Source organism: Lathyrus oleraceus, chromosome 1 (assembly GCF_024323335.1).
Source record: "Lathyrus oleraceus cultivar Zhongwan6 chromosome 1, CAAS_Psat_ZW6_1.0, whole genome shotgun sequence".
Lineage (NCBI taxonomy): Eukaryota > Viridiplantae > Streptophyta > Magnoliopsida > Fabales > Fabaceae > Lathyrus > Lathyrus oleraceus.
In genome coordinates, this window is record NC_066579.1 from 131,498,193 (window position 1) to 131,642,371 (window position 144,179).

Here is a 144,179-nt window from a genome sequence, read left to right on the forward strand (position 1 = left end):
TTCTCCAATTCCAAGTATATTGAAATATACAGGGATTTAAATTTTGAGGATCATGAACTAAGTTGCTTCGATTTGACCTTAAAGCAACTCAATCTTGTTGCCTACATTGGTAAGACTTCAGCCAACCAAAAATCAAAGAGAATGGTGAAGAATTGAGAGAGAATCGAAGAGAGAAAGTTTCTAAAAAATCACCTTCGATGAGCTTGAATCTTGCTTGATCTTGCTTCCAATTGGCCTTGACTTGACTTCAAAAGCTTGCAAGAAGTGAATTGGATCAAAGAATGGCTTGGATTCTTGGAATTTGAACTTCAAAACAGAAGGGAAATTGAAACTCGATTTTCAATTGAAAACCTTCAAGTTTATCCTCTAATGGTGAAGGGTGGGGTTGCAGGATCAAAGCTTGGGCAAGGTGTCCTCAAATCTGAGCATGAGGCAATGTATTTATAGGCTAGGCAATTGATTTCCACACACTTCCATTCAAATGCCAAAAATAGCAATTCTCACTTGCATGGATGCATGGGCGTGTGATAGGCCCATGAAGTGATATCAAAAGGTCCAAAGTTGATCATGAGTGATACTGAAAGTGTGTCATAAAGCCATGCATTGGGAATTTGGAAATGGTAATGAGATTCATCCAAATGGAACCTTGAAGAAAAGACATGTGCAAGTCATTCAATCCTTGGCCAAATGAAGTTATTTTAGACTTTTTGGAAAGGTGAGATCAAGGGGAACAACTTTCATGTTGATCACTTTTCCATATGAAGCTTGGAACATGATGAATTTTGAGGTGGAAGTTTGGGAAATCAAACATAATTGATATTTTTCTAAGTACCAAGTCAAATGTTCACTTCTTCCATCTTGCTGAGGAAGTCACACAAGATACCCAGATGAATTAGGGCTTCCAAGGAAAACAAGCTTCAAACTCTTGATGAATTCTTGATCAAAATGATAAATGAAGATCATGGGGACACATATATGATGTTTAGAGCCAATATGAACCACCTCTTGATTAATCTCCTTGCATTGAGGGACTTAAATCCTATATATGAGCTTGATGAGTAAAACTATACATAGACATATTTTTGGAATTTTGGTTAGTAAACAAAGAAAAATAGAGTATGATACGATCAAATGTGCTTGGTGATCTCTCCTAATCCAAAACCAATGAATGAGAGATAAGGAGGATGCCAAGGTGTGATCCCAAAGCCAATGCAAAAAGTGAGATAGCATGAGGGATCTTAGGGTCAAATTTTGGGTCTTACAATAATAAGCCGTATTCATGGCATCTACCCAAAAATATTTAGGAAGGCCATTTTCATTGATCATATTCCTTCCAAGCTCTTCTAAGACTCGGTTTTTACGTTCCACTACTCCATTTGTTGTTGAGTTCTTAGAGTAGAAAAATTATGATCAATTCCATTTGTTTTACAAAATTCCTCAAAGAGGTGGTGTCGTGCCTCTAGAAAATGGGAATACGACCTAGCGAAGCGCAATCGCGCGCTCACAATGATGGACTGAACTGAGTTGCCACCGAACTTTATTTATTCCTATTAAGAAAGGGGAAATATCGATAAAACCCAAGAAAGAACGACAATGATATTGGTCGTCGCAACCAAATCAGGGTTCAGGAGTCGATTATGCAAGGGGAAGGTATTAGCACCCCTCACGTCCGTTGTACTCAACGGGAGCCATTAGGTTTGTTGTGCACATTAGTGTTAGTTAAAAATGTTAGGATTTTCAAGTTATTAGGTGGGAAAGAAAGAGTAGAAGAGAGGAGAATGTTTTTGGATTTTCGACAAAGGACTAAACCTAAGTTTTTTATTAGTGGGCCTAACAAGATTTACAAATCCTGCTCCTACGTATCTCAATAGAGAAATCAAGGCTTACGTAGTTCTGGGTAGAAAAATGTTTGTTTGTTGGTCGATTTTAGCGAAAACTACTTTGTGTCAATCAATGAAAACATTGTTGGACTGCCCAAAACAGGTGGAGAAACATTGCCTTGCATTGTCTTGAAACAAAGTAACTTTCGTTTGAGAAAAGGTTTAAGAGTCAATCGCACGACGGCGAGAAAAGAAATTGATTGGTTTGATGTGTTTTGAGTTATGGCGAGAACTTGGATGTGCGAGATATCCATCTCAAATTCTAGTCTCAGGAGTGCGTGGTATCCGCCATGTTCCATTTCCATCTTATTTGCAAAAATGTTTAATAAGAATTAAGTGTTTTGAATTTGATTGAGAAAGGGTTTGAAGAAACCGCATTGACAATTTTAAATGATGGCGAAAGCTAAGATAGGCGAGGCATCCACCTCGAATCTTAATCTCAGGAGTGCACGGTATCCACCATGTTCCATTTCCATCTTTATTGAAAAGGTGTTAAAATAGGAATTAAGTACTTTTGAGTTTTATTATGAAAAATGGCTTGACGTTGGATCAAGCATTTGATGAAGGTTTGAAAGAAATGGAATGGATAGAAATGGGTTGATAGAAATGGATGAACTTATTTATTGAGAAAAATACTCGACGTTGGATCGAGTTTTTATTTTTGATCTTTTGGAAATGGTTGATTTTATTCTTGTGTTAGTAGCTAACTAAACAGTCAAGCAAGTAAAGAAGGAAAACAGTAAAATTATTACACATCGGGGGAGTGGGGGTACATTTTGTCGAATGGGGATTCAAAGTAATGGAATAATTAAATCGGATCAATCAATGAATAAACAATGCATGAGTGTAGGTGCAAGGGAACTGTCTCATTGTAAGAAGGCCCAAGAGTAAGCCATGTGAAGAAAATAAATAACACAACAAGTTATATTTACAAAACACTCAAAATTTAAATTGAAAGAAACAACACCGGGACGTGCACGGATAAAAATCGGGATGCGAGGATGCGAATCAAAGTCGCATAACGCAATGACGTGCAAGGCAGATGGAAATTGAAAAGCAAACAAGAAATCTAGATAACGTGCTCAAAGCCGGTTTGCACATATTGACAATAATTGAAATGTCATATGCGATTAATCGAAACGCGGCAAAATTCTATTGTTATCTCGATAAAATAATCATGGGTACACAACATGAGAATTGTTGAATCCATAAATTAAAATTGATGTTTAAACAATGAAATAAATATTGAAATTTACAAATGTCGAAGAAATGAGGATAAAGCATAAAAGATATTAAAAGAGATAGAATAAATAGAAACAATAAAAAATCATGCATAACACCCAAATACGTCCCAAACAAGTATCGAACCCACAACTAAGGGGGAACAAATTAGCTCCACCCCCACCAGACCAAGGGTCAACGGCTATTAAGCTACGAACGAAAATGGTACAAAAGGAAATGGTAATCAACAAAAAAACAAAGGGGTACATCGGGGGCCACGGGGTATGGATCCTAAAAAAAATAACGCCTAATCAACGTTTGGAACGTATTGAATTCGGGTCAACCAACATTAACAAAAAAAAACCCAGCCCACATGGAAGTGAACATGGGAATCCAATGGATAGACCCTAGTCGCATGGCTGTTGGGTGCAGATGACGAGGCCAATCATCATCAATGCTAGCAGGCAGTAGTTAATGAAAAGTTGTTTGCAAGGAGAAGTCAAATGACTTTTAATGATACACCATTCACCTTCCTAACAAATAAACTTAAATGGTTTTAAACGTTAATCAAAATGAGCATTCTTATATATTTTTTAAAAGCATATTCTACTCATAAAGAGGAACAGACGGTCATAGACAGAGCAGAAACACAAAACGTGAGGGAAAATCCAAAGTGAATCCAAAACACGTAAATAGCAAGGAGAACTGTTACAGAGTGTGAATCAAAGAAAACGAACGGTAAGAGAGATTGACGGAAGGAAGATGATGTTTACCTATTCGTAGAGATGTTAGCGGCGATTGAAAGAGCGATGTTGGATCGTCTTCTTCAAATGCTTTCCCTCCCGTCGGTTTCTTCCAAGCGCATTCGCCGGCCGACTTTTCTTTCGATATCGGCTTCGTCTATACGGCGTCAAGATGAAGTTCTTGGATATTTTTGGGGAACACGCCGCCTCCCGTTCTCTAAACTCTCCTCCTTTTCTTTTGATTTTGTTGATTTACCGTTTTCGCCGTCGAAAAATTATTAGGGTTTTCTCTGTGAACAGTAGTCCCTCTTATATACGACTCATAACTCTTTCTTTCTCTCTGCTGTATTACTTCAGGGTAGTGGAAAATGTCCGTACGGGAGCCATTTGGAGATTTTGTCCTTATCCCCAGTTGGTGATCCCTCCTTCAATTCTTCTCCATCTCCAAAACTTCACCGTTGGTAACAGGTGAATTTACCACTGTAAACTGACTAAGACGAAATAGGGTGTGTTTTCTCTACCTTTCTTGTAGGATTGGCACTAATGTGAAATCGGATTGCGAACAGGTTTCGGCTTGGCATTTGCACCAGGACCGTCGAACTGAAGCGGGCCTGGATTTTTATAAATATCGCCCATAAGGAAACTTGTTGCATTTCTATGCAACAGCTCATATGCTTTGCCTCACAGATCCATAGTAGCTGGATGGATAGGAGGTTTTCCGATTGACGTAGCTCCGGGATTTGGAGACCAACGCTTCACTGTCATCATAGATGAAATTGGAGCGGCACCGCATTTCCACTTGTTTACAGGATTCTTCAAGTTAGTTATGGTCGCCATGTATCCATTCAAACCAACAGCAAGTATATGGTAGCAGATGTGTCCAAGAACATATGCATAGTCACTGCCAAACTTTGATGGAAGAGATCCTCGAGCTTGATATCCGAAAAAGTGGCAAATGGCATTGAATTTCTTTCCCTTGTATGTGCCTTGTTTCTACCGCTTGTTTATCTCTGCTTCCACAAGGTATGCTAGAAGCTTCTCGGTCCCAATCTGAGACAACTGTGCTGAGTCATCAGATTCAGGGTAAAGGAGCGGCTGTCTCCTGATAAATGGTGGTAGAAATTCAAATAAAGCAGAAGCCCATGGTGAAAGCTGAACAAATATCTTATCAGCAACAACACCTTGTCGGAGTAAACCGTGAATTTCCTTTAAGAGTGCATAGACTTCAGGAATGCTCTCAATCAGACCTTCTGGAAGGAGGATACCCCGTGGTATTTGTCTTGCTCTGCTCTAGCCTAAACTGCATCAGAAATCTATCGTGAAATTTCAAAAAGGGTAATATTTGATTGAGCAACCTCCTTCCCGAGAATTACCATGTTTGGATGGGACTGAAGAGTGCGTTCCAAAGCAACATGTGATGCCTTGCGTCCCATCAGACGAATGAAATAATAATACTTCTCTGCAGAGAGAGCGTCGGTGCAGACATTGTTGATGAGTTGAGAATTCACCTTATAAATTGTATCAAAACCAACATTTGCTTCCACAAACTGGTTTTTAAGATCTCCATTCGAAGTCACAGGAACACCAACCACCTTGGTTGGACATTTTGCAACAACAAAAGTCTCTGCTGGCTGAGCAGCATTCGTGTTTGGTGTCACACCTCCAATGATGACAAGGCCTTCAAGTTTCAAGTTGTTGCATGCAGCAAGTGCGGCATTGACTTGTTCAGTCGTCTTAATTTGATCTTTTGTACGCCCCAGCAAATCATAACCACCTTGGTTTTTGTATGTGGAGAGAACACTGTCAGTTATCTCCAAAGTTTTATGGGCAAATAGACCTTCTGAACCACCGAGAAATCCAAGCAAAACACTCTTAGGGTTATGAATATTGAGAGCAGATTGAAGACCCCAAATAACATTGTGTCCACCAGGAGATTGTCTACAACAAAAAACAATTCCATCCATAATAGGAGGGTGTTCAGTTATGATCTGAGCATCAGAAACCTTAGCAGAAGCCCTAAGAAAATGTGCCAAAGGGTGTCCATAGGTATTAGGGTAAGATCTACTTATAGAAGGTTCATCAGAAGGGTCAACAGTCGTTGTTGCATCACCAAATTCAACCCTAACCGTTGTTCCTTGATGATCATTGTTCCAATTCATAATCCAATGATAATTAGCATCAAACCCAACATGGTTTGATTCAGAGAAAAGTGTTTGATCATTGGAACCTGAATTGTCTTGGAATGAATGAAGAGAAAGACCAAGATCCTGTGTTGAGTTGTTTATTCTTGAGATTATATCAGAAGAGTAGCTTTGAAAATTCATCGAATCGCCAACAGAACTCGTCAGAAAAACGCGATAGCATCATTATCAATACTTGATTGAATGAAACCTGAATGGTTATGATTCTGCTGCAAATTGTAACCAGAAGATTCTGAATTTTCCTCCGCAATAACCATTTTACTTGTTTCTAAACCATTATTGTTATCCTCCTCCTCTTGAAACCCTTCTGTTGCATCTGTGCAGGCTGATTGTGAATTTGTGACATTAGTTGCTGCTGTGAAGCCTGTGGCTAGGATTACTGCGACTGAGATGCCAACGACTTTGAGGAATTTTGTTGCAATTGTTGTTGCATTGAAGCCTTTGGTTGTTGCAACATGTGTTCAGAATGATGGCTTGTTTGGATGCCTTGGTTTCCAGAATCAGTTCCAAACTGTTGTTGTTGTAACCCCAATACATTATTTCCTGACTGTTGTTGATGTATATTTGCTAGATTGTTTTGCTGATTTATTAACTGTTGTTATTGTCCTAGATTAAGAACTTGAGACTGTAAAACATGTCCTGGATCTGGCGGATTATTGCTAGGGCCTCCTTCATTTGATGGCATATTACTGGCAATGGTGCTTTGAGATTTGGTCTCCATTGTAAGCATATTCATAGAAATCTTCCGGAGATAATCAGACTGGCTTGTGGCAGCAGCATAAATCTTATCTTCAAACCTGTGAGCAATCTTCTGAAGTTCAAGTAATCCCTCATTCCCAAAAACAGGAAGATATTTTTTTTAATGTGTCCATTATTTTGTTGACAATTCTTTGGCGGGATTCAGGATGCAGTTGAATTCTCCAATTAGTAGTGTCGAGAGTGGGTTCAGAACCCTGATTAGGCATCCAATTATTGGAATCCATCCAATCTCAATTATCAGAAAGACGAACCAACGTCGTTTTTTGAATTAACGTAACTGCTGCTATCAGTAACACCAACATTCATATCCTGATTTTCCTTCATCCTGGTTTTATCACTGTTCTAACTTAAATAAATGACGATGGAAGTGTTGTTGCAATCTTTCATTTGCATATTTTTGTCTCTTGTGTAGGAGTTGCGGCAGCCCAACAAAATCACCTCATCATGGTGGGTGAAATGGCTGTTTGAGAATGTCATAGCTGTTGAACCGATGACAGCATCAATAAAACGACAACGTAATGCAAACATAAAATATGACCAACCCAAATATGAATTGAAGCAAAATGGAATGGCATCAGTCTCATCCGCAGTATTCCCTTACACCTGTATGCACTAGCTAGGTTTGACCATGTATCAGCAGAATCAGAACGGAACTCAATGGCAACCAAGTAATAGCAAATAGCAAATAGCAAGATCAATGTTGCCTTTTCTTTCCATGGCTTTTCTACATTACCGTAACAGTCGGCAAAGTGGCTTGACCCCTAAGAGCTTCTTCAGATTCTCGTCCGTACACATATCAAACTTATGCAACTTGTAACAAATTACACCGTCAAGTGATCTGTCGTCAGTGTGGAGTGGATTTGCTCTCAACGATAGTGCTGTTATGTTCTAGTCCCTTTTAATTTCCAGTTTTTTACATGTGTTATGAATGAAAAATTAGTGCTTTTGTAGCAAGACAAAGTTATTTCCTTGTATTTTAGAACTTCCATGTATTCGTGTGATGACAGTCTAGGATTATGAACTAACACATGACTATGATTGAATGAATGTTAGGACACTCTTGGATATGAATGAAATGATTGTAATGTGAATGAATATGTGAGTTCTCAAATATGGGTGAATAGAGATTTCCCAATGTAATGTGAAAATTTCGAGCATAAAAATGGAGAACATGAATGTGGATCGAAAACATGTGGAAAATCATTTTAATCATGCATGAATGGTTGGACAATGAATGATTTTTCGTGGAAATCTTTAAACATGGATGAATGAAAAATCTTCCAATATGAAGTGAAGAGTTTAAACGTGAAATGGGGAGTATGAATATGGACGGAGAGGTATGCGTGGAATTTTGAATCTCGAATAAATGAAAAATGAATATGAATGATTAACTAATGTAATGTCTGATTCTATCTGTAGCGGGGTATTCGTTACCATTAGAGATATTAACTAAATCTAAGGTAAACCATACAAGTCGAGTCGCCACCGCACTTCTATTTATCCAAAGGAATGGTTAGAAAGCGAACAAAAACCTAAAAGTTTTATCGAATAAAAAACTAGTAAAAATGTCAGAGATCTGGGTAAGGGGGTTGGTTATGCAATGGGAAGGTGTTAGGCACCCAAAACATCCTAGGTACTCCTAGGGAGCCCTTTTCACATTTGTTGTAAGGTTGGTATTTTGTGAAAATTTGTTTGTGCAAACATGATTGAAGAGATGAGAAGAGAATGTACAAGTTATTTACATTTTGTGTTTGGATGGATAAACCCATTGCCTACGTACCATCTTAAAAAAAGATTAGGATCAAAACCTCGTAGTTCGGGGTAAAAATCTCAAAAGAAGTTGGTGAATTGATTGGTCCAAAAGCCTTAAGGTCTTTTGTTATCCAAGGGAGAAAACTCAACCAAAAACCACAAATCCACCATGTGAGGATAGCTTCAACATGCTAGTGAGGGGTTAACCCTATAATAAGCATGGAAGGCTCATTGTCCATCACTAAGGATATGGGTGAGTATTACATCTACCTCAAGGATAACTCAAACCTAATAGCTAAAGGTTATGAAAAAGTTTGATTAAAAAAGTGGCCATTGAAACCACAAAAAGACATTTGAATGGGTTATATTTACCAATGAAAAGTATATACAAAATATGGTCAAAGTTGACTTAGGAGTTCAATTCAAAATAAGTATTAAGAAAAGAAAGTTTGAAAATCAAAAGCATAAGGCTTAGGTTTCTAATGTTGAAAACAATTGTTAAATGTTTGCACAAAAGTTTTGGCTTGGGTTAGAGTAGAGGGAAGAAGAAGAAAGGCTAAAGTCCTAAGCATACAAGAGGTGAGGGATAAAGAATAAGACCACAATGGAGTTCCTCTCTTGAGATCCAAGTAGCTCCCATCCTTTGGAATAAGCAATCACATAAGCATAAACTCAAGCAATCAACAATCAATGAATTCTTGGAAAAGCTCCCCAAGGTATCTTGGATCCCTCTCTCTTAGAAGTTCATGGTAATGGTTCCTCAATTTGGCTCAAAGTTGGAATCCCTATCACAAAAAACACACACATCAAAAGGTTCTATTAATAATCAAAGAATGGACAAGAGGGAGTTTAGAGTATGGTCCTTTCAATGTTCATCTTCAAGCTTTAAGCATTCTAAAGGCATGAGGCCTAGTTGCTCTTTGACATTTTAAGCACTCTAAAGGCATGTGGCCTAGTTGCTCTTCAAACTCCATTAGCTTGGGTAAAGTCCTAAAGTCTAATTCCATTTTGTCCAATTCACTGCATTTGGTTCACAATAAACAGACAAACACAAGCACAAAAGATATATACACAATTATATGCTCAAGTGAGCAAAAGGCAAATTACATTAACATAAACATGTGCTCAAGTGAGCAAAGGAAAAAGCAAATGGATAATATGTACAAGAATAGTAAATTGCATAAATGTAAAGTGCAAAAAGTAAATGTTAATGGTTAATGATTAGTGTTAGTAGCTAGTGTGCCATAAGGCAAATTTAGCGCCATGTTAAGCAATCGTAATTGGACTTATATAGAAGTCACAACTATCTGAGGCCGGTCAATAATAATGTAGGCAAACAACACAAGTTAGAAGTCTTGATTAGTGAACCAAGTTCCAACAACTTGCCATGCCAAAAGAAAAAGAGAATTGATTTTGTATTGGTTTAAGTCTTTTGCATGATTTAGGAAGCAACCTATCCTTAATGCAAGGCCATTCACTTGATCATTTGATCAAGATGAATTATATTTGAATCAAGGAAGATTAAACCTCCATAATCAATGCTAACTTATCAACCTTCAACTCATTCATCAAAAAGAAGAAAAAAGAAGAAGAAGATGAATAATGGAAAATGGAAAAGGAAAGAATAAAGTGCATTAAATGAAATAAAATGTGCCAATCAACAAGTGTTGACCAATGACATTGAGGATCATGGTCAAACAATCAAAAACAGAAGTGAGATAAAGATTGGAAGTCAAGAAATGAACAAAATATTTTTAGCATTTTTTAATATTTAAAATAAACTTGAATTAAAATAATAAAGAAATGTCAAACTTCAAAATCACTTCAATTCAACTTTGAAAAGTCCAAGTGATTTGTCCCAAGTTCAACAAGGTCAAACAAAGTTTGACAAAAAATTTCAGCATTTTTAAAAGTCAGAAACTATTTTTAATCAATTAAAAATGAATAAAGATGACCTAATTGAACTAAAATCTCAAATAAATCTCAAATCAATTAATAAATTGATGAGAATATTTTTCATAGATCTATCATCATTCAAATAGGTTAAGAAAATATTTTTGTATTTTTTGAGTATTAAAAACTATTTAAAATGAATTAAAAATAACCAGAAAAGAGAAAATTCACAAAAAATATCAAATGACAAGATAAAAAATATTAAAAATCATATTTTTTGGATTAAAAATAAAGAAGTTATGAATTTTTGAAAATAAAGGAAATAAAAGAAATAAAATCAGAAATTAAAAAAGGAGAAAAAACCAAGAGCGTCTGATCAAGCCTCATTAATTGACGTGGCTGATCAAACGCTCCACATGCGCGCGCTCATGGTGGTCTCCAGTCAAACGCGTCACACAAGGCATTATTAAAAGCCATAAGATCCAAAGGCTGGGATACAAACTGGAGATCAGATCCAAGGGCTCACAATTGATCTGGAAAAGAGACGGTGGTGTACACCACCGTCTTCTCCGGCGAGCTTGCATTTTCCGGCCAGAGTTGCAGACAATAAAAACTTAACCAAATGAAGCGATCCTCATATCATTGGAAAGCTGGGGTGATGTACATCACCCATGTAACCTTGAATTGTACTCAAGCTTTCTATAGAATAAGAAATCTGAGCTGGAAGATTCAGGTACATAAATTGCAGTTCATTAAAACACAAAATCAAGCCACCACTGGCTTGCCTCCCAAGTGAGGACTTCAGAAAACACAATAGCCAAGCAAATGGATCAAGGAATAGGGAGTTTCAAAGAAAAAACCAGTTGATCAACAACCTTACATTGTGAAGATTTGAGCTCTTTTCCTTGCTTCCTTTTGCAAAACAAAAGTTTAATGGATCATATGAAGAAGGTCTAGGAACTTTAAATCTAAAGATTCAACCAAATTCAGTTGAATTTTAGATCTAAAAATTTTATGAATACCAAATGGAATGAGTACCAAATGAACCCTCATGGACCTCAGTCATCAACATGTCTGCTTCGTGCCTATCCACGCATCTGAGCAGCACCATGTCAAAATTTCTCTTATAAAGCACATCGCTATTAAGGTAGAAACTTCCTGATAATCTCCTCAGAGTCTTCCTATCTTTCACAGATGCCCCAGGCGAGTAAATCTGGCTCTGAAGGAAACACTTGATATCATAATACCATGGCTTATCATCTTTCACTTCTTCTACTGCAAATACATGAGTGGGTCTGTCCAAGCGCATCACAGTGATATTGGGAACTTCATTCCAAAGTCTTACCACAATCATTGAAGCAAGTGTAGCAAGAACATCTGCCATCCGATTCTCATCTCGAGGAATATGATGGAAGTCAACCTCAGTAAAGAATGTTGAAATACTCCTCGTATAATCCCTATATGGTATGAGGCCAGGCTGATTCGTTTCCCACTCACCCTTAATCTGATTAACAACAAGGGCCGAATCACCATAAACATCGAGGTGTTTGATCCTAATATCAATGCACTCTTCCAATCCCATAATACAAGCTTCATACTCAGCCATATTATTCGTGCATTTGAAAGTTAGCCTTGCTGTAAAAGGAAAATGTGTGCCCTGAGGAGTAATAATCACTGCCCCAATACCATTTCCATATTGATTTACAGCGCCATCAAACACCATACTCCATCTGGAACCAGGCTCTGGCCCTTCATCGAGCGTAGGCTCATCGCAATCTTTCATTTTCAAATATAGAATCTCCTCATCTGGGAAGTCATACTGAACGGACTGATAATCCTCAATCGGCTGATGTGCCAAATGGTTAGCCAAGACACTACCTTTAATAGCCTTTTGAGCTCGATACTCAATATCATACTCAGATAACAACATCTGCCAACGGGAAATCCTCCCAGTTAAAGCAGGCTTCTCAAAGATATACTTGATCGGATCCATTCTGGATATCAACCAAGTCGTATGATTTAACATATACTAACGTAAGCGCTTAGCAGCCCAAGCCAAAGCACAACATGTTTTCTCAAGCATTGAGTATCGGGACTCACAATCAGTAAACTTCTTACTCAAGTAGTAGATGGCATACTCTTTCTTTCCTGATTCGTCCTGCTGACCCAAGACACAACCCATTGAGTCTTCAAGAGCTGTCAGATACATAATCAATGGTCTTCCCTCCACAGGCGGAGACAGAATCGCAGGCTCAGACAAATACTCTTTAATACTGTCAAAAGCTTTCTGGCAATCCTCGGTCCAATCATGGGATTGATCTTTTCGGAGGAGCTTGAATATCGGCGCACATGTGGCAGTCATGTGGGATATGAATCTGGAAATGTAATTCAAGCGGCCAAGAAAACCTCGGACTTGCTTCTCAGTTTTGGGCGCAGGCATCTCTTGTATTGCTTTGACCTTTGCAGGATCAACCTCAATACCTCTTTCACTAACGATAAAGCCCAATAGCTTGCCGGAACGGACTCCAAATGTACACTTGTTGGGATTCAGACGAAGCTTATACTTCCTCAAACGCTGAAAAAGCTTCAACAGGTGTTCTACATGTTCAACTTCCGTTCTCGACTTAGCAATCATATCATCAACATATACCTCGATCTCCTTATGCATCATATCATGAAACAAAGTAGTCATAGCTCGTTGATATGTGGCTCCGGCGTTCTTCAAACCGAAGGGCATCACTCAATAACAGAATGTTCCTCAAGGTGTGATGAATGTTGTCTTCTCCATATCCTCGGGTGCCATTTTAATCTGATTATATCTGGAAAATCCATCCATAAATGAGAAGACATTGAATTTAGCTGTATTATCTACCAACATATCAATATGTGGTAGTGGAAAATCATCTTTCGGACTAGCTTTATTCAAGTCTCTATAGTCCACACACATTCGGACTTTTCCATCTTTCTTAGGCACGGGCACAATATTGGCCACCCACTGAGGATACGTAGAAGTCACCAGAAACCCCGCATCAATTTGCTTCTGAATTTCCTCTTTGATTTTCACTGCCATATCGGGATGAGTTCTTCTGAGCTTATGCTTCACAGGCACACACTCAGGCTTCAAAGGTAAGAAATGTTGCACAATATCTGTATCTAGACCAGGCATGTCTTTATATGACCAGGCAAAGACGTCAACATATTCTCGTAGCAACTCAATCAACCCCTTCTTAATAGACTCTTCCAGGAGTGCCCCAATCTTTACTTCTCGCACACAATCTTCGGACCCTAAATTGACCGTTTCCAGATTCTCAAGATGCGGCTGAATGATCTTCTCTTCATGCTCAAGTAGACGGGTAATCTCGTCAGGAATCTCTTCAACATCATCTTCTTCCGCCTCAAATACAGGGAATTCAAAGTTGGGAGATGGTGTTGGATCATTATGTTCAATGGGTTTGATTAACCTGCATAATGATTTTGGATATAAAAAGCTTTTAGAATTCAAGCAAGGCAAATCATTATGCAGATGAAAAGATTGATTTTATTTTTATTTTTAGGGTTTTATGTGATCACCAATTTCATGCAAAAAGCAAAAAGGGAAAATAATTGGAAAAACAAACATTTAACATGAATTTATTGAATGAAAATATCATTGTATTTATGCGCCGACAATGTCATCACTTCTCCTTTTAGCATGGGAGAAGGGTTTTTAAACACGATGAACATTTCTTTGACTTATGGATAGCTGTTGGAATGTCCACAGCGACCCAATTATTGCAGATCCCTCCAGGGATGATGAAGTTGCCAGAATCCTCTTCGTCCTCTTCCAAAATGGCAGCAGCCTCTTCATCCTGACCAGTGTGGATGAATCCTCCACTCTTGAACAAACCTTGCTTGTTGAAGACCCCAGAAGAATAGCCTATGCCAACCCGGGACTTGTTGTCTTCTAACTCAATCATTTGCCCCAATCCAGCAGTTGCGCCATGCTCAATGGCCAACTTTGCATCTTTATAGGAAGCGAATGAAGGAGTTTTCTTCTCAACAAGTTCAGCAATAGATAAGGCTTGGAACAGAGTTCCAACTTCATCCTTAGCATCTATGTATGAGAAGGACGACAAATGGCTTACCAGGAGAGCCTTTTCTCCCCCTACCACTACCAGCTTCTTGTTCTTTACAAATTTCAGTTTTTGGTGTAGGGTGGATGTCATGGCGCCAGCCTCGTGAATCCATGGTCTGCCTAAGAGACAGCTATATGATGGGTGAATATCCATAACTTGGAAGGTAATTTGGAAATCACTTGGTCCGATTTTGACGGGGAGATCAACCTCACCAATCACAGTTTTGCGAGACCCATCGAAAGCTTTCACAACTACCCCACTCTGCCTCATGGGAGGCCCTTGATATGACAACTTCGCAAGAGTGGTCTTCGGTAATACATTCAATGATGACCCAGTGTCCACCAACACATTGGACATGGCATCGTCTTTGCAGCTCATAGATATATGTAAGGCCAAATTGTAGTCTCTTCCCTCTTCGGGGAGATCAGAGTCACAAAAACTCAAATTGTTACAAGCGGTGATATTTGCAACAATGCTATCAAACTGTTCTAGTGTGACATCGTGATCTACGTACGCCACATCCAACACCTTCTGCAGAGCCTCTCGATGTGGTTCTGAATTCAATAGTAATGACAACACAGATATCTTGGATGGCGTTTGTAGAAGCTGGTCTACAACGTTGTACTCGCTTCTTTTGATGAGCCTCAACATCTCATCACAATCTTCTTTTGTATTTCCAATCGAGCCAACAGAAGCAGGAGTTTTCAACATGGAGGCGGGCTTAGCAACAAGTGCCGGATTCGGAGTGCTCACAGCATTCCCAATCGGGCGTTTAACAAAATCAGCGTCAACATTTCCTCGAGCATTAACCTGGGGTTTCAACGGGGCTGAAAATACGCGACCGCTGTGGGTCAAACCACTTACGTCAGCAATGTTTACAACAGACGAAAAGGGCAAGGGCACCTCTTTCCCACTTTCCACTGCTACAACATTGTAGCGATAAGGAATCGCCTTCTCGGAGAAGTACGGTACAGGTCCGACAGGCTTGATAGTCAGAGCTGGAGAAACCTTTTGCTTGCTACCATCATACTTGATGACAACAGGCTCAGGTATCCGGAATACCGGAGAAATTACGTTGACTTCGAGCTCATCTTCATCAACATTTCTATTTTGAAGGATCTCGATGACTCCCTCGTCCAACATCTCTTGAACATCTCTGCGCACCTGGCGACATCCTTTCTGATTGACAAAACAGACTCTGCATCCATCATGGTCATGCTCATAATGGATATAATCACATAGCAAGCGATGCAACTCAACCAACGATTGCCGGATATGACTGACATATTTAACTTTATACTTGCCAGGACAGCCCTGGACCATATTAACGGACTTCCCATGCTCGGGCAATGGGTTCTTCTTCACATTCGGACCTACGTCCTCGAAAAACAAAATCCCGCTTATCACAAGGTCCTGCACCTTGGTCTTCAAGGGATAAAAATTCTCCACATCGTGTCCGGGAGCACCGGAATGATATACACAATGAAGCTCAGGCTTGTACCACCACTGGGGGTTAGCAGGTACAGCGGGAGGGTCTCGCGGAGTGATTAACTTTCTATCAATCAGCGATGGATAGAGTTCAGCATAAGTCATCGGAATTGGATCAAAGGTGACCCTCTTCCTCTCGTAACTGGTGTTGGCATTGTTGTTATTGTTTCGAGGCTGGTAGGCCTGCTGTTGTGGACGCTGTTGTTGTTGCTGATATTGCTGAGTTTGCGGTTGCTGATAATGTTGAGCTTCCCTGAAAACAGGTGCTATATGAGCCACCTGATGCTATTATTGACTGGGAGAGCAATCTTCCTCCTCACAAAGGGTCTTCTTTTGACATGGGAAGACACATCATACGTCTCTCCCTCCTTCTTCTTTGCAAAGCTTCCATATCTCTTTACTGAAGAGTTTTCATCTCGGGTTAAGCGTCCTTCACGAACCCCTTCTTCCAGTCTCATTCTCATATTCACCATCTCGGTGAAGTCTGACGGAGCACTGGCTATCATCTTCTCGTAGTAAAACGAGCTCAAGGTCTTCAAGAAGATCTTGGTCATCTCTTTCTCCTCTAAGGGTGGCACTATCTGAGTTGCCAATTCGCGCCACCTCTGGGCGTATTCTTTGAAGGTCTCCTTATCCTTCTGTAACATTGCTCTCAATTGGTCCCTATCAGGAGCCATATCCATATTATATTTATACTGCTTGACGAAGGCCTCGCCAAGATCGTTGAAAGAGCGGATGTTCAAACTTTCCAAACCCATGTACCACTGGAGAGCGGCACCGGACAAACTGTCCTGGAAATAGTGGATGAGCAGTTGATCGTTATCAGTTTGTGTCGACATCTTGCGAGTATACATCACAAGATGGCTGAGTGGGCATGTATTTCCCTTATACTTCTCAAAGTCAGGCACTTTGAATTTAATAGGGATTCTCACGTTGGGCACAAGGCACAACTCAGCAACACTCTTGCCAAAGAGGTCTTTCCCCCTCAAAGTCTTCAGTTCCTTACGAAGCTCAAGGAATTGGTCTTTCATGTCGTCCATCTTCTCATAAACGTCTGGGCCCTCAGATGGCTCAGAATGATAGATGGTATCTTCAACCCTTGGTAAAGTGTGCACAATAGGAGGTGGCACGGACATGACCGGGCTAGATGCCGGCAAAGAAGCAAGAGTTGGAGCAAAACCCTCTGGCATGAAGTTGGCAGGCATTCCCCAAGGGAATCCGGCTGGCATAGATGGCGCAAAATGAGCTGTCGCAGCAGGCACAGTAGAAGTTACGATTTCAGAAATGACCGTCCTCTGGGGAGGAGTTGAGGGTGTTGGAGAAGACTGGCTTTGAGCGGCCAAGAATGACTCCATCAGGGCAGTCAATCTGGCTACCTCCTCTTTCAGCTCGCGGTTCTCTTGTTCCAAATGATCCATCAGTCTTGAAGAATTGGCTCTGGTGTAGTACCGGTGAGTCAGCTTGTCTTTGAAATAAATGAAGAACACAGAGTTAGACCATAGGACAAGAAGCCTGAAGCAAAACCTGCTTATGCACATGATGCATGCAATGCTTGTGCATATGATTTGTGTTTTATTTCAGAGGAACGTCAGGGTTCTATTTGCAAATTTTTGGGAAATGTTACATTTTTATCACATATGGAGACATCTCATCAATAATATCTGGGAAATATTTTTACACCAAAGAAGTACAACATTGGTAACCAAATACAAGGGAAAAGGAAAACGATCATCCTATGGATCCCTAGAAACAATCATCTAGAGCTCGGGACACAGGAAGATAAGATGCGTGAAGCCTCTTAACCTCCTCCTCATAGGCTGCCTCCATATCTGCCTTCTCCTTGGCGAGTCGATCGTACTTCCTCTTCCAAAACCTAGAAGACTGAGGAAGTAGGGAAGTTCATGCATCATTAGGATCATCAATAACCTGATGCTCGAGGAACTCAATCAAAGCTTCCTTCTCCTTAATCTGTTGGAGCAACTCTTCTCGTTCGCGGATCCAGGTACGTGAACGGTCTTCGTCTCTCAACTCCTCTACTCCTTGGTCAGAGAGGGTTGACGACCCATCCTCAACCAAAGGTGTAGGTCTCGGATACTCGTAAGGAATGAGGTACTCAAAAGCTCTCTTCCTAACCCAAGAAGCGTAAGTCTCCAAAGAGACACAGTTCTTAGGACCCAACTCATTCCTTCCTTTCCTATGAATCTTGCGCCAAGCGCGGGCCATCCTAGCTTTCAAGCCTTGGGGATCTTTACCCTCCTGAAAGAACGCACCTTCTAACAGAATGTTATTGGGTTTATCTTTTAGGGGGAACCCAAGATGACGACGTGCCAAAACGGGGTTGTAGTTAATCCCACCACATGTACCAAGAAGAGGTACATTGGAGAATTCACCACAAGATTCAATAATCTTCACACCATCGTACGCACGGTTGTACCAAGAGATATCATCATTAGTGAGAGACATAAGTCTCGTAGACCACCGTAGACATCCCTTGTTCTCTTTGAAGGCGACCGTCTGTGGTAAGTGAGAAATAAACCACTTATACAACAGAGGCAAACAGCACACAATGTCACCACCACCCTTTGCATTCCTCATATGCAAAGAAAAATAAGTATCACCCAACAGAGTCGGAACGGGATTAAGAGTAGAGAAAATCCTAATAGCGTTCACAAACTTGTCGATGTTGGGGAATAACACTAACCCATAGATGAGAAATACAAATATGGCCTCAAAGGCATCCTCACTCATGGCCTTCCCATACATAGTAGCTTGAGCAAAGAGGAACTCAGAAGGGAGACCTTGAATTCCACCTTTGGTAGTCATATGAGCACCAACCAGAGATTCATCTATATGCAACATGTCAGCTATCTCTCGAGAAGTAGGAATACTCTCTAAGCCACTGAACGGCAACTAGTCTAGAATAGGTACACCCACAAGATAGGCATACTCCTCAAGCGTAGGCAAAAGCTGGAAATCCGGAAAAGTGAAGCAACGGTACAAAGGATCATAAAACTGCACCAATACACTCATCAACCCTTCATCCACCTGAGTAGTCAGAAGAGGAAGAAGCTTCCCAAAACGAGCCTTGAAACCCAATGGATCTAATACATAGGATGTCAAATTCCTTAGCTCTTTCAAATCTGGTTGTCTGAAGCTGTACTTCTTTGTATTCCTTCTTTGTCTTTCCATGTCTGAAAATTTGCAAATAGACCTCTTAAGTTCCTTGAAAATTTTCTTATTATTTTGATGATATGGATGCAAATGGGTGCATGAATGCATGAATGCAACAAACACACTCAAGGATCAAGCAAAGCACACCAAACAAAGGTCATGGGATGGACCATATTATCCTTAATATCAATCATCCATTTTGGTGGATTATGATTTACACCTTATCAACACCCAAGTTCCATTGATATTAAGGATACATGAACGGATCAACCACGAATCAAGGGTTTGTTGCAAGTCACGAGCATGGAGTCTCGGTTTAGAACCACCCAAAGGGAGTATACTAGGGTTTAACCTGCCAAACATGTTCTACAAGAGGTTCCCATAGTCATCATCCCGTCTTTCGGATATTATCGGAGAAACGACTACTCGTATTCCAAAAATATTCTTAAGAGAGACTCTTATGAGTGTAGTATCGCGTAACAATCGTATCAAATCTTACACTTGAACGACTTTCGCACTACATCCTAAGAATAAGCCAAGATGGGCTTGGTAAACTAAGTTCCTTGGTTTCTAAGGTCTATATTGGAAAGAGTAATGTCTAACCACAACTACTTGTGTGACATTATTGATCCCAACATGACCTCCACCAAGTGAATGGACTTGCAAGTCAACTTGTTAAGGAATAACTCCACACAAGTCAACAAGACTATGCCATTCTCCTATCCTAAGTGCACTCGAGTTCGGGTATAGAACTCATCTCACAAAGATCACCAAGCATACAAGGAATTAATATTCAAGCAATTCAATCATTACACATAATACAATAATCCCAAATTATACAAAAATATGCCACAAATACTATAAACATATAATACACCAAGTGTGAAAAGTAGGCAAAACCCACTAGGCAAATCTTCCCCAACAGAGTCGCCACTTTTCTGTAGCGGGGTATTCGTTACCATTAGAGATATTGACTAAATCTAAGGTAAACCATACAAGTCGAGTCTCCACCGCACTTCTATTTATCCAAAGGAATGGTTAGAAAGCGAACAAAAACCTAAAAGTTTTATCGAATCAAAGACTAGTAAAAATGTCAGAGATCTGGGTAAGGGGGTTGGTTATGCAATGGGAAGGTGTTAGGCACCCAAAACATCCTAGGTACTCCTAGGGAGCCCTTTTCACATTTCTTGTAAGGTTGGTATTTTTGTGAAAAATTGTTTTTGCAAACATGATTGAAGAGATGAGAAGAGAATGTACAAGTTATTTACATTTTGTGTTTGGATGGATAAACCCATTGCCTACGTACCATCTTAAAAAAAGATTAGGATCAAAACCTCATAGTTCGGGGTAAAATTCTTAAAACAAGTTGGTGAATTGATTGGTCCAAAAGCCTTAAGGTCTTTTGTTATCCAAGGGAGAAAACTCAACCTAAAACCACAAATCCACCATGTGAGGATAGCTTCAACATGCTAGTGAGGGGTTAACCCTATAATAAGCATGGAAGGCTCGTTGTCCATCACTAAGGATATGGGTGAGTATTACATCTACCTCAAGGATAACTCAAACCTAATAGCTAAATGTTATGAAAATTTTTGATTAAAGAAGTGGCCATTGAAACCACAAAAAGACATTTGAATGGGTTATATTTACCAATGAAAAGTATATACAAAATATGGTCAAAGTTGACTTAGGAGTTCAATTCAAAATAAGTATTAAGAAAAGAAAGTTTGAAAATCAAAAGCATAAGGCTTAGGTTTCTAATGTTGAAAACAATTGTTAAATGTTTGCATAAAAGTTTTGGCTTGGGTTAGAGTGGAGGGAAGAATAAGAAAGGCTAAAGTCCTAAGCATACAAGAGGTGAGGGATAAAGAATAAGACCACAATGGAGTTCCTCTCTTGAGATCCAAGTAGCTCCCATCCTTTGGAATAAGCAATCACATAAGCATAAACTCAAGCAATCAACAATCAATGAATTCTTGGAAAAGCTCCCCAAGGTATCTTGGATCCCTCTCTCTTAGAAGTTCATGGTAATGGTTCCTCAATTTGGCTCAAAGTTGGAATCCCTGTCACAAAAAACACACACATCAAAAGGTTCTATTAATAATCAAAGAATGGACAAGAGGGAGTTTAGAGTATGGTCCTTTCAATGTTCATCTTCAAGCTTTAAGCATTCTAAAGGCATGAGGCCTAGTTGCTCTTTGACACTTTAAGCACTCTAAAGGCATGTGGCCTAGTTTCTCTTTAAACTCCATTAGCTTGGGTAAAGTCCTAAAGTCTAAGTCCATTTTGTCCAATTCTTTGCATTTGGTTCACAACAAACAGACAAACACAAGCACAAAAGATATATACACAATTATATGCTCAAGTGAGCAAAAGGCAAATTGCATTAACATAAACATGTGCTCAAGTGAGCAAAGGAAAAAGCAAATGGATAATATGTACAAGAATAGTAAATTGCATAAATGTAAAATGCAAAAAGTAAATGTTAATGGTTAATGATTAGTGTTAGTAGTTAGTGTGCCATAAGGAAAATTTAGCGTTATGTTAAGCAATCGTAATTGGACTTATGTAGAAGTCACAACTATCTGAGGCCGGTCAATAATAATGTAGGCAAACAACACAAGTTAGAAGTCTTGATTAGTGAACCAAGTTCCAACAACTTGCCATGCCAAAAGAAAAAGAGAATTGATCTTGTATTGGTTTAAATCTTTTGCATGATTTAGGAAGCAACCTATCCTTAATGCAAAGCCATTAACTTGATCATTTGATCAAGATGAATTATATTTGAGTCAAGGAAGATTAAACCTCCCTAATGAATGCTAACTTATCAACCTTCAACTCATTGATCAAAAAGAAGAAAGAAGAAGAAGAAGATGAATAATTGAAAATGGAAAAGGAAAGAATAAAGTGCATTAAATGAAATAAAATGTACCAATCAACAAGTGTTGACCAATGACATTGAGGATCATGGTCAAACAATCAAAAACAGAAGTGAGATAAAGATTGGAAGTCAAGAAATGAACAAAATATTTTTGGCATTTTTTAATAATTAATATAAACTTGAATTAAAATAATAAAGAAAGGTCAAACTTCAAAATCACTTTAAATCAACTTTGAAAAGTCCAAGTGATTTATCCCAAGTTCAACAAGGTCAAACAAAGTTTGACAAAAAATTTCAGCATTTTTAAAAGTCAGAAACTATTTTTAATCAATTAAAAATGAATAAAGATGACCTAATTGAACTAAAATCTCAAATAAATCTCAAATCAATTAATAAATTGATGAGAATATTTTTCATAGATCTATCATCATTCGAATAGGTTAAGAAAATATTTTTGTATATTTTGAGTATTAAAAACTATTTAAAATGAATTAAAAATAACCAGAAAAGAGAAAATTCACAAAAAATATCAAATGACAAGATAAAAAATATTAAAAATCATTTTTAGAAACTAGAATTTAAATGGAGAAGAATGCAATTGGCCCCATATTTTTTGGATTAAAATTAAAGAAGTTATGAATTTTTGAAAATAAAGGAAATAAAAGAAATAAAATCATAAATTAAAAAAGGAGAAAAAACCAGGAGCGTCTGATCAAGCCTCATTAATTGACGTGGCTGATCAAACGTTCCACATGTGCGCGCTCATGGTGGTCTCCAGTCAAACGCGTCACATAAGGCATTATTAAAAGTCATAAGATCCAAAGGCTGGGATACAAACTGGAGATCAGATCCAAGGGCTCACAATTGATATGGCAAAGAGACGGTGGTGCACACCACCGTCTTCTCCGGTGTGCTTGCATTTTCTGGCCAGAGTTGCAGACAATAAAAACTTAACCAAATGAAGCGATCCTCATATCGTTGGAAAGCTGGGGTGATGTACATCACCCCTATAACCTTGAATTATACTCAAGCTTTCTATAGAATAAGAAATCTGAGTTGGAAGATTCAGGTACATAAATTCCAGTTCATTAAAACACAAAATCAAAGCCACCACTGGCTTGCCTCCCAAGTGAGGACTTCAGAAAACACAATAGCCAAGCAAATGGATCAAGGAATAGGGAGTTTCGAAGAAAAAACCAGTTGATGAACAATCTTAGATTGTGAAGATTTGAGCTCTTTTCCTTGCTTCCTTTTACAAAACAGAAGTTTAATGGATCATATGAAGAAGGTCTAGGAACTTTAGATCTAAATATTCAACCAAATTAAGTTGAATTTTAGATCTGAAAATTTTATGAAATGTGAACTAATTCCATTGGTAATGGCTATGGATTCAGTTGTGCAGCATATCAGGCGCCTTTAGGTTGGTTTTGGAAGTGAGCAATGCCTTCTATTTATAGATGGAGCTGATGCAAGGCAAGGTGAATTTCGTGTGCATGAAAATTGAAGGCCTCCATGCATGGGCCTGTACAGGCGCATGGAGGGCCCAAAAGCCAATGCAAATGGATGCTGAAATGATTTGGAGAAGGTTTGGACGTGTGGTTTGCACTCCAATTGCTTGCATATGAAGTTTCACCATGAAATGCATAATTGGTCATAAAACTTCACCTCTTCGAAAATGCCACTTGGAAAATAGAGACATAGGCATGTCGGTAATGGTTGGAAAGGTATTGACATAAGGAACAAATGTTATGTTGAGCAAAAACTCATTTGAAGTGTGGAAACTTATGAAAACAGGCCATGAAGTTCATAGTGCAAAACATGCCTTTGAGAATTTTGTCAAATTGAACCAACTTCAAGCCCTTCTGTTTTGATGATGCAAGCCTCAAATGGAAAAACCTCCAACATAAAAGTTGTAGAAAGTTTCAAGAAAATCAAAATGGACTTACAATTTGCATCATTTGGAGTTTTGGTGAAGAAGTTATGGGCACTTGAAGTTGGACTTTTTTGCCTTTCAATGCATTTGGTCCAAAGTGACCTATAATGTTTTGCATTATCACATGTATTTATTTTGAGATTTTGAAATTTTGTTCAACATAACATTTGAAGTAGACATCTTAAGCTTTCTAATGCATTTGATCCCACCTCAAAATCATAAAAAATGAATGCGTTATGTTCTTGGGATGTTGACCCAAAAATTAGGGTTTCAATCAAAATGACCTATAATGTCTTGGAATGGGAGATGACCTTCCAAGCTTCAAATAATTTTTTTATGAACATGAAAGTTGTTCATATTATCCTTAAGAACATTTTTTCTTTTGGGATCATCTCCATTTGACCAACACATAAAAAGTTAGGTCTCAGTGTATTTCAAAATAGTCAGATGACTTGACTGATCAACTTCTCAAGTCCACAACTCATATCTTGATGAATTGATAATGGAGGACACTCAAATAAGTCCAAATATGCATGAAATGATTAATTAAATAACTTCCCTTGATTGTATTTAACCATGGGCTGAGGTTGCTTCATTAGCAAGGCATTGTGGGTGATCAGCTGAATTAGGGTTTCCTTGAGGAACAAACCTCAACCCTTTGACTTGCTTTGATCAAAATGATGAATTGAGATACTTGGGAGGCATACTTGATGGATGAGAGCTTTGGGAACCATTGCCATGCTTGCCTTCATCTTCTCTTGGCCATATCTTTGCACCAATGATCTCCTAGGAACTTCTTGACCTTGAGATTGCTCAAGCTACAAACAAAAGATGTTAGTGACATATTTTTGTGCTTTTGGTTAGTTAATAAAGATGAGAAAAGCAATAATATACAACTCATGCATGCTTGGTGATCTTACACCACTCACAAGAGGTCCCACCCAAAGGCAAAGGGAACCAAGATGCTTATGATCCTTGGGGCTTTGCAAATGCAATGTTATGATGCCATGAGGGATCTTAGGGACAAAATTGGGGTCTTACACTATCAAATGAAAAGGGATTCCAAATCTTGCTTGACTGTGGAGGTTAATTGTCTTAGTCCAAAAGCAAAGGCAAAACCCAAAGGTCATGGAATGGAGAGTGATGGCATGCCCAACAAAGAATATAGTTGGGTAGCCTCGTGACCAGGTGAAAAGGTCATGAGCAGAAATGCAAATGAATGATTGATTGGGAATATTTTCCGGGTCAAAATCAGGATATGACAGTTGCCCCTATTTAAACATCCTCCACCAGAGGAAAATGAAACAACACTTTTTCATCGGATTGTAGTGGGGGATGGTTAAATACCATGGGGACCCAGATTTTGAACCTGAAACATGAAAATGCTATGATATGATATGCATGGGTGAACGAAATATATATTTTTGAATTTATCTGTTAGGGACATGGTGAACCCTTAACAGGAGATGTTATGCTAGACAAACCAATCTGTAAGGAGTACCGATGGTCCACAGGGAGACAGACAAATAGGGTAAAACAAACCGCTGGGGATAACAACCCTGCTGGAGAGTCCAACACACACTGGGGAGTACTCAAAGTGAAAATTGATAAATGACACTTGGAGTACAAGAGATTTCAACAGTAAGTTCACACATGACTTACTAACAACTCGAATATTTTAAGGGAATTTTCATCATAGATTCAAACATGACCTGACTACACCTAGAACAAAAGGTTCAGCAACAGGTTCATACATGGCCTGACAATACTGGGGAATATCAAGAAATTATAACAGCAGGTTCAAACATGACCTGTCATCATTTATAAAAAAACATAAAGAGTATATCAACGGGTTCATACATGACCTGATGATAATTTGAACATTCTTGATAAAACCGGAGATTTCTCACAAGAAAATCATCCGATCAAAAATTCTGGAAATTACTATCATTGAAAAAGTCAAAACAATAACTTTCTAGGAAGCACCAGGGCCAAAAGGAACAGAGGACCCTCTGTAGGTGCCAACAAAAATTGGACTTTGTAGCGGTGTATTCGTCGCTGTATGATCTATCGATTAAATCATAAGCTAAGAGATACATTGAAAATTTCGAGTCGCCACCGCACTTTTATTTATCCAAAGGACTGGCTAAAAAGCGAACAAAAGCCTAAGAAGTTTTACACGTAGAAAACTAATAAAAGGATGAGAGATTCTGGGTAAGGGGTAAATTACGTAATGGGAAGGTGTTAGGCACCCACTACGTCCTAGGTACTCCTAGGGAGCCCTTTTCACACTTGTTATGCAAAATTATTATTTGTTATGACAAAAGATATTGTGCAAACATGATTGGGATGATGAGAAAAGAATATACATTTTTATTATTATTGGGTTCGAACGGATGAACCCGTTGCCTACGTACCTTCCATCAAAGGTAAGGATCAGAACGCCGTAGTTCGGCTAAAAGATTTCCAAAAGTTGGTGGATTTGATTTTAAACACAAGCACTGAGGCTTTTCATTATCAATGGGAGAACACTCGACCAAAAACAACATCCACCATGTGAGGATAGCTTCGACGTACTAGAGGGGTTAGCCCTGTTTGAAGTACGGAAGTCTTACTGTCGACTCACTAAGGATAGGCAAGATTTACATCAACCACAAAGATAATTGAAACCTATGGCTAATGTGAAAAGATTAACAATGGACAGAGCCAAAACAAGTGAATGAGTGAAGTTAATTGATTGTGATTATGAAAATGAAGTCAAAGTATGATTAAGATTGATTTGAAAGAAGTATTATGAAATGGAGTTTGAAAAAAGTCAAGGACTTGAGTCCAGGTTTTTAGTTAGAAAAACATGAAGAAGTTTGCACAACACTTATGTCAAGTTTAAAAGGTATAGTGTGAAAAGTCTAGGACATAATGAATGATGAATGGATGAGGATGGATAGTAAAACTTCTTAGAGGGTTCACTTCTTGAGATCATATGGGAGATGATTCAAGTGTGTCCTTTGGAATAGGAATGGATAATAATAAACAAACAAAGCAAAGGCGGATATCGGATGCCAATCAATGGTCTTATACCAATCTCCTAAAACAGAATGGGATATCAGATGCCACTCAATGGGCTTACACTAATCTCCTCAAACAAAGAAATAAAAGCGGATACCGGATACCAATAGATGGATTTACACCAGTCTCCTAAAACAGAAACAGGATGTCAGATGCCACTCAATGGACTTACACTAATCTCCTCAAAAGAAAGGAATAAAGATGAAATGTGGAAGTCAACTGCCAATCTATCTGGACTTAGGTTAACTCCACAAATATGCTCATAGGAAATCCAATGCCACATCACAGGGACTTACAATGGATCCTCACATACAAGAACAAAAGCAACAGTATGATCACAGGAATGCAAATGCCAACTTACAGGGACTTATAATTGCAACCTCTCATACAAACAGATGAAACAAACTATGATCACAGGAAAGCAGATGCCAACTTACAGGGACTTATAACTGCAACCTCACATACAAGTCAAACAGATCAAATTATGATCACAGGATAACAGATGCCAACTTACAGGGACTTATAACTGCAACCTCACATACAAATCAAACAGATCAAATTATGATCACAGGATAACAGATGCCAACTTGCAGGGACTTATAACTGTATCCTCACATACACACAGATAAACAGAAGACATGAGTGACCAATGAGGTCTTACACTCTATCCTTCCATATCACAGGAGCAAATGCCAAAGCAATGGACTTACAATTGTCCTCAATGGGCAAACAACAATGCTAACATCACAAAACGAATGAGATGATCATGCACTAATGGCAATTGATGATGATGATAGATGCATAACATACAGGCAAACAAATGCATATGAAGCAATCAATCAAGCAATGAATATCAAACAGCACACTCTATAGCCAAACAATGGGGGGCTCACACAAGAGGGTTTGACTTTGAAAGTCCACTGTAATAGGTGAAGGTTGCTCTTAACCTGGCCATTGAGGGGCTCAGGTGAAGCAGATGAATAGGAGATGAGGGATGTGCCTCATTGCTTCAATCTCATATCAGAGAGAGCATCAAAGAAAGTGTGGGAGTTCAGAAAGTAGGAACTCTCTCCACATTATTGACTCGATCAGATCTTGAGTATTTATCTCATTTGCTTCAACCATGTAATGGGAGCAAAGAGAGGACACACTGAATAGTGGGGGATAGATTGCTTATCCCTACCTTCCACCAATTGCCTTACTTGAAGGACTTTTCCTGCTTGGGACAAATATAAACAAACACAGGCATTGCCTCTTAAGGAGGACTTCAGACAGCTTGCCCGGTCAAATAACAGACCGGGTCTCCAGACTACATGAAGAAGAAGTAATTATACCTCAAAGCAAATGCTAAATAGCAAAGCAAGCAAGTTCAAAGAACTTAAGCAACTAAAGTACCTGCAAAAGTCAGACCAATTATTAAACAGCTCAACAGTCAAAAATCAAAAGATAATGAACCAAATAGTCAACCACAGAGGGACCAATTGTGCAAGGCACAAAGACTCAAGCATATGAGTCACCTACAAAACAAAGGTTAGCACATGATATAATTCAACTCAAACAAATATTTGAATGATCCTCAAGGCATTGGTGCTTAACCTGAAACAGATGAACTCAACATAAGCTCAGAAGACCACTAGGACTAGCCTAGGGTCAAAGATGAAAGAAAAAGTCAAAGCAGCAAGAAAAAGTCAACCCAAACCAAGTCTAAGCATTCAAGAAACATTCTCAATTGGATTCATAATTACATCATGCATCATGGTCATTTCATACACAAATGGATGCAAAGCATGGCAAGAGAAGCACACAAAAGTCAACAGCAAAGACTTCATTCAAAAGTCAACTCAAACAATCTCAAAATTATGAAATAAATCATACTCAATCCTAACATCTAACATGGTATACATGTAAAATTTCATGGCATTTGGATGAGAGGAAGGCAGTCAAGTAAAATCATGAAGTCAAACCAAATTCAAGTAAGCATGGTGAAAGTCAACAAGCATGGGTCAACTTCAAAAAATCATATCAATTTGAAAACAGAAGAGAAATGAATGAGATTAACACCAATGCAAAGCTTGAGATGTCTAGTTATCACATATGAAATTTCATGATCATACAATAAGATTTGAGAATTTCACAAAAGATTTGGCAAGGCATAGCACAAAAAGTCAACAAAGGACCAAGTATGGAAGAAAATTCACAATCAAATGGAAAACAGCATGATTAATTCCAAGAAAATTCATACATAAACTAGACATGTGAAAGAACATTCATGCAAAATTTCAAGTGATTTGGATAAGGGGAAGCATGTGAACAAAAATTGGGAAAATGCATGATCATGGTATAGCACCAAATGTAACACATAACTTCAAAAATTCAAAGCTCACAAACTACCAATGGGAAATGCACAAAGTCTATATGGAAACAAAGGTCAATGTGTCTAGTTTCACCACAAAAAATTTCAAAGGCAATGGATGCAACATGACAATTTCACAAAAGATTTGGCACAAAGTATCATTTGAGCATACATGTCAAGAAAATAATTACCATAAAAAAATCCAGCCAATGGAAAAATCATTAAAAATCACAATTAAATGAAGGACACATTCATGATCATGAGGAAAAAATTTCAAGATTTTTGGATGAAATGTGAATGAGAAATTAATTTGTGAAGTTGGATGAAACAATTGGATGAATATGCACAAGATAGCATGGTAATTGGTCAAACATAGGAAGTCAGCATGGCAAATGTGTAATTAACCCCTCATTAATCAAAACGGTGTGTTTTGGCAAAATGCAACGAAATATTTTGATTGGCCACTAGCCAATGGAACAGTGTAGCACGCAGCCAAACAACAACAACAGCCAATCACATTTGTTTTCTTTCTGGAAAAATGCTGCTAGGGTTTCTTAAGGGTTTATGCAGCTGGGCATCATGAACATCAACATCATTCGACCGAACAAACTGACAACAGCATGGTATTCAAGTCTATCATATTCAATCATCAATCAAACAACCAACACACCATAGTCCAAGTGGATTTCTGGGCAGAGTATGAGTTTGAACAACAGCAGTATGAATTCATCATCATGTAATCAAAACAGCAGCACATAACAGCATAGCAGTGGTACTCAACAGCAACACAAAAATCGACCAGCCACAACAGCATTCAAACTCATGTGTCATTAACCAACAACAGCATACAACCTATTTCTCATGGCATAAGTTTGAAAACAACAGCATCATGGAATTTCAAGCATGTTCATCATCTTTAATAAATAACATTCGAAACAAACACCATTCAAAAGCATGGCCTAAATGGTTCATGTAGCAAGCAGGTCAACAGTATACAACATAATCGAATGGATTTTCAGGGCAAAATTCATGGAGTTTCAAAATGCAGCATGGTTCAGCAATAGCATAATGTGTTCATCAAAATCAATCATCAATTGAAGTTCCAACCAACAAGCAAACAACAGCATGGCTAACATGTTCAGCTCATGGAAACAAGACAATGCTCGTGGGACTTCAAAGCTGCAGCAAGGTTTTAGCAATGGCATCATGTTATCGACCAAAACATCACTAGGTAAAACAGCAACAATAAACAAGCATAGCCATGGAACACTATCCTCATACCACATCTGAGAACAACAGACTAAATATAATCATGAGGGTTCTGGACAGGGTTTAAACAGCAATGCAATGGTATTCAGCATTCAACTTCATTATCATCAAACCAAACAAACAACAGCATGGCATATTCATGAGATTTCCTGGTCATGATGTCTGGTTTAAATAACAACAGCAGGATTTAACTAGCAGCATCATGTTCATTATTTAAATCACCCAACACATGAACAAAAGCACATAGCAGCATAGCATTCAAAAATCTGGGCAGCCACTAGGGTTTTAGAAACAGCAAGGCAATGGAAGCCAACACCAACAACCAACATTACAACCAAAGTCTGGACAGGACAGCAGCAGGGTTCAATAACAGCAGCATTGGCATTGCAGTAGGTCCATACATTATTATGCAACCATCATGCAAACATTAAGGTGGTAACAAGGTTATTCATGACATGAACAACAAGGCAAACACAAGCAGGAAAAGTTATGGGCATAGTTTGGTTGTAGCAGCATGGTTCTACAGTATGGCTCATGGTATTTTCAAACATCCAAACAAATACTCGACCAACATACAACATCATAGCATTAACAGGATTCTTTAATACAACCATAACACAACAACAAAACAATGCCATCAGTTCATGAGGAATTCTTGCAAGCTTATGGTTCAAGCAATAACAGCAGCACCAAAATTCGACCAACAACAACATGGCAATGAGAATGTTCCTACTGCAGCCAAACAAAAGCATACATTCATATTTCAAAACTGCAGCAGGACTTTAGCAGCATGGTATCGTGTGACTTCATGCAATCAATTCAAACTGAAACCCAACAAAAACTCACAAACAGCATGGCAAAGGCATTCTTCTCATGTTCATTAACAGCAATCAACAAACAGCACCCAAACTCGATCAATCATAACAAACACCAACATGTGGATTTTACAAGCAAGTTTAAAGGTTTTCAGACAGCAAGGCATATGCAGCAATGGTATTGGTAACTTCGAGCAAGCATCAACAATCATCAAACAATATTAGAACAAGCATGCTCATGGGAAATCCTGGACAGCTTAAAGTTTCAAAATAGCAGCATATGCATTGTTTTATTATCAACATTAAAACACATTCAAACACCAAAAGACAAACAGCATGAAAAATGATTGTGATATTCACACTGCAAACAGACAACAGTAAGACCAAACAAGTTTCTGGGTTCAACAGCATGGTTCATCATGTATTCACCACTAATCATCATTCAAACATGATTTACATGGATTTCTAGGCATGGTCATGAGGTTTCAATGCAACAGCATGGCAGCACATGTTATCACCAACATCAAAACAAAATGACTAGCACACAAACAAACACATTATTCAGCAAAATTTATCAACCATGATCAAAATAAACCTAACCAGCCTCAATGCTCATGCAATAACTAAAATCAACTAACATCAATCAACAATAGCATAAGCGCATTCATGAGATTTCCTTGGCAGTTTAAGGCAGCCAAACGGCAGGGGTACACATCAATTTCATCATCATAAAACCAGTCATGAACAAACAAACATAACAGAAGCAACAATGATCAAGCATATGCATAAATTCTGGGTTCTCATGCAATAAACCCTAGGGTTTAACCAACAGCAACATGAGCTTCAACATACAAGCAACAGTCATGCGCAAACAAACACATCCAGCAGCAATAATCCAACAAGCCATGCAACAACTATCATCACTTAACATCAACCAACCACAAAACAACATTTAACCCTGTGGAAATCTGGACAGAATTAGGGCTTTAATGCAACAGTATTCATCAAGTTCATGCAACATCAACATGAATCAACATGCCCAGAAAATGAAACCAAGCATGCCAATAGCTTCAACAAGCATCAAACAACAAGAATGTGATATCATATTTCATTAACTCATCATGTCCAAGCTAAATCGAAGAAAAATGCATTTTACACATGAAAATGAAAGTTCAGATTTAACACGATATAGTCAACCATTTCAAGCAAACTACCATCCATTAGAATCAGCATCAAGTGAACTATCTAAAGCATATCATGGCATGGTAAAAGGAGGAGGTCGATTCACTTACTTATTTTGGAAGAAAACGTGAAACAGTGGTTATTTGATGGTATTTGTTCAAACAGTCGAAGATTCCAGCTCTAGATGAGGGATGATGAAGGTGCTTCAGCTCAAAATTGCTTGGAAATGAGTAACTTGCGAACTGCCATTGAAAAGACTTGAAGAAAACAGAGCTTGATAATGTGGTTTCAGTTTGGAAATGAAGTCCAAAAATGCTCCCAAATCGTGTCCAAGTGAAGGAACAATGAAGATTGTTCAAGGGTTTTTAGTGTTGGTGCAGAAAAAATTCAAAAAATGCCAAAATGCAAAATGTGAAGGTGATGTGTATTTGGTCTGTGGCTGCAGCTTCTAGGGTTGGCCAATGTCAGAAAAAAGACTTTATATGGTCTGTTTTAGGTTGGTTTAAGGAATGATAAACTTGATTAGCTTAATGAGAATGATTTGCATTTTTGCTAATTGGCATATAAGTGAGTATGGGAGGGTGTATGCTGCACGTTTGGGCTGGGTACAGGCTGCTAAAGGCCACTCCAAATGCTGTTTGTGTGTGCTGCAGAACTGTTGTACTTGCTTTCCTTTATTTGAAGCCAATTGCCAATTTTCAAGTTTTTTGCATTTTGGTTAAAATGATGGTGTAATGGTGGTATGGTGATGGTTTAGGACTTTGAGCAAGTTTCAAATGTGATATGAAACACTTCCCAAATGACCAAATCAAGAAAAAGTCAAAAACTCAAAAAGTCAAAGTTTGGTCAAACTTTGAATTTAAATGAAAAAGGTCCAAAAATGCCATTTTGAATGGTAAGGTTTTAGGTCATGAAATTTATATTTTTGGAAAGAGGATGAAAAATGTGGTTTGTAGGAAAAAACCCACCAAATTTGGCCTTATGGTTTGAGAGATATGGCTCTGTGAAGTTCAAGAATTGGTGAAAATGATTTGATCATATCTTGACAACCACACATGGGATTTTGATGTTCTTGGACTTTTTGAAAATGGGAGAACAAGATCTTCAACTTTCATGTTGGGCAAAAATTCATTTGAAGCTTGTATCATGATGTAAGTTTAAGATCAAGAAGTTTCCATTTTTGGCAATTGAAATTACAGGTCCACTTTCTATTTCTGGAAAATTTTCTGATTGACTTGATTTTCTTCCCTGATGAGGTTGAACATGATATATGAGGCTTATACAAGCATGAATGAACTCTTTCAGATCAATTCTATCCATCAAATTCTGATTAAATCAATAGTTGACCAAGTTTGACTTTTCTAGGGTTTTGGACTGACTGATCCTCTTCTGATGAATTCCAAACCCTAATTCCTTGAGAACTTGTTTTCAAATGATGTCCCAAGTTGTTTGAACCTTTGATTATTGATCATGGTGCCCAAATTCTGCAAGAATGGTCACCATCCACTGCTTTGACTGATCAATGACTGACTTTGACCTAATTTCTGATGATTGCTTCAACTGCAAGCAAAAAGGTTAGACTGACAATATTTTTGCACTTTTTGAATGATAAACATATGAAAGCAAAAATATACAAATGCAAATTATGCTTGGTGATCAAGAAACAAACCTACAAGGCAACCTACCCACTAGGAGGAAAGCAAAGGCATGCAATGATCCTTGAGGCCATGATATGATATGATATGGGCCATGAGGGATCTTAGGGCCAAAATTGGGGTCTTACAGATGCCCCTATTTAAGGTCATTCTAGCCGGAGAAGTGAAGTTTAGAAATCTTCATTTCGACGCGGTAGAATGGACTTAAATATCAGTAATGAGACAAATTTTGGTCCCTAAGAGACCTCATGATGCAGATGTATGTATGCAAAAGACACAAATTCTGTGGGGAATATGATTCACACAGAAGAAAAGACGATCCATCGGAGTAATACACTCACCAGGAACAGAGACTCTAATAAGACTCTATGGGGATAATAAAAGAAAAAGAAATGTGTGGACAAGACACGACTCTAAACTGGGGAAAAACAAAACTGACACAACGTGATCAAAACACGACTCTGATTAGGAGATAACAGACAGGAGAACTCACTGGGAGGTGAAGGACTCACACTGGGGAAAAGAATTTCAAAGGAAAATAAATCCATTGGAGAGACACAAGCTGACTCCTGGGGAGAAGCCAAAAGAAAACTCCACTGGGGAAGTAACAAAGCAAATGAGATGTTACCAGGCATACGGGTAACAAACTCAGGAAAATCTGACTCCACAGGGGGACCGAAGTCATAATAGGGAGTAGAAAGGAGGGAACACCAAGGATACCGGTTACTGGGTATATAATAGGTGACCGACCAAAGCGTGAATTGGTTTTCACTTCCAAAACACTCATCACCCTGAAGAGAGCTAGAAAAGCAAACTTGTTTATAGGATGGATATTCAATTCCACAAGGAAAATGAATCTTACTCTGAGGGAAAAACAATCAAAAGATTGACTCAAGAGTGAACGAGATATAATATCCATTACCGTCAGAACGTGGATAGAATACTCAGATGAGACATATTATTCATTACCGGCAGACCGTGAATAATATACTCGAAAGGGAAAATTATCCTGAACCGGTTACTGGGTTGTTTATAGGATAAAATCCGAAGACGTGAATTGGTTTTCACTTCCAAAACACTCATCATCCGAAAGGAGGGCTTGAAAAAGCAAACTGACTTACAGGATGGACATTCGTATCCACAACGGGAAAACGAATCTTACTCAACTGGGGACATAAACCCAAAGAGTGCATGAGATATATTATCCATTACCGGCAGACCGTGGATAAGAATACTCGCATGAGATATATTATCTATTACCGTCAGAACGTAGATAATAAACTCGCATGGTAAGAAACACCAGGGATACCGGTTACTGGGTATATAATAGGTGATTTACCGAAAACGTGAATTGGATTTCACTTCCAAAACACTCATCATCCGAAACACAAACTGGTTAAAGGATGGCTATTCGATTCTGCAAAGAATACGAATCTTGCTCAGTTGGGGAAAATCAACAAAGGATTCCAACTAAAGAGCGCATGAGATATATTATTCATTACCGGCAGACCGTGAATAACACACTCGAAAGGAAAAGACACCAGAGATACCGGTTACTGGGTATATAATAGGTGACTAACCAAAAAGAGAGACAATCGATACCAAGCATACGGGTAAACGAAAGACAACTCAAGGGATAAATTGCAAGCATCCGGCAATTATCCAACAACAAGAAAAACATTCGACTCCACGAAGGGAAAAAACGAATCTTACTCGACTGGGGAAACTCGAAAGGCTTCGACTGAAGAGTGCATGAGATATACTATTCATTACCGGCAGACCGTGAATAATATACTCGCATGGAAGATTATCCGCAACCGGTTACTGGGTTAACAAAGGATAAATCAACCGAAGAGAAAGGCATCGGGATACCAAACTAGGTATATAATGATGACCAATCAAAAGAACAACAAACATTACCAACAAAGGGGTAAATGAAAGGCGATCTGCCGAGGATAAATTGCAAGCATCCGGCAATTATCGACAGAAGACTAGCTGGGGATGCACTGGTAAACAACCAATGATCCGGGGAACAAATCACTAGCATACGGTGAAAAGACCCACTGGGGATAAAATTGCTAGCATACGGCAATTATCCACAAAAGACTTGCTGAGGAAATAAGTGCTGATCTGAGCAACTTATACAAGCAAAGGAAAATCATCATCAAATATTGAATGAAGATAACCACAAAATTAGGGTTTACATCTACCGAATACGGGGTAGAAGACCAACAACTCCGCACGGGGATAGAACAAATCACAAATCCGCACGGGAAACCAAAATAGGTTTATAACAAACCACAAACTGCTGAAGGGCAGGAAAATAGGATTTTACAACTACCGGGTAATAGGTAGAAAACCAAAACTCTGGCTGGAGAATAAAAGGTGTATAACCACAAATTCTGTCAAGAAAGCCAGGAAAAGTAGGACTTACAACTACCGGTATGAGGGTAGAGGCCCAAAAACAGTCCGCTGGGGAACAACCCACTGGGAAGCACAAGATATTTGACAAATAGCCGATTCGGGAATAATCCGAAAAGACAGACTAAATCAAGACACGTCCTAATGAGGATATAGCTCAAATAGGAAAATCCATCCCAATATACGTGTTGGGAGGAAACGGAAGAAACCGTCATCCACGAGGATATATCTCAGTGGGGAACTGCAGAAGAAAAGACAGACATTTTCTGCTTATGGGGTTGACTCTATATGGAGAGATTTTAAACACCCGACATCTGCTTGGGGAGATCTGTAAAGAGATCTATATCACCCTTTGCAGGAGACACGACAAACAAAGGATATATGGCGAGAAATGCAACATGAATATCTGAATGTTTATGAATATGCATGAATATGCGTGATTTATGTTTGATGAATGCTGACAAAACAGACAATTCTAACACAAACAGGTTCAGGAACAAAACGTCCGGTATTATACTTCCAGGGGAAAAACCAGCTGGAGAGCCAATCTGCGGAGATCTACATGCTGTAAAGCAAAGATCTGCAAGTACTGCTGAAGAAGCAGAGAATCAGGAAACAACCCAATCAGGGTACAGAAAGTCACAACGGGCAAAACAGCCACCAAGACAAATCTGTAGGGGAACAAGAGAAATCCCAAAGATATCCGCAAGGGGGGGTCCCAGTGTCAACTGAGAAACAAAAGGGTGCATAAACACGAACTGCTGTAGAAGCAAATCCACATAATTCCGCTGGGGAACAACCCACTGAGGGAGAACGATATCATCCAAATAGAGTGTAACTGCATAAGCAACTCTAATGGGGAAAACTGTCGGCTGCTCTCCTGGGAATGAACCACTGAGGGAGGACAGATCAAACAAGTATATTCTGCAACGAACCACTCCACTTGGGGAGAATATACAGAGCAAACTGATCACAACAAGTAGATTCTGCAATACAAGCCACTCTACTGGGGATCACAAACAGTCAGGAATTCAGATCCGTTCACTGGAGGCTAGAGCCATCATCCGACCATACTGGGGATTGAAAGAGTATTCAACAGGCGAAACTGCCACAACAAACATTCTGCAGACTAAGCTGAGGAAAAGATGGTTGTAAATACTGGGATGTCAACCCAAACAACCACTGAGTGGGAAAATAAATCCTGCTCTGCCGGGGAGAAAGAACTCTGATGGAGAGATAGCAACAATTCCGCAGACGACTCCGCCGGGGAAAAGGGTAAAGTACCGGGTGTCAAACCACTGACTTACCGAGTCTTCAAAAGAAAACGAACGTGCTGAGGAAACAGACAAATCCTGCTGGCACACTGCATGGGGAAAAGCGGTAACAACTCCACTTGCAACCCTGGTGGGGATATTAATAACAGCTCTATTCGCGACTCCGAGGGGAGTATCAATCAGTCAGCTATACTCATGATTGTGCTGAGGAGACAAATAAAGTCTGGGGATACAACCCACTGGAGAAAGTGACGGGGCACCAGGATGACAAACCATCAACCACCGAAACTTCTATAAGAAAAACACCCATGCTAGGGGAAAACTGCTGCTGGAGAGAACGAAGTCTTCAACAACATTCACTTGCGACTGTACTGGGGAACAACCCCAACAACAACTCTGTTTGAGGAACAACCCCAACAAAGATCTGAAGAAAGAAGATATCACCAAACCAGGCATATGAACCGATGTCTTACCTGTTGGGAATCATGCCACCCTCGGGAGAGCACTGAGATATTCTTGAGTATCCTTTCAATCTTGTGAATGTTCACTTTGTTTAGAACAATATTTTGAAAATTTTGATTTGTTTAAAACAATGATATTTTATCAATTTAAGACATGCAAAACATTTGTTGAATTGAAACAAATAAGAGTGCAAATAATTGGATAAAAAGCTCAAATTGATTTGACGGAATGGTAATCTGCAAATGGCAAGACTCCATAGATCTGTACAAATTTGAAATCAGTGATATATATTGGAAGAGGGCTACATTGAACATAATGATCCTTTCTCTACCAATTTGAATCTCGATGTATCCGAAGCTTCAGTTGACGACGAATCGAGAATCCTCTGACGAAATGACGACTGATGAACCAGAAAGTCTTGTCAGGACGCAGTTACTTGCCAAATCCCTAATTTTTGCCTAGATTGCCCCAGAGTGAGGTACTCAATCTAGCGGGATGCAAATATATTCTTTTTTCAAGTCTCTAATTTTTGCCTGGATTACCCTTGCGGGTTCTCCACCGAGACGCTCATTTTTTCCTAAGCCGCCCTTTCGGGTTTTCAACTTAGCGAGCTATTCTGTTTTTTCATTTGCATATACCTTTTTTTTTTAGGCAAAGTATCTCTTAACTGCATCTGAATTCACAGGACGAGTGAAATCCTCCCCATCCATTGTTGTAAGCATCAAAGCACCGCCTGAAAAGGCTCTCTTAACAACATATGAACCCTCGTAGTTTGGAGTCCACTTGCCCCTGGAATCGGGCGCGAAAGACAAAACTTTCTTGAGCACAAGGTCACCTTCTCGGAACACACGAGGCTTGACCTTCTTGTCGAATGCCTTCTTCATTCTTTGCTGATATAACTGACCATGGCACATGGCAGTTAATCGTTTCTCTTCGATCAAATTCAGTTGGTCATAACGACTCTGAATCCATTCAGCATCAGTCAACTAGGGACTTGAGGGTATAATTTTTCTTTTTCCTTTGGAAAAATTTTGGAAAAATTTTTCTGGTTTTTGATTTTTTCCTTATTTTTCACCCTCTTTCTTTTTTTTTTTTTTTTTTTTTTATAATCCCCAGTTTGACTGGTTTGCTGATTCTTGTGATACAGCTGAATGAGCTCTTTTGGTGCTCAAGAAGTCGGGTAATCTCGTCAGGAATCCCCTTCAACATCATCTTCCTCTGCCTCAGATACAAGGACTTCAAGATTGGGAGATGGCGTTGGCTCATTATGTTCAATGGGTTTAGAAATCCCTGCATAATGATTCTGGATAATGAAAAGCTTTTGATTTTAAACAAGCAAATCAGTTATGCAGATGAAAAAGCTGTTTTCGTTTTTCATGGTTTTTTGTGATCACTGATTTCATGCAAAAGCAAAAAGTGAAAACAAATGGAAAAACAAATGTTTAACAATGCATTAATTGAATGAAATATCATTGTATTAAATGCTGCCAACAATGTCATCACTTCTCCTTTTGGCATGGGAGAAGGGTTTTAAACAAGGTGAACAAATTACGCTGATTTATGAATGACCGTAGGAACATCCACAGCGACCCAATTGTGGCAAGACACCACCAGGAAGGATGAAATTGTTCAGATCTTCTGCATCTTCCAAGATAGCAGTAGCCTCTTCTTCTTCAGGTGGATCAGCATGGGTGAATCCTCCACTTGCGAACAAACCTTACTCCTTAAGTGCCCCAGAACAGTAGCCAATGCCAGCCCGGGATCGGTTAACCAGGAATAAATCCATCAACAGGAATAAATCCATCAACAGGCATAAATCCATCAAAAGCACTTAGGCTGGCAAAATCCTCCTCGGAGTCCACAATTCTCTTGCTCAGGATGATCCATCAATCTGGCAGAGTTGGCTCTGGTATAATACCGGCAAAGTGCGTCTCCAAAATAAATGAAGATCGCAGGGTCAAACCACTGGACAGGAGACCGGAACGAAACACCTGTTTATGCAAATGATGCATGAAGTGTTTGTGCATATGCTTGTTTTTTGTATCAAAGGAACCCGAGGGTTTTATTTGCAAACTTTGAAATATTTAAGCATGAGAATATCTCATCAGATATATCAGGTGAAAAAATTTTCCCGGTTTTTTCATGTTTTGAAAATTTTTGCAAATAAACTCCTTTGAGTTCCTTGAAAATTTTCTTTTTCTGATGATATGGATGCGGATGAATGCATGAATGCATGAATGCAACAATCACACTCAAGGATCAAGCAAAGCACGCCAAACAAAGGTCGTGGGAAAGCTCTATGTATCCTTAATATCAATCATCCATTTTGGTGGATTTAGGTTTTCACCTTATCGACACCCAAGTTCCATTGATATTAACGGTACATGAACCGGTTCAGACATTCTTAATATCAACCAGCCGCTTTGGTGGATCTTAGGTTTTACACCTGATCCGGGATCCATTGATATTAACAATGTTTGAACGACTCAACCACGAATCACGGGTTTGTTGAGAGTCACGAGCATGGAGTCTCGGTTAAGAACCACCCAAAGGGAGTGTACTAGGGTTTAAACCTGCCAGACATGTTCTATCAGAGGTTCCCATAGTCATCGTTCCATCTTTCGAATATTATCGGAGGAACGAATACTCGTAGTCCAAGAATATTCTCAAGAGAAACTCTTATGAGTGTAGTATCGCGTAACAATCGTATCAGAACTGACATCTGAACGACCTCCGCACTACGGTCCTAAAAATAGGCCAAGATGGGTTTGGTAAACTAAGGTCCTTGGCTTCTGCGGAACATGATTGAAAGAATAATGCCTAACCACAAATGACTTGTGTGACATTATTAGTTCAACATGACCTCCACCAAGTGAATGGACTCGCAAGTCAACTGGCTAAGGACTACTCCACACCAGTCGACAAGACTATGCCATTCTCCTATCCTAGAGTGCACTCGAGTTCGGGTATAGAACTCATCTCACAGATCACCAAAGCAAACAGCAAATGTATATCAAGCAATTCAAACATTACAATCAATACAGTGATCCCAAATTGTACAAAAATATGTCAAATAACAGATAATAATATAGCACAACAAGGGTGAAAAGTAGGCAATACCACCAAGGATTCTGGTGAGATCTCCCCAGCAGAGTCGCCACTTTTCTGTAGCGGTGTATTCGTCGCTGTATGATCTATCGATTAAATCATAAGCTAAGAGATACATTGAAAATTTCGAGTCGCCACCGCACTTTTATTTATCCAAAGGACTGGCTAAAAAGCGAACAAAAGCCTAAGAAGTTTTACACGTAGAAAACTAATAAAAGGATGAGAGATTCTGGGTAAGGGGTAAATTACGTAATGGGAAGGTGTTAGGCACCCACTACGTCCTAGGTACTCCTAGGGAGCCCTTTTCACACTTGTTATGCAAAATTATTATTTGTTATGACAAAAGATATTGTGCAAACATGATTGGGATGATGAGAAAAGAATATACATTTTTATTATTATTGGGTTCGAACGGATGAACCCGTTGCCTACGTACCTTCCATCAAAGGTAAGGATCAGAACGCCGTAGTTCGGCTAAAAGATTTCCAAAAGTTGGTGGATTTGATTTTAAACACAAGCACTGAGGCTTTTCATTATCAATGGGAGAACACTCGACCAAAAACAACATCCACCATGTGAGGATAGCTTCGACGTACTAGAGGGGTTAGCCCTGTTTGAAGTACGGAAGTCTTACTGTCGACTCACTAAGGATAGGCAAGATTTACATCAACCACAAAGATAATTGAAACCTATGGCTAATGTGAAAAGATTAACAATGGACAGAGCCAAAACAAGTGAATGAGTGAAGTTAATTGATTGTGATTATGAAAATGAAGTCAAAGTATGATTAAGATTGATTTGAAAGAAGTATTATGAAATGGAGTTTGAAAAAAGTCAAGGACTTGAGTCCAGGTTTTTAGTTAGAAAAACATGAAGAAGTTTGCACAACACTTATGTCAAGTTTAAAAGGTATAGTGTGAAAAGTCTAGGACATAATGAATGATGAATGGATGAGGATGGATAGTAAAACTTCTTAGAGGGTTCACTTCTTGAGATCATATGGGAGATGATTCAAGTGTGTCCTTTGGAATAGGAATGGATAATAATAAACAAACAAAGCAAAGGCGGATATCGGATGCCAATCAATGGTCTTATACCAATCTCCTAAAACAGAATGGGATATCAGATGCCACTCAATGGGCTTACACTAATCTCCTCAAACAAAGAAATAAAAGCGGATACCGGATACCAATAGATGGATTTACACCAGTCTCCTAAAACAGAAACAGGATGTCAGATGCCACTCAATGGACTTACACTAATCTCCTCAAAAGAAAGGAATAAAGATGAAATGTGTAAGTCAACTGCCAATCTATCTGGACTTAGGTTAACTCCACAAATATGCTCATAGGAAATCCAATGCCACATCACAGGGACTTACAATGGATCCTCACATACAAGAACAAAAGCAACAGTATGATCACAGGAATGCAAATGCCAACTTACAGGGACTTATAATTGCAACCTCTCATACAAACAGATGAAACAAACTATGATCACAGGAAAGCAGATGCCAACTTACAGGGACTTATAACTGCAACCTCACATACAAGTCAAACAGATCAAATTATGATCACAGGATAACAGATGCCAACTTACAGGGACTTATAACTGCAACCTCACATACAAATCAAACAGATCAAATTATGATCACAGGATAACAGATGCCAACTTGCAGGGACTTATAACTGTATCCTCACATACACACAGATAAACAGAAGACATGAGTGACCAATGAGGTCTTACACTCTATCCTTCCATATCACAGGAGCAAATGCCAAAGCAATGGACTTACAATTGTCCTCAATGGGCAAACAACAATGCTAACATCACAAAACGAATGAGATGATCATGCACTAATGGCAATTGATGATGATGATAGATGCATAACATACAGGCAAACAAATGCATATGAAGCAATCAATCAAGCAATGAATATCAAACAGCACACTCTATAGCCAAACAATGGGGGGCTCACACAAGAGGGTTTGACTTTGAAAGTCCACTGTAATAGGTGAAGGTTGCTCTTAACCTGGCCATTGAGGGGCTCAGGTGAAGCAGATGAATAGGAGATGAGGGATGTGCCTCATTGCTTCAATCTCATATCAGAGAGAGCATCAAAGAAAGTGTGGGAGTTCAGAAAGTAGGAACTCTCTCCACATTATTGACTCGATCAGATCTTGAGTATTTATCTCATTTGCTTCAACCATGTAATGGGAGCAAAGAGAGGACACACTGAATAGTGGGGGATAGATTGCTTATCCCTACCTTCCACCAATTGCCTTACTTGAAGGACTTTTCCTGCTTGGGACAAATATAAACAAACACAGGCATTGCCTCTTAAGGAGGACTTCAGACAGCTTGCCCGGTCAAATAACAGACCGGGTCTCCAGACTACATGAAGAAGAAGTAATTATACCTCAAAGCAAATGCTAAATAGCAAAGCAAGCAAGTTCAAAGAACTTAAGCAACTAAAGTACCTGCAAAAGTCAGACCAATTATTAAACAGCTCAACAGTCAAAAATCAAAAGATAATGAACCAAATAGTCAACCACAGAGGGACCAATTGTGCAAGGCACAAAGACTCAAGCATATGAGTCACCTACAAAACAAAGGTTAGCACATGATATAATTCAACTCAAACAAATATTTGAATGATCCTCAAGGCATTGGTGCTTAACCTGAAACAGATGAACTCAACATAAGCTCAGAAGACCACTAGGACTAGCCTAGGGTCAAAGATGAAAGAAAAAGTCAAAGCAGCAAGAAAAAGTCAACCCAAACCAAGTCTAAGCATTCAAGAAACATTCTCAATTGGATTCATAATTACATCATGCATCATGGTCATTTCATACACAAATGGATGCAAAGCATGGCAAGAGAAGCACACAAAAGTCAACAGCAAAGACTTCATTCAAAAGTCAACTCAAACAATCTCAAAATTATGAAATAAATCATACTCAATCCTAACATCTAACATGGTATACATGTAAAATTTCATGGCATTTGGATGAGAGGAAGGCAGTCAAGTAAAATCATGAAGTCAAACCAAATTCAAGTAAGCATGGTGAAAGTCAACAAGCATGGGTCAACTTCAAAAAATCATATCAATTTGAAAACAGAAGAGAAATGAATGAGATTAACACCAATGCAAAGCTTGAGATGTCTAGTTATCACATATGAAATTTCATGATCATACAATAAGATTTGAGAATTTCACAAAAGATTTGGCAAGGCATAGCACAAAAAGTCAACAAAGGACCAAGTATGGAAGAAAATTCACAATCAAATGGAAAACAGCATGATTAATTCCAAGAAAATTCATACATAAACTAGACATGTGAAAGAACATTCATGCAAAATTTCAAGTGATTTGGATAAGGGGAAGCATGTGAACAAAAATTGGGAAAATGCATGATCATGGTATAGCACCAAATGTAACACATAACTTCAAAAATTCAAAGCTCACAAACTACCAATGGGAAATGCACAAAGTCTATATGGAAACAAAGGTCAATGTGTCTAGTTTCACCACAAAAAATTTCAAAGGCAATGGATGCAACATGACAATTTCACAAAAGATTTGGCACAAAGTATCATTTGAGCATACATGTCAAGAAAATAATTACCATAAAAAAATCCAGCCAATGGAAAAATCATTAAAAATCACAATTAAATGAAGGACACATTCATGATCATGAGGAAAAAATTTCAAGATTTTTGGATGAAATGTGAATGAGAAATTAATTTGTGAAGTTGGATGAAACAATTGGATGAATATGCACAAGATAGCATGGTAATTGGTCAAACATAGGAAGTCAGCATGGCAAATGTGTAATTAACCCCTCATTAATCAAAACGGTGTGTTTTGGCAAAATGCAACGAAATATTTTGATTGGCCACTAGCCAATGGAACAGTGTAGCACGCAGCCAAACAACAACAACAGCCAATCACATTTGTTTTCTTTCTGGAAAAATGCTGCTAGGGTTTCTTAAGGGTTTATGCAGCTGGGCATCATGAACATCAACATCATTCGACCGAACAAACTGACAACAGCATGGTATTCAAGTCTATCATATTCAATCATCAATCAAACAACCAACACACCATAGTCCAAGTGGATTTCTGGGCAGAGTATGAGTTTGAACAACAGCAGTATGAATTCATCATCATGTAATCAAAACAGCAGCACATAACAGCATAGCAGTGGTACTCAACAGCAACACAAAAATCGACCAGCCACAACAGCATTCAAACTCATGTGTCATTAACCAACAACAGCATACAACCTATTTCTCATGGCATAAGTTTGAAAACAACAGCATCATGGAATTTCAAGCATGTTCATCATCTTTAATAAATAACATTCGAAACAAACACCATTCAAAAGCATGGCCTAAATGGTTCATGTAGCAAGCAGGTCAACAGTATACAACATAATCGAATGGATTTTCAGGGCAAAATTCATGGAGTTTCAAAAATGCAGCATGGTTCAGCAATAGCATAATGTGTTCATCAAAATCAATCATCAATTGAAGTTCCAACCAACAAGCAAACAACAGCATGGCTAACATGTTCAGCTCATGGAAACAAGACAATGCTCGTGGGACTTCAAAGCTGCAGCAAGGTTTTAGCAATGGCATCATGTTATCGACCAAAACATCACTAGGTAAAACAGCAACAATAAACAAGCATAGCCATGGAACACTATCCTCATACCACATCTGAGAACAACAGACTAAATATAATCATGAGGGTTCTGGACAGGGTTTAAACAGCAATGCAATGGTATTCAGCATTCAACTTCATTATCATCAAACCAAACAAACAACAGCATGGCATATTCATGAGATTTCCTGGTCATGATGTCTGGTTTAAATAACAACAGCAGGATTTAACTAGCAGCATCATGTTCATTATTTAAATCACCCAACACATGAACAAAAGCACATAGCAGCATAGCATTCAAAAATCTGGGCAGCCACTAGGGTTTTAGAAACAGCAAGGCAATGGAAGCCAACACCAACAACCAACATTACAACCAAAGTCTGGACAGGACAGCAGCAGGGTTCAATAACAGCAGCATTGGCATTGCAGTAGGTCCATACATTATTATGCAACCATCATGCAAACATTAAGGTGGTAACAAGGTTATTCATGACATGAACAACAAGGCAAACACAAGCAGGAAAAGTTATGGGCATAGTTTGGTTGTAGCAGCATGGTTCTACAGTATGGCTCATGGTATTTTCAAACATCCAAACAAATACTCGACCAACATACAACATCATAGCATTAACAGGATTCTTTAATACAACCATAACACAACAACAAAACAATGCCATCAGTTCATGAGGAATTCTTGCAAGCTTATGGTTCAAGCAATAACAGCAGCACCAAAATTCGACCAACAACAACATGGCAATGAGAATGTTCCTACTGCAGCCAAACAAAAGCATACATTCATATTTCAAAACTGCAGCAGGACTTTAGCAGCATGGTATCGTGTGACTTCATGCAATCAATTCAAACTGAAACCCAACAAAAACTCACAAACAGCATGGCAAAGGCATTCTTCTCATGTTCATTAACAGCAATCAACAAACAGCACCCAAACTCGATCAATCATAACAAACACCAACATGTGGATTTTACAAGCAAGTTTAAAGGTTTTCAGACAGCAAGGCATATGCAGCAATGGTATTGGTAACTTCGAGCAAGCATCAACAATCATCAAACAATATTAGAACAAGCATGCTCATGGGAAATCCTGGACAGCTTAAAGTTTCAAAATAGCAGCATATGCATTGTTTTATTATCAACATTAAAACACATTCAAACACCAAAAGACAAACAGCATGAAAAATGATTGTGATATTCACACTGCAAACAGACAACAGTAAGACCAAACAAGTTTCTGGGTTCAACAGCATGGTTCATCATGTATTCACCACTAATCATCATTCAAACATGATTTACATGGATTTCTAGGCATGGTCATGAGGTTTCAATGCAACAGCATGGCAGCACATGTTATCACCAACATCAAAACAAAATGACTAGCACACAAACAAACACATTATTCAGCAAAATTTATCAACCATGATCAAAATAAACCTAACCAGCCTCAATGCTCATGCAATAACTAAAATCAACTAACATCAATCAACAATAGCATAAGCGCATTCATGAGATTTCCTTGGCAGTTTAAGGCAGCCAAACGGCAGGGGTACACATCAATTTCATCATCATAAAACCAGTCATGAACAAACAAACATAACAGAAGCAACAATGATCAAGCATATGCATAAATTCTGGGTTCTCATGCAATAAACCCTAGGGTTTAACCAACAGCAACATGAGCTTCAACATACAAGCAACAGTCATGCGCAAACAAACACATCCAGCAGCAATAATCCAACAAGCCATGCAACAACTATCATCACTTAACATCAACCAACCACAAAACAACATTTAACCCTGTGGAAATCTGGACAGAATTAGGGCTTTAATGCAACAGTATTCATCAAGTTCATGCAACATCAACATGAATCAACATGCCCAGAAAATGAAACCAAGCATGCCAATAGCTTCAACAAGCATCAAACAACAAGAATGTGATATCATATTTCATTAACTCATCATGTCCAAGCTAAATCGAAGAAAAATGCATTTTACACATGAAAATGAAAGTTCAGATTTAACACGATATAGTCAACCATTTCAAGCAAACTACCATCCATTAGAATCAGCATCAAGTGAACTATCTAAAGCATATCATGGCATGGTAAAAGGAGGAGGTCGATTCACTTACTTATTTTGGAAGAAAACGTGAAACAGTGGTTATTTGATGGTATTTGTTCAAACAGTCGAAGATTCCAGCTCTAGATGAGGGATGATGAAGGTGCTTCAGCTCAAAATTGCTTGGAAATGAGTAACTTGCGAACTGCCATTGAAAAGACTTGAAGAAAACAGAGCTTGATAATGTGGTTTCAGTTTGGAAATGAAGTCCAAAAATGCTCCCAAATCGTGTCCAAGTGAAGGAACAATGAAGATTGTTCAAGGGTTTTTAGTGTTGGTGCAGAAAAAATTCAAAAAATGCCAAAATGCAAAATGTGAAGGTGATGTGTATTTGGTCTGTGGCTGCAGCTTCTAGGGTTGGCCAATGTCAGAAAAAAGACTTTATATGGTCTGTTTTAGGTTGGTTTAAGGAATGATAAACTTGATTAGCTTAATGAGAATGATTTGCATTTTTGCTAATTGGCATATAAGTGAGTATGGGAGGGTGTATGCTGCACGTTTGGGCTGGGTACAGGCTGCTAAAGGCCACTCCAAATGCTGTTTGTGTGTGCTGCAGAACTGTTGTACTTGCTTTCCTTTATTTGAAGCCAATTGCCAATTTTCAAGTTTTTTGCATTTTGGTTAAAATGATGGTGTAATGGTGGTATGGTGATGGTTTAGGACTTTGAGCAAGTTTCAAATGTGATATGAAACACTTCCCAAATGACCAAATCAAGAAAAAGTCAAAAACTCAAAAAGTCAAAGTTTGGTCAAACTTTGAATTTAAATGAAAAAGGTCCAAAAATGCCATTTTGAATGGTAAGGTTTTAGGTCATGAAATTTATATTTTTGGAAAGAGGATGAAAAATGTGGTTTGTAGGAAAAAACCCCACCAAATTTGGCCTTATGGTTTGAGAGATATGGCTCTGTGAAGTTCAAGAATTGGTGAAAATGATTTGATCATATCTTGACAACCACACATGGGATTTTGATGTTCTTGGACTTTTTGAAAATGGGAGAACAAGATCTTCAACTTTCATGTTGGGCAAAAATTCATTTGAAGCTTGTATCATGATGTAAGTTTAAGATCAAGAAGTTTCCATTTTTGGCAATTGAAATTACAGGTCCACTTTCTATTTCTGGAAAATTTTCTGATTGACTTGATTTTCTTCCCTGATGAGGTTGAACATGATATATGAGGCTTATACAAGCATGAATGAACTCTTTCAGATCAATTCTATCCATCAAATTCTGATTAAATCAACAGTTGACCAAGTTTGACTTTTCTAGGGTTTTGGACTGACTGATCCTCTTCTGATGAATTCCAAACCCTAATTCCTTGAGAACTTGTTTTCAAATGATGTCCCAAGTTGTTTGAACCTTTGATTATTGATCATGGTGCCCAAATTCTGCAAGAATGGTCACCATCCACTGCTTTGACTGATCAATGACTGACTTTGACCTAATTTCTGATGATTGCTTCAACTGCAAGCAAAAAGGTTAGACTGACAATATTTTTGCACTTTTTGAATGATAAACATATGAAAGCAAAAATATACAAATGCAAATTATGCTTGGTGATCAAGAAACAAACCTACAAGGCAACCTACCCACTAGGAGGAAAGCAAAGGCATGCAATGATCCTTGAGGCCATGATATGATATGATATGGGCCATGAGGGATCTTAGGGCCAAAATTGGGGTCTTACAGACTTATACCATAAACGTAGGTTACAACCAACTTCAAACGGGTTAGTGTCAATTACACCTGGACTTCAAGAGCGCTGGCGACGACCTGACTTAAAGATATCATTCACAGATGGATTTGACAAATGCTGGTGACAACCAAACTTTAAAATAATACCAGTTACAACTGGATTTGACAGATGCTAGTGACAAACAGATTTTAAAAGGATACCAGTTACAACTGGATTTCACAAATGCTGGTGACAACCAGACTTTAAAAGGATACCAGTTACAACTGGATTTCACAAATGCTGGTGACAACCAGACTTTAAAAGGATACCAGTTACAACTAGATTTCAAAAATACCGATGACGACCAGACTTTAAAATGATACCAGTTACAACTGGATTTGATCAAAGACGCTGGTAACAACTAGACTTAAGAAACAACGCCAGTAACAACTGGTCTTAACAGGTAATGCCAATAACAATTGGACTTGCAAACAAATGCTGGTGACAACCAAACTTATCATACCATTTACAAATGGATTTTTAAGACAGATGTTGGTGACAACCAGACTTTATAGATGCTGGTGACAACCAGACTCTAAAATGATACCAGTTACAACTGGATTTCAAAATGTGCACCAGTTACAACTGGACTTAACAGACAGATCAATAACAATTGGACTTGCGACTAAATATGGTGATAACCAGACTTATCATACCATTTACAAATGGATTTTTAGACAGTGCCGGTTACGACTCTGATTGGGGATACCAATTACAATTGGATTTAAGATAAGATGCTGGTGACAACCAGGCTTTAAAATGATACCAGTTACAACTGGATTTTAACATTTGAGCGCCAGTTACAACTGGACTTAACAGATAATGCCAATAACAATTGGACTTGCAGACAATGCTGGCTACAACCATATTTATCATACCATTTACAAATGGATTTTATCAAAATGCAAATTACAATTGTGCTTGAGGTACCAATTACGATTGGATTTGAGACAAGATGCTGGTGGCAACCAGGCTTTAAAGAGATACCAGTTACAAGTGGATTTTAACATTCGAACGCCTATTACAACCGGACTTAACAGATGGTGCCAATAACAATTAGACTTGACAGAAAATGTTGGTGACAACCAGATTTAAAGAGATACCAGTTACAACTGGGTTTCAAAAGATGCTGGTGAAAACCAGTCTTAACAAACGACACTAGTAACAACCGGTGTTAGAGGTCAAGGGATACAATCAACAAAGAGACCTAAGATTATGCAAACGAGTGCGAAGGAGGATCCATCAAGCTGAGCAGTTACAACTGGCCCAGGGAGAATGCTAAATCCGTGCTCTCTAGAGATATATGTTTATCATCCAAGGGAAGTCTTGCAACTTTAGACTTGTGGGGAAAGACGAAAGGTTCCCTTTTAATATTTCCACATGTCAAAGCAAAATTGTGTTTATCAATATGTTGAAAAATTCTTTGAGTTCAAAATTTCATTATTAACAAATAAATGGCATTTTGCATAACAAAGAAAATCAGAGAAAAATAAAAAATGATAGAATTTGATAGGCAAACTTGTATTTATTCAAGAATGGTAGCACACAAATGGTGTAGCTCCATGGAATGTTACAAATTTGAAAATGGCAATAGGGAAAGGTTTACATCGAATCGCAATGACTGACTATCCCTAATAATAATGACTCCACAATACTTCGCTTCTGAAGGGACTAACTGGATTGATCTTCCATCTTTAGCTCTTCTGTGTTGATCAGTGACAAACTGATGCAGTCTATGCCTTTTGTCCCTAATTTTTTTCTGGATTGCCCTTTCGGGTTTTCAATCCACCGGGAAGCTCCTTTTTTACTAAGCCGCCCTTTCAGGTTTTCAGCTTAGCGAGCTACCATTTTTTTTATTATCCCTAACTTTTGCTTGACCGCCCTTTTGGATTTTCAGTCCACTGGGATTTGTTAGGCATAGTATCTTTTGACTGCATCAGAGTTCACGGGGTGAATAAGCTTTTCTCCATCCATAGTTGTGAGAAACAAAGCACCTCCAGAGTATGCTTTCTTTACAACGTACGGGCCTTCATAGTTTGGAGTCCATTTCCCACGTGAATCTTTGTGTACTAGCAAGATCTTCTTGAGCACGAGATCTCCTTCCTTAAACTCTCGAGGACGGACCGTTTTGTCAAATGATTTCTTGATTTGTTGCTGGTACAATTGTCCATGGCACAGAGCGGTCATACGCTTCTCATCAATGAGGTTAAGTTGATCATAGTTGTTCTGGATCCATTCAGCTTCATCTAGCTTGGCCTCCATCAATATTCTCATTGAAGGTATCTCTACTTCGACTGGGAGAACTGCTTCCATCCCATATGCTAAGGAGAATGGGGTTGCCCATGTTGAAGTGAGGACTGAGGTCCGGTATCCATGCAAAGCAAAGGGTAGCATCTCGTGCCAATCCTTATAAGTTTTCACCATCTTTTGCAGGATCTTCTTGATATTTTTGTTGGCAGCTTCAACAACACCATTCATCTTTGGACGATATGGAGAAGAATTATGATGGTCAATCTTGAAACTCTCACATAATTATGTCATTGTCTTGTTGTTCAAGTTTGAACCGTTGTCGGTAATGATCTTGCTAGGGATGTTGTAGCGGCAGATAATCTCCTTCTTGATAAAGCGAGCGACCACATGTCTCGTCACATTGGTGTAGGAAGCAACCTCTACCCATTTAGTAAAGTAATCAATGGCAACCAGGATGAAGCGATGACCATTGGAGGCCTTAGGCTCTATAGCACCAATCATGTCGATGCCCCACATTGAGAAAGTCCAAGGTGATGTCAAAACATTCAACGGTGTTGGCGGCACATGCACTTTGTCAGCATAAATCTGACACTTATGACATTTTCTGGCATAGCTGAAACAATCGGACTCCATGGTCAACCAATAATAGCCAGCTCTCAAAATCTTCTTGGCCATGGCATGTCCATTAGTATGAGTTCCAAAAGATCCTTCATGAATTTCCTTGATTAACATGTCTGCTTCGTGTCTATCAAACGCATCTGAGCAGAACCATGTCATGGTTTCTCTTGTATAGCACATCATTGCTCAAAAAGAATTTGGACGATAACCTCCTCAGAGTTTTCTTATCCAACAATGTAGCATCTTCTGGATACTCTTAACTTAAGAGATATCGCTTGATGTCATGAAACCATGGTTTACCATCATTTTCTTCTTCTATCAGTTGATAGTAAGCAGGCTCATCTCTTTGCTCGATTCGAATAAGTGGAGCTTCGTTACGGAATCTGACTTGGTACATTGATGTTAATGTTGCCAAAGCGTCAGCCACTTGATTTTCTATTCTTGGGATGTGATGGAAAGTGATATCGTCAAAGTATTCTATCATCTTTACAACATGAGCATGATACGGGATCAGCTTCGCATCACGAGTTTCCCATTCTCCTTTGACCTGATAGATCACCAAGGCTGAATCTCCATACACCTCAAGGATCTTGATTCGGAGATCAATTGCGGCTTCAAGACCAAGGATACAAGCTTCATACTCTGCGATATTATTCGTACAATTAAAGCACAACCTTGCTGTGAAAGGGGTAAAGCCACCATTTGGATTCATCAAAACAGCTCCCACACCATGACCATTGTAATTGGAGGAACCATTGAATGCGAGCTTCCATCGAGATCCTAGTTCTGGTCCTTCATCTGGGCCTAGGATCTCACAATCCTTTATCACCATTATATCCTCATCGGGGAAATCAAACTTCAATGGTTGATAGTCTTCAACTGGTTGGTGAGCAAGATACTCTGCTAAAACACTTCCCTTGATTGCTTTCTAGGTTACGTATTGGATGTCATACTCTAACAAGAGCATCTGCCAATGGGCGATTCTTCCATTCAAGGCGGGTTTCTCAAAGATATACTTTATTGGATCCATTTTCGAGATCAACAAAGTAGTATGGCAAATCATGTACTGCCTCAAACGACGAGCGGCCCATGCTAGCGCGCAACAAGTTTTCTCCAAAAGCGAATATTGACTTTCACAATCAGTAAAATTTTTACTCAGATAGTAAATAGCATGCTCTTTCCAACCAGTTTCATCATGTTGCCCCATCACGCATCCCATTAACCCTTCAAGTACAGTTAGATACATGATTAATGGCTTTCCTGGGACAGGTGGAATCAAAATAGGAGGCTCTTTCAAGTATTGACGGATCTTCTCAAAAGCACTTTGACAATCAGAATTCCATTCAATGGCTTGATCCTTTCGAAGCAATTTGAAGATAGGCGCACACGTGGCTGTCATATGTGAGATAAACCTTGAGATGTAATTCAAACGTCCAAGGAAACCTATAACTTCTCGCTCGGTGCGTGGAGCAGGCATTTCTTGTATATCTCGGACCTTATCGGGGTCCAACTCAATTCCTCATTGACTAACGATGAAACCAAGCAACCTCCCTGAACGGACACCGAATGTGCATTTTGCAAGGTTTAATTGTAATCTAAACTTTCTGAGGCGTTCAAATAGCTTCTTTAGATAGCTCATATGATCTTCTTCATTCTTAGATTTAGCAATCATGTCGTCAACATAGACCTCTATCTCCTTGTGCATCATATCATGGAAAAGAGTGACCATAGCTCTTTGGTAAGTTGCCCCGACATTTTTGAGACCGAAAGGCATTACCTTGTAGCAAAAACTGCCTCAAGGGGTAATAAAAGTGGTCTTCTCCATGTCATCTGGAGCCATCTTGATTTGATTGTATCCCGAAAAACCATCCATAAAGGAGAATACAGCAAAACGTGCAGTGTTGTCTACCAGAGTATCAATGTGTGGTAGAGGGAAATCGTCCTTTGGAACAGCTTTGTTCAGATCCCTATAGTCAACACACATCCTCACCTTTCCATCCTTTTTAGGCACAGGTACAATATTAGCTACCCATTGTGGGTACTTCGCCACTGCGAGGAAACCAACATCAAATTGCCGCTTGACTTATTCACGAATCTTCAGAGCCATATCTGGTCTTGTTCTTCGGAGTTTCTGCTTTACTGGCGGGCATTCTGGCTGAAGTGGCAGCTTGTGCTCAACGATGCCGGTGTCCAAGCCCAGCATATCCTGGTATGACCATGAAAATACACCCACATATTCTTGTAGCAGCTTAACCAATCTCTCTTTGACGCTTGCTCCGGGCGTGGTGCCGACTTTGACTTCTTTCTTCTCTTCCTCTATGCCAAGGTTGATTGTTTCCACCGGTTCTTCATGTGGCTGAAGGGCTTTGGACTCGTGCTCGAGCAGCCTTGCCAATTCGTCGGGGATGTAACAATCTTCTTCACCCTCTTCTTCCACTTGGTAGATAGGGGAGTCAAAGTTATGAGAGGTAGTAAAGTCGTTGGATTCAACGAGGTTATCATTTATTTTGCATGTTTGAATGATTGATTTCTTTTAGAAAAGTAAAAATAAAAGATGCATAAATGAAAAGTTTTTTGTTTTTGAAAAGATTGTCATTTTCTTAAGAGAAAGCCAAGTAAATGAATAATAAGAATTTAGCAAAAATGCCTTTCATTCATTGATAATGATTATTTGAAAATGAAAAGGGGCCCTACAACATGATCCATTAGCCTTGGGCAGAGCTAAGGATTTGAAAGGAAAAATACAACAATTATTACTTTGACAAAGGAAAATTTTTGGGGATCTCAACCGTCTTCCAGTTGTTCAAAGCTGTCTCACACCGGTAAACTAAACATGGTTCATCTTCATTTTCGGTGCTATCTCCAATTGCATTGACCTGATCTCCATGGATGAATCTTGTACTAAGGAATACTTCATGGATGCTTCGGGTGTTGTCCTTTGTAGGGACTCAGGCTCCTTTTGCAGCGGAAGGCACATATCCCAAACCAAAGCGATCATACTTCTCACGAATATCAATAAGCTGACCCCAACCTTCAGGGTTTCCTCCTTCAATGCTAGACTTTGCGCTTTTCAGAGAAGCGAAATACAAACAAGCTTTCCCAACCGAGTTGTCATACGGTGAACTGACTTGGTTTGTTTTTGCTTTGGAAAGCAAATGTCACGGATAGCAAGAGTCGCCACCGACTTTTCTTTTATCCAATAAGGAAAGGCGGAAAAGAACAGGAAAGACCTTAATTAGATTTTGGATTCGGGAGGTACATTATACAAAGGGAAGGTGTTAGCACCCTTTGTATCCATGGTTATCCATGGGACCTTAATTGCTTGATCACTTATGTTATTTTCCTTGTCTGAAAAAAGTGTTTGTGAATTGCTTAGAAAATGTTTTGAAAAGAGAGTTTAACTTTGTAATGATTCTTGTACGAATGTATACAAAGTATTTATCTCGTTTAATTTTGAAAGTTGTTTAGAAAAATATAACTTGGCAATGATTCTAGTATGAATGTATACCAAGTGGTGATTTTCTAGTAGATGTTTTGCAAAGTGTGATGTATGAAAAAAACGTTTTAGGTTGTGAGTTAGCAATTAAGAGTTATACCTACCCAAGGTCTTTATGGGCATTTCCTATCCTTATGAGGGTAAAACTGTCCTTTCTATTGAGAAGTAAGTAGTTTTATCCTTTGGATGTAAACGGGACATCGTAGGGTCATCGATTGGTCATTGAAGGCAACATCTGTAAGGATACCTTAGCATTCGAAGGGACGATCATCATTTAACCGTAGGCTACAACGACGGGTCATTGAGGGACAAAAATCATATATTCGCAGGCAACATCCGAGGGACTATGATTTATCTTATAGGGACATGATGATTTAATCGGAGGGTCTCTACTAAGTGTATCCCCACATTCGCGGGACATGACCATAATACCGTAATACCGTAATACCGTAAGGCAACAAAGAGAGGTCCAAGATCACATATTCAAAGGTAATATTTTATAATCAATTAGGTAATTAGGATGAATCTCCACAAGGGTATCCCACAAATAAAGTGGAATACCTAGCAAGCTACCTTTTCCGGGAATATGTGAACCCTTACAAAATTCAGCAAACAGGTCAGAATACCAAATCAGGGTGCAATCGAGAATTGCACCAAACAAAAGGAATCACAACAGTAATGATGTCAGGTAAACAATGCATGGTGATAATAAAACATATCAGATGAGCAAAGATCAGAACAGAAAAGTCAGCGACTGTCATGTTCGCTGCTGCCTCGCCTAGCGAAGGCCTGGCGAACGCTCGCTACATGTTCGTTTAGCGATGTGCTAGCGAACGACTGCTGGTTTTGAATTTTAGAACAGTACGATTTCAGCGAGCTCCAAACCCTATGGCGTCCATTACAGAAATTACATGGTTAAACATTCAAGATATTCAGGCATATTTAAATCCACATGCAAAACCTCAAATATATTTATGAATTCAATTATAATATCACATGTAAATTGGGAACATAAAGCGGTAATAGTAATGCAAACCTGTTTGCAATTGAATTGCAACCTTGAATTGGCAAGTCACTCTTAGGGTTGGCGCCGGATTAAGTTGGGCGGAGGTAACCTTTGTGCAGATGAGTTTCCTTCAAGGTTTCCTTTAGGGTTGCTCTGAATTCTCTGGGTTAGCCTCCAGGGTTTGCTGTTCCTTCTCTCTGTCTCCGTCCGTCCGTCTCTTTTTTTCTTTGACTGAAGTTGTGGTATTTATAATGCTCTTTTTGTGACCTAATGGGCTCAGAATGAAGCCCAAAATTTCTGGTGTTCACAAGCTTCGCTAGGCGAGTGGTGCAGCGAAGGGTTCGCTAGGCGAAGGATTTTGCTCGCCTAGCGAGCAAGCCATTTTAAGCCATTTTCTGGATTTGGCCACCTGTGTGTTGGGCCTTTGTTCCCTTAAGATCAATGTCTTGAAAAATAAGTTGGAGTGCCTTGAAAAATGCCTTGTAATATTAACGGGCAAATTTTGGGGTATGACAGCTGCCCCTGTTCAATATTCTTGAACCGAGAGGGTTAGAATGGTATGTACACCATTCGTGGTCTGGAGGTGGAAGCTTATTGAACACTAGAATGCCCCAAAAATTTGCACTTGTTAATCAGCAGTTGGTCTTGATGGAGATGGGCTTAAAGATGCCATCCAGGAAGTTTGATGATGAGAGCTTCAGAGTGCGTCGTACATCAGACCAATCTGAAGACATGGGTGCCACACCGGGTCGTACGCTAGACCGTATAGTGAGTCATCCATTAGGCTGTCGACTTCACTGGGGATAAAGGATCAGAATGAATCATACGCTAGATCATGTCTGAGTTGCAGAATGAGCCGTACGTTAGGCTGTATCTGAAAAAGAAAGTAGTCGTACGCTAGACTACACCTCGGAATGTACCGTACGCTAGGTAGTATCTGAGGAATGAAGATCCAAATGGGTCGTACGCTAGACCGTATTGGAGTTGCAGAATGAGCCGTACGTTAGGCTGTATCTGAAAAAGAAAGTAGTCGTACGCTAGACTACACCTCGGAATGTACCGTACGCTAGGTAGTATCTGAGGAAATGAAGATCCGAATGGGTCGTACGCTAGACCGTATTGGAGTTGCAGAATGAGCCGTACGTTAGGCTGTATCTGAAAAAGAAAGTAGTTGTACGCTAGACTACACCTCGGAATGTACCGTACGCTAGGTAGTATCTGAGGAAATGAAGATCCAAATGGGTCGTACGCTAGACCATATTGGAGTTGCAGAATGAGCCGTACATTAGGCTGTATCGGAATAGTTGAAGGAATCATATGTTGGGCTGAATCAGAATGAACCGTACGTTAGGCTATATCTAATAGTATTTGTATATGTTGTATTTGCCATAAATATCTGGGGTGGGCTTAAAGATGCCACCATTAGGAGGATATCTGAGTGTTTGTCAGAATGAATGTTCACATGGATTATATCCGAAAGATGTATTTGAATCTTGAATGTAATCGATAAAGATGTCTGTCTGAATGGATCTTTATTTTGACTGTATCAGGAGGATAATTAACCTGAAAAATAAAGTTAGCCTCATGCCATGTCATGATGCATGAGATGTTTTATGCTTTCGAAAATAAATGCGAACATTGTATGCATGCGTATGCTGTGAAATGATGTAATGAATGAACTATGTGTCTGAAAAGTTCTTCTAGGGGAAAATAAATCCCGATATTCTGGTTGGAGATACTTGTATTGATGACCCTTTCTTAGCCGGGGATACTTGATTTCTGTCTGATGATAGAAATATTCAACAGAGCCTGGCTGGGGATAGAAGAGATGACCAGTCTGTCTAGTGATGCCAATTTCTTCTGGGGAATAACTGGCTTTTGCTGGGGAAAGGATTTGTAACCGGACTTGTTGGAAAGCATGGTTAGACCTTATCCTCGACCCTAAAGTCTTTTAGTAACTGCTATTGCTATTTTATGCATGTATTTTCGGTAAACATCCATCATGTTCAAACGCATATACTCATTCGAATCAAATCAACGGACGTCTATGCAAACAAAACAGAGAAAGTAAAACAAAAGCATCTTTTTGGAAATAAAATTGTATTGATTTTGACAGAGGGCCTATAAACAGGCAATTTGTGTACAGGGAGACAGAAATCCTAGTAAGAGGAAGTTGTCAAGAAAACAAAGAGAAAGCTATGCAAAAAAAGTCTTATTGATTTTAATTCCACTACTGTCATTATGTCTTCAAGCCTCTCATCTCCTGCTGTCGGATAAAAGTGATTGGCTTGTTCAGTCCTTTTGACTTGGGTGAAGCTGACCGAGAACGGGACATATTCATACGCTTTAATCCCTAATTTTTGCCTGGACCGCCTTTTCAGGTTTTCAGTCCACCAGGATACCCTTTTTTGCCCAAGCCGCCTTTTCAGGTTTTCGACTTGCCGGGTGTACATTTTTATATGTTTATCCCTAATTTTTGCCCGAACCCTTTTGGTTCGCCGGGATGCCCTTATTTTTGCCTAGATACGTCGACCTAGCGGGTCTCTTTTATGCATAGTATTTTTTAACTATGTCTGCGTTCACGGGATGTAGGAAGTCTTCGCCATCCATTGTAGCGAGCATCATGGCTCCACCAGAGAATACCTTCTTAACTACAAATGGCCCTTCGTATGTAGGAGTCCATTTGCCTCTGGGATCACCTTGTGGTAGAATGATACGTTTTATTACCAAGTCGCCAATTTGATACACCTGTCTCTTGACCTTTTTGTTAAATGCTTGGGTCATGCGCTTCTGATATATTTGCCCATGACAAACAGCCGCAAGTCTCTTTTCATCAATCAAATTTATCTGATCGAGTCGAGTCTGAACCCATTCATCCTCGTCTAAACCTGCCTCTTTCATAATTCTTAGAGAGGGAATCTGAACTTCCACTGGTAAAATAACTTCCATTCCGTAGACCAAAGAGAAAGGAGTTGCCCCTGTCGAAGTACGCACTGAAGTGTGATAACCATGAAGAGCAAATGGTAACATCTCATGCCAGTCTTTGTATGTTACTATCATCTTTTGTATAATCTTCTTAATATTCTTATTAGCAGCTTCTACGGTGCCATTCATCTTTGGCCGGTACGGAGAAGAGTTATGGTGTTTTATTTTGAACTGCGTGCAGAGTTCAGTAATCATCTTGTTGTTCAAATTGGAGAGAGTAGGTTTTCCAAATGTATATTTGATAAGATCCATCTTAGAAATCAATAAAGTGGTATGATTCAACATATACTGTCTTAGTCGGCGAGCCGCCCAAGCCAAAGCACAACAAGTTTTCTCGAGCAATGAGTATCTTGTTTCACAGTCGGTAAACTTTTTGCTAAGGTAGTATATGGCATGCTCTTTTCGACCAGACTCGTCATGTTGTCCCAACACACACCCCATTGAATTTTCTAACACGGTCAAATACATGATTAGAGGTCTTCCTTCAACTGGTGGCATCAGAATTGGAGGTTCTTGGAGATACTTCTTGATTTTGTCAAAAGCTTCTTGACATTCATCAATCCATATCATCTCTTGATTTTTCCAGCGAAAACCTCTACATAGTCACGTAACATCCGACTCAATCTTTCTTTGACACTGTTTTCCAAGCCTGCTCCTATTTTGACTTCTTTCTTGTCTACTTCAGTACCCAGATTCACAGTTTCAATTGATTATTCCTGCGGCTGTATGGTCTTTTCTTCTTGCAGTAACAGTCTGGCAAGTTCTCAGGTACTTCACAATCTTCCTCACTTCCATCCTCGGCTTGGTAGATCGGATTTTCAAAGTCATAATGAACAGTAGCAGAGTTATTACCAACAGGATCTAGAGTGGATATGGATCGGCAAATTGTTACGTGAGTGTGTGCAAGAAAACATAGCTTATTTGAAAGATGACAGGAAAGATAAAGAGCGCAATATTTGAATGCAAAAAGGTCTATTGATTTATTGAATGTGAATATGCTTATAAAAATGACAAAACCTTTAACAAAATTTAATACATTAAAATAAGCAATAACAATTACTCCTGACTAAAGGAAATCAGGATAGTGTCTTCAGCCTTCCAATTATTGAGTCCGTCACCAATTGTTAGGAAAATCCAACTATCCAAGTCACAATCGTTATCAGCATCTTCCACAGCATTGACAGTCTCGTCATGGTTAGGCAGAGGGGCAGTGATGTCATTAGGAGTCTCCGGAGGATCAGAGGTAGCCGCCTGTATCTTTCCACTTCGAATGCCGCGTTCAACATGCTCACCTGTTAATATAAGTTCAGTGAAACCCGATGAGGAACTTCTCAATAGATGGCTGTAGAATGGGCCAGTCAGTGTGCTCATGAACATGTCCACTAATTCTCGATCAGTCATGGGGGGTTTGACTCTGCCAGCCAAATCTCTCCATTTTTGAGCATATTCTTTGAAGCTTTCTTTAGATCCCATAGTCATATTCTGCAACTGTAGCCGAGTAGGCGCTAATTCAGAATTATACTGGTAATGCTTGTAGAAAGTTGTCACTAAATCAGTCCAGGTGCGGATGTCAGAGCTCTCGAGCTGATAGTACCATTCTAACTGTGTGCCAGACAGACTCTCTTGGAAGAAATAGATCCATAGTTTCCTATCAGTGGTATACGGCTGAATCTTTCTCACATAAGCTCTCAGATGCATCTGAGGACAAGATGCCCCATCATACTTAGTGAAAGCGGGGACCTTGAATTTGCGGGGAATGATCACATCAGAGACCAGACCCAAGCTTTCAAAATCCAGACTGGGCGCCTTCTAACCCTCCATAGCTAGCATACGTTCTTCCAGCAACTTATACTTATCATCTTTTGGAGAGTACTGGTCATTTTCATAATCTTCATCGTCGTCCTCAGGGTTGAAGAGGTCAACATTCTCCTCTTCCGAATCACTCTCTGTCTCCTCTCCTTGATCCTTCGGAACTCTAATCTTGACTCCTGTAACCTGTCCTTTAAGCCTTCTTCCTGGGTTAATGTAACTCACAGGTTTCTTGTCTTTTTTCTTCTCGAGCAAGAGAGCCTTCAGTTCCTCCTGCCCCTTGGATAAGTTCAAGATCATCTCCTGGAATTGAGCATTCTGAGCCTGGAGATCTTTGACAGTTTGTTCGAGGTCCATTTTTCTGTTTGCAATAGGAAGATCGTGAGAACATTGATCCCTTTAGAGTACCTGTTATGCAATGTTATGTTATGCTATGCAATGTATGTTGTGCTATGCAATGTATGAAATGTTTTCAATGTTTAGAGTCCTTGAAATGGTTAGTACAATGCCATGATGTTATGATGTTATGATGTTATGATGTTATGTAAATAACAAGCACAAGCAAGTCACACAATCATCATTCCTAAGTTTTAAGGCTTGCATGAGTTCCAAAGGTAAGTACCCTCCCCACTGAAGTCTGGTTGGTTCGACCTGTCCTAGAATAGTAACCGGGTTCTAAAAGGATCTCCAATCATTGACCTTCCTTTAAGTCCACTTCAGTGCAACACCAAGTGGTTGACCAAAGCTTCCCTAAAGTCCAATCTCACAGAGTGTAGTATCGAGTCTCAACCAACCCCAGTCGGAACCGAAGTCAGTTATCTCACTACTTTCTAATGGCTAGGATGAGTCAACTAGGGTTCTAAAGGTCTGGTTAACGCTTTGATGACGCCACACGGACGCCAAATTTTTCCTCAAGTAAACATGAGGAACATCAGGACATTCAAAGTGTCACATTAACCGTAGCCATCATTTTAACCATTCCAGTATACGCCGGATAGTCGCGATGATCTCTTGCTACTTACCTAAGGTACACTAGATCCGGGTGTAGGATCTTCCACTCAAGCATAAAATACCCAAGCAATCCCTTAAAAGTAAATCAGGCAATTCAAATAAGTGATCTTGTTTTTTAAGGCAACCTCTCTTCTTAAGTATCCCCAGCAGCGTCGCCAGTTCTGTCATACGGTGAACTGACTTGGTGTGTTTTTGCTTTGGAAAGCAAATGTCGCGGATAGCAAGAGTCGCCACCGACTTTTCTTTTATCCAATAAGGAAAGGCGGAAAAGAACAGGAAAAACCTTAATTAGATTTTGGGTTCGGGAGGTACATTATACAAAGGGAAGGTGTTAGCACCCTTTGTATCCATGGTTATCCATGGGCTCTTAATTGCTTGATCACTTATGTTATTTTCCTTGTCTGAAAAAAGTGTTTGTGAATTGCTTAGAAAATGTTTTGAAAAGAGAGTTTAACTTTGTAATGATTCTTGTACGAATGTATACAAAGTATTTATCTCGTTTAATTTTGAAAGCTGTTTAGAAAAATATAACTTGGCAATGATTCTAGTATGAATGTATACCAAGTGGTGATTTTCTAGTAGATGTTTTGCAAAGTGTGATGTATGAAAAAAACGTTTTAGGTTGTGAGTTAGCAATTAAGAGTTATACCTACCCAAGGTCTTTATGGGCATTTCCTATCCTTATGAGGGTAAAACTGTCCTTTCTATTGAGAAGTAAGTAGTTTTATCCTTTGGATGTAAACGGGACATCGTAGGGTCATCGATTGGTCATTGAAGGCAACATCTGTAAGGATACCTTAGCATTCGAAGGGACGATCATCATTTAACCGTAGGCTACAACGACGGGTCATTGAGGGACAAAAATCATATATTCGCAGGCAACATCCGAGGGACTATGATTTATCTTATAGGGACATGATGATTTAATCGGAGGGTCTCTGCTAAGTGTATCCCCACATTCGCGGGACATGACCATAATACCGTAATACCGTAAGGCAACAAAGAGAGGTCCAAGATCACATATTCAAAGGTAATATTTTATAATCAATTAGGTAATTAGGATGAATCTCCACAAGGGTATCCCACAAATAAAGTGGAATACCTAGCAAGCTACCTTTTCCGGGAATATGTGAACCCTTATAAAATTCAGCAAACAGGTCAGAATACCAAATCAGGGTGCAATCGAGAATTGCACCAAACAAAAGGAATCACAACAGTAATGATGTCAGGTAAACAATGCATGGTGATAATAAAACAAATCAGATGAGCAAAGATCAGAATAGAAAAGTCAGCGACTGTCATGTTCGCTGCTGCCTCGCCTAGTGATCGCTCGACTGTGCGAGTCGAGAATGGGATACAAACTGCAAGTGCACAGTTCTATCGCGTAGTTTTAAAAGATATCGATCCCACAGGGACTTATGAATCGATGTACCGTTATCTAAGGTTACTACGTAAATCTAAGGTGAAAATGTTTGATTGTTTGGGGAAAAGGGAGCTAAGAGCTAAACTAATATCTAGATTAAATATTAATAAAACGGATATCGGTATGTGGTTCGTCAAAACTAGGGAATCAATTCCTTGTCGGTCTCTCGGTTTTAAAATAAATCGTTTCGACTAACTTTATTGGTTAAAGGTTTTATCTCAAACTCTCGCTCTGTTGAAGAAACCATGATCTTATGTTAATGTTGCTGTCACTTATAATTAAGTCAAAAATCATATTTTGAAAACAATAAAGTTGCAGAAACTCTTTTTAAGAAAATACTGACCGTTTTAAACACCCTTATCTCAAACTTTCGCTCTGTTGACTTAGGTTATACAATTAAATCTAAATGCTTAACTCTCGTCCTCACATTCAACCTTTAAAAATACTTTTTGGAAAAAGGTCAGAATTTAATTAATTCTAAAACTTGCTCTCGCCCTGAGATAGATTTAATGACTAACTTACACTGTCCAGTTAAAACCTCAAACTCTCGCTCTGTTGGTTTCAACTTCTTTATGTCTTTTACCTTTGTAAAAAATCTTGTTATTAAACCTGTAAGTTAAGACCGTAAAAAGATTGATTCTAATTTTAAGTTTGAATAGACCGACTTAGTTTTGATCCCTCTTTCTGCTTACTTTACATACCGATACCTAGGCAAATTAGCCAGACATGCTTACTAAATAATAATTAATATCATGCATACACAGACTCATTTCAGGCAGGCAATGCAAATAAACAATAGAATAAAGCATAAAAATTAAATAACAATTAAAGAACCTGAATGCGTAATACAATGGTCTTGAACACTCCACCACAAGCCGGTAGGATTTGTTCTTCGATTCTTCAATTAAACAGTAAATTAAATCAAGGAAATAAAAACTCGAATATAACGTAAGGTTAAATCCGGTATAAAGTTGCACAGTAGTTTCCGGTGTAGAAACTACTACGCGAAAGATATCTAAAAGCTAAGAACGGGGGAAAATAAATTGCAAGGGAAAAAGAAAACAAAGCTTGCAAAATAAAATAAATAAAATGGACGATGCTGGAAAGGAAGAAAAATAAGCAAAGGCGTGAAAAAAATAAATTTGGCAGAGCTTCCGCAAAACTGAGCGTGCAAAAACTGTGTAACTTTTGGTTTGTGAGACGGCTATTTATAATAGCCTTGGTAGCAGCATTCTGTTTCTCTCCTTCTTCAGCGTGGCTATATCCACGGCGTGCATATAGGAGACCAATTCCTTAACGTTATTCTTCAAGTCCTTCTGAGGGCGATACTTGCGCCACAAAGGTAGTGGGGTTGCGTGACGCTCGTCACGCTATGTGTGACGTCCGTCACAAGGCTCCTTCGCGTGACGCTCGTCACGCGTCCTGTGACGTCCGTCACAGGCACAGCATTGGTGACTTGTGCGCTTTGGGCTGGGCTTTGGCCTTTGGTTCCTTTTCTCTCCTTTTTGTTGCTTTTTACACCTCCTTTTCTTCCCTTTTTCACTTTTGCTTCAAAATGGGTACCTGATATAAATAGAAGAGAAATACTGCATAATATCTGATAAAATGGGATAAATTAGTGTAAATGATAAAATAATTTAATTGAATTAAGTCTTAAAAAGCGATATAATTTCGTGTTATCAAACTCCCCCATACTTAAATCTTTGCTTGTCCTCAAGCAAAATTCAGTATAGAACTTGTTAAAAGTTTTAGCCGGATGAAATTTTAAAGCACACATCAATTCGTACTAGGTTGCCAATGGGTTTTTGTTTAGGAGGATTTGAGTTAAATCTTGACATCAACAACTACCGTTACAACTTAGATAACCCTACCTTATGCCAATCAGTTCAAGTACCCTATGATAGCTATCCTGGTTCCTTTAGTCTTATTTTGCCCGTTTTCATTCTAGCGAAATCACATTAAGCCCTTTATCCTTTCGCGCACATAGTGGAGTAACCGGTTAGTGTCTATGATCCGCTTTTAGCTAGAAGTTCTGGTACATAAGTCGGATAACTTCATTATTCAGTCCATTGCAAATTGCGGGGGATCGAACCGTAGTCCGCCCTACCAAGTTCAGTACCAGATTCCTACTGAACCAATTCATAATGGATCTTTCGTATTGTGCTTTTGCATGATTTGCAACCTTTAGATTAAATGATCCGGTAAGGGTCACCTAATTTAATTATCTTAGGTTACTTTGGGGATCATTCACTTATATTCATCGGCTCTCCACGTAGTTTGCTATTAAGATGGTGCTGACTTCTGTATAAACTACTTGGGGTTGCCATAGAACTAAAAGTTCGAGGAATCGGTATGATAGGTACTTATCCTGATCTAACATATTGAGGTTCTCAGAGCGTTGTTATGGTAATGATTTTGTTTTGATTTCACTCAAATTTTATAAAGTAGGCGACCTTTATACTTATTGGGTGTGTTAAAATTTTTGTTATGGCTCAAGAAAGTTGAGGGAAATAGATAATAGAAACTTTTTCACATTCAGGACTTAACTTAAAAAAAAATTTTGTTTTTATAAGGAAATAACAATGAAAAGGGAGAGTACAAACTTGAAACAAAGATGGGAATGGAAAGAATAATTTCCCCCCCATACTTGAACTAAACATAGTCCTCGATGTTTGAAGGGAAAGAAATACAAAATGGAAAGGAAAAAGAAAAAAATACAACTAAGGCTGCCTTCCACCTCTGGTTCTTGGTCCTGGTGATCTTTGACGTATGTCTAAGCTGTCGAATCTGCTAAACAACTCAGTAAACCGCTGGTCGGTTATGGCATTCCGAGCATCCTGTTGCTGTTGCATTTGACGCATCATCTGCATCATCTCTGTATTCTGTGCCTGCATTCCATCGATAGCATCCACAATGTCATCGTTGGTCGCAGGCCTTCGTCGTCGACGACGTTGGGAGGATGGGCCGGCTGCATTACTGGAAGGGTTGAGCGGGACTGACGGTTGTTCTGGCGGATGATCGCCTTGTTCCATTTCTTCAAACTCATCTGTTTGTTGGTTTGTTTGTGAAGGCTCGGTGGTTTCAGGAGCGCTAAGATCGTAGAGGTGGCGGTTCGGGTTTGTGACATCGGTTAGGGTGGTATTGGGTAGCACAACACTTGGGACTGCTTGGTTGTTCACCATCAGATAATAGCCTCCGCCTACTCTGTTTTTAATCAGGCGGCTGGAGCGACAATAGCCGATATCCATAGACAGGGGTGGAAGGGATTCTAAAGTTTGGAGTTTATCCCCTAGGTTCAGGCCAAGTGCTATGGAGGTTATTAATCCGCCAATTATGAATGGTTGCCGGCCTCTAGCACATAAGGTGCGGATATGATGAAGGAGAAAAGAGGCGGCGTTTACCGTAGTATCCGATTCGAAAACGCACTGGAGGAAAAAGAGTTCTTTTGAGTTGACCTTACTGTTGTTTGGTCTTCCAAAGAGTGTGTTTTGCAGGATACGGAGAAAATAACGGATGGTGGGGTTATGGATGTGGGAGAGAAGGAGTTCTTCCCAGTTGTTGGTATTTATACCGGAAATTTTCTTAAAAAGGTCGAAAACTAGAACTGTGTTCCAGTTTGAGGTTGGGGGAATTCTGGCATGGAGCAGACCTTCTGTGGGAAATTGTAGCATGGCACTCAATTGGCGTTGGGTTAGAGAGTACTCGGTGTTAAACATACGGAAGGTTGCTGTACCGGTTAGGAATTCACCTTCACCGGCGGGAGTGGTGTAGTCGTAAGAGCTTAGGAATTCTAAGGTTAGGGAAGGATAGGTGGGTTGGTTATGGGTGCAAAGGAAGGTTAAATCGGCTCTACGGAGCATCCACTCGATACCGTGGAGTAAGCCCAATTGTTGTAAACAAGTTAAATCGGGGTACCTGGTGGGAGCGACGCCTCGCTGTTGGAAGCGCTCGAATTGCTCTTGCTGATAGTTGTCATCTCCGGATCGGAAGATGATATTTCCGAAGTTTTGACTTCCCGCCATTGTGATAGATTTTTGAATGAGTGATTTGGAAAGGAAAAGAAGTGTATATTTGATATGAGAGAGTTGTTTGTGGTGAAAGAAGGAAGTTTGGAGGGTATTTATAGGTAAAATGTGGGAGGTGAAAAGAAAGAGTGGTTGAAAAGTAATTAATTGTGGTAAATGAAAAATGAATGGGGAATGTAAAAAGGTGGGGGGTGTAACGTTCGTCTCCAACGGCTCCCTAACGTTCACATATCTGAGAGGCGTTACGCTCGTCACAAGGCTGTGACGCTCGTAACAGGCACTAAGTGTGCCGCCCGTCACGGGTGGTGTGACGCTCGTCACACCTCCTTTTGGAAAGGCTTAGTAGCGCTTCACAGAATCACTTGGTAGCGTAATTAAATATTTTATTCTGCTTATGAACGTTTTAGTCTGTAGCTTAATTTAGTATGCATGCTTACTTGCTTTGTATAATAATAATAATAAGTAATAACCGTAGAGCATAATAGGCATTGCAAAATAAATTAACTAAACAGCTTCAATAAAAAGGATCATAATGTATTACAGGAAGGGAAAATAATAAAATGAAATAGAAATAAACATGAATTCAAATAACATTAATGAAAAAATCTAGCCTAAAACTAAATAACTTAGAATGAAGAAATAACTAAATTCCATCTATCTTCGGATCTCTGGCCGGAGGAGTAAAAGAGTTAACATGATGCCGTAACATACGTAACTGACTTGCCGTGCTGCTCATGTGTTCTAGGACTGCAAGTCTCAAGCTGTGGAAATCTTCCCTGAGGGCGTTTTGTTCTGACATCAAGGCTTCAATGACGGTTTTAATATCTGTTCCTGGCATATGATGTCGGAGATCAGGCATGGCTGATTCTTCGGTCAGGACAGGCTGAGGAGGAGGATCAATATCATGGTAGCCGGATGGAGTCTGAGGGTCAGATTCAGCAAGAGAGGTATGGTCAATATAGTGCTCATAGTCATCACAAATCTCATAATCCTGGATGGATTCAGTGGATCCAGCAGGAGTTGGGGTTTCATTCAGGTTATAGAGCCAGTTCCTTTGGTTATGAACACTAGTCCTAGGATCGGGCAGGGTGAATAGGCAGAGAACCTGGTTATCAATAACAAGCTCAAACTCATCAGACCCTATGTTTGCTATAAACATAGTGTTGAAGAGGAAAGGTATACTCATAGTGGTAATGCCACAAAAAGGGTTCAGGTCAAGCATAGGCTGACGTAGTCCAATAGCATTACCTATCATAGTTATCAGGCCGCCTATTCTAATGGGTGCTCTCTCATCCTGGATAAGGTGGTCCAAATTAGCTAACATAAAAGTAGCACCGTTTACTGGACGGTTCTGGGAAGCACAAAATATGATGAAGAGTTCATCACGTGAAACTGAAGTACTATTTGGCTTCTTCCCAAATAAAGTGTGGGTCAGGATCTTATGGAAATAGCGAAAAGCCGGGTTATGTATGTTTCCAGAGAGAAACTCATGTTCTTCGGGCTCATCATTTCCAGTCAGCTTACCCCAAAAGTGTTCAAGCTCTCTATATTCAAGAAGTTCTTCCTGGCTTATAGTGAATGTATCAAAGGAGGTAGGAAAACCCAAAAGGTTGGTGAAGTCTCTAGTATTAAATTGGTACTCCATATTGAACATTCTGAACTGGATAAAACCTCTGGTAATTCCTTTTCCATGGCTAGGTAGATAGATTAATGAACTAAGGAATTCTAGTGTGAGCCTCCGGTAGGTGGTGAAAGGTCTCAGGATAGGGGAGGTCTCCCATCCTATCTGATTCAGCAAAAACAGGACACTCTGTCTCAGTCCAAGGGCAGTCATAGCCCAATCATCAGCATATAAACTAGGTAGCATCTCCCTAGTGGCTAGTTCTTCAAACCTTCGTTTCTGAGCCATTCCTCTGAACTTGATACCCATACGGTCAGAATGTCCCATCTGGTTAGTGTTAACTAGAGAAAAGAAAACATGAGTTTAAGTCAGGATTTGGCCAAATGCCGAAAGAAGAATAGAATTATTATTATAATATATAGATATATTTTTTTTCTTTTTGAATAAATCAATAATGAATACTAAATAGAAATTAAAAGAATAATTAAGAGAAAAATAGAGGAATGATAATAATAATAAAATAATAAAATAACAGATTAATTTGTGGGTTGTCTCCCACTAAGCGCTTTGTTTAAATGTCGCAAGCTCGACAAAGAAACTGTTAAATATAGTCTATGAGTCCTGGGGGCGTTTCGTCTAAGTGTAGAATTTGCGAATCCTCGTTGGTTTCCGCATAGTGATAATGTTTCAGACGTTGCCCGTTTACGGTGAACGGTTCTGTAGATTGTCCTTTAATTTCTACCGCTCCACTGGGAAAGATTTTAGTGATATGGAAAGGTCCTGACCATCTGGATCGTAGTTTTCCCGGGAATAATTTTAGTCTGGAGTTAAATAAGAGTACTGCGTCGCCTTGCTTGAAGATTTTCCTTGATATACGCTTATCATGCCATTGTTTTGTTCTTTCTTTATAGATTTTGGCATTTTCATAGGCGTCTCTTCTGAGTTCCTCTAGTTCGTTTATGTCAAGGATTCTCTTTTCACCGGCGGTTTTATAATTCAAATTTAAATTTCTAATAGCCCAATAGGCTTTGTGTTCTAATTCTACCGGGAGGTGACAGGATTTTCCATAAATGAGCTTAAATGGGGTCGTCCCTATGGGAGTTTTATAAGCAGTTCGGTATGCCCATAAAGCTTCTGGTAATTTCAATGACCAATCTTTCCTTGAAGTGGCGACCGTTTTTTCTAATATTTGCTTGATTTCTCTGTTAGATACTTCCACTTGTCCACTGGTTTGAGGGTGGTAAGGTGTTGCTATCCTATGTCTCACTCCATATTTAAGTAGTAGTTTTTCGAGTATCTTGGATATAAAGTGCGATCCACCATCACTGACTACTATCCTTGGGATGCCAAATCTCGGAAATATTATATTTTTAAAGAGTCTAGTTACTACTCGGGTGTCATTAGTTGGAGAAGCTATAGCTTCGATCCACTTTGATACGTAGTCAACCGCCACGAGTATGTACTTGTTACCGAAGGAGGATGGAAACGGTCCCATGAAGTCTATTCCCCACACGTCAAAAATCTCTACTTCCAAAATACCTTTTTGTGGCATCTCGTCACGTCTAGATATGTTTCCCGTGCGTTGACATCTGTCACACTCCTTAATAGCCGCATGTACGTCCTTCCATATAGTTGGCCAATAAAAGCCAGCTTGTAGGATTTTAGAACAGGTCTTGGATGTACTTGTGTGTCCACCATAAGGCGCGGAGTGACAGTGTTGGATTATATTTTCTACCTCTTCTTCGGGTACACATCGACGGAAAATACCATCGGGACCTCTTTTGAAAAGTAAGGGATCATCCCAGTAATAGTGTTTTATGTCATGGAAGAATCTTTTCTTCTGCTGGTAAGATAAAGTAGGTGGAACTATTCCGGCAGCTAAATAATTGACTAGATCAGCGTACCATGGTATGGCAGATATAGCTAAGGTGGTTTCTACTTGCATGTCGGAGTTGTTCTCTTCCAAAGTAGCTATGAGTTTGTCATACGAGAAATCATCATTAATGGATGTTCTTTCTGGTTCAAGGTTCTCAAGTCTAGAGAGGTGGTCTGCTACTACGTTCTCAGTTCCTTTCTTGTCCTTGATTTCTAAGTCGAATTCTTGTAGTAACAAGATCCATCTTAGGAGTCTAGGTTTAGCATCCTTTTTTGTTAGAAGGTACCTGATAGCAGCGTGATCAGTGTAAACTATTATTTTGGCTCCTACCAAGTAAGAACGAAATTTATCTAGCGCAAATACTACTGCTAGGAGTTCTTTCTCGGTTGTGGCATAATTCATCTGTGCTTCATCCAGGGTTCTGCTAGCGTAATATATAACATGAAGCTTTTTATCCTTTCTTTGTCCTAAAACAGCACCTACAGCATAATCACTGGCATCGCACATTATTTCGAATGGTTCATTCCAGTCCGGTGTCTGCATAATGGGTGCGGAGATCAATGCTTGTTTAAGAGTTTGAAATGCTTTTAAACAGTTATCGTCGAATATGAATTCAGCATCTTTCATTAATAGTCCGGTTAAAGGTTTAGTTATCTTAGAGAAGTCTTTGATGAATCGTCGGTAGAAACCGGCGTGTCCTAAAAAGCTTCGTACTTCTCTCACGGTTCTTGGGGGTTGAAGATTTTCGATTACCTCTATTTTGGCTTTGTCTACTTCAATTCCTCTGTTCGAGATGATGTGTCCTAAAACAATTCCTTCTTGTACCATAAAGTGGCACTTTTCCCAATTAAGTACTAAGTTTACTTTTACACATCGTTCAAGAACTCTTTCCAGGTTTTCAAGGCATTCTTCGAAACTTTGTCCGTATACAGAAAAGTCATCCATGAATACTTCCATGATGTTTTCGAGAAAGTCGGCGAAAATTGCCATCATGCATCTTTGAAAAGTTGCAGGGGCATTACACAGACCAAACGGCATTCGTCTATACGCGAAGGTACCAAAAGGGCATGTGAATGTTGTCTTTTCTTGGTCATCAGGGTGAATTGGTATTTGAAAGAAGCCTGAATAACCGTCCAAATAACAGAAATGTGAATGTTTAGCTAGTCGTTCTAACATTTGGTCAATGAATGGTAAAGGGAAATGATCTTTTCGGGTTGCTTTGTTTAGTTTCCTATAATCAATGCACATTCTCCATCCCGATTCGATTCGTTTAGTTATAGTTTCTCCTTTTTCGTTTTCAATAACGGTTATGCCTCCTTTCTTTGGTACAACGTGTACGGGACTGACCCATTTGCTATCAGATATAGGATATATAATACCTGCTTCTAATAACTTGGTTATTTCTTTCTTTACTACCTCACTTAGGATCGGATTTAGTCTTCTCTGGTGTTCCCTAGAGGTTTTACCGTCTTCTTCTAACATGATGCGATGCATACAAATAGAAGGGCTTATTCCTTTAAGATCGGTTATGTGGTATCCTAGTGCGGTTGGATATTTTCTTAAGATATGTAGGAGTTTTTCTGTTTCGAGTCTTCCTAGATCTGCATTGACTATCACAGGTCGTTCAAGTTCTAAGTCTAGGAATTCATATCTCAGATTTTTGGGAAGTGTTTTCAAATCAGGGGTTGGTTTGTTAAGACACTGCGTAGGATCTGGTGTTATTGCTAAGCATTGTTTAGATTTGTCTTCTAAAAGATAGTCTGATGATTTGTCTTCTCCTGACTCTGCTTCTTTTATGCATTCATCGATGATATCCATGAAGTAACATGTATCTTCTATTGCAGGTGCTTTCAAGAATTTGGAAAGAATGAATTCAATTTTCTCTTCACCTACTTCGAAGGTGAGTCTTCCTCGTTTTACGTCTATGATTGCACCGGCAGTTGCTAAGAATGGTCTTCCTAGTATAATAGGTGTAGTATCATCTTCTCTAATATCCATAATTGTGAAGTCAGTGGGGATGTAAAACTGACCTATGCGTACGGGAACGTTCTCAAGGATTCCTACAGGATATTTGATGGAACGATCTGCTAGTTGTACAGACATCTTGGTCGGTCTTAATTCTCCCATTTCCAGTCTCTTACATATGGATAAAGGCATAACGCTAATTCCGGCTCCTAAATCGCATAAGGCTTTGTCGATGACAAATTTTCCTATGTGACAGGGTATAGAGAAGCTACCTGGATCCTTGAGTTTAGGGGGCATGTTTTGGATTATAGCGCTACATTCGGCAGGGAGTGTAACGGTTTCACTATCCTCAAGTTTCCTTTTATTAGAAAGAATTTCTTTTAAGAATTTAGCATATGAGGGCATCTGCGTAATAGCTTCGGTAAATGGAATTGTAACGTTTAATTGCTTAAGGAGATCAACAAATTTTCTAAATTGACCTACATCTTTGGTTTTAACAAGCCTTTGAGGGTAAGGTATAGGTGGTTTGTAAGGTGGTGGAGGTACATAAGGTTCCTTCTTTTCTAGGGTATCCTTATTACTCTCTTCCTTTTCCTTAGGTTCACTTTCCTCAGTAGATTTCTTAGGGCTTTGGTTTTCTATCCTTGGATCAGACGGTCCTTCCACTTCCGTTCCACTTCTTAATATAATTGCATGAGCTTGGCTTCTCGGATTAGGTTGGGGCTGTCCAGGGAATGTACCAGTTGGTGCAGCAGTAGGTGCTTGTTGTTGAGCTACTTGAGATATTTGGGTTTCTAACATTTTGTTATGGGTAGCCAAGGCATCTACTTTGCTTGCTAGTTGTTTAAGTTGTTCGCCAGTGTGTATGTTCTGGTTTAAGAAATCTTTATTGGTTTGTTGTTGGGAAGCTATAAAGTTTTCCATCATGATTTCCAAGTTGGATTTTCTAGGGGTATTATTGTTAGGATTTGGTTTCTGGTACCCCGGAGGTATAGATGGGGTTTGATTCGGAGACTGTCCAGGTGCGTATAAAGCATTATTACTCTTATATGAAAAGTTTGGATGATTCTTCCAATTTGGGTTATAGGTATTCGAATAGGGGCTTCCTTGAGCATAGTTTACTTGCTCTGTTTGGATTCCAGTCAAGAGTTGACATTCCGCAGGAGTGTGGCCTTGGATTCCACAGACCTCGCAATTCTGAGCTATAGCAACCACGGCGGTTGGTGGTGATACATTTAAACTTTCAATCTTCTGGACCAAAGCATCCACTTTTGCATTGACGTGATCAAGGTTACTTATCTCGTACATGCCAGTTTTCGGTTGAGGTTTTTCCACTGTTGTTCGTTCGGTTCCCCACTGATAGTGGTTTTGGGCCATGCTCTCGATAAGCTGGTAAGCATCAGCATAAGGTTTGTTCATTAATGCACCACCTGCAGCGGCGTCTATTGTTAACCTTGTATTGTATAAGAGACCATTATAAAATGTGTGAATTACTAACCAGTCTTCCAAACCATGGTGTGGGCAAAGTCTCATCATGTCTTTGTATCTTTCCCATGCTTCGAAAAGAGACTCGTTGTCTTTCTGTTTAAATCCGTTTATCTGGGCTCTTAACATAGCTGTTTTGCTTGGCGGAAAATATCGGGCAAGGAAAACTTTCTTCAACTCGTTCCATGTGGTGACTGAGTTGGAAGGTAGAGATTGAAGCCATCTTCTAGCGCTATCTCTTAATGAGAAAGGAAAAAGACGAAGTCGAATTGCCTCTGAAGTGACACCATTAGCTTTAACAGTATCAGCATATTGAACAAATACGGATAAATGAAGGTTTGGATCTTCGGTAAGATTTCCAGAGAATTGGTTCTGTTGCACAGCCTGCAGCAGTGAAGGTTTAAGTTCAAAGTTGTTTGCTTCGATTGCGGGCGGAGCAATACTTGAATGCGGTTCATCTTGCGATGGAGCGGCGTAATCTCTAAGAGCACGAGCTGGTTCTGCCATCTCGGTTAAAGAAGGAAAAATGTTTTTGATATCAGGAAGGTTTATAGGAGGGAGATTGTTTTCAGCACGATATTCCCGAATTCGTCGTAAGACTCGGAGATATAGTTCGATATCGTTGATTCGTAAATAGAGCGGTTCGCCTTGAGAGCGAGTGCGTGGCATACAAATCAACGAAAGAAAGAATAGAAGGAAAAAGAAACCTTAGTCTCTACAGCGTAACGGAAGAGTTACGATATCGATTGAATAAAAGTCCCCGGCAACGGCGCCAAAAACTTGATCGCTCGACTGTGCGAGTCGAGAATGGGATACAAACTGCAAGTGCACAGTTCTATCGCGTAGTTTTAAAAGATATCGATCCCACAGGGACTTATGAATCGATGTACCGTTATCTAAGGTTACTACGTAAATCTAAGGTGAAAATGTTTGATTGTTTGGGGAAAAGGGAGCTAAGAGCTAAACTAATATCTAGATTAAATATTAATAAAACGGATATCGGTATGTGGTTCGTCAAAACTAGGGAATCAATTCCTTGTCGGTCTCTCGGTTTTAAAATAAATCGTTTCGACTAACTTTATTGGTTAAAGGTTTTATCTCAAACTCTCGCTCTGTTGAAGAAACCATGATCTTATGTTAATGTTGCTGTCACTTATAATTAAGTCAAAAATCATATTTTGAAAACAATAAAGTTGCAGAAACTCTTTTTAAGAAAATACTGACCGTTTTAAACACCCTTATCTCAAACTTTCGCTCTGTTGACTTAGGTTATACAATTAAATCTAAATGCTTAACTCTCGTCCTCACATTCAACCTTTAAAAATACTTTTTGGAAAAAGGTCAGAATTTAATTAATTCTAAAACTTGCTCTCGCCCTGAGATAGATTTAATGACTAACTTACACTGTCCAGTTAAAACCTCAAACTCTCGCTCTGTTGGTTTCAACTTCTTTATGTCTTTTACCTTTGTAAAAAATCTTGTTATTAAACCTGTAAGTTAAGACCGTAAAAAGATTGATTCTAATTTTAAGTTTGAATAGACCGACTTAGTTTTGATCCCTCTTTCTGCTTACTTTACATACCGATACCTAGGCAAATTAGCCAGACATGCTTACTAAATAATAATTAATATCATGCATACACAGACTCATTTCAGGCAGGCAATGCAAATAAACAATAGAATAAAGCATAAAAATTAAATAACAATTAAAGAACCTGAATGCGTAATACAATGGTCTTGAACACTCCACCACAAGCCGGTAGGATTTGTTCTTCGATTCTTCAATTAAACAGTAAATTAAATCAAGGAAATAAAAACTCGAATATAACGTAAGGTTAAATCCGGTATAAAGTTGCACAGTAGTTTCCGGTGTAGAAACTACTACGCGAAAGATATCTAAAAGCTAAGAACGGGGGAAAATAAATTGCAAGGGAAAAAGAAAACAAAGCTTGCAAAATAAAATAAATAAAATGGACGATGCTGGAAAGGAAGAAAAATAAGCAAAGGCGTGAAAAAAATAAATTTGGCAGAGCTTCCGCAAAACTGAGCGTGCAAAAACTGTGTAACTTTTGGTTTGTGAGACGGCTATTTATAATAGCCTTGGTAGCAGCATTCCGTTTCTCTCCTTCTTCAGCGTGGCTATATCCACGGCGTGCATATAGGAGACCAATTCCTTAACGTTATTCTTCAAGTCCTTCTGAGGGCGATACTTGCGCCACAAAGGTAGTGGGGTTGCGTGACGCTCGTCACGCTATGTGTGACGTCCGTCACAAGGCTCCTTCGCGTGACGCTCGTCACGCGTCCTGTGACGTCCGTCACAGGCACAGCATTGGTGACTTGTGCGCTTTGGGCTGGGCTTTGGCCTTTGGTTCCTTTTCTCTCCTTTTTGTTGCTTTTTACACCTCCTTTTCTTCCCTTTTTCACTTTTGCTTCAAAATGGGTACCTGATATAAATAGAAGAGAAATACTGCATAATATCTGATAAAATGGGATAAATTAGTGTAAATGATAAAATAATTTAATTGAATTAAGTCTTAAAAAGCGATATAATTTCGTGTTATCACCTAGCGAAGGCCTGGCGAACGCTCGCTACATGTTCGCTTAGCGATGTGCTAGCGAACGGCTGCGGGTTTTGAATTTTAGAACAGTACGATTTCAGCGAGCTCCAAACCCTATGGCGTCCATTACAGAAATTACATGGTTAAACATTCAAGATATTCAGGCATATTTAAATCCACATGCAAAACCTCAAATATATTTATGAATTTAATTATAATATCACATGTAAATTGGGAACATAAAGCGGTAATAGTAATGCAAACCTGTTTGCAATTGAATTGCAACCTTGAATTGGCAAGTCACTCTTAGGGTTGGCGCTGGATTGAGTTGGGCGGAGGTAACCTTTGTACAGATGAGTTTCCTTCAGGGTTTCCTTTAGGGTTGCTCTGAATTCTCTGGGTTAGCCTCCAGGGTTTGCTGTTCCTTCTCTCTGTCTCCGTCCGTCCGTCTCTTTTTTTCTTTGACTGAAGTTGTGGTATTTATAATGCTCTTTTTGTGACCTAATGGGCTCAGAATGAAGCCCAAAATTTCTGGTGTTCGCAAGCTTCGCTAGGCGAGTGGTGCAGCGAAGGGTTCGCTAGGCGAAGGATTTTGCTCGCCTAGCGAGCAAGCCATTTTAAGCCATTTTCTGGATTTGGCCACCTGTGTGCTGGGCCTTTGTTCCCTTAAGATCAATGTCTTGAAAAATAAGTTGGAGTGCATTGGCTACAATATATCTGAAGGATGAAAGATGACTAACCACAAAGTCCTCTTCTCCAGAAATAATAATCAGTTGATTGTCCACCAAAAACTTCATTTTCTGGTGTAAAGTGGAGGTGAGTGCCCCTGTAGCATGAATCCAAGGACGTCCCAGCAAGCAACTATATGTTGGATTAATATCCTTGACTTGGAAATTAATCGGGAATACATGAGGGCCAATTAAGATACGCAGTTCAACCTCTCCTATCACGGTTCTCCTGGAACCGTCAAAAGCATTCACTGTAGAGAGAGCGTTGGTGCAGACATTGCTGATGAGCTGAGAATTCACCTTACAAATTGTATCAAAACCAACATTTGTTTCCACAAACTGGTTTTTAAGATCTCCATTCGAAGTCACAGGAACACCAACCACCTTGGTTGGACATTTTGCAACAGCAAAAGTCTCTGCAGGCTGAGCAGAATCTGTGTTTGGTGTCACACCTCCAATGATGACAAGGCCATCAAATTTCAAGTTGTTGCATGCAGCAAGTGCGGCATTGACTTGTTCAGTCGTATTAATTTGATCTTTTGTACGCCCAAGCAAATCATAACCACCTTGATTTTTGTATGTGGAGAGAACACTGTCAGTTATCTCCAAAGTTTTCTGGGAAAATAGACCTTCTGAACCACCGAGAAATCCAAGCAAAACACTCTTAGGGTTATGAATATTGAGAGCAGAGTGAAGACCCCAAATAACATTGTGTCCACCAGGAGATTGTCTACCACAAAAAACAATTCCAACCCTAATAGGAGGGTGTTCAGTTGTGATCTGAGCATTAGAAACCTTAGCAGAAGCCCTAAGAAAATAAGCCAAAGGGTGTCCATAGGTATTAGGGTAAGATCTACTTATAGAAGGTTCATCAGAAGGGTCAACTGTCATTGTTGCATCACCAAATTCAACCCTAACCGTTGTTCCTTGATGATCATTGTTCCAATTCCAAATCCTATGATAATTAGCATCAAATCCAACATGGTTTGATTCAAAGAAAAGTGTTTGATCATTGGAACCTGAATTGTCTTAGAATGAATGAAGAGAAAGACCAAGATCCTGTGTTGAGTTGTTTATTCTTGAGATTATATCAGAAGAGTAGCTTTGAAAATTCATCGAATCGCCAACAGAACTCGTCGGAAAAAACGTGATAGCATCATTATCAATACTTGATTGAATGAAACCTGGATGGTTATGATTCTGCTGCAAATTGTAACCAGAAGATTCTGAATTTTCCGCCGCAATAACCATTTTACTTGTTTCTAAACCATTATTGTTATCCTCCTCCTCTTGAAACCCTTTTGTTGGATCTGTGCAGGCTGATTGTGAATCTGTGACATTAGTTGCTGCTGTGAAGCCTGTGGCTGGGATTGCTGTGACTGAGATGCCAATGACTTTGAGGAATTTTGTTGCAATTGTTGATGCAATGATACCTTTGGTTGTTGCAACATGTGTGCAGAATGATGGCTTGTTTGGATGCCTTGGTTGCCAGAATCAGTTCCAAACTTCCGTTGCTGTAACCCCGGTACATTATTTCCTGACTGTTGTTGATGTATATTTGCTAGATTGTTTTGCTGATTTATTAACTATTGTTGTTTTCCTGGATTAAGAACTTGAGACTGTAAAACAAGTCCTGGATCTGGAGGATTATTGCTAGGGCATCCTTCATTTGATGGCGTATTGCTGGCAATGGTGCTTTGAGATTTGGTCTCCATTGTAAGCATCTTCATAGAAATCTTCCGGAGATAATCAGACTGGCTTGTGGCAGCAGCATAAATTTTATCTTCAAACCTTTGAGAAATCTTCTGAAGTTCAGGTAATCCCTCATTCCCAGAAATAGGAAGATGTTTTTTTTAATGTGTCCATTATTTTGTTGACAATTCTTTGGTGGGATTCAGGATGCAGTTGAGTTCTCCAATCAGCAGTGTCGAGAGTGGGTTCAGAACCCTGATTAGGCATCCAATTAATTGGAATCCATCCAATCTCAATTATCAGAAAGACGAATCAGCGTCGTTTTTTGAATTAACGTAATTGCTGCTATCAATAACACCAACATTCATATCCTGATTTTCTTTCATCCTGGTTTTATCACTGTTCTAACTTAAATAAATGACAATGGAAGTGTTGTTGCAATCTTTCATTTGCATATTGTTGTCTCTTGTGTAGGAGTTGCGGCAGCCCAATAAAATCACCTCATCGTGGTGGGTGAAATGGCTGTTTGAGAATGTCATAGTTGTTGAACCGATGACAGCATCAATAAAACGACAACATAATGCAAACAGAAAATATGACCAACCCAAATATTAATTGAACCAAAATGGAACGGCATCAGTCTCATCTGTAGTATTCCCTTACACCTATATGCACTAGCTAGGTTTGACCATGTATCAGCAGAATCGGAACGGAACTCAATGGCAACCAAGTAATAGCAAATAACAAATAGCAAGATCAATGTTGCCTTTTCTTTCCATGGCTTTTCTACATTACCGTAACACTCGGCAAAGTGGCTTGACCCCTAAGAGCTTCTTTAGATTCTCGTTCGTACACATATCAAACTTATGCAACTTGTAACAAATTACACCGTGAAGTGGTCCGTCATCAGTGTGGAATGGATTTGCTCTCAACGATAGTGTTGTTGTGTTCTAGTCCCTTTTAATTTCCAGTTTTGTACATGTGATGTGAATGAAAAATTAGTGCTTTTGTAGCAAGACAAAGTTATTTCCTTGTATTTTAGAACTTCCATGTATTCGTGTGATGACACTCTAGGATTATGAATTAATCACATGACTATGATTGAATGAATGTGAGGAAACTCTTGGACATGAATGAAATGATTGTAATGTGAATGAATATGTGAGTTCTCAAATATGGGTGAATAGTGATTTCCCAATGTAATGTGAAAAATTAGAGCATAAAAATGGAGAACATGAATGTGGATGGAAAACATGTGGAAAATCATTTTAATCATGCATGAATGGTTGGACAATGAATGATTTTTCGTGGAAATCTTTAAACATGAATGAATGAAAAATCTTCCAATATGAAGTGAAGAGTTTAAACGTGAAATGGGGAGTATGAATATGGACGGAGAGGTATGCGTGGAATTTCGAATCTCGAATAAATGAAAAATGAATGTGAATGATTAACTAATGTAATGTCTGATTCTATCAAATGAAAAGGGATTCCAAATCTTGCTTGACTGTGGAGGTTAATTGTCTTAGGCCAAAAGCAAAGGCAAAACCCACAAGTCATGGAATGGCGAGTGATGGCATGCCTAACAAAGAATATAGTTGGGTAGCCTAGTGACCAAGTGAAAATGTCATGAGCAGAAATGCAAATGAATGATTGATTGGGAATATTTTCAGGGTCAAAATCAGGGTATGACAGGTGGTTTTCAAATTCACCTCTGTGATCACTTCAGATAGTAACTATGCTAGTGTTCAATTTGTTTTGAGAAATCTTGGCAAATTTTTCAAAAGCTGAAAAAGTGACACTTTTACTTGCTAAGAAGATGGTCCAACAAAATCTAGAGTAGTCATCTACTATAACAAAACCATAGTAGTTTCCACCTAGACTTTTAATTCTAGATGGCCCAAAAAAGATCCATATGGAGAAGTTCAAGAGGTCTCGTTATGGAAATAATATTTTTAGATTTAAAAGAGATCCTTGTTTGCTTTCCCATTTGGCACGTATCACATAAGTGATCTTTTTAAATTTTGATTTTGGGAAGACCAACTACTAGATCTTTTGCAATAAGTTTATTTAGCAAGTCAAAGTTGACATGCGCTAATTGCCTATGCCAAAGCCAAGAGTCTTCACTCATGGAGACGAGACATTTAGTGCTAGTCAAAGATATTTCATTCAAGTTAAGCATGTATACATTATTTACCCTCCAGCTCTTAAGCACATCATTCTTTTTATCATTATGTTCAATCATGCAACAATCTTTTGAAAATGATGCTTTATATCCTTTGTGACATAATTGGCTAATACTAATGAGATTGTGCTTAAGGCCTTCAACTAAAAGGACGTCTGAGATAGTAGTAGATGAGGGATTAGCTACACTACTTTTTCCGAGTATAGCTCCCTTGTTATTATCACCGTAGGTTACAAACTCTTTCTTCTTAGCCACAAAGTCAAAGAATAAGGAAATGTCACCCGTCATGTGTCTTGAGCATCCACTATCGAGAAACCGTGTTCTCTCCATATCCTCAAGACATTCCACCTGCAAATTAAACAAGGGAAAGAGGTGCCCAATTTTCATTGGGTCCTAGTGTGTGAGTGAAACTTTGGTTGCATTTGGGCAACCATTGAAAAATGCCTTTAGGAACCAAAAATCTCCTAAATCAACATTTAGCAATAGTATGTCCCTTCTTGCAATAATATAGACAATTTAAGTTCGGATGAGAGTTGATTTTGCTAACTTGATCCTTTACCACATAAGTGTACTTTTGATAAGGATTATTCATGTTACTTCTAAAATGTTATTGATCAATAGCAAAGGTAACCTTAGGTTTTAAAGCCTTGTCTAACTTAGCTTGAAGAGTTATAACCTCTCTTTGCTTAATGTGACAAGTCTCACATCCAGACCATCTAAACCAAAATCCCTTATCATTTTCAGTTTTTCCTTTAGTAGCCTCTATCATAGATTTCTTAAGAGTTTCTAACTCCTTTTCGGAATCAGAAACCTTCTTTTCTAAATAACAGAAATTTTTCTTATTTGAGGCTAAGCGTTTAAAAGCTTCTTTGGCCTTATCGTGTAAAGTATTAAGGCTTTTTGCAAGTCAAAATAAGACATTTTATCAACGTGGTCATATTTAGAATGACTTACATTATTTTTCTTCTTTTGATGAGCCATAAGACAAAGATTGACATTTTCTTCTTCATCACTTGAGTTATCATCGCTTGAGGACTCACTATCGCTCTCCCGTGCAATGTATGCTCTTCTAGCTTTGCTAGATTTGTTATGACGTTTGTCGTTTCCTTTGTCTTTCTTCAACAAGGGACAGTCCGACTTATAGTGACGGCCTTTTCGCAACTATAGAATGATCCTTTTGACTTAGTTGTCTTACCTTCCTCTTGATTCAGGAATTTTGATTGTCTTCTATAGTTGACAAGATTTTTATCCGAATGTTGAACTTCATTCTTTCTAAGATATCGGTTATACCTCCTTACGAACATCCCCATGTCTTCATTCTAATCTTTATCATCATCACTTGATTCACTCTCACACGTATCATTGGTGGATGACTTAGATCTTGAAGCTTTTAAAGTGATATACTTCCTTTCAGTGTCCTTAGCTTTCTCCTTCTTTTCTTTCTTTTGACTCTTCTCATGTTTCTTAAGGTTCATGAGCTCTTGCTCATGCTCTTGAAGCTTACCAAACAATGTTGTCATGTCCAATGTTCTTAGATCATTGGCTTCCTTAATCGCGGTGACCTTTGGTTTCCAATCCCTATTGAGACATCTTAATATTTTGTTAGTAGAAACATCATTAGGGGTAGTTCTATCAAGAGCATTTAACTGATTGATTAGATGAGAAAATCAATTTTGCATATCGGCAATAGTTTCACCATCCTTCAAATGAAAAAGGTCAAATTCTTGAGTTAAAGTGTTGATTCAAGCTAGTTTGACATCATTGGTTCCCTCATGGGTAATTTGCAATGAGTCCCACATAACTTTAGCACTAGTACAATGGGAAATCCTATAATACTCATCAACACCTAAGGCGACGATGATCATATTTCTAGCTTTCCAATCATAGTTATACTTTTTCTCATCTTCTTCATTCTATTGTGCTTTAGGTTTAGGTATAACAACACCATCTGCATTGGTCATGGTTATTTCCATAGGACCATCTTGGATGATCTTCCATACCTTTCTATCAATAGAGTTGATACGAATACACATACTGTCGCAACCTGAAAAATGGAATGCGAAAAAAACAACCGGTGAAGAAGGACAGGAGAGTCGCCACCGTGCGTTATTTATCCCAAAGGAGGGAAAGGAAACGCTCAAAGTAAACCTGGAAAAAGGAAAGGACAAGACAGGGTCTCGCAACCAAATCTTGGGTTCGGGAGTCGATTATGCGAAGGGAAGGTATTAGCACCCCTACGCATCCGTAGTACTCTACAGGATCCACTTTTGTAGTTCTTGTCTAAAGGGTGTGGGTTTATCTAATGTGTTATTTACTAAAAAATGGGGTCAAAAGAAAATGACTCGCACGGATGTCGCATCCACTGCATACGTATCTCATCTGAATATGAGAATCAGAGTCTTCGTAGCTCGGCTACCTAGGGGTTAAGGGTAATTGTGCTTGCTAAGACATCGCGTTTTATGCCTACGTATCTCATCTGGAATGAGAATCAGAGCAAGTCGTAGTTCGGCTAACTACGGGGTTATGGATTGGGTTTTGGACGAACGACGTTACTACGCAATCTACCGGATGCTCGACCTTGGGAGACTTACTCGCCTGTAGTAGAATGAGTACGTGTTCTTAGGAGAAGAAAAATCAATGAAATGTTTGCGTTTTAGGAACGCGCATGCAAAAGGAGTCCTGGACGAAGGAACCTGTAAAAAAATAAACACACAAAAACATTGCCTCCTATCGAGGTCTTCCAGCTAGGAAAGCAGTAAAATGCGGGAAAAATGTAAAAGTACCACGCGGATAAAGATCCGAAGTAACAGCAATTAGAGGAATGGGAAACCCAGGGATCCTTCCAAGCTAAACACCATCAAAGAAAGTGAGTCAGTACAGGTAATCGGAATAAACCTCCAGGTGGTATCCCACAAATAAAGTGGAACACCAGGCAAGCTATCCCTGCAAGAGTATGTGAGCCCTCACAAAAACTCAACAAACAGGTTAGAGTAATATGATGGAATTAGGAGAAAACAATGCCATAACAAACACAAAACAGGTTAGAGCAAACAGGATAGGGTAATCAAGAGTTGCCCCCAAACCAAAATGTAACCACATGAATCATGCCATTAAAATTCACAAAAAGCTCACAAAAAGCAACCAAGGGTAGGAGGCTTAAACCTCTTGTCAAACACATGCATCAAAAGGGTATCAAATTCACCCATAATACCTCATACATTCAGAGCATTCAACTTCAAAGCACAAAGGTAATGGGAATAAGGGCAAACCTGATTGGAGAGATCGATTGAAATCAAATGGCACGGCTGGATTTGCAAACCAATGTTAGGGTTTGCTTGAGCTGAAAGTGTGTGAGTCAGAATGAACCTTTCAGAGTTGCCTGGAGGTTGCTGCAGATTAATTCTCACTCTCTCTGTCTAGGTTTCTCTCCAGGTTTTGTCCAGGGTTTTGTTCCAAGGAAAGCTCAGAGTGTTTTGCTTCTCTTCCTTTTTCTGTCTGTTCTCTCTCTTTTATAACCTGATTTTCATGGCTTTGTGGGCTCAAATGAGAGAGGTCCAAGTCCAAGATTTTTCTATTATATTTTATTTATTTATTTATTTATTTAATTTTTTTTTTTCGTTTTCCATTTTTTTTTGCATAACACGTGGGCTTCGCTTATCGAGCATGACAGCTCATGAACAAACCTTTGCTCCTTCAAGATTAACGTTTTGACTGACGAATAGACCCCTGTTGGAAGTAACTCAAGTCTTTCCCTTGTGTTGACTGATCATCTAAATAGAACCCACAAAGTGTCCTGGATGATGTTCAAGTTTCTTGGAGCTAATCCCGATTGACATGATGAAATGCAATGTATCTAATGTTAAATGACCTAAAAATGAATGCGTGGATAAGGAGGGCAAATTTTGGGGTGTTACAGCTGCCCATATTCAGTCATCAGCTAACCCGAGCAGGATGAAAGCGAACAGCTTATCAGACAAACAGGGTGAGCTGTGATTGAATACCAAAGACAGACTGAAAATTTGCGCTCCGAGAACACCACAAAAATGTTGAAATACACCGCGCTGTTTATTTCTCTTCCGATCCTCTGGCTGAATCTGAATCAGTCTTCTGACTTAATCTAGAGTTTCGATCCTTTGGCTGAATCTATACTCAATTTAGTCCTCTGGTTGGATGTTAATTTTGATCCTCGGGCTGGATACGGTTGCAATCTTCTGGCTAGATCTTCTTCGATCTTCTAGCTAGATCTTCTTCGATCTTCTGGCTAGATCTCCTTTGTTTCGATTCTCTGGCTGAATCTATTTTCTTTGATTCTCTGGCTGAATCTACTTTGATCTTCTGGCTAGATCTGAATTGTTTTGATTCTTTGGCAGAATCTATTTCCGATCTTCGGGCTAGACCTGACTTCGATCTTCTGGCTAGATCTTCTTCGATCTTCTGGCTAGATCTGAATTGTTTCGATTCTCTGGTTGAATCTATTTCGATCTTCTGGCTAGATCTGAATTGTTTTGATGATAAATTCCCATCATCAGGATCTCGCATCTGGGGCATGCGCTGGTTGACCCTCTTTCGAAATCTACAGTCTTCATGTTAGATATGCAGCTTCGAGAATATTCCACTTTTGGGCTTCGTACATATTCTTCAGGCTAGAACATGTTATAACGACTCTTCGATTAGACTTTGTTTTTTTAATGCGATCCGCGGGCTGGATCCTCTTGTAGGTTGATTTTCTGTTGAGCTGTCAATCTATTCCTCCAGCTGGCTTGCTGGGGAAATAACGCTCGTAGTCGACTCTCTGGCTGAATCTTCGAAAAGACCCTCAGGATGGATCTCTGGAAAACGATTCTCAAGCTGAATCTTCGAAATGACCCTCATGCTGGGTCAGACACACACTTGATCCTCTGGCCAAATCTCATGACTTTGGTTGTAAAGTAAATTTTCAGTCTGCTTTGAAGAACCTGTTTATCAGCTTATGTGTATGTTTGATATGCATGCAAATGCAAATGCAAATGTTATGCATGGTGCAAAAGAAAAAAGAAATCTGCTTGGGGAAGCAACTCTGGCAGGGAGCGGATCGCTGTATCAATCCTTGAATGCTCTGTGGGGAACGATCCGTCTGCCGGGACCGGGGAGCCACCGAAAATAAATCGGCCTTTTTTGAAAAGTTGACCTTGCTGGGGAAGTATCAACTATGGAAACTTTGCTTGGCGAGGCTCTGCGAGGAGAGTCTGTGAGGAAAGCACTTCTTGGGGAAATGTCGTAGGAATCAACCTTTACTGGGGATATGAACTTGCTAATCGTCCTCAGGCTGGGGATTAAAACAAATTTTTTTAAAAAAATAATCTGCTGGGGACGAGATGAACACTGGGAACACCACCCTCTTGTCTGTTGGGTATGCGACTACTCCGTTGTTGCTGAGAAGATACAGTTTGGCACTGTCGACTCCGCTGGGGATATATAGTCTGGATACTGTCAACTCTACTGGGGATATACAGTCTGGATACTATCAACTCTACTGGGGAACCTGCTCTGCAGAGGAGAGGCTTTGTCAACCGCTTGGGGGTGAGGATTCATGACTTGGCATCCGGTTCCTGTGCCCTGTAACCAAAAAATACACGTATGCCCCGGGGAATTACTCGGTTTGAATTCACCGTCCGGGATTAAGCACATTCAAAGAAATTTTGATTGTTTTCCTGCGCAAGTCATCTGCAAAAGCCACCATTACATTCAGATGCAATATGTTTCCTCAAGAATTTAGACATCTTTTGCAAACAAACTGATAAATGAAAAGTAAAGAGGCTTTTTAACTGAATTATTCGACTTTTGTTGTTTGAAAAATTTATGTCAGGAATAGGCGAGTACATCAGGAAGCTGATTCCTGGAAAGAGGTGATCACTATAAATTGAACAAGAGAAACTATCCTAATGGCAATGTGGAAACGGGGTCCCATCGAGTTTCGACTCTGCTATGGCTCGTATGTCCTCAAGACGCTCTGCTCATCTTGCTTTCTAAAGTGGATGATTAGTCGATCTTTTACCTTCGAAGATTTCCGGATTGAATGAAACGGTGATATAACACGGATGAACTCAGATCGCAGTTATTCGCTTATTCCCTAACTTTTGCGTGGACCGTCCTTTTGGGTTTTCAATCCACCGGGATCCCCTTTTTTGCCTGAGCCGCCCTTTCGGGTTTTCGACTCATCGGGTGTACATTTTTTTTGATTTTTATATCCCTAATTTTTGCCCGAACCTCTTCATTCTTATTTTTGGTTCGTCGGGATGCCCCTTTTTTGCCTAGACTATTCTTTTTACTGTCCAGCGGGTCTATTTTATGCGAAGTATTTTTTAACTGCGTCTGAGTTGACAGGGGACGGGAAGTCTTCGCCATCCATGGTTGTTAGCATCAGAGCTCCGCCAGAGAAAACTCTTTTAACCACGTATGGACCCTCGTTGTTCGGTGTCCATTTTCCCTTGTGATCTGCGTTGGGAGGAAGAATTCTTTTGAGTACCAATTCACCGACTCGATACTCCCGAGGGCGCACTTTCTGACCAAACGCTCTCTTCGTCCGTCTCTGATATAGCTGGCCATGGCATATAGCTGCTAGTCTCTTTTCCTCAACTAGGCTTAGCTGATTGTATCGAGAACGGACCCATTCTGCTTCGTCCAGCTTCATTGTTGGTGCAGGGAAAAGTTACTCTGGCACAAAATGGCATATGAACCCCCTCCGGTGTGATCAACACTGCACCAACTCCGCGACCATTGACGTTGACCGCCCCATCAAACATCATAATCCATTTGGATTCAGGGTCAGGCCCCTCCTCCGGGAGTGGTTCCTCGCAATCTTTCGATTTGAGAAACATGATGTCCTCATCAGGAAAGTCGAACCTCATAGGTTGGTAATCATCAATCGGTTGCGCGGCAAGATAGTCTGACAAGACACTTCCTTTGATGGCTTTTTGTGAAGTGTATTGGATGTCATACTCTGTCAGCATCATTTGCCACCTAGCAACCCTGCTGGCTTTTCAAAAATATACTTGACTTGATCCATCTTTGATATCAATAGAGTCGTGTGAGTCAACATATACTGTCTTAGTCGGCGAGCAGCCCATGCCAAAGCGCGGCAAGTTTTCTCGAGCAGTGAGTATCTTTGTTCACAGTCGGTAAACTTTTTGCTAAGGTAGTATATTGCATGCTCTTTTCGACCTGACTCGTCATGCTGACCGAGCACACAACCCATTGACCTTTCTAACACAGTCAAGTACATGATCAACGGTCTTTTCCTCTCGGCCTGTAGACTGGCCCCAATCTTTATCTCTTTCTTGTCGTCTTCGGGACCAATGTTGATGGTCTCAACCACCTCCTGATAAGGTGTGATAGCTCGGTCCTCCTATTTCAATAGCCTGGCTAACTCCTCAGGCAATTCACAATCTTCCTCAACCCCTTCTTCGGCTTGATAGATAGGATTGTCGAAGTCATACTTGGCCATAGCAGTGTCGTTAGCAGTGAGATCCGGGTGATCAGTTTTACAAGGTGTTTTTTGGAAAGAAAAACGAAAAAGAAACATTGCCGTTTTTGTAAAAGTAAAAATAATTGAAAGAAAGAGAACACAAAATTGTTTGCAAAAGCTGTCCTTTATTGATGATGAAAATAATTGCGAAATGTAACTAAATGGATGGCCCTACAGATGAGTCATTACACCTTGGTCAAAGTGTAAGACTTTGTTATGCATGTGATAAAAGGAAAACAATAAAAAATACCCCTTCAGTAGAGTAAACCGGACGACTTTTTCAGACGACCAATTGTCAAGCTTTTCTCCTGGGACACACGGGCGAATCCAGCTATCTAAGTCACAGTTGTTGTCAGCCTTGTCTTCATCTGCAGCATTGACGGTGTGGGGAGAAACCAAACCCCCGATGGAGAAAGTACCGACTTCATTCTTCTGAGACCCCGGAGTATACCCCAATCCAAACTTGTCTTCTTTTATGATTGGCTCCACAAATTTGCCCCAGCCTTGGGCATTACCGGCCTTAACCACTTCAACAGCTTGCTTGTATGAAGAGATAGAAGTCCCGACCTTTTCAGACTCAGGTGAAAAGACAGTTTCGGGCGCGACCTCACTGATGTTTATGGCTTCGAAGCCCTGACACAGCATCTCATGCATCTCGCCATCCATCTCCACATACTTAAATGTAGACAGGTGGCTAACAAAAATATCCTCTTCACCACAGACGGTGACGATCTGACCTTCTAGTCCATATTTGAGCTTCTGGTGGAGAGTAGAAGTAACAGCACCGGCAGCATGAATCCAGGGTCGACCTAGCAGACAGCTATAGGCAGGCTGGATATCCATCACATAAAAGGTACTCTTGAATACCTTCGGTCCAATCTTAACTGGCAACTCAACTTCGCCACAAACAGCTCGCTTAGAGCCATCAAAAGCCCTTACAACTAAATTACTCGGCCTCAGGGTGGTATCATCGCAATCCAACTTCGTTAAGGATTTCTTTGGGAGAACATTCAGAGAAGAACCTGTATCAACCAAAACATGGGAAAGCACCGTCCCTTTGCATTCCATTGTGATATGCAAGGCTTTGTTGTGATTCCTGCCCTCAGATGTTAGGTCATAATCGGTGAAACCTAGCGCATGGCTAGTGTGTACATTCGAAACTACCGACTTCAGCTGGTCAACAGTTATCTCTGGGGGAACATAAGCCATATTCAGTACTTTCAACAAGGCTGCTATGTGTGCCTCAGAGCACATCAATAGTGAGAGAATGGAGATCTTTGAGGGTGTCTGATTTAGCTGGTCGACTACCTTGTAGTCACTTTTCTTGATAATCCTCATAAACTCATCCACTTCCTTCTCGAATGCGGTCTTAGGAGGAGCTTCCTCGGTAGTAACCTCTTCGGTGGATACCTGTTTTCCTTTAGCCTTGGCAGCTGCCACAGCTTCAGCATTCGTGTGCAATGTTGATGGTGCAAATAGGCGTCCACTGTGAGTGAAGCCACTAATTCCTCCAACATTGTCTACAGCGGAGCTACCAATGTCAATGTCTTCTTCGTTAACTTTCTGCCCCTGGCAGTAGATATCAGCCCCATAGTGCCACGGGATAGCACTGTCTTTCTCATACGAAACAGGTCCTGGTACCGTGATGGTGATCGGACCAATCAAAGTCGGTTGAGGGTTGTCAGAGTAAATTGGTGCTGGACTTTCTGGGAAATATATTGTTGTCGGAGCGGGTCTCTCGGGAACATATATTTCTTCAGGAGTGAAATAAAATGTTACCGTCGACACATCATTCTTCACTGGACGAGTCTGATCGAACTGAAGACAACCTTCATCTATCAGTAGCTGAATACCCCTTCTCAAACTATCACATCCGTTCTCGGCGTCTTGACAATTTCTTCACTCTTCCCCACAGCCCGGGAAAATCCGTCCTTTCAAGAGTCGGTCTTTGACCACCGATAGCGAAGTCTTCACTTTAGTCACATCAGAAGCCAAATTCAAAGTTTCCCCACTATCAACAACATTAATCCTCTGCCCACCGTGAGCTGGCATCGGGTTTTGGATAACATTAGGCACCGGAGAAAAATTGATGGCTTGGGCATCTCTCAAATCTTGTACCTTTAGCTGGAGAGCCTTGCAATTATCTGTAGTATGGCCAGGTGCGTTGGAGTGAAAAGCACATCTGGCGTTGACATCATAACCTCTAGGAAAATTGTTGGGATCGACTGGTGGGGCCAGAGTTCTCAACGTAACCAGATTCATGTCAATCAGCTTGGGAAGTAATACAGAATAAGGCATTGGGATTGGCTCAATGACCCGGTCCGCCTGCCTTGGACGTTGTTGATAGGGTCTCTGCTGACCCGGATTACCTCCTTGTTGTTGATTGTTGTACCTGGGTTGCTGTTGTGGATGATACTGCGGTTGAGGAACAGGTGTTGGAATAGTGACTGCGGCCACTTGATCTTGATAATAATTAGGGCGTCCTCTGCCCCTACCTCTGCCGGCATATACAACGCTCGTCTCACCTTCTCTTCTTCGCTGACCGTTACCAGCAAACGGTTTCTTGGGAACTGATGAGTTGGAAGCACTGTTGTCTTGAATTCGGCCCATCTTCAACAGACTTTCGATCCTTTCTCCAGCAATCACTATCTCTGCAAAGCTGATTGACGGGCAAGCAGCCAATCTCTCGATATAATTGCCTTGAAGAGTGTTCATGAACATGTCCGTCATCTCCCTTTCAGACATAGGGGGTTGGACGGATGCAACAATCTGTCTCCAACGCTGAGCATATTCTCTAAAGGTTTCCTTGGCAGTCTGAGACATTCCTTGCAACAAGGTCCGATTTGGAGCCATGTCCAAGTTGTATTGATATTGCTTGACAAAAGCCTCTGCCAAGTCTTTCCAGCTCTTGATGGTAGTACGAGACAAATGAGAATACCATTCACGAGAAGCTCCAGTTAAACTGTCTTCAAAATAGTATATCCACAGCTTTTCATCTTCAGTGTGAGCTCCCAACCTTCCCAGATAAGATTGGAGATGAGTGCGTGGTCAAGAAGCCCCGTTGTATTTCTCAAAAGTAGGGGGTTTGAACTTGTGAGGGATCCTTACTCCCTGAACCAGACCAAGATTGGTGACATCAAAACCTAAGGAATTTTGAGACTCCAAAGATTTGAGCTTCTCAGCAAGCTCATCCATACGGCGAGTGGTCTCGAATGCCTCGTCGTGCAAAGAAAATTGATCATACTGACAATCTTCAGTAACGGGGCGCCCGTTAATCCGAATCCCTTGATTCACATTATACCTTCCGCCAATACCATTCCCAACATTTCCCGTGTTGCCAACATTACCCGGGTTTCATTCAACATTTGCGTTACCCGCGTTTCCAGTGTTCACAGGGTTATCAGCGTTCCCAGGGTTACCAGGGTTCCCCTCAGCACTTGGTATTTCCACCTCTGGATCGGGCCTCGGTTGCTCAACCAATTCCTTCAGCTTCGCCTGGCCTTCTGTCATACCAGTCATCAATGTCATGAACTGATCCATCCTTTCACGCATATCAACCAGTTCTTTCTGTATCTGGTCTATTGCTAGTCGTGAACGGTTTTCCTTTGTCGGGTACCTGTGAACTCGCTTGGGACCAATAACTGCCTGCAACAGGGAACAAACATTAGACACTGCGGTGACACTTGTAAAACAAACAAGGGTTAGTATGTATGGTATGCGATGCACTGCTTATTCGATTTTAAGGCCCCCCCTTAAAAAGGGAATACCCTGCAAATGAATAAGCATGAGATGTTAAATGCAAATATGCAGATGATGTTATGCAATGCAATGGCATGTCAATCAGAATTGTTGGATCCGCTTGAACATCTGTCAGGTTGCACTGCCTGGAGAGAAATTAAGAGGATCAAGCAAAGCACACTAAACAAAGGTCATGGGATGGATCATGTTATCCTTAATATCAACCATCCATTTTTTTTGGTGGATTATGGTTTACACCTTATCAACACCCAAGTTTCATTGATATTAAGGATACCTGAACGGATCAACCATGAATCAAGGGTTTGTTGCAAGTCACGAGCATGGAGTTTAGGTTAAGAACCACCCAAAGGGAGTGTACTAAAGTTTAAACTTGCCAAACATGTTCTAAAAAAGGTTCCCATAGTCATAATCCCATCTTTCGGATATTATCGGAGGAACGACTACTCGTATTCCAAAAATATTCTCAAGAGAGACTCTTATGAGTGTAGTATCGCGTAACAATCGTATCAAATCTTACACTTGAACGACTTTCGCACTACGTCCTACGAATAGGCCAAGATGGGTTTGGTAAACTAAGGTCCTTGGCTTCTAAGGTCTATATTGGAAAAAGTAATGTCTAACCACAACTTACTTGTGTGACATTATTGATCCAACATGACCTCCACCAAGTGAATGGGCTTGCAAGTCAACTTGCTAAGGAATAACTCCACACAAGTCAACAAGACTATGCCATTATCCTATCCTAAGTGCACTCGAGTTCGGGTATAAAACTTATCTCACAAACAGAACCAGCAGATACGGCAGTCATATGTACACAATGCAATAAAGTAGGTAAATGCTGAAAGATAAATAACTGTACAAAAGAATAAACACCCAATAAACAAACAACCTACAAAAGCTAAGAGGGGCTCGCTTAGGGAAACCGGGTCCCCAGCAGAGTCGCCAGCTGTCGCAACCTGAAAAATGGAATGCGAAAAAAACAACCGGCGAAGAAAGACAAGAGAGTCACCACCGTGCGTTAATTATCCCAAAGGAGGGAAAGGAAACGCTCGAAGTAAACCTGGAAAAAGGAAAGGACAAGACAGGGTCTCGCAACCAAATCTTGGGTTCGGGAGTCGATTATGCGAAGGGAAGGTATTAGCACCCCTAAGCATCCGTAGTACTCTACGGGATCCACTTTTGTAGTTCTTGTCTAAAGGGTGTGGGTTTATCTAATGTGTTATTTACTAAAAAAGGGGTCAAAAGAAAATGACTCGCACGGATGTCGCATCCACTGCATACGTATCTCATATGAATATGAGAATCAGAGTCTTCGTAGCTCGGCTACCTAGGGGTTAAGGGTAATTGTGCTCGGCTAACTACGGGGTTATGGATTGGATTTTGGACGAACGATGTTACTACGCAATCTACCGGATGCTCGACCTTGGGAGACTTACTCGCCTGTAGTAGAAGGAGTACGTGTTCTTAGGAGAAGAAAAATCAATGAAATGTTTGCGTTTTAGGAACGCGCATGCAAAAGGAGTCCTGGACGAAGGAACCTGTAAAAAATAAACACACAAAAACATTGCCTCCTATCGAGGTCTTCCAGCTAGGAAAGCAATAAAATGCGGGAAAAATGTAAAAGTACCACGCGGATAAAGATCCGAAGTAACAACAATTAGAGGAATGGGAAACCCAGGGATCCTTCCAAGCTAAACACCATCAAAGAAAGTGAGTCAGTACAGGTAATTGGAATAAACCTCCAGGTGGTATCCCACAAATAAAGTGGAACACCAGGCAAGCTATCCCTGCAAGAGTATGTGAGCCCTCACAAAAACTCAACAAACAGGTTAGAGTAATATGACGGAATTAGGAGAAAACAATGCCATAACAAACACAAAACAGGTTAGAGCAAACAGGATAGGGTAATCAAGAGTTGCCCCCAAATCAAAATGTAACCACATGAATCATGCCATTAAAATTCACAAAAAGCTCACAAAAAGCAACCAAGGGTAGGAGGCCTAAACCTCTTGTCAAACACATGCATCAAAAGGGTATCAGATTCACCCATAATACCTCATACATTCAGAGCATTCAACTTCAAAGCACAAAGGTAATGGGAATAAGGGTAAACCTGATTGGAGAGATCGGTTGAAATCAAATGGCACGGCTAGATTTGCAAACCAATTTTAGGGTTTGCTTGAGCTGAAAGTGTGTGAGTCAGAATGAACTTTTCAGAGTTGCCTGGAGGTTGCTGCAGATTAATTCTCACTCTCTCTGTCTAGGTTTCTCTCTAGGTTTTGTCCAGGGTTTTGTTCCAAGAAAACCTCAGAGTGTTTTGCTTCTCTTCCTTTTTCTGTTTGTTCTTCCTCTTTTATAACCTGATTTTCATGGCTTTGTGAGCTCAGATGAGAGAGGTCCAAGTCCAAGATTTTTCTATTATATTTTATTTATTTATTTATTTATTATTTATTTATTTATTTATTTTCGTTTTTTTTTCTTCTTTTTTTTTGTTTGCATAACACGTGGGCTTCGCTTATCGAGCATGACAGCTCATGAACAAACCTTTGCTCCTTCAAGATTAACGTTTTGACTGACGAATAGACCCCTGTTGGAAGTAACTCAAGTCTTTCCCTTGTGTTGACTGATCATCTAAATAGAATCCACAAAGTGTCCTGGATGATGTTCAAGCTTCTTAGAGCTAATCCCGATTGACATGATGAAATGCAATGTATCTAATGTTAAATGACCTAAAAATGAATGCGTGGATAAGGAGGGAAAATTTTGGGGTGTTACACATACATGAAGGATAATTGCCATCCAAGGCGCAGCGGAATTTAAAAATTTCTCCATTTAGTGATCCTTACGAATGGGCATGATTAGTGATAGAATCGTTACCTCTTGTGGCGATTCAAACCTTTGGTACAGATCTCTTGTAACGATTAAAACCTTGGATACAATTCTACAGAGCGATCACGAACGTTGAACGATGACAACGTCTCCACTCAGTCCACACGAACGGATTCCTTCAATCTCAGTGCTAGCTGGTACGAATGAAGGCTTTGAGTGAGAGAGAGAGATACAAAATTCCAACTCTTCAGTTGTGTTGTATTCCCATACAATGCTTCTACACAAGAGTTCTATTTATAGAGCCACTTGTGTGGGCTTCAAGCCAAAAAGCCCACTTAAGTGCATTTTGCCCATATCTCATAATATGCCAAAATCACTTAAGTATTTGGTACCTTACCATATTTCGTATTCTACTTAAGGGCACCATACATTACGGTATTCCTTAATTACTCTATCTCTCATCAATCCGTCCTTTGTGTGTGACCCTGTAGGTTTTCGCGACGTTGGCAATTATATTAAATCACGCATTTAACATAATAAACAGTGAGCGGTATCTAGTAACACAATACTGTTACCCAAGACACGAAAATATCATGTGATCTGACAAAACCTCCTGTGATAATAATTATGTGTATAATTACCCCTTTGCCCTTATGTCTATATTGAACACAAGGTATATACCGTGTCATCCTTGTCCAGTTCAATATTGAGCCCATAGACATTTATCCTATTACGCAGGATGGGAAACTTCCATCTAGGACACTCATGTCCCTCAGCATGCTTCTTGGAGTACCCATCAACTGTCTTTATGGTTATCCAGTTACGGACAACGTTAGATCAGCAACAAAGCACTCGACTCTACATCTAGGGTCCATAGTGGTTTCAGGTCGAAGAGTGGCATACACCATTATCACCATGAGAATAACTTATGACACTTTGCATGACTTTCTATATAGTGTTCTCATAGCGGGTCAATCCGGTATAAATATTACTCTTAATATTCATACCTATGTTTAAGACTTGATAACTCTTTATCCATGATCCATGAGATGTGATCATCAGTCTACAAACATAATAGTCTTAATGCTTTAATGTTATCCCACTTCATAATAAAGCTCGACTACGGATACTTTAAGAATAGTGTCCTTATGTTTAATGTGGTCTCATGATCAAGTCACACTTGATGCATTAAACGGACTAGCTATTCTAGGGACTTTATTAAACAACCGTAATAAAGAAAAAGCCTTTTATTATTAATAAATAATTCGATACAAGTACCAAAAGTATTGGCCGCTAGGGCTTACACCAACAATCTCCCACTAGCACTAGAGCCAATCAAGCATACCTCTTATGCCCATTGATCTAGTATGGCCATCATGCTTCTACTGCGCAAGAGGCTTTGTCAGTGGGTCAGCAATATTGTCAAGTGTAGGTACTTTACATATTTTCACATCTCCTCTATCTATTATCTCTCGAATGAGATGATAACGCCTAAGTATGTGTTTGGATCGTTGGTGAGATCTAGGCTCCTTAGCTTGTGCGATAGCACCATTGTTATCACAATAGAGACCAATGGGATCCACAATGCTAGGGACTATGCCAAGTTCACTAATGAACTTTTTGATCCAAACAGCTTCCTTTGCTGCACTTGAGGCAGGAATATACTCGGTCTCGGTTGTAGAATCAACAACTGTATCTTGCTTTGAACTTTTCCAGCTCACAGCGCCACCGTTCAAGCAAAACACATAACCAGATTGCGATCTAAAGTCATCCTTGTCTGTCTGGAAGCTAGCATCGGTGTAACCAATTACAGCCAACTCTTCCTGACCTCCATATATCAAGAATGAGTCCTTAGTCCTTCTCAAGTACTTAAGGATATTCTTGACAGCTACCCAATGGGCATCACCAGGATCAGATTGGTACCTACTCGTTGCACTTAAAGCATACGAGACATTTGGTCGAGTACATAACATGGCATACATGATAGATCCTATTGCAGATGCATATGGAATCTTATTCATGCGATCCCTTTCTTCCTTAGTTGAAGGGGATTGTGTTTTTGACGGACACATGCCATGTTGCATAGGTATGAATCCTTTCTTGGAATCATGCATATTAAAGCGTCTCATCACTTTGTTTATGTACGTACTCTGACTTAGGCCAAGCAATTTTTGTGATCTATCTTTATAGATTCTGATTCCTAATATATATGCTGCTTCACCTAGGTCCTTCATAAAAAAGCATTTCCCCAACCAAGACTTTACTTGTTGTAGGGTAGGGACATCGTTTCCAATGAGTAATATGTCATCTACATATAACACCAGGAACACGATCATGCTCCCACTAACCTTCTTGTAGACACAAGGCTCATCTTCGTTCTTGATGAATCCATATTGTTTTACCGTTTCATCAAAACGATGATTCCAGCTTCTGGAAGCTTGCTTCAATCCATAGATTGATCTTTGTAGCTTACATATCTTTTGGGCTTCTTCTGGTATGTCAAATCCTTCAGGCTGTGTCATGTACACATCCTCAAGAAGATTCCCATTAAGGAAAGCAGTTTTGACATCCATCTGCCATATTTCATAATCATGATATGCAGCGATAGCAAGTAAAATCCGAACAGATTTAAGCATTGCAACTGGTGAAAAGGTTTCATCATAGTCAACCCCATGAATTTGTTTATATCCTTTTGCAACCAATCTTGCCTTATAGGTATGTACTTTACCATCCATGTCAGTCTTCTTTTTGAAGACCCACTTGCATCCTATAGGATTAACTCCTACAGGAGGCTCTACCAAGGTCCAAACTTGGTTTGTGTACATGGAATCCATTTCAGATTTCATGGCTTCTAGCCACTTCTCAGACTCGGGACCAGTTATGGCATCTTGGTAGGTCACAGGCTCATCTTGATCCATGAGTAATACATCTCTCAGGTAGGTGACGTATCCTGCTTGACCTACGCTGGTCTTGTTCTACTTGAGCAGGTTGCTCTTCCACAACCACTTGTGTTTCCTGTTCTAATTCCTCCATAGGTGTATCGATGCTTTGTGATTCTTGAATTTCTTCAAGCTCTACTTTCCTCCCACTGGTTCCTTTGGAAATAAAATCCTTTTCTAGGAAAACTCCAGTTCGAGCGACAAACACTTTGCCCTTAGAAGGATTGTAGAAGTAATACCCTCTTGTTTCTTTAGGATACCCCACAAATAAGCATTTGTCAGATTTGGGCTCAAGCTTAGTTGAAATTTGTCGTTTCACATAACCTTCGCAACTCCAAATCTTCATGTAAGACATATGTGGTTTCTCACCACTTCATATCTCATATGGTGTCTTCTCAACCTCTTTGGATGGAACACGGTTAAGTGTGTAAGCTGCTGTCAACAGCGCATGTCCCCAAAAGGAGTTTAGAAGATTGGCGTGACTCATCATGGATCAGACCATGTCTAACAGGGTTCGATTTCTTCTCTCAGATACACCATTCCATTGGGGTGTTCCAGGAGGAGTAAGTTGGGATAGGATCCCACACTCCTTCAGATAGTCATCAAACTCTAGGCTTAAATACTCACCACCTCGATCTGATCGAAGAGTTTTAATATTCTTACCTAGTTGGTTTTGTACTTCATTCTTGAATTCCTTGAACTTTTCAAAGGACTCTGATTTGTGTTTAATTAAATACACATAACCATATCTACTGAAATCATCAGTAAATGTGATGAAGTATTGAAAACCTCCTCTGGCTGGTATGTTCAGTGGTCCACATACATCAGTATGTATGAGGGCCAAAAGATCATTAGCTCTTTCACCTTTTCCTGTGAATGGAGACTTTGTCATCTTTCCAATTAAACAAGATCTGCATGTCTCATATGATTCATAATCAAAAGAGTCCAAGAGTCCATCTTTATGGAGTTTGGAAATGCGTTTCTCATTTATGTGGCCTAATCGACAATGCCAAAGGTAAGTCGGATTTAACTCATTAGGTTTAATCCTTTTAGTATTAATGTTATAAATAGGCATTTCAAGATCAAGTACATATAGTCCATTGTTCATTTGTGCAGTAGCATAGAATATATCATTCAAATAAATTGAGCAACAGTTGCTCTTTATTATAAATGAAAAACCAAACTTGTCCAAACAAGAAACGGAAATAATATTCCTGCTAATTACTGGTACATAATAACAGTTCTCTAACTGAATTATTAAACCACTAGGTAAAGTCAATTCATAAGTTCCTACGGCTAAGGCAGCAACCTTTGCTCCATTGCCAACTCGTAGGTCGACTTCAGCTTTTGCCAAATCTCTACTCCTTTTTAGTCCATGCACATTTGTACAAATGTGAGAACCGCATCCAGTATCTAATATCCATGATGCAGAAGTAGATAAATTAATTTCAATAACAAAAATACCTGAAGTTGGAGTCTCTACTCCATTCTTCCTATCTTCCAGGTACTTTGGGCAGTTCCTCTTCCAGTGTGCAGTCTTACCGCAATGGAAGCAGGTGCCTTCTTTTTCTATGTTTCCACTAGGCTTCAAAGCAGCAATAGTGGGTTTGGGTTTGGCAACTTCCTTGCCTTTCCCTTTAATCATGTTTGAGGACAATCCTCAGGTTTCGGTACCAATCAAGAAAATTTGTCCCACACAATTTTTCCTTGTCAAGGATTGATCGCAAGATGTTGTTAGAGGTGTTTGTTGTCATGGTAATCTACACAAGGATTAATGAAAATATAAGTATCATTGACATATTTAATTAGGCCTTTAATTAAATATGCTCCCACTATTTTACTCAAAACAAATGACCCTCATCATTTGATTCGGAAAATCCCGTTGGAAGATTTTCTAGTGGGTCGAGATCCATATTTCACTTTGTTCTAAGTCCGTGTAGGCGGATTACACAAAACTAGGTTATTTAGGTAGGAACTCCTTCCAGTTGTATCTCATACAACTCTCGAAAATTTCAGTTGGGTGAATAACTCCTTATTCCAATCCATCATATGGATCATTCCTAACTCTTGCTTCTAAACATATATAATCTTATTATAATTTGTTTAGTTAAGTTTGACCCATTGTTTTAACAGTTGGATATTACAATTATCCCATCGCACCTTACTAATATAGAACATGCACCTCGCATAGGCGAAACCTACATTATTCGATACTAGTCTTGATGAGTGTTAAAACTTGGAAAGCATAAACTTAATATTTAATTTGAGGGAATTGCAATTTTTCTGATCTCACCGGCTTATTTATCATATAAATTGCCTCTCACATGCATCAATATACATCCACATGCATCAACATACATACACACATAATGAAACAGTTATGGCCCCTAGCGCAATTGTTCTCCCAAGCCAATGAGAGAACCTAAGCTAACCTAACAACGATCTAAGCTTCTCCAAGCAAGATCTTCAAGGTTGTCCTTCTTTTGCACTGACTTCTTTGCTTTCTTCATATCATTACATTACATAAAAGAAACTCGTTTTACATACGAGGGAGTGAGATGAGAAAAGAAGTTACATTTGGGAGATTAAGAGAGAGGCACGACACGTAGGTCGTATTTTAAAACCCAAAGCAAAATAAAGGAAAACTAAGGCCATAACCGATCACCACAAGACAATAATAAACATTTTATTATTATTATTAATTCCTTTAATTAATTAAAATCAAATTAAATCTCGACGACCGATCATACTACGCAAGCCGAAATTTTAATGAACAATTCATTTAAAATCGACGTCGTTTTTCGCATCAACACTTGATACTTTTAAAGCACTGAGTTAGCCGAACGGGTGAATTTTTCCTTGCGTTAACCGGTTAACCAAATGCGCTAACCGGTTAACACTGTTTGAAATCTGTTCAAAAAATTATTTTCTGCCTTGCGTTAATCGGTTAACCAAATGCGTTAACCGGTTAACACTATTTGAAAATCTCTTGGAAAACTGTTTTCCGTTTTGCGTTAACCGGTTAACCAAATGCGTTAACCGGTTAACACTGTTTGAAAAACTTAAAATTTTTATTTCGTATTGCGTTAACCGGTTAACCATATGCGTTAATCGGTTAACATTGTTCCAAAAAGTGTTTAGAAAGCACAACTCTTGTGTAATCACAACCCCAATCGCATAACTCTCTGACAACACAACCCTTGTGCCGTCACTAACCCTGATGCACCAATTTCAGACCGTCAAACACATCTCGATTGTTGATTCAGTATGATTGATCAACACGTCATTGCTTTACTATACTAATGTCAGATCAAGAAGCAAATGACCATTGATCCCTCAAAGGAAAACAATCATTGAGTGTTTGAATGAACGAAACGAGAACACTATATCATATATAATGTATTTTGCATCAAGATTACATATATCGTATATATATAACTTGATCGATCTCAATTTAATCTTTGATTCATTCTGTCTTTAATCATATTAATACAGAACAAAAACAGTTATCAGATTCATGGTTCCGTAAGTGGCTCTGATACCACTAAAGGAGAATTGCCATCCAAGGCGCAGCGGAATTTAAAAATTTCTCCATTTAGTGATCCTTACAAATGGGCATGATCAGTGATAGAATCGTTACCTCTTGTGGCGACTCAAACCTTTGGTGCAGATCTCTTGTAACGATCAAAACCTTGGATACAAATCCACTGAGCGATCACGAACGTTGAACGATGACAACGTCTCTACTCAGTCCACACGAACGGATTCCTTCAATCTCAGTGCTAGCTGGTACGAATGAAGGCTTTAAGTGAGAGAGAGAGAGAGAGATACGAAATTCCAACTCTTCAGTTGTATTTTATTCCCATACAATGCTTCTGCACAAGAGTTCTATTTATAGAACCACTTGTGTGGGCTTCAAGCCAAAAAGCCCACTTAAGTGCATTTTGCCCATATCTCATAATATCCCAAAATCACTTAAGTATTTGGTACCTTACTGTTAGGGACCAATTAGTACTACTTTTTATACCATTTTATTGGTCCCTTTTACCAAGTTTTGATGTAATTACACACTTTTATCTTCATTAATTTGTATAAATGCAATTAGGTTTAATTTATTTTGTTTCGAATAGTTATTTCACATTTTTTGTTAGTTGTGCAGAATTATGGATAAGCAAGACCTTGGTTTCAACATGGCATTTTGGAGGAAGCTTGCCAAACAAGGAAGCTGGGAAAGCAACAGTTCGCGCCGCGAACTTCCTTCGCGCCGCGAAGGCTGCGAATCCAGCAAGCTGACCAAGGGTCAAAAGTGCTGCTGTGCAGAAAAAGTGATTGCCATTTTGATGTCTGCCTGGGAAGTGCTTTTCTGCTGCTGATGACAATGTCCAATTAGGGAAATGTCAACCTTTTTGGTAGAGATAAAATAGTTTAACCTAGGGTATTGAGACATTATTCCATTCATTCACACATTGTTCTTGAGAGTTTTTGTAATAGAAAAACAGAGTTTTTCTTCTAAAACCTTCTGCTTTGTAACAATGGTGATGAGGAGCTAAACTCCCTTTTGTCAAGATTGGAGGTAGTAGCTATTCTCATCTGTCTATGTATTCACTTTGATTTATTTATGAGATAGAGATTGTTGATGTATTGATTACTGTTTTTGCTTTTAGTTGAAAACCAGATTTGAGTAGTTGTCGAGAGAGATTACTCGAGTTTAGACATAAAGCAGATTTTCAAGTAGTGAATAAGTTGTAGAGATAGATTTATTCATTACTATTCTTTGATATTGAACATTAAAGGTTACTATATTGATAGTTAGGTGGAGAGATCGTCTAAGGATCAATATAGTAACTATCACGATATCATTTAGACATAAATGACTTTGAGAGGATATTTGAACATCATCAATAATCTTGAATCTAATTATTTATCATAGGGAATCATAGATATTTGAAATAGTGAACTCCAATCTTGCCAAGCTTTTATATTTGTCTAAAACCACTTAATAGTTTTTGTTAACATTTATTAACAAGATATTTTTCCAAACAAAACAACCCTGTTACTTTCTAAACTTATAACATTTGAATTATAGAACGGCGGTAATATTACCCAATCTCTGTGGATACGATACAAAAATATTTGCCAAAGATATACTCTTTCAACAAATTGGCGCCGTTGCCGGGGATTGGTGTCGATATTACAAGCATTGCAATAATTCTTTGTTTTAAGTTGTGTTACGTTTATTACTATCCCTCTTTTGTTTCACTTGGTTTGTTAGTTTTGTAGATTCTAGTGCATGCGAGGAAAAGCAACCGAAGAGCAACTTCAATTCGATCCTGAAATTGAAAGAACACTTCGGAAGCTCAATAGCAAAACACGAAGAAGAAGGAAACTAGCCGAAGAGAGGAACCGGAGAGAAGAAGCATCTACTTCCGCACTTGTTCCAATCGAAGAAGTGGTTGTAGAGGCTTGTGAAGGAAACATGGCGGAGGATAATCGTACCGAAATGTCCGCTAATAGTCCAAGAAGGAATGCTCAATTTGCCCGTGGAGGAAGGAATACGGAGATGAAGACCGGAATCCTCCAACTTCTCTATGCAACTCCATTCACCGGAATGGATCACGAAGATCCATATACCCATCTCATCAAATTCTATGAGATTGCGGGTTCTACGGGAATAGACGAAGCGGGTGAAGAAACGTTATTCAAAAGGATGTTCCCACATTCCTTAGTGGGAAAGGCAAAGGAGTGGTACCTTGATCAAGAATCAAGAGTGATGACGGATTGGAACTTGTTAGAAGAAAAGTTCTTAGAAAGATACTTCCCTCAATCCCGATTCATGGAAGCCAAGACGGCTATAGCGGTATTCACTCAAGGAGGAAACGAATCTCTAAATGAAGCTTGGGAGAGATTCAAATCAATGTTGAGGAAGTGTAAGGGACATGGTTTTGATGAGCTTACTCAAATCCATATCTTTTTGAATGGTCTCCAATCAACCCATAAGACACTTCTGGACGCCACCGCGGGTGGTTCGCTTATATCAAAAACTGCGGAAGAAGCTAAAGTCATTATTGAACGGATGGCCCGTAATGATCATCAAGGTCAACATGATCGTAGCCCTTCACAACGTAAGCCCGGAGTTTTAGAGTTGAATACCAATGATGCCATCCTTGCACAGAATAAACTACTATCTCAGCAAGTGGAGCTTCTTACTCAACAAATGGCCAAGCTTCCACAGCAAATAAAAGAGATTCAAGGGTTTCAAGTTCAGCATCAAGTAGCATGTTGTGAGTTGTGTCAAGGGGATCATCCTACTGGTTTTTGTCCTCCACCCCAAGAAGAAGTCAGTTATGTGAACAACCAAAACCAGGGATATCAAAGACAACAGCCTAACAATCAAGGTTATCAACCAAGAAACAATCAAGGGTACCAACCGTCAAGGTTCAACAATCAGAATTATCAACAGCAAAGCCCTTACCAACAACCAAACTCTCAAGGTCAGCAGTCGCAAGGAGGAAATTCCAAGCTAGAAGACACTCTTCAACAATTCATGCAAGCTTCTATGGCAAATCAGAAAAGTAACGAGGCGGCAATTAAAAACCTGGAAAATCAAGTAGGCCAACTCGCGAAGCAGCTGTCGGAACAAAATGCAGGGGCTTCTTTCTCTGCTAACAGTCAACCAAATCCAACGGAGCATTGCAAAGCAGTTGTCACAAGGAGTGGTAAAGCGTTGGTAAGTGAAAAAGGTGAAGGAATTGTAGAAGAGAACATCACTGATGGGATGCTGGAAGAAACAGATATAGTTGGTGAAAGGGAAAATGCTTCTGGAAATGCTCAGTTCGCGCCGCGAACCACCTTCGCGCCGCGAAAAGAGCAGGTTTTGCCCACTGCTGTGCAGACTGATTTAGAAGAAAAAAAGATGCTGAATCAAAGAAAAAGAAGAAATCTGAGAAGGGAGTGAATGTTATCCCAACTCAACATCTACCCTACCCACATGCTCCATCAAGGAAAGACAATGCTAGGCACTATGCACGGTTCATGGACATTTTCAAGCAACTCCAAATCAACATTCCATTTGCTGATGCATTAGAACAAATGCCACGGTATGCTAAATTTATGAAAGACATTCTTACCAAGAAAAGGCGACATGTGGAAGATGAGACCATCATTCTTGATGCACGGTGTAGCGCAATCATCCAGAAGACTTTACCTCGGAAGGAGTCCGACCCGGGACGGGTTGTTCTACCGGTAACCATTGGAAGCACATACGTTGGGAATGGTTTGATAGATTTGGGCTCTAGTATAAATTTAATCCCCCTTTCTATTGTCAAACGATTGGGAAATGTGGAGATTAAATCAACAAGAATGACCCTACAACTAGCAGACAAGTCTACAACCTCAACATACGGAATTGCCCAAGACATGCTCGTAAAAGTGGACAAATTTTTGTTTCCTGTGGATTTTGTAATAGTAGAGATGGATGAGGATCGCGATGTACCCCTAATCCTTGGAAGACCTTTTTTGAAGACCGCTCGGATGATGATCGACATAGATGATGGGTTAATGAAGGTTAGAGTTCAAGACGAAGAGGTGACTTTTAACCTTTTCGAAGCAATGAAACACCCCACTGACAAGCATGATTCTCTTCGAATTGATGCAAGTGAAGAGGAAGTAGTGGAGGTCGTGAATCAAATCCATATTTCTAATCCTTTGGAAAGATCCCTTATCGGAGCATACAATGTGTTAACCGACAATGAGGAACGAGAGATCGAAGCGATGTTGCATGAATTAGAATCTTGTGGTGAGCTGGCCTATCAAGAAGAATTAGTGGAAGATTTGGATGCGAAGAAGGAAACTGAAGAGCAAAAGTTAGAATTGAAGATGCTTCCGGCACATTTGAAGTATGTGTTTCTTGGAGATGAGTGTACCAAACCAGTGATTATAAGCAACACATTGTCCACGCAAGAGGAAGATAAGTTGATTCAAGTATTGAAAAAGAACCAAGGTGCGATAGGGTGGGTTTTATCCGATTTGAAGGGTATTAGTCCAGCATATTGCATGCACAAGATAATGATGGAGGAAAATTTCAAACCGGTTGCGCAACCTCAGAGGCGTTTGAATCCATCAATGAAAGAGGTGGTTCGGAAAGAAGTTGTTAAACTTTTAGAAGCAGGAATGATTTATCCCATATCTGATAGTGCATGGGTGAGTCCGGTACAAGTGGTCCCCAAGAAAGGCGGAATGACGGTGATCAAAAACGATAAAAATGAGTTGATCCCGACGAGAACAGTGACAGGGTGGAGGATGTGCATCGACTATAGAAGGTTGAACCAAGCCACAAGGAAAGATCATTTCCCACTACCTTTCATGGATCAAATGTTGGAGCGGCTCGCCGGCAAAAATTTCTACTGTTTCTTGGACGGATATTCGGGGTATAATCAAATTTCAGTAAATCCGGCAGACCATGAGAAAACAGCTTTTACATGTCCTTTTGGCATCTTTGCTTACCGAAGAATGCCTTTTGGATTATGTAACGCACCGGCCACATTTCAACGGTGTATGCAAGCTATCTTTTCAGACTTGATAGAAGAATGCATTGAGGTGTTCATGGACGATTTTTCTGTTTATGGATCATCTTTTGAAATGTGCTTGAAGCACCTTGATGTAGTTCTAGAGAGATGCGTGGAGACCAACCTAGTGCTCAACTGGGAAAAATGCAATTTTATGGTCACTGAGGGTATAGTGCTTGGTCACAAGATTTCTTCTGAAGGGCTAGAGGTGGACAAGGCCAAGGTGGAGGTTATTGAAAAACTGCCACCTCCAACTAACATCAAAGGAATAAGAAGCTTTCTAGGACATGCCGGGTTCTACCGGAGATTCATACAAGACTTCTCAAAGATCGCAAAGCCACTGAGTAATTTACTCAACAAAGGTACGCCTTTTCTTTTTGATGAGTCATGTCTTAAAGCCTTCTTAGATTTGAAACAAAAGTTGATCACCGCACCAATAATAGTAGCACCAAACTGGAATCTTGATTTTGAACTCATGTGTGATGCTAGCGATTATGCAGTGGGTGCGGTGTTAGGACAAAGAAGCGATAAAGTTTTCCATGCCATACACTATGCTAGTAAGGTGTTGAATGACGCCCAAGTTAATTACGCAACAACTGAAAAAGAATTGCTAGCCATAGTATATGCATTGGAAAATTTAGAGCTTATTTGATTGGTTCAAGAGTTGTAATCTACACTGACCACTCTGCAATAAAATATCTGCTTACCAAGCCGGATTCAAAACAAAGGCTTATTCGTTGGATCCTTTTATTACAAGAGTTTGATCTAGAAATTCGGGATAAAAAAGGTTCCGAGAACTTGGTAGCAGATCATTTGTCTCGATTGGTCAATGTAGAAATTACAAACAAAGAAGAAGAGGTGAGAGAAGAATTTCCAGATGAAAAACTCTATGCGATTCAAGTGAGGCCTTGGTTTGCTGATTTTGCTAACTACAAAGCAACTGGTTTAACACCGGAAGACCTCACTTGCAATCAAAGAAGGAAATTCTTAGCTGATGCAAAATATTATGTCTGGGATGACCCTTACCTTTTTAAAGTAGGGGCAGACAATATTTTGAGAAGGTGTGTAACAATAGAGGAATCAAGAGACATTCTGTGGCACTGTCACAACTCTCCGTATGGAGGTCACTATAGTAGTTTGAGAACAGCCACTAAAGTGCTCCAATCGGGTTTTTATTGGCCATCTTTATTCAAAGATGCGCACGAACATGCGAAGAGTTGTGATGCATGTCAACGGAGTGGCGGAATAGGAAAACGGGATGAAATGCCTCTAACCAACATGCTAGAAGTAGAAGTTTTTGATTGTTGGGGTATTGATTTCGTTGGCCCATTCCCCTCTTCTTTCTCTAATGAGTACATCTTAGTAGCTGTTGATTATGTTTCGAAGTGGGTGGAAGCAAGTGCCTCACCCAAGGCCGATGCCAAAACTGTGATCAAATTTTTAAAGAAGAACATATTCTCACGTTTTGGTGTGCCTCGAGTGTTGGTGAGTGATGGAGGCTCACACTTCTGCAATACACCCTTAGAAAAAGTTCTGCAACATTATGGTGTAAAGCATAAAGTGACCACTCCCTACCACCCACAAGCGAATGGTCAAACTGAGGTTTCAAACCGGGAAATTAAACGGATCCTTGAGAAAACAGTTTCGAACTCAAGAAAGGACTGGTCCTTAAAACTTGATGAGGCTTTGTGGGCGTATCGCACTGCTTACAAAGCACCTATTGGGCTGACTCCGTTTCAACTGGTGTATGGGAAGACTTGTCATCTTCCAGTTGAAATGGAGCATAGAGCATTATGGGCTCTTAAGTTTTTGAACTTCGACTCCACTCTAGCTGGAGAGAGAAGGAAAGGTCAACTCCATAAGTTAGAGGAACTAAGGAACGATGCTTACCATTCTAATAAGCTGTACAAGGAGAAGACAAAAGCATACCATGATGGGAAGGTCCGCCACAAAGAGTTTCATGTTGGCCAGATGGTATTGCTTTTTAACTCAAGGTTGAAGTTGTTTCCGGGAAAATTGAAGTCTAAATGGTCTGGACCATTTGTGGTCAAGGAAGTACGGAATTATGGAGCCATTGTGATAGAGGACCCAAAGTCACAAGAAAGCTGGACTGTCAATGGTCAAAGACTGAAAGTCTATCATAGCGGTGACATAAACCGTGATGTGTGTGTCCTTTCCTTATCTGGATCAAGCTAATTGAGGTACCGTCGAGCTCTTAACGACGTTAAACAAAGCGCTGGTTGGGAGGCAACCCAACGTTGTTAGTGTGCATTTTAAATTTCTCTGTTTTGTGATTTTTAGCTCTGTTTAAGTTTTAAAAATTTTGAAGTTCTGTTTTTTGCAGTTCGCGCCGCGACCTCCTGTTCGCGCCGCGAACTGAATGAATAATTTTAAGAGGGTTCTGTTTTTTGCAGTTCGCGCCGCGACCCCTGTTCGCGCCGCGACCTGAATGAAAAATTTTTAATTGGTTCTGTTTTATGCAGTTCGCGCCGCGACCCCCCTTTCGCGCCGCGAACTTTGCGTGACAGAACTCATTTAAATGCTGTTTAGGTCATTTCTGTGTCATTTCAAACTTTCCTCTTTTCAAATCATTTTGCCGCGCTTTCGTCCAAAACTCAAAATCCCACAATTTCTCAAAATCTTTCGGGTTCCACTCTTCAAATCTTCTTCTTTAGCAAGTGTAGAGATTCAAAAGGTATGTAATCTTCATTTTCTCTTTTCCAATTCCTTTTTGGGTTTTTCAAGTTAGGGTTGGTTAGAAATCGAATTTCTCTGTGAATATTGTTTGGAATCGCTATGCATGTGTGAATTAGAATAGGATTAGGTTAGGGTTGAGTATTTTGGCTGGTTGGATGTGTTTAATCCCTCAATGGTGAAACCCTAGGAAGCTTTGGGGATTTCCTGAAATCGCAGGGTTCGCGCCGCGAACTACCCTTCGCGGCGCGAACTGTGAATTCCAGCAGCCATTTTCTTTTTGATTGCTGACTAATGCTGTCATTTGTGTTTTGTGGTTGTGTTGATCTTGATTGCAGATGTCTAAGAGAACTAAGACCACGGCACCTCCTCAGGCCCGTGCTATCCGAAGGTTCATCAGTGAGGAACACGAAGCACGCTTTGAAAGCCTTGTCAAGAGAACCATTTTACCTGAACGGTTTATCCGGCTGGCTCCAACTGGGGTGTATCACAGAGTGGTTGAGGCTTTTGAGCAAAGGAAATGGATGAAGTTATGCGAGCCGGAAGCCGCTATCAACTACGACCTTGTCAGAGAATTCTATGCGAATGCGATGCATCGCGAGGAGGGTACGACCTTCATTTACCAGTCCAGGGTAAGGGGGAAGATTGTTTCATTTGGAAGGGATGACATTAATTCCTATCTAGGCCACCCCTTAACTCTTGGAGAGGGCGAAAGCTGTGAGTACAGTGTCATGGAGGTAGCCAACAGGTGGAATCTGGAAGAAGTCAATGCCACCTTATGTCTCCGTGGAAAATCTTTTGAAGTGAATGACCAAGGGCATCCGAAATTGTGGAAGAGAGAAAATTTCAATTTGGATGCTAGGGCTTTTCTGGTGCTACTGTTAACCAATATCAGACCAAGAAGCCACACCACCACAATTCCTATGGATGTCGGTTGTCTTTTGTACTGCATCATGATTGGGAAGACGGTGGATGTCGCAGCCCTCATTTCATGCGAGTTGAGAAAGATTGTGTTAAGCGGAACAAATTTCGGGGGAAAAGCTGGTGTGCTAGCTTATCCAGGACTTATTATAGGACTGTGCCGTAAGGCAAATGTCCACATCCCTGAGGAAGTGCACTTCTCGATCACCAGTGTGATCAGTGACGCTTATTTGAACAGGTTTCTGCAATACCCGAATGAGAAGACTGATGCAGCTGGTACTTCTTCCTCTCGAGCCAGAGCCAGATCCCGACCTCAACCTCAACCTCAGAGTACCCCAGGTTTTGATCAGATGGCTTTTGCCAACTACTGCTGTGAGAACTTTGAGGCCTCCAGGAGGTCTCAATCATTTCTTTTTGATGCCATGCAGCAGCAGTTCCAGAACACGTTTCTGGCACCAGAGGCCCGAACTTTTCCATCGCAAGCTGATTATGCAGCTTATGCTAATTGGCCTGTGGGCAGGCCAAATTTTATGGGGGGTGCAGGAGGTAGTGCTGACCCAAATGAGGAGATGGAAGATGTTCTCGGAAGTGTAGGTGGTGATGAAGAGGAGGAGGATTGAATTTGTGGAGTTTTGAGAGTATTGTTTGTTTGATTTTCTGTTTACTAATTCTGTTTTTGTTTTGGGAATTTTGTAATGTACTTTTTGGTGGCTCTAGTTCACCGTGACTTTATCTTAGCACTTTAATTTTTCTTTAGTATTTTTATAATTGCATGAGTACTTTTTTGAAATTTAAGTGTGTTTTTAATCAAATTGGTTTACCAACAGTTCTATTTAATTGTTCTTACGCTTAAGTCAAGCCTAAAGCAACCAAGAATTGTTCGCAAAGAAAGAAGCATAGGATACTTCGAGTGGTGATGATAAGAATTAGTGTCGGCATTTCAAGGTACACTTTATCGCTTTCTAGACTTAGCATGAGTAGGTTGATGTTGTGTGCAAATTCCATTTCATAAATTCATTGAAGTATATGTCAGTTTTGAATCAAAATAGGACTTAACCATTTGTGAGGAAGCTTTCCATTGTGCACTAAAAAAAAGCGGGAAACCGAGCATTATTTTGACTCATTCTTATCATGCTAAATCATGCATCAATCTAATGTTGTGTGAAATTTTTGAATATGATAGAGGCAATTTTTTTTTTTGTGAGAAAAACCACTTGACCAAAACGCTTAAATCAACGAACCTTGTGAGGAGTAATCCTTAGTTAACCCCCTTTGAGCTAATTAGGATTCATTTGATTGATCATTGTAAAATCAATTGAAAATTGTGGAATAAATGAATCCTAATTTCTTTCGTATCAGTTGAAACCTCAAACCGAGTTGTTTGCAAAAAATTTTGCCTTTTGCTTAAGTTTAAGTAGGGAGCATTATTGAATAAATCTGGTTGTAGAATCTAAAGTTGGGGAGAGTAAAGTGAAGAGTTGATTAGGAACTTGGAAAAGTGAGTTTCTATGGAAGGGTAAGAATATGAAAAGAAACAAGAAAAAGAAATCACCCTTGAAACCATAGAGCAAAAAAAAAAAAAAAAAAAAAAAAAAAAATAATTGCTCATGGTTGTGTGGATTTGAAAAGAAAAAGATATGGACCAAGGAAAAGGAAATTGTGTAGAGTTGAATCTTTGGGAATGCTCCCTAAGGATAGGCAACCTTGTTGAATTCTCTTAATCATATCCTTTCTTGTAACCTAAGCCACATTACAACCTTTGAAAGACCTCTTGATTCTCATTTTTCACATGATTTGGTACTTGTTGTGATAGCCGCATGATTCGATTTGTTGTTGATTTAACTGCTTGGATGAGTGAAAGTAACCCTTCATGTTATTCATCAATATTGATGTGTGCGTAAGTTTGATTCAATTTTGACATGTATGACTTTGAAATCCTTGGAATGATTTTTGCACTTTACCATTTCCCTTATTTATGTTTTGTCTAGAGTTGAGATAAGTGAATTGAGAAAACGCCAAACGCTTTTGAACCATTTGAATATCCTTGATGAACTCTTGTTTAAATCTTTTGTGTCATACTTTGGTTGTAAGGGTGGACACTTTTGTTTAGGGACAAACAAAATGCTAAGTTGGGGAGAGTTGTTAGGGACCAATTAGTACTACTTTTTATACCATTTTATTGGTCCCTTTTACCAAGTTTTGATGTAATTACACACTTTTATCTTCATTAATTTGTATAAATGCAATTAGGTTTAATTTATTTTGTTTCGAATAGTTATTTCACATTTTTTGTTAGTTGTGCAGAATTATGGATAAGCAAGACCTTGGTTTCAACATGGCATTTTGGAGGAAGCTTGCCAAACAAGGAAGCTGGGAAAGCAACAGTTCGCGCCGCGAACTTCCTTCGCGCCGCGAAGGCTGCGAATCCAGCAAGCTGACCAAGGGTCAAAAGTGCTGCTGTGCAGAAAAAGTGATTGCCATTTTGATGTCTGCCTGGGAAGTGCTTTTCTGCTGCTGATGACAATGTCCAATTAGGGAAATGTCAACCTTTTTGGTAGAGACAAAATAGTTTAACCTAGGGTATTGAGACATTATTCCATTCATTCACACATTGTTCTTGAGAGTTTTTGTAATAGAAAAACAGAGTTTTTCTTCTAAAACCTTCTGCTTTGTAACAATGGTGATGAGGAGCTAAACTCCCTTTTGTCAAGATTGGAGGTAGTAGCTATTCTCATCTGTCTATGTATTCACTTTGATTTATTTATGAGATAGAGATTGTTGATGTATTGATTACTGTTTTTGCTTTTAGTTGAAAACCAGATTTGAGTAGTTGTCGAGAGAGATTACTCGAGTTTAGACATAAAGCAGATTTTCAAGTAGTGAATAAGTTGTAGAGATAGATTTATTCATTACTATTCTTTGATATTGAACATTAAAGGTTACTATATTGAACATTAAAGGTTTCTACCGACGATTCATCAAAGACTTCTCTAAGATAACTAAACCTTTAACCGGGCTATTAATGAAAGATGCTGAATTCATATTCGACGATAACTGTTTAAAAGCATTTCAAACTCTTAAACAAGCATTGATCTCCGCACCCATTATGCAGACACCGGACTGGAATGAACCATTCGAAATAATGTGCGATGCCAGTGATTATGCTGTAGGTGCTGTTTTAGGACAAAGAAAGGATAAAAAGCTTCATGTTATATATTACGCTAGCAGAACCCTGGATGAAGCACAGATGAATTATGCCACAACCGAGAAAGAACTCCTAGCAGTAGTATTTGCGCTAGATAAATTTCGTTCTTACTTGGTAGGAGCCAAAATAATAGTTTACACTGATCACGCTGCTATCAGGTACCTTCTAACAAAAAAGGATGCTAAACCTAGACTCCTAAGATGGATCTTGTTACTACAAGAATTCGACTTAGAAATCAAGGACAAGAAAGGAACTGAGAACGTAGTAGCAGACCACCTCTCTAGACTTGAGAACCTTGAACCAGAAAGAACATCCATTAATGATGATTTCTCGTATGACAAACTCATAGCTACTTTGGAAGAGAACAACTCCGACATGCAAGTAGAAACCACCTTAGCTATATCTGCCATACCATGGTACGCTGATCTAGTCAATTATTTAGCTGCCGGAATAGTTCCACCTACTTTATCTTACCAGCAGAAGAAAAGATTCTTCCATGACATAAAACACTATTACTGGGATGATCCCTTACTTTTCAAAAGAGGTCCCGATGGTATTTTCCGTCGATGTGTACCCGAAGAAGAGGTAGAAAATATAATCCAACACTGTCACTCCGCGCCTTATGGTGGACACACAAGTACATCCAAGACCTGTTCTAAAATCCTACAAGCTGGCTTTTATTGGCCAACTATATGGAAGGACGTACATGCGGCTATTAAGGAGTGTGACAGATGTCAACGCACGGGAAACATATCTAGACGTGACGAGATGCCACAAAAAGGTATTTTGGAAGTAGAGATTTTTGACGTGTGGGGAATAGACTTCATGGGACCGTTTCCATCCTCCTTCGGTAACAAGTACATACTCGTGGCGGTTGACTACGTATCAAAGTGGATCGAAGCTATAGCTTCTCCAACTAATGACACCCGAGTAGTAACTAGACTCTTTAAAAATATAATATTTCCGAGATTTGGCATCCCAAGGATAGTAGTCAGTGATGGTGGATCGCACTTTATATCCAAGATACTCGAAAAACTACTACTTAAATATGGAGTGAGACATAGGATAGCAACACCTTACCACCCTCAAACCAGTGGACAAGTGGAAGTATCTAACAGAGAAATCAAGCAAATATTAGAAAAAACGGTCGCCACTTCAAGGAAAGATTGGTCATTGAAATTACCAGAAGCTTTATGGGCATACCGAACTGCTTATAAAACTCCCATAGGGACGACCCCATTTAAGCTCATTTATGGAAAATCCTGTCACCTCCCGGTAGAATTAGAACACAAAGCCTATTGGGCTATTAGAAATTTAAATTTGAATTATAAAACCGCCGGTGAAAAGAGAATCCTTGACATAAACGAACTAGAGGAACTCAGAAGAGACGCCTATGAAAATGCCAAAATCTATAAAGAAAGAACAAAACAATGGCATGATAAGCGTATATCAAGGAAAATCTTCAAGCAAGGCGACGCAGTACTCTTATTTAACTCCAGACTAAAATTATTCCCGGGAAAACTACGATCCAGATGGTCAGGACCTTTCCATATCACTAAAATCTTTCCCAGTGGAGCGGTAGAAATTAAAGGACAATCTACAGAACCGTTCACCGTAAACGGGCAACGTCTGAAACATTATCACTATGCGGAAACCAACGAGGATTCGCAAATTCTACACTTAGACGAAACGCCCCCAGGACTCATAGACTATATTTAACAGTTTCTTTGTCGAGCTTGCGACATTTAAACAAAGCGCTTAGTGGGAGACAACCCACAAATTAATCTGTTATTTTATTATTTTATTATTATTATCATTCCTCTATTTTTCTCTTAATTATTCTTTTAATTTCTATTTAGTATTCATTATTGATTTATTCAAAAAGAAAAAAAAATATCTATATATTATAATAATAATTCTATTCTTCTTTCGGCATTTGGCCAAATCCTGACTTAAACTCATGTTTTCTTTTCTCTAGTTAACACTAGAATTCCTTAGTTCATTAATCTATCTACCTAGCCATGGAAAAGGAATTACCAGAGGTTTTATCCAGTTCAGAATGTTCAATATGGAGTACCAATTTAATACTAGAGACTTCACCAACCTTTTGGGTTTTCCTACCTCCTTTGATACATTCACTATAAGCCAGGAAGAACTTCTTGAATATAGAGAGCTTGAACACTTTTGGGGTAAGCTGACTGGAAATGATGAGCCCGAAGAACATGAGTTTCTCTCTGGAAACATACATAACCCGGCTTTTCGCTATTTCCATAAGATCCTGACCCACACTTTATTTGGGAAGAAGCCAAATAGTACTTCAGTTTCACGTGATGAACTCTTCATCATATTTTGTGCTTCCCAGAACCGTCCAGTAAACGGTGCTACTTTTATGTTAGCTAATTTGGACCACCTTATCCAGGATGAGAGAGCACCCATTAGAATAGGCGGCCTGATAACTATGATAGGTAATGCTATTGGACTACGTCAGCCTATGCTTGACCTGAACCCTTTTTGTGGCATTACCACTATGAGTATACCTTTCCTCTTCAACACTATGTTTATAGCAAACATAGGGTCTGATGAGTTTGAGCTTGTTATTGATAACCAGGTTCTCTGCCTATTCACCCTGCCCGATCCTAGGACTAGTGTTCATAACCAAAGGAACTGGCTCTATAACCTAATGAAACCCCAACTCCTGCTGGATCCACTGAATCCATCCAGGATTATGAGATTTGTGATGACTATGAGCACTATATTGACCATACCTCTCTTGCTGAATCTGACCCTCAGACTCCATCCGGCTACCATGATATTGATCCTCCTCCTCAGCCTGTCCTGACCGAAGAATCAGCCATGCCTGATCTCCGACATCATATGCCAGGAACAGATATTAAAACCGTCATTGAAGCCTTGATGTCAGAACAAAACGCCCTCAGGGAAGATTTCCACAGCTTGAGACTTGCAGTCCTAGAACACATGAGCAGCACGGCAAGTCAGTTACGTATGTTACGGCATCATGTTAACTCTTTTACTCCTCCGGCCAGAGATCCGAAGATAGATGGAATTTAGTTATTTCTTCATTCTAAGTTATTTAGTTTTAGGCTAGATTTTTTCATTAATGTTATTTGAATTCATGTTTATTTCTATTTCATTTTATTATTTTCCCTTCCTGTAATACATTATGATCCTTTTTATTGAAGCTGTTTAGTTAATTTATTTTGCAATGCCTATTATGCTCTACGGTTATTACTTATTATTATTATTATACAAAGCAAGTAAGCATGCATACTAAATTAAGCTACAGACTAAAACGTTCATAAGCAGAATAAAATATTTAATTACGCTACCAAGTGATTCTGTGAAGCGCTACTAAGCCTTTCCAAAAGGAGGTGTGACGAGCGTCACACCACCCGTGACGGGCGGCACACTTAGTGCCTGTTACGAGCGTCACAGCCTTGTGACGAGCGTAACGCCTCTCAGATATGTGAACGTTAGGGAGCCGTTGGAGACGAACGTTACACCCCCCACCTTTTTACATTCCCCATTCATTTTTCATTTACCACAATTAATTACTTTTCAACCACTCTTTCTTTTCACCTCCCACATTTTACCTATAAATACCCTCCAAACTTCCTTCTTTCACCACAAACAACTCTCTCATATCAAATATACACTTCTTTTCCTTTCCAAATCACTCATTCAAAAATCCATCACAATGGCGGGAAGTCAAAACTTCGGAAATATCATCTTCCGATCCGGAGATGACAACTATCAGCAAGAGCAATTCGAGCGCTTCCAACAGCGAGGCGTCGCTCCCACCAGGTACCCCGATTTAACTTGTTTACAACAATTGGGCTTACTCCACGGTATCGAGTGGATGCTCCGTAGAGCCGATTTAACCTTCCTTTGCACCCATAACCAACCCACCTATCCTTCCCTAACCTTAGAATTCCTAAGCTCTTACGACTACACCACTCCCGCCGGTGAAGGTGAATTCCTAACCGGTACAGCAACCTTCCGTATGTTTAACACCGAGTACTCTCTAACCCAACGCCAATTGAGTGCCATGCTACAATTTCCCACAGAAGGTCTGCTCCATGCCAGAATTCCCCCAACCTCAAACTGGAACACAGTTCTAGTTTTCGACCTTTTTAAGAAAATTTCCGGTATAAATACCAACAACTGGGAAGAACTCCTTCTCTCCCACATCCATAACCCCACCATCCGTTATTTTCTCCGTATCCTGCAAAACACACTCTTTGGAAGACCAAACAACAGTAAGGTCAACTCAAAAGAACTCTTTTTCCTCCAGTGCGTTTTCGAATCGGATACTACGGTAAACGCCGCCTCTTTTCTCCTTCATCATATCCGCACCTTATGTGCTAGAGGCCGGCAACCATTCATAATTGGCGGATTAATAACCTCCATAGCACTTGGCCTGAACCTAGGGGATAAACTCCAAACTTTAGAATCCCTTCCACCCCTGTCTATGGATATCGGCTATTGTCGCTCCAGCCGCCTGATTAAAAACAGAGTAGGCGGAGGCTATTATCTGATGGTGAACAACCAAGCAGTCCCAAGTGTTGTGCTACCCAATACCACCCTAACCGATGTCACAAACCCGAACCGCCACCTCTACGATCTTAGCGCTCCTGAAACCACCGAGCCTTCACAAACAAACCAACAAACAGATGAGTTTGAAGAAATGGAACAAGGCGATCATCCGCCAGAACAACCGTCAGTCCCGCTCAACCCTTCCAGTAATGCAGCCGGCCCATCCTCCCAACGTCGTCGACGACGAAGACCTGCGACCAACGATGACATTATGGATGCTATCGATGGAATGCAGGCACAGAATACAGAGATGATGCAGATGATGCGTCAAATGCAACAGCAACAGGATGCTCGGAATGCCATAACCGACCAGCGGTTTACTGAGTTGTTTAGCAGATTCGACAGCTTAGACATACGTCAAAGATCACCAGGACCAAGAACCAGAGGTGGAAGGCAGCCTTAGTTGTATTTTTTTCTTTTTCCTTTCCATTTTGTATTTCTTTCCCTTCAAACATCGAGGACTATGTTTAGTTCAAGTATGGGGGGGAAATTATTCTTTCCATTCCCATCTTTGTTTCAAGTTTGTACTCTCCCTTTTCATTGTTATTTCCTTATAAAAACAAAATTTTTTTTAAGTTAAGTCCTGAATGTGAAAAAGTTTCTATTATCTATTTCCCTCAACTTTCTTGAGCCATAACAAAAATTTTAACACACCCAATAAGTATAAAGGTCGCCTACTTTATAAAATTTGAGTGAAATCAAAACAAAATCATTACCATAACAACGCTCTGAGAACCTCAATATGTTAGATCAGGATAAGTACCTATCATACCGATTCCTCGAACTTTTAGTTCTATGGCAACCCCAAGTAGTTTATACAGAAGTCAGCACCATCTTAATAGCAAACTACGTGGAGAGCCGATGAATATAAGTGAATGATCCCCAAAGTAACCTAAGATAATTAAATTAGGTGACCCTTACCGGATCATTTAATCTAAAGGTTGCAAATCATGCAAAAGCACAATACGAAAGATCCATTATGAATTGGTTCAGTAGGAATCTGGTACTGAACTTGGTAGGGCGGACTACGGTTCGATCCCCCGCAATTTGCAATGGACTGAATAATGAAGTTATCCGACTTATGTACCAGAACTTCTAGCTAAAAGCGGATCATAGACACTAACCGGTTACTCCACTATGTGCGCGAAAGGATAAAGGGCTTAATGTGATTTCGCTAGAATGAAAACGGGCAAAATAAGACTAAAGGAACCAGGATAGCTATCATAGGGTACTTGAACTGATTGGCATAAGGTAGGGTTATCTAAGTTGTAACGGTAGTTGTTGATGTCAAGATTTAACTCAAATCCTCCTAAACAAAAACCCATTGGCAACCTAGTACGAATTGATGTGTGCTTTAAAATTTCATCCGGCTAAAACTTTTAACAAGTTCTATACTGAATTTTGCTTGAGGACAAGCAAAGATTTAAGTATGGGGGAGTTTGATAACACGAAATTATATCGCTTTTTAAGACTTAATTCAATTAAATTATTTTATCATTTACACTAATTTATCCCATTTTATCAGATATTATGCAGTATTTCTCTTCTATTTATATCAGGTACCCATTTTGAAGCAAAAGCGAAAAAGGGAAGAAAAGGAGGTGTAAAAAGCAACAAAAAGGAGAGAAAAGGAACCAAAGGCCAAAGCCCAGCCCAAAGCGCACAAGTCACCAATGCTGTGCCTGTGACGGACGTCACAGGACGCGTGACGAGCGTCACGCGAAGGAGCCTTGTGACGGACGTCACACATAGCGTGACGAGCGTCACGCAACCCCACTACCTTTGTGGCGCAAGTATCGCCCTCAGAAGGACTTGAAGAATAACGTTAAGGAATTGGTCTCCTATATGCACGCCGTGGATATAGCCACGCTGAAGAAGGAGAGAAACGGAATGCTGCTACCAAGGCCATTATAAATAGCCGTCTCACAAACCAAAAGTTACACAGTTTTTGCACGCTCAGTTTTGCGGAAGCTCTGCCAAATTTATTTTTTTCACGCCTTTGCTTATTTTTCTTCCTTTCCAGCATCGTCCATTTTATTTATTTTATTTTGCAAGCTTTGTTTTCTTTTTCCCTTGCAATTTATTTTCCCCGTTCTTAGCTTTTAGATATTTTTCGCGTAGTAGTTTCTACACCGGAAACTACTGGGCAACTTTATACCGGATTTAACCTTACGTTATATTCGAGTTTTTTTTATTTCCTTGATTTAATTTACTGTTTAATTGAAGAATCGAAGAACAAATCCTACCGGCTTGTGGTGGAGTGTTCAAGACCATTGTATTACGCATTCAGGTTCTTTAATTGTTATTTAATTTTTATGCTTTATTCTATTGTTTATTTGCATTGCCTGCCTGAAATGAGTCTGTGTATGCATGATATTAATTATTATTTAGTAAGCATGTCTGGCTAATTTGCCTAGGTATCGGTATGTAAAGTAAGCAGAAAGAGGGATCAAAACTAAGTCGGTCTATTCAAACTTAAAATTAGAATCAATCTTTTTACGGTCTTAACTTACAGGTTTAATAACAAGATTTTTTACAAAGGTAAAAGACATAAAGAAGTTGAAACCAACAGAGCGAGAGTTTGAGGTTTTAACTGGACAGTGTAAGTTAGTCATTAAATCTATCTCAGGGCGAGAGCAAGTTTTAGAATTAATTAAATTCTGACCTTTTTCCAAAAAGTATTTTTAAAGGTTGAATGTGAGGACGAGAGTTAAGCATTTAGATTTAATTGTATAACCTAAGTCAACAGAGCGAAAGTTTGAGATAAGGGTGTTTAAAACGGTCAGTATTTTCTTAAAAAGAGTTTCTGCAACTTTATTGTTTTCAAAATATGATTTTTGACTTAATTATAAGTGACAGCAACATTAACATAAGATCATGGTTTCTTCAACAGAGCGAGAGTTTGAGATAAAACCTTTAACCAATAAAGTTAGTCGAAACGATTTATTTTAAAACCGAGAGACCGACAAGGAATTGATTCCCTAGTTTTGACGAACCACATACCGATATCCGTTTTATTAATATTTAATCTAGATATTAGTTTAGCTCTTAGCTCCCTTTTCCCCAAACAATCAAACATTTTCACCTTAGATTTACGTAGTAACCTTAGATAACGGTACATCGATTCATAAGTCCCTGTGGGATCGATATCTTTTAAAACTACGCGATAGAACTGTGCACTTGCAGTTTGTATCCCATTCTCGACTCGCACAGTCGAGCGATCAAGTTTTTGGCGCCGTTGCCGGGGACTTTTATTCAATCGATATCGTAACTCTTCCGTTACGCTGTAGAGACTAAGGTTTCTTTTTCCTTCTATTCTTTCTTTCGTTGATTTGTATGCCACGCACTCGCTCTCAAGGCGAACCGCTCTATTTACGAATCAACGATATCGAACTATATCTCCGAGTCTTACGACGAATTTGGGAATATCGTGCTGAAAACAATCTCCCTCCTATAAACCTTCCTGATATCAAAAACATTTTTCCTTCTTTAACCGAGATGGCAGAACCAGCTCGTGCTCTTAGAGATTACGCCGCTCCATCGCAAGATGAACCGCATTCAAGTATTGCTCCGCCCGCAATCGAAGCAAACAACTTTGAACTTAAACCTTCACTGCTGCAGGCTGTGCAACAGAACCAATTCTCTGGAAATCTTACCGAAGATCCAAACCTTCATTTATCCGTATTTGTTCAATATGCTGATACTGTTAAAGCTAATGGTGTCACTTCAGAGGCAATTCGACTTCGTCTTTTTCCTTTCTCATTAAGAGATAGCGCTAGAAGATGGCTTCAATCTCTACCTTCCAACTCAGTCACCACATGGAACGAGTTGAAGAAAGTTTTCCTTGCCCGATATTTTCCGCCAAGCAAAACAGCTATGTTAAGAGCCCAGATAAACGGATTTAAACAGAAAGACAACGAGTCTCTTTTCGAAGCATGGGAAAGATACAAAGACATGATGAGACTTTGCCCACACCATGGTTTGGAAGACTGGTTAGTAATTCACACATTTTATAATGGTCTCTTATACAATACAAGGTTAACAATAGACGCCGCTGCAGGTGGTGCATTAATGAACAAACCTTATGCTGATGCTTACCAGCTTATCGAGAGCATGGCCCAAAACCACTATCAGTGGGGAACCGAACGAACAACAGTGGAAAAACCTCAACCGAAAACTGGCATGTACGAGATAAGTAACCTTGATCACGTCAATGCAAAAGTGGATGCTTTGGTCCAGAAGATTGAAAGTTTAAATGTATCACCACCAACCGCCGTGGTTGCTATAGCTCAGAATTGCGAGGTCTGTGGAATCCAAGGCCACACTCCTGCGGAATGTCAACTCTTGACTGGAATCCAAACAGAGCAAGTAAACTATGCTCAAGGAAGCCCCTATTCGAATACCTATAACCCAAATTGGAAGAATCATCCAAACTTTTCATATAAGAGTAATAATGCTTTATACGCACCTGGACAGTCTCCGAATCAAACCCCATCTATACCTCCGGGGTACCAGAAACCAAATCCTAACAATAATACCCCTAGAAAATCCAACTTGGAAATCATGATGGAAAACTTTATAGCTTCCCAACAACAAACCAATAAAGATTTCTTAAACCAGAACATACACACTGGCGAACAACTTAAACAACTAGCAAGCAAAGTAGATGCCTTGGCTACCCATAACAAAATGTTAGAAACCCAAATATCTCAAGTAGCTCAACAACAAGCACCTACTGCTGCACCAACTGGTACATTCCCTGGACAGCCCCAACCTAATCCGAGAAGCCAAGCTCATGCAATTATATTAAGAAGTGGAACGGAAGTGGAAGGACCGTCTGATCCAAGGATAGAAAACCAAAGCCCTAAGAAATCTACTGAGGAAAGTGAACCTAAGGAAAAGGAAGAGAGTAATAAGGATACCCTAGAAAAGAAGGAACCTTATGTACCTCCACCACCTTACAAACCACCTATACCTTACCCTCAAAGGCTTGTTAAAACCAAAGATGTAGGTCAATTTAGAAAATTTGTTGATCTCCTTAAGCAATTAAACGTTACAATTCCATTTACCGAAGCTATTACGCAGATGCCCTCATATGCTAAATTCTTAAAAGAAATTCTTTCTAATAAAAGGAAACTTGAGGATAGTGAAACCGTTACACTCCCTGCCGAATGTAGCGCTATAATCCAAAACATGCCCCCTAAACTCAAGGATCCAGGTAGCTTCTCTATACCCTGTCACATAGGAAAATTTGTCATCGACAAAGCCTTATGCGATTTAGGAGCCGGAATTAGCGTTATGCCTTTATCCATATGTAAGAGACTGGAAATGGGAGAATTAAGACCGACCAAGATGTCTGTACAACTAGCAGATCGTTCCATCAAATATCCTGTAGGAATCCTTGAGAACGTTCCCGTACGCATAGGTCAGTTTTACATCCCCACTGACTTCACAATTATGGATATTAGAGAAGATGATACTACACCTATTATACTAGGAAGACCATTCTTAGCAACTGCCGGTGCAATCATAGACGTAAAACGAGGAAGACTCACCTTCGAAGTAGGTGAAGAGAAAATTGAATTCATTCTTTCCAAATTCTTGAAAGCACCTGCAATAGAAGATACATGTTACTTCATGGATATCATCGATGAATGCATAAAAGAAGCAGAGTCAGGAGAAGACAAATCATCAGACTATCTTTTAGAAGACAAATCTAAACAATGCTTAGCAATAACACCAGATCCTACGCAGTGTCTTAACAAACCAACCCCTGATTTGAAAACACTTCCCAAAAATCTGAGATATGAATTCCTAGACTTAGAACTTGAACGACCTGTGATAGTCAATGCAGATCTAGGAAGACTCGAAACAGAAAAACTCCTACATATCTTAAGAAAATATCCAACCGCACTAGGATACCACATAACCGATCTTAAAGGAATAAGCCCTTCTATTTGTATGCATCGCATCATGTTAGAAGAAGACGGTAAAACCTCTAGGGAACACCAGAGAAGACTAAATCCGATCCTAAGTGAGGTAGTAAAGAAAGAAATAACCAAGTTATTAGAAGCAGGTATTATATATCCTATATCTGATAGCAAATGGGTCAGTCCCGTACACGTTGTACCAAAGAAAGGAGGCATAACCGTTATTGAAAACGAAAAAGGAGAAACTATAACTAAACGAATCGAATCGGGATGGAGAATGTGCATTGATTATAGGAAACTAAACAAAGCAACCCGAAAAGATCATTTCCCTTTACCATTCATTGACCAAATGTTAGAACGACTAGCTAAACATTCACATTTCTGTTATTTGGACGGTTATTCAGGCTTCTTTCAAATACCAATTCACCCTGATGACCAAGAAAAGACAACATTCACATGCCCTTTTGGTACCTTCGCGTATAGACGAATGCCGTTTGGTCTGTGTAATGCCCCTGCAACTTTTCAAAGATGCATGATGGCAATTTTCGCCGACTTTCTCGAAAACATCATGGAAGTATTCATGGATGACTTTTCTGTATACGGACAAAGTTTCGAAGAATGCCTTGAAAACCTGGAAAGAGTTCTTGAACGATGTGTAAAAGTAAACTTAGTACTTAATTGGGAAAAGTGCCACTTTATGGTACAAGAAGGAATTGTTTTAGGACACATCATCTCGAACAGAGGAATTGAAGTAGACAAAGCCAAAATAGAGGTAATCGAAAATCTTCAACCCCCAAGAACCGTGAGAGAAGTACGAAGCTTTTTAGGACACGCCGGTTTCTACCGACGATTCATCAAAGACTTCTCTAAGATAACTAAACCTTTAACCGGGCTATTAATGAAAGATGCTGAATTCATATTCGACGATAACTGTTTAAAAGCATTTCAAACTCTTAAACAAGCATTGATCTCCGCACCCATTATGCAGACACCGGACTGGAATGAACCATTCGAAATAATGTGCGATGCCAGTGATTATGCTGTAGGTGCTGTTTTAGGACAAAGAAAGGATAAAAAGCTTCATGTTATATATTACGCTAGCAGAACCCTGGATGAAGCACAGATGAATTATGCCACAACCGAGAAAGAACTCCTAGCAGTAGTATTTGCGCTAGATAAATTTCGTTCTTACTTGGTAGGAGCCAAAATAATAGTTTACACTGATCACGCTGCTATCAGGTACCTTCTAACAAAAAAGGATGCTAAACCTAGACTCCTAAGATGGATCTTGTTACTACAAGAATTCGACTTAGAAATCAAGGACAAGAAAGGAACTGAGAACGTAGTAGCAGACCACCTCTCTAGACTTGAGAACCTTGAACCAGAAAGAACATCCATTAATGATGATTTCTCGTATGACAAACTCATAGCTACTTTGGAAGAGAACAACTCCGACATGCAAGTAGAAACCACCTTAGCTATATCTGCCATACCATGGTACGCTGATCTAGTCAATTATTTAGCTGCCGGAATAGTTCCACCTACTTTATCTTACCAGCAGAAGAAAAGATTCTTCCATGACATAAAACACTATTACTGGGATGATCCCTTACTTTTCAAAAGAGGTCCCGATGGTATTTTCCGTCGATGTGTACCCGAAGAAGAGGTAGAAAATATAATCCAACACTGTCACTCCGCGCCTTATGGTGGACACACAAGTACATCCAAGACCTGTTCTAAAATCCTACAAGCTGGCTTTTATTGGCCAACTATATGGAAGGACGTACATGCGGCTATTAAGGAGTGTGACAGATGTCAACGCACGGGAAACATATCTAGACGTGACGAGATGCCACAAAAAGGTATTTTGGAAGTAGAGATTTTTGACGTGTGGGGAATAGACTTCATGGGACCGTTTCCATCCTCCTTCGGTAACAAGTACATACTCGTGGCGGTTGACTACGTATCAAAGTGGATCGAAGCTATAGCTTCTCCAACTAATGACACCCGAGTAGTAACTAGACTCTTTAAAAATATAATATTTCCGAGATTTGGCATCCCAAGGATAGTAGTCAGTGATGGTGGATCGCACTTTATATCCAAGATACTCGAAAAACTACTACTTAAATATGGAGTGAGACATAGGATAGCAACACCTTACCACCCTCAAACCAGTGGACAAGTGGAAGTATCTAACAGAGAAATCAAGCAAATATTAGAAAAAACGGTCGCCACTTCAAGGAAAGATTGGTCATTGAAATTACCAGAAGCTTTATGGGCATACCGAACTGCTTATAAAACTCCCATAGGGACGACCCCATTTAAGCTCATTTATGGAAAATCCTGTCACCTCCCGGTAGAATTAGAACACAAAGCCTATTGGGCTATTAGAAATTTAAATTTGAATTATAAAACCGCCGGTGAAAAGAGAATCCTTGACATAAACGAACTAGAGGAACTCAGAAGAGACGCCTATGAAAATGCCAAAATCTATAAAGAAAGAACAAAACAATGGCATGATAAGCGTATATCAAGGAAAATCTTCAAGCAAGGCGACGCAGTACTCTTATTTAACTCCAGACTAAAATTATTCCCGGGAAAACTACGATCCAGATGGTCAGGACCTTTCCATATCACTAAAATCTTTCCCAGTGGAGCGGTAGAAATTAAAGGACAATCTACAGAACCGTTCACCGTAAACGGGCAACGTCTGAAACATTATCACTATGCGGAAACCAACGAGGATTCGCAAATTCTACACTTAGACGAAACGCCCCCAGGACTCATAGACTATATTTAACAGTTTCTTTGTCGAGCTTGCGACATTTAAACAAAGCGCTTAGTGGGAGACAACCCACAAATTAATCTGTTATTTTATTATTTTATTATTATTATCATTCCTCTATTTTTCTCTTAATTATTCTTTTAATTTCTATTTAGTATTCATTATTGATTTATTCAAAAAGAAAAAAAAATATATCTATATATTATAATAATAATTCTATTCTTCTTTCGGCATTTGGCCAAATCCTGACTTAAACTCATGTTTTCTTTTCTCTAGTTAACACTAGAATTCCTTAGTTCATTAATCTATCTACCTAGCCATGGAAAAGGAATTACCAGAGGTTTTATCCAGTTCAGAATGTTCAATATGGAGTACCAATTTAATACTAGAGACTTCACCAACCTTTTGGGTTTTCCTACCTCCTTTGATACATTCACTATAAGCCAGGAAGAACTTCTTGAATATAGAGAGCTTGAACACTTTTGGGGTAAGCTGACTGGAAATGATGAGCCCGAAGAACATGAGTTTCTCTCTGGAAACATACATAACCCGGCTTTTCGCTATTTCCATAAGATCCTGACCCACACTTTATTTGGGAAGAAGCCAAATAGTACTTCAGTTTCACGTGATGAACTCTTCATCATATTTTGTGCTTCCCAGAACCGTCCAGTAAACGGTGCTACTTTTATGTTAGCTAATTTGGACCACCTTATCCAGGATGAGAGAGCACCCATTAGAATAGGCGGCCTGATAACTATGATAGGTAATGCTATTGGACTACGTCAGCCTATGCTTGACCTGAACCCTTTTTGTGGCATTACCACTATGAGTATACCTTTCCTCTTCAACACTATGTTTATAGCAAACATAGGGTCTGATGAGTTTGAGCTTGTTATTGATAACCAGGTTCTCTGCCTATTCACCCTGCCCGATCCTAGGACTAGTGTTCATAACCAAAGGAACTGGCTCTATAACCTAATGAAACCCCAACTCCTGCTGGATCCACTGAATCCATCCAGGATTATGAGATTTGTGATGACTATGAGCACTATATTGACCATACCTCTCTTGCTGAATCTGACCCTCAGACTCCATCCGGCTACCATGATATTGATCCTCCTCCTCAGCCTGTCCTGACCGAAGAATCAGCCATGCCTGATCTCCGACATCATATGCCAGGAACAGATATTAAAACCGTCATTGAAGCCTTGATGTCAGAACAAAACGCCCTCAGGGAAGATTTCCACAGCTTGAGACTTGCAGTCCTAGAACACATGAGCAGCACGGCAAGTCAGTTACGTATGTTACGGCATCATGTTAACTCTTTTACTCCTCCGGCCAGAGATCCGAAGATAGATGGAATTTAGTTATTTCTTCATTCTAAGTTATTTAGTTTTAGGCTAGATTTTTTCATTAATGTTATTTGAATTCATGTTTATTTCTATTTCATTTTATTATTTTCCCTTCCTGTAATACATTATGATCCTTTTTATTGAAGCTGTTTAGTTAATTTATTTTGCAATGCCTATTATGCTCTACGGTTATTACTTATTATTATTATTATACAAAGCAAGTAAGCATGCATACTAAATTAAGCTACAGACTAAAACGTTCATAAGCAGAATAAAATATTTAATTACGCTACCAAGTGATTCTGTGAAGCGCTACTAAGCCTTTCCAAAAGGAGGTGTGACGAGCGTCACACCACCCGTGACGGGCGGCACACTTAGTGCCTGTTACGAGCGTCACAGCCTTGTGACGAGCGTAACGCCTCTCAGATATGTGAACGTTAGGGAGCCGTTGGAGACGAACGTTACACCCCCCACCTTTTTACATTCCCCATTCATTTTTCATTTACCACAATTAATTACTTTTCAACCACTCTTTCTTTTCACCTCCCACATTTTACCTATAAATACCCTCCAAACTTCCTTCTTTCACCACAAACAACTCTCTCATATCAAATATACACTTCTTTTCCTTTCCAAATCACTCATTCAAAAATCCATCACAATGGCGGGAAGTCAAAACTTCGGAAATATCATCTTCCGATCCGGAGATGACAACTATCAGCAAGAGCAATTCGAGCGCTTCCAACAGCGAGGCGTCGCTCCCACCAGGTACCCCGATTTAACTTGTTTACAACAATTGGGCTTACTCCACGGTATCGAGTGGATGCTCCGTAGAGCCGATTTAACCTTCCTTTGCACCCATAACCAACCCACCTATCCTTCCCTAACCTTAGAATTCCTAAGCTCTTACGACTACACCACTCCCGCCGGTGAAGGTGAATTCCTAACCGGTACAGCAACCTTCCGTATGTTTAACACCGAGTACTCTCTAACCCAACGCCAATTGAGTGCCATGCTACAATTTCCCACAGAAGGTCTGCTCCATGCCAGAATTCCCCCAACCTCAAACTGGAACACAGTTCTAGTTTTCGACCTTTTTAAGAAAATTTCCGGTATAAATACCAACAACTGGGAAGAACTCCTTCTCTCCCACATCCATAACCCCACCATCCGTTATTTTCTCCGTATCCTGCAAAACACACTCTTTGGAAGACCAAACAACAGTAAGGTCAACTCAAAAGAACTCTTTTTCCTCCAGTGCGTTTTCGAATCGGATACTACGGTAAACGCCGCCTCTTTTCTCCTTCATCATATCCGCACCTTATGTGCTAGAGGCCGGCAACCATTCATAATTGGCGGATTAATAACCTCCATAGCACTTGGCCTGAACCTAGGGGATAAACTCCAAACTTTAGAATCCCTTCCACCCCTGTCTATGGATATCGGCTATTGTCGCTCCAGCCGCCTGATTAAAAACAGAGTAGGCGGAGGCTATTATCTGATGGTGAACAACCAAGCAGTCCCAAGTGTTGTGCTACCCAATACCACCCTAACCGATGTCACAAACCCGAACCGCCACCTCTACGATCTTAGCGCTCCTGAAACCACCGAGCCTTCACAAACAAACCAACAAACAGATGAGTTTGAAGAAATGGAACAAGGCGATCATCCGCCAGAACAACCGTCAGTCCCGCTCAACCCTTCCAGTAATGCAGCCGGCCCATCCTCCCAACGTCGTCGACGACGAAGACCTGCGACCAACGATGACATTATGGATGCTATCGATGGAATGCAGGCACAGAATACAGAGATGATGCAGATGATGCGTCAAATGCAACAGCAACAGGATGCTCGGAATGCCATAACCGACCAGCGGTTTACTGAGTTGTTTAGCAGATTCGACAGCTTAGACATACGTCAAAGATCACCAGGACCAAGAACCAGAGGTGGAAGGCAGCCTTAGTTGTATTTTTTTCTTTTTCCTTTCCATTTTGTATTTCTTTCCCTTCAAACATCGAGGACTATGTTTAGTTCAAGTATGGGGGGGAAATTATTCTTTCCATTCCCATCTTTGTTTCAAGTTTGTACTCTCCCTTTTCATTGTTATTTCCTTATAAAAACAAAAATTTTTTTAAGTTAAGTCCTGAATGTGAAAAAGTTTCTATTATCTATTTCCCTCAACTTTCTTGAGCCATAACAAAAATTTTAACACACCCAATAAGTATAAAGGTCGCCTACTTTATAAAATTTGAGTGAAATCAAAACAAAATCATTACCATAACAACGCTCTGAGAACCTCAATATGTTAGATCAGGATAAGTACCTATCATACCGATTCCTCGAACTTTTAGTTCTATGGCAACCCCAAGTAGTTTATACAGAAGTCAGCACCATCTTAATAGCAAACTACGTGGAGAGCCGATGAATATAAGTGAATGATCCCCAAAGTAACCTAAGATAATTAAATTAGGTGACCCTTACCGGATCATTTAATCTAAAGGTTGCAAATCATGCAAAAGCACAATACGAAAGATCCATTATGAATTGGTTCAGTAGGAATCTGGTACTGAACTTGGTAGGGCGGACTACGGTTCGATCCCCCGCAATTTGCAATGGACTGAATAATGAAGTTATCCGACTTATGTACCAGAACTTCTAGCTAAAAGCGGATCATAGACACTAACCGGTTACTCCACTATGTGCGCGAAAGGATAAAGGGCTTAATGTGATTTCGCTAGAATGAAAACGGGCAAAATAAGACTAAAGGAACCAGGATAGCTATCATAGGGTACTTGAACTGATTGGCATAAGGTAGGGTTATCTAAGTTGTAACGGTAGTTGTTGATGTCAAGATTTAACTCAAATCCTCCTAAACAAAAACCCATTGGCAACCTAGTACGAATTGATGTGTGCTTTAAAATTTCATCCGGCTAAAACTTTTAACAAGTTCTATACTGAATTTTGCTTGAGGACAAGCAAAGATTTAAGTATGGGGGAGTTTGATAACACGAAATTATATCGCTTTTTAAGACTTAATTCAATTAAATTATTTTATCATTTACACTAATTTATCCCATTTTATCAGATATTATGCAGTATTTCTCTTCTATTTATATCAGGTACCCATTTTGAAGCAAAAGCGAAAAAGGGAAGAAAAGGAGGTGTAAAAAGCAACAAAAAGGAGAGAAAAGGAACCAAAGGCCAAAGCCCAGCCCAAAGCGCACAAGTCACCAATGCTGTGCCTGTGACGGACGTCACAGGACGCGTGACGAGCGTCACGCGAAGGAGCCTTGTGACGGACGTCACACATAGCGTGACGAGCGTCACGCAACCCCACTACCTTTGTGGCGCAAGTATCGCCCTCAGAAGGACTTGAAGAATAACGTTAAGGAATTGGTCTCCTATATGCACGCCGTGGATATAGCCACGCTGAAGAAGGAGAGAAACGGAATGCTGCTACCAAGGCCATTATAAATAGCCGTCTCACAAACCAAAAGTTACACAGTTTTTGCACGCTCAGTTTTGCGGAAGCTCTGCCAAATTTATTTTTTTCACGCCTTTGCTTATTTTTCTTCCTTTCCAGCATCGTCCATTTTATTTATTTTATTTTGCAAGCTTTGTTTTCTTTTTCCCTTGCAATTTATTTTCCCCCGTTCTTAGCTTTTAGATATTTTTCGCGTAGTAGTTTCTACACCGGAAACTACTGGGCAACTTTATACCGGATTTAACCTTACGTTATATTCGAGTTTTTTTTATTTCCTTGATTTAATTTACTGTTTAATTGAAGAATCGAAGAACAAATCCTACCGGCTTGTGGTGGAGTGTTCAAGACCATTGTATTACGCATTCAGGTTCTTTAATTGTTATTTAATTTTTATGCTTTATTCTATTGTTTATTTGCATTGCCTGCCTGAAATGAGTCTGTGTATGCATGATATTAATTATTATTTAGTAAGCATGTCTGGCTAATTTGCCTAGGTATCGGTATGTAAAGTAAGCAGAAAGAGGGATCAAAACTAAGTCGGTCTATTCAAACTTAAAATTAGAATCAATCTTTTTACGGTCTTAACTTACAGGTTTAATAACAAGATTTTTTACAAAGGTAAAAGACATAAAGAAGTTGAAACCAACAGAGCGAGAGTTTGAGGTTTTAACTGGACAGTGTAAGTTAGTCATTAAATCTATCTCAGGGCGAGAGCAAGTTTTAGAATTAATTAAATTCTGACCTTTTTCCAAAAAGTATTTTTAAAGGTTGAATGTGAGGACGAGAGTTAAGCATTTAGATTTAATTGTATAACCTAAGTCAACAGAGCGAAAGTTTGAGATAAGGGTGTTTAAAACGGTCAGTATTTTCTTAAAAAGAGTTTCTGCAACTTTATTGTTTTCAAAATATGATTTTTGACTTAATTATAAGTGACAGCAACATTAACATAAGATCATGGTTTCTTCAACAGAGCGAGAGTTTGAGATAAAACCTTTAACCAATAAAGTTAGTCGAAACGATTTATTTTAAAACCGAGAGACCGACAAGGAATTGATTCCCTAGTTTTGACGAACCACATACCGATATCCGTTTTATTAATATTTAATCTAGATATTAGTTTAGCTCTTAGCTCCCTTTTCCCCAAACAATCAAACATTTTCACCTTAGATTTACGTAGTAACCTTAGATAACGGTACATCGATTCATAAGTCCCTGTGGGATCGATATCTTTTAAAACTACGCGATAGAACTGTGCACTTGCAGTTTGTATCCCATTCTCGACTCGCACAGTCGAGCGATCATCTAGCAACACATCACTGCTACCCAAGACACGAAATGTCATGTGATCTGACAAAACCTCCTGTGATAATAATTATGTGTATAATTACCCCTTTGCCCTTATGTCTATATTGAACACAAGGTATAGACCGTGTCATCCTTGTCCAGTTCAATATTGGGCCCATAGACATTTGTCCTGTTACGCAGGAATGGAAAATTCCATCTAGGACACTCATGTCCCTCAACATGCTTCGTGGAGTACCCATCAACTGTCTTTATGGTTATCCAGTTACGGACAACATTAGATCAGCAACAAAGCACTCGACTCTACATCTAGGGTCCATAGTAGTTTCAGGTCGAAGAGTGGCATACACCATTATCACCATGAGAATAACTTATGACACTTTGCATAACTTTCTATATAGTATTCTCATAGCGGGTCAATCCGGTATAAATACTACTCTTAATATTCATACCTATGTTTAAGACTTGATAACTCTTTATCCATGATCCATGAGATGTGATCATCAGACTACAAACATAATAGTCTTAATGCTTTAATATTATCCCACTTCACAATAAAGCTTGACTACGGATACTTTAAGAATAGTGTCCTTATGTTTAATGTGGTCTCATGATCAAGTCACACTTGATGCATTAAACGGACTAGCTATTCTAGGGACTTTATTAAACAACCGTAATAAAGAAAAAGCCTTTTATTATTAATAAATAATTCGATACAAGTACCAAAAGTATTGGCCTCTAGGGCTTAGACCAACAATACAGTCTTTCCAATAACTGTAGTTTTCACCGATAAAAATAGGCGCTCTATTGTACGCCCCTTTAGGATCGTTACTCATTTTCTAAAAAGTTATATGTGAAGCACTAGATGAACCAGGCTCTGGTACCACTTGTTAGACGATAGTACCGATCTAAAAGGGGGGGGGGGGGGTGAATAGATCAGTATTTAAAATTTAGTGCTTTTTAAAATTGTTTTTAAAAGTTGCGAAAGCTCCCTAGACCACAATCGTCTAAATGATTCATTAATGGAAACATCAGATATGCATGAAACCAAATGGAATAACTAAGATAGAGATAATCAACCATTATCTTAATCAACCAATTAATTACCCCAATCCTTGATATAGTTACCACTAATGATGAGTTAACACAATAAGAGAACAAGTAAAATATTGATAGACTTGTGTGAGGTTAATTTTATCAAACACTTGGTGTGCACTCCACATCAAGTCTCAATTTCACTCAAATTGAATGTGCAGAATTTTACTTAGTTGCAATCAAAGTGATTGCACCAATTTATCGAACAACTTCTATGCACAACAATTAAGCGAGATTAATTTTACTTTTAATTTCAAACAAAACTCAATTTATGCAGAATTTAAAGAGTTAAGAGAAAGAGAGAACAACACTAGATTTGTTTAGGCAGTTCCTTTTTCGTCCTCGCTTAGGGTACGTATGCCCCCAATTCTAAAACTAGAATTGAGATATTTATTGTCAAATTGCAAAGTTAATACAAGAGAAGAAATTATCACCACCAACCAATCCCAAGTGTTGGTGCAGATCCTATTCACTTCTCTCCCCTTGATTCAAGTTGAACCAAGTCCTTCAAGTGTTCCGGACAAACCTTCAGTTGTAGCTACCTTATTGCAAGAACTTCATGTTCTCCAAAACTCTAGCTCGATTTATTTCGATCGGATATGCATAAAACCTCCGGTTGTAGCTACCTTAGTGCAAGAACTCCATGTTCTCCAAAATTCTAGCTCGGATGACTTCAATCGCAAGATGCTTGAACCCTAACCTTTCTTCACAATCCTCCAGTTACCGTTACTTGTTTGAACGAACCCACCGTTCTTCAAACCTTTCACCCGGCTGAATCTATGAAGCAAAGATTTGTGCAAAAATACCCAATTCTTAGAGGACAAAACCCCAATGGTTTTATTCAAGAAAAACCCACTCAAAGCCTATACTCAAACTAAGATTACACAATCTTATTTAGACGTTATCACCATAATAATGCACAATGATTAACAAAAATTGTTATGTGTAGTTGTTGAGAAATGCAATGAAGAAAGAATATGAAGAGGAACTTTAGTGTATATCTTTCACTTTTCTTGTTTTTTGTTGAAGAAGAGACTCTAGAATATATATATGATGCATGGACCAAGTAACTGACATAACAGAATAATTTTGCAAAAATACACAGCAGAAAATTGAGTACCAATAGTGACCACTCGACCTATTCACACAGGTCACTCGACCTGTTCATACCCGAGGCAAAACTACTCAAGTGAAACAGGCGATGAGTCGACTCAAACAAGGGATAAATCGACTCAAACAGGGTTTTTCCAGAGTTGAGTCGACATATGACTCGACCTGTTCAGACTCGTGGCAACATGGTTCAAATGAAACAGGCAATGAGTCGACTCAAACAGGGGATGAGTCGACTCAAACAGGTTTTTCCTTAGTTTAGTCGACCTATGACTCGACTTGTTCAGACCCGAGAGTTACGCTCCAAGTCATGAGTCAACTCAAAATTCTTAAACTATTAAAACTGAGTTTTTGAGATGTATTTTGGTCAATTCAAACCATTCTCTTATGAACCTAAGGTACCAATGATGATCAAGTGCATTATTCACATTTATGATAAGCTCCTATATGTATGGACACATTTCACTTATACTTTGAGCATGTTGGAGGATGAATGCATTCTATGATATGATGACATCATCCAAAGCACACATTATGAGCAACTAAAAAGGTTTGACATCATTAAAATAATGACAATGGATCTTTTCCCTCACAATACTCACAAGGGAAAAAGATGTTAAACACAAGGTTCAGGCTTGCAGAGAGGGGCTAAACGGGTTTAGGCTTAGACAAGTTTGTAGAAAGGGTTTATAAGGGTGAAATATATAACTGGGCTTTCACAAGGGGTGGCCAACCGGATTGGGCTTTGAAGAGGTGTGCCAACAAGATTGGGCTTTGTAGAGGCTTGCCAGACAAGAACTGGGATTTGAGGAGTGGTTTTCCATACATGAATTGGGCTTTAGAAAGGTTTTCCAAGCAGGAACTGGGCTTTGAAGAGGTTTTTCCAGACAAGAACTAGGCTTTGGCATGCTATGTCAAATGGGAACTTTGTTGTAGGTACGAAAACCTCATGATGTCCTACAGGCACAGCGGCAAGGATGAAGTTTTCGAAACATGACTACCCACCCCGGGTCTCACCAAACCTACATAAGGTATTTCGAAACAATCAAGATACAAAGTTTTGACAAAGATGGCATTCTCTTGCAAAAGGTAATGAGGACTTATAAAACTTAAGTAGAAAAGGAGACACCTTGGGAAACCTTGTTGGGAATGCCAACTAGGAGTTTGACTAGGATCCAAGCAAGGTAGATGTACCTTTTTGGAGGCCAACAAGAATTGGACTCTGAAGGGTGACCAATGAAGATTGGGCTTAAACTTGTTAGGGAGAGATTTCATGTTATGATAAATGAATGGTATGCATGATGACTTATGCAATGGTTTTAAAGGTCCACAGACTCCTCTAAGGTAGGTCACTGGGAGATATTTTGCTTGGTTATAAGGCTTCCTATTGAAAGGTTATGGGATGTGATCAACATGACTTCCCGACATTCATCTTAAACCTAGGAATTTCTTGCACATGATGGATCCTGCTTTGAGAAGCTCTGAAAGTATGGAGAGGAACCTCCCCTTTATGGACAGTCTTGCTCTAGTCTGTTGGGTATCTACATGGATTTCCCCAGTCACGAGCTATGAAGAAACTTCATCATGGAATAATCTCGTCTGACCTGCCCAAGTGTCTTGGAACTATATACCACTGATTAGCTGTCTATAGGAGATTGACTTCTTGTGCTTTTAGGGTGGCATGCCCTAGTACGAGCCTTGAAATAACTTTGCCCCAGGTTGGTTGATACTTGAGGGAATACTCCTGACTAACTGGTCTTGGAGAGATTTATCGAATCTCAACATGACTTCCCCAGATTGAATGAATCTTGTAGAGATTTCTCGACGTGATTTCCCCAGATTGAATTAACCTTGAAGTGGCTTATCTTTTTTGCTCAGCGGAGTCTTCACACATTCTGCCCCTTGATGGGATCAACTAAAATGACTTGCCTCTGCTCAAAAAAGTCCTGAGGCATTTTGTTCTTTGGTATAACCAAGCTTCTCAATTCATGCTCATTGTGGGAACTTTCTTGGTGTCAAATGCTTACTCACGAGTAAAAAAAAGTTCATTCTGGAAATGGTAATTGCAATGTCATGTTTTTGTTAGTTTTGAAATCCACACCTATTCATTGGAATTATGACATATAGTGAATGAATCACTAATGAGAATGCAACATCAGTACCAACAGAAATGATAAGCAAATCATTTAGGAGTCAGTTCTATCATGATCCTATTGTAGTATGATTTCGAAATAAACCCTACTTCAATTAGGTCTTTTGAGGGTTGTAACGTGGCCTGGTTCACGGTTTTAGAAAAAAAAGATTTATGGCTTCAAACCTATTATAAACCCATCCATTCTCCTTGATGTTCTCCAGACCTACATTCAGCTATTTCAACACAAGCGCTCATTTTTCAAAATAGATTTAGAAGTGATGGTTAATGAACCAACGAAGTTTTCGGAGTGGAAATCACTCATCTTTTATTTGGTTTGTGGCCACACAAATTTGTTCTTGTTGAGGATTTTTCTCTTGATTCCTCTGTTGCTTCTTCATTTTGATTTTTTTTATTTCCCTACTTTTGCTGGATTGGTTCAAATTTATAATCCACATGGATACCCTAATTGTTTCCTAAGTCATTCATTTTCGAGTTTTTAACTTAGCGGGCTTTATCTTTCTTTTTTCTTTTGAATTTTTTGATTTATTGTTTCTTTTTCTTCTGTTGGAATAAATTGTGTGACATATGTTTGTGTGATTTAAAGGGGTTGCGACTGCCTCGTTCCTTTTGTTGGTGAGGGACAACCAATGTGGATTTGTGATTTTTGACCTCTCGTGAGGGATAAGATATGATTGTCCTGAGATAGGACACTCCCTTTTTGAAGTTTGAACGCATGGTCAAACTAGCTAACGACTACCCTACCCCGAGTTAAGATTGATGGTTTTATGTACAGAAAGAAGCTCCTACTCCTTTGCTCGAAGGGGTTGACTAGGGATTATCTTCCTTATAACTCCGGTGTTTGGGAATCTGAAGCAGTGTCTTACATCGTAAGCTAGGTTTTATTCAAAAGCATATGTGCAGTGATTTTGTGTTTTTTTCAATTTCATCATCCTCCTTTTGACTTTACTTAAACAAAAGTTTGATACTGATAAATAAAGATGAGTGAACATGAAAGGATTGATTCAAAACATGCATATTTTTTCATTGTCATTATTATTTGAAAACAAACAAGTTCTACAAGTGAATGTTACAATGACAAACAAGAAAGTTACACATGAAAATGATTGAACAAACTAATGACTTCTGGTGTAACCAACCTTATTTTCCCTTCACAGTCTGGAGTTATTATGCTTGCAGAAGTTGATGAAATAACCCATAAGGAGATCCTTCTCAAACTCTTCCCATAGATGCAAACTCTTCAAATCTACCCTAGCTTCCATTTGTATTGTTCATGGCATTGCAGACGTTCCTTCATATGGAGGCATGGGAGTGTACACTATAAAGAGGCCTCTTGGTATGAATGTGATAATATTTGAGTCGATCAAGTCTTGTACCTTATGCTTGAAGATATTATAATTCTTGATCGTGTGCCCTGGTGTCCCAAAGTGATACTCACACCTAACATTCATATTGTATCTTGGAGGAAGAGGTGTATGATGAGTCTAAGCTTCCCTTAGCTGAACCACTAAGATATTAAGTAAAAGAGGGATAAGTCTACTATATGACATAACAACTGGATCAAACTGTCTCTCTGGTCTCCTTGGTATTTTCTGGCCCTGTTGATCATAGCTTTACTGCCGATTTGGTATTTATTCTAATTTTGCATCTGGTTCCTCTGCCTTGGTTGGGGAAAAGGAAATTGCTACTGATAGGGAGGCCTCGCGAGTCCATGTTGTGGATGATATCCGTGAGGAAGCTCCTGATATAAGGTGGAGTCAGACAAATGCACAGGAGTGACCACTTTTGATATAGCAGTTGGTACGGGATTGTCTTCCTTCCTCAGCAGTGTTTGTAAGATCTCCAAGATTTAACTCATCTGATTCTTTGGTTGGTTTACTTCTACTCTAAATGATTCTTGACCTCTCTAAAGTTCTTCCCTGGTGATATGACACATGCTTCCAGTTTAAAACGGATGTCGGGTAATCAGCTAGTTGGTCAAAAATAAGAGGTGATATGAGGTTTTATCTTGTTGGGAATATATGCATGTACGTTGATGGATGCATGATGGATGCAGTGCTATGCAATGATATGGAATGCATTGTTTTTTTTTCAAAGGATGGAATTGTATGCAATACATCATAGATTCAGAGGTTTGGCGATGCAACAATTCAGCTTCCAAAGTCAGTATGCATACAGTGTTACCACAATGATATGCAATGATGTAAGTTAAAGGTATAAAATCTTCCGGATAGTCTGTGTATACTGCCTGATGCAGGTTCAAAGGTCTGACTTTACGTGAGAACAAGGTATGTAGGGTCTTGGTTTCCTACAAAAAAAAACCGATATCCCCCTCACAGGTAGGTTTTAGTCTTCAAAAGGTGGTCCCTAGAAGGTTCCCAGAGTCATCGATCCAAAATGAAAATAACCTGCCGTAGCGAATTCTTGCAAGACAAAAGTACTTCCAAGTGAATCTAGTCTGAGTGTGGGTCTTGTGCCAACCCAACACACGAAACACATGTCGACACGACTATCCATGAATCTATCTTGTGTATGTACTCAAGCTCATGTAACATCATCCCAACCCAACAGAGAGTATAACAGATATATCCAGAGCATGCAGAATATTTAAAGCAATTAAAGAATACAATAAATAGCATAAAGATAGAGTGAGTAAAGCGATAAAGCTAAACACCCAAAGCATGTAAAGAAAGAAATCAAAACTAGGCTTGACTTGCTTAGGCATCCCCAACAGAGTCTCCAACTGAAGCTACACGAAAGATACCTGAGTGCATTGCACGCTCAAAGATACAACAAAGTCGTCATCAAACTTTATTTATTCCTGAATGAAAGGGAAAACATCGATAAAACCCGGGGGAAGAGAAAAAAGAGTAAGGAAGTCGGTTATGCAAGGGGAAGGTATTAACATCCCTCATATCCATTATACTCAATGGGAACCATTTTGGTTATACTTTGCAAGAACGGGTGTTCGTATCTAAAGATTACTTTCGAAAGGGGAATTTTTTTCGAATAATTAGTGTGCTCACCAAGGATTTGGGCCCTCATGCCTATGTATACTCATAGTGCAATAAGGAAATTAGATCTCCATAGTTCGTGGAACTAAGACAGATGAAAGAAGTTGTGATAAAGCTATGGTTTGAACCAAAATATAATGTTGTTTGAACCCATAAGGTAGGTATAATCTGAACCAACTAGGAATGGTGGCATCAAGCTAACAACAAAAGGGTTTTGCCTATTGAAGGGCTTGAAAGGTGAGTAAACAAAGGGAAAGTTTGCCGACAAGACAAACAAAAGGCTCTTAGTTTAGAGGCATGCATTGGTTATCGACCCAAAAGTCTGTATGGAATCTAAAGAAATAGTGTAGCTGGTTCAAAGAGAAAGTATATCACTAGGGATGAAGGTATTAAATGTTGAATGATGAATGGTGAAAGGTAAGTGAAAGGATAAGAAATAAATATGCTTGCCAAGGATTCGTGTCCTCGTGCCTACGTATTCTCACTGTGCAATAAGAAAGTCAGAGTTCCATAGTTCGTGGAACTAAGACGGAAGAAACTTAAAAATGGATGTTTGCCTAAGTAACTAGGATTAGAAAGACAAACAAGAAAGAGTGAAAGAGTGTGACTGAAGTGATGAGAGGTATAACTTGGCACCAAAAGACAATGGTATTGCTGAAATCCATAAAGGAATATGGTATTTGATTCCAAATAAGACAATATATCACTGATGATGAATGATAATGAAGTTGCCTAAGATATGGCAGTCATTTGAGTAGAACCATACTAAAACATGTGAGTAAAGATGAATACGATGAGCAATTGGGTCATTCATCCTGTACCCAAAGATATTCAGAATGAGGATAAGAACTCTCCCTCTCACCTCTTCTTTACTACTTAAGGATCATGGCATGTGATACTTATCATAACTAGCAAGTTGCTGAAGAAAACTCTCATTGCTGCTCCTTATCATGAAGTGTTGCTTTGAAGAAAGAGAGACTTGACAATCATTTGATTCAAATTGTACTAAAGTCTATGAATAGAGGTGAATACGATGAGCAATTGGGTCATTCGTCCCATACCCAAAGATATTCAAAACGAGGATATAAATGCTCCCTCCCACCCCTTCTCGATTGCTTAAGGCTCGTGGCACACAACTTGAATCGAGATTGATAAGTGTTGATACACATTTGTTGTGCTTGAACAACAGTCCACTCTATCTGCAATGTGAATGCCTTGTACTGGCTCGAAGTCTTGAACTCTTGATCTTGAATCTTGAGGTCTTGATCTCCTGAGGTCTAGTACAACTTGAACACAAGGGAATTGCCCTATCAAGTGATCAAGAGTCTTTTGATCACTCAAACAGGCTTGGGGAATTAAGCATAATGCAAAGGATTTGGTTTATCAAAGTAAACCTTGATCAACATAACCATTGGGAATGGAAGATTAGTTGAGTTATGTACACAACATAACTAAGAGATTAATCAGTCAATTTACACCAGATGCTTCTTTACAAGCCCTAAACTAAGGGAACATGCATATCAAGAATTCTCTAAACCATATGGGTAAAATGGTCATTATCCATAAATTGATTAGTATCGAATTAATTTCTAACAATTAAAATCAATTAATCCTAATTAATTCTAACTAAATATAATCATATTATATGATCAAAACATAGGTTAATCTAAAACCAACCTAAATTTAACAAATTAATTATGCACAAAATCTACAAAAAAAGAGTAAAAACAATAAAAATAAATATATGAACAAAAGTAAAATGGGTGAGAAATAAGGTGGGGGTTCAGTTCTGAATGAGAGGTGTGAATAGCAAGGGTCTCGGGCCTCAAGTCCAAGTTTCACAAGGAAGCATGCGTCCAGTTCCTGTGGTCAAAGTTCCAAGTCAAACTCACAAAACGCGCAACAATGAAAACTCAACAACGCACATGAATATTGAACCTTTCACCATCGTTTCCTTCACAACCTCATCCTCTCACTTCGAAAATTCAAATGAAAATTATGAGCAAACATAATG

At 39.5% G+C, this 144,179-nt stretch overlaps 1 protein-coding gene and 2 pseudogenes across 1 annotated transcript; 1 reads left to right on the plus strand and 2 right to left on the minus strand.

The window, feature by feature from the left end:
- Positions 1-4,561: 4,561 nt before the first annotated feature.
- Positions 4,562-79,959, minus strand: LOC127122003 (pyrophosphate--fructose 6-phosphate 1-phosphotransferase subunit alpha). Its single transcript, XM_051052423.1, has 2 exons — positions 79,336-79,959; positions 4,562-5,352 (listed from the first exon to the last, which is right to left on the minus strand). Exons 1-2 carry the CDS (start codon positions 79,924-79,926, stop codon positions 5,158-5,160), a joined length of 786 nt encoding a protein of 261 aa, XP_050908380.1. The 5' UTR covers positions 79,927-79,959; the 3' UTR covers positions 4,562-5,157.
- On the plus strand, positions 75,772-75,871 carry LOC127116412 (uncharacterized; annotated as a pseudogene).
- A 43,865-nt stretch (positions 79,960-123,824) lies between the features above and the next one.
- On the minus strand, positions 123,825-123,924 carry LOC127116413 (uncharacterized; annotated as a pseudogene).
- Between the last annotated feature and the right edge of the window lie 20,255 nt (positions 123,925-144,179).

Excerpts from the sequence above, each read along its gene's own strand:
- LOC127122003 (XM_051052423.1), bottom strand. The coding sequence starts at position 79,926 with ATGACAGTTGACCCTTCTGATGAACCTTCTATAAGTAGATCTTACCCT. Across the intron at positions 5,353-79,335 it reads GTTTTGATACAATTTGTAAG|GTGAATTCTCAACTCATCAA; the intron begins GTGAATTCTCAG and ends ACAATTTATAAG.